Source organism: Castanea sativa, chromosome 10, assembly GCF_040712315.1.
Source record: "Castanea sativa cultivar Marrone di Chiusa Pesio chromosome 10, ASM4071231v1".
Lineage (NCBI taxonomy): Eukaryota > Viridiplantae > Streptophyta > Magnoliopsida > Fagales > Fagaceae > Castanea > Castanea sativa.
The window spans coordinates 34,977,509-35,121,687 of record NC_134022.1 but is presented as its reverse complement, the minus strand read 5'-3'; the positions used below and the strand labels follow the sequence as shown (position 1 = coordinate 35,121,687).

Sequence of the window (144,179 nt, the reverse complement as noted above, 5' to 3'; positions counted from 1 at the left end):
TTGCATTGATCAATAAAAAAATAAATAAGTTTGTTTTAAGCAATATTAAGTTTAAAACAACTTAGAGTCTGTTTAGTACATGTGTTTAAACACATATTTTCAATTTTTAAATAATATTACATATATTTTCATACACTTTTTCACTCACACATATTTAAAAAAAATATAAATATCATTAAAATAACGTTGCGAAACACCCTTAAATGTTGAATTCAATTGGAATATCAATGTACTGCAAATCCTGCTATGTTGGTCAGATTTTTTTTTTTTTTTTTTCCCTCAACAACTGTGGTCTAAATGATTTGACATCCTATTATTGGTGATGGTGAGTGCCTGGGTTGGTTGTAGAAAGTAGAAACTAGAAAGCATTCAGTACAGTGTGGACCCTCTGTTGTTGTGAGACACCCATTGCATGCAAGAATTTGAAGTTTCTTAGCAGATTAGCACCACTGCCACGCAAATCAAGACTCAAAGATGTTGTAGATTTTGTGTTCTCGGACTGGTCAATAATTTGTCTTAGACTCCTACGTGATTTTAAATTGTTTCAAAAACCAATCAACCAAGCTTTCATAGCTCAGTTGGTTAGAGCACCCGTTTAGTAAGCGGGAGGTCTTGAGTTCGACTCTCAATGAAAGCAAAGGATAATTGGGATTAGAAAAAGATGGTTTTCAACTTTTGGGGAAAACGACTTTTTAGGAATTTCCTCCAAATTGTTTTTTAACTTTTTATGTATAAGAGCTGCCACTTCTGACTTCACCACAAACAGCTTTATTATTATTCTTTGTATTTGGCACAACCTGAACCCCCACTGCAAATGAAAATCAATTTTAATAATGGCAGTTTTGTTGTCTGTGGTGTTTTTCATCTAGTTTTTTTCTCTTCTTTGCAGATTTTCTGCTTGCTCTAGGACAATGTATTTGGTCAGGCTCTCTATTATTGAAAAAAAAAAAACCCCCAATTTAAATGAAAATCAATTTTGAGGTGTCATGGTGACACCTCAAAATTGTGACAGTTTTGTTGTCTGTGGTGTTTTTCATCTAGTTTTTTTCTCTTCTTTGCAGATTTTCTGCTTGCTCTAGGACAGTGTATTTGGTCAGGTTTTTCTATAATTTAAAAAAAAAAAAACCCCAATTTAAATGAAAATCAATTTTGAGGTGTCATGGTGACACCTCAAAATTGTGACAGTTTTGTTGTCTGTGGTGTTTTTCATCTAGTTTTTTTCTCTTCTTTGCAGATTTTCTGCTTGCTCTAGGACAGTGTATTTGGTCAGGTTTTTCTATAATTTAAAAAAAAAAAAAAAACCCCAATTTAAATGAAAATCAATTTTGAGGTGTCATGGTGACACCTCAAAATTGTGACAGTTTTGTTGTCTGTGGTGTTTTTCAGCTAGTTTTTTTTTTTTTTTTTTTCTTCTCTTCTTTGAGGTGTGCTGTTGTTTTAGACTTTTAGTTCTAGTTGCATTCTGTGACCTTGTATTTGCAGATTTTTCTGTTTGTTCCAGTTCCAGGACAATGTATTTGGTCCAGTTTTTCTAATAAAAGTATGAAACCACTTCATTGCAAGCCAACACCGGTATGATGAAGTTCTAAAAATAGTAAAATACTAAATACTACTAATGGTGCATAGATGGAGACTCTGGCAGCAACGTCAATCTTACCAGGGTGGTGTGATGTAATCAACAAAAAGCAGTGAAGAAAAAGAAAATAAAAAAAGCAGACTTTAGTGATTATCTAACCACATCAAACTGGAAGAGAATTAACAGTAGTAACAAAACATTTCAAGGCTTTAAAGATTGAATATATAAACTGCACAATAAAGTAAAAGTTTTTAAGTGCACTTTTGCTTCCCTCTTGCATAATGAGTGAAAAAGAAGAACACTATCTGTAGTAGTTGAATACATTCTTTCATAAGTCTAAAGGGTTGGGAAAAGATTATTAAGTCTGCATGGTAATCCATAGAATTCATCATTTCTAAGATCCGAACTATATAAGCTGAACCTCTCCCACCATTGCAAGCTGGTGTCTTTTCTTGTGGCATCAGTTTCAGGAGAGAGTGAGCAATCCAAAATCAAAGCAACCAGTGCAGCCACCGTTGTGTGGGACATGAAGATGACAGTCACCATATCGTCGAACTGCAAGTTATAAGTCAAAATTAAGTAAAATGCAAATGGTGGGAGCATTAACATATATATTGACTAAGTAATTTGATATGTAAGACCATTTCAGTTCAAGACTCTCACCCATCCAGAGCTGGTGTGAACATGACCAGAGCGGAAATTTATATGATAATATTCTCTAAAGTATTGTGGTACTGAAATTCCCATGAAGAAAGAAAAACCCAATATGAATTTTGTTCTGAAACTGTTCAAGTTACAGAATTGGAGAAAGCCAAGACCTGCAGAAGCTGCACACAACATTACAAACCATGTTACCATTCATTCTGCATTGACAGGAAAACAAAATCTCTAAAAACTGAGCATGATGCCCTGATCATAGGGAAGTTTAGGTGAAATAGAGTACTTACAAACATAGCCAAAGAACACACAGTACAAAGCTGCTACGATTGGTAGAGGTATAGAAGCGAAAAGTGCTCCAAATTTTCCTGGTCAAGAACATGATTACCCACATTTAAATTGATTACATCTTAAATATGATGCAATAGGCATGATTTCAAATCTTCTATATACTACTTTTGGATGCATTTCAGTTCTGAAGATTACAAAGAAAGCAGTTGATGGTGAATGTGAATGATAGGAGTTGTCCTCTCTCCTAGTTTCACATTCTAAGAATAGGATGGAATATTACATTCAGCTGGGCATGGTTTAGAAACTGATTAAGTTTAATACCTAACACTGCCAGGTCCTCAACAGTGAATTTTGTTTTGGAACAACTATCTTTCTGAAAGAGCTCATATTTAATATAAACCACCAGTTACTATAAGTGCAAACAAGCTATAAGCGTTGACATGATAAGAGTTATTTGAGCTAGCATACCAAACACAGAGAAGAAAATCATAAACCCTGCCGATATTTGGATGACTCTTCGACTTCCAACTCTTGTCAATGCCAATAGACCAGCATTTTCCCTATACATGAAGCAAATCACATAAGGAAAAGTAATAAGGAAAAAATGTTCAAATGCTTGGGTTGTCTTCCTTTATCTGTAAATCATGTTTCACCTTGTGTGTGTGAATCTTGTTGTAAAACTACAATGTGTTTTTGTGTTTTATGATCTGACAAAGAATCAAACCTCCTTTAATGTTTTTGCTATTCTATGTCCTTGAAAGTGGGCTCAACCTATGAGAAATGTTATAATATTTCAAAGAAGGCAGTGTATAACCTTCCTCTTCTGTTCTATTCATACCTATTTATTATTACTACCATAAAATGTCTCTTCTATAACAACAATAATTTATTTTTTATTTTGGTGACATAAATTCATATAAGACAGTTGGAAAATGTCAAATGAAGTAGTTGGAAGTTGTACTGTAAACCTAAAATTTTTATATTATTGCTAACAACAATAGTTGGTTTTTTGTTGAAAGTTTATCCCTCCCCCCACTTTTATGTTGTGAACAAATAAAAAAATAAAGGATTTTTTTTTTTTACTTATTTTGATTGAGTATTAGATTGAACCATTTTCTGTCTTTCAACTGCATCAGATCAGATCACTATTAACAGATGATATCCAAAATAAACCTTCTAGTCCATAAACTAGAGTTAGAGGTGGAGCCAGAAGACCTTCATCTGATTTGCTCTATAATAGTTTTTTTTCTTTTTGATAGGATGCTCTATTATAGTTTGTATTGAATAAGAGGTTTGAACTTCTTACACTGAAGCACAAGCGCCAGTTACACATCCAAACATGCCATTGAGCAAAACTCCTACTCCCTGAAAATCAAACAAATGGCAGAAGTGAAGGAGCAGAAAAAAATTTAGTCTACAATGAATAGAGAGAGAATCATGATATGTAAATGAGACATCACATTTACACATCTTACCAGCCAGCCAACTCCACGGCTAATAACAGAAGGTGGCACTGGTGTGGCACTGCCATATCTAGCTGTTGCAAAAAATGTACCAGTAGACTGCAAATAAAAGGGGAAAATTAAGAGAAATATTTTGCATTTGTCTTTCTTTATTTCTGATTTTAGAATGATGAAAATTTGTTTTTCATATTCATAAAGTAAACACAAAAACTGAGAATTTGCACGCGTAATTTACTGCGTACTAGTTTCTGCTTTTGGAAGTAAATTAGAGAAGTTGATGGCAGGGTAGCTAGCTAATAAACAAAAAACACATAAAATAGCTGTTAAACAGTAAACCTCAAAAGTTGAAACAAAAGAAGCAGCCATCATAGCAAAAGCTTCCCCAGCATGAAATGTGGGGCTTCCCCATTGAAACGGGTAAGGAATATATACCCTGCATGTGATAAAACAATGGCATAATGTCATATAATGTAATCAAACTATTCAGTAAGAAGGTGAAATACATAGGCTAAGTTGTCCGAATGATTATGGTCTTTCCATATAATAGGGTGAATTCATACATTGAAAGACTAAAGTCAACGAAGGACAATGGTCCATCAAAATGAAAGAATATAACACCATTTCTATGTTGAATTATATAAGTAATAAATGTGGCATTTATTTGCACTGATTCATACTTTTGAAACACCTTGGAAGCGATAAATATAAAGAATAGAAATAACACTCTCCATAATACAAAGGATGATCATGATGTGGTAAAAGGAAATATCCTGGATATCCTGCTGTCGATGCTACCATCCATTCTTTGCTTGTAATTCAGACAACCATCCTTCTTTATATGCTATTAAGTGGTTAAAAAGAATGGGGAGTTAAAATTAAAAAAAAAAAAAAAAAATCTTCTTTCTCATTATTTTATATTTCAAAAGTATTATTGTTGAATCTCTTGCAGCTTTATGAACAATATGAATGGAACATCAAAAGGGAAGAAAGATAAAAATCTACTTAACAAAGAGGCCATTATGGGTTTAGAACATGATGTCTAGCTCCTGAATTAAAAGAGACTTTTAGGTGCATTTAGGTATTTACATTGTTAACTGTGATTATCAAATGTTAATCTCAACCTCAGATATGCCTCATGAAAGTAAGAGGGGAGATTTATGTGGTTTCAAGAGGGGGGGACGAAAACAGTTACATAATACTTATATGAGCTTGTTTGAAAAATCTCACCAAGGAGCTGCAGTAAAGAGTCCAGCACGATCTGTGCGGCAACTAATCTGAGTTTTTGCAGGTCTGTTGTTATACACACCACTTGAGGTGAGAAGTTGTGCATATATCCATACAATTGAAACTGAGAATAGCACTGCAAATCGATCCCATATTGGCCTCTTTGGTATCAAAATTTGAGGAAGATACTGCAAAAGCATAAACCGACACCACAAGTGAAAAATAAAGAAGAAAGAGAATCATCAATCATCAAACTTCATATGATACACACACACATATATATAAAGCACATTTACCTCACTCCCCACTCCATCTTATGAGGGGAAGGAAGGAATTTGAGCTAGAGTTCATTGGCAGTTTGAAAAATGATCGTATTAAGCAACACATTATGCAGGTGGAGAGTTAGGCCTTTAATATCTATCTACTACTGTCCTACAAACAAAGTACGCCCAATTGAATGACAAATTTCCTTGATGCATCCTTTAATTTGAAAATAACAGTCAATTTCCACTCAACTCTACTCTATTTAACAAGTATTGTTATTAAAAACAAAGTCATAGACTCTTCATCTCTCTCTCTCTCTCTAGAAACAAGAGTCTTTCAGTGGTTTGCCCTAGAGAGAATTTTATCCCTAACCAATTCTCAAATAAATAATATGATATGGTATGATTCTAAACGGGCGTCACCCAGAATAAATAGAAGTAAGGTGGGGTGAAGAGAGTGACTGGATTGGAAGAGAACCTGGCTACTTGCCTGAGAGATGAAAACCATTACAATCAACCCGGGAAGGCCAATTTCAACACATTTTGACAGCTGCAACATAAAAAGGAAGAAAAACATGGAAACTCTTGAAGTCAAACAAAAAAAAGAATGCTTTGATAAAAAATTAGCAATTATTAATTAGGGTAAAGATAAAAGATTTAGAACTCTTTACCATGGGGAAACCAAGATGATAAAGCCCAAAACCCGTCAAAGTTACATATGGAACGACAGAAAGGGGGCTCAGAAACCTAATTCAGCAAGCAATTAAAGAAATTAACGATCATGAGATAGCTAACACATTATTTTCTTGTAAACTAATAAAAAAGCCTAGGAATTTATGAAACTGGAAGTTATGGATAATATACCTAACAGCATTTCTCCAAAAGCCTAAGAAACCCATTGCAGTCTGGAAACATGCAGTAATAATTAAAGCACCTTGTATCCCTCTCATAGTCTCCATGAACCTCTGAAAATTCACCCATGAGGCAAAGGGATTAGTATAGCACAATGTCAAACCTCTCAATTAAAATAAAAATTACAAAAAAAAAAAAAAAAAAAACAAACAAAGCCAAAGACATGTATAAAGATCAACCTCATGAGGATCTGTATATGCATTATATCTACGGGCTAATACAATTGAAGTTGTGGGTATAATATATGAATATGAACCCACAACCACAGAGGGAAGTCTGGTCCCAAATAAAGACTGCAATAGTGTGCTCAATCCTGAAACAAAAAGTAAGGTCTGTATCACTCTAGCCTTCTCAGCCTGCAATGACAAAAATAACCTCAAGTAAATTAAATAATTAGGCAAATTAATTAAGAAAGAAGAGAAACAACATTCAAGAAAATGTAGTCTAATCCTTACATCATTGCCTCCCATCTGAGGAACAATGATACTTGGGATCAAAACGGTAATGCCAAGCATCAGTACATAATGCTGGAATCCCAACACAACAGCTTCAGCTGCATCATGACAAAAATGTAAGTCCTTCTCATCCAAATTTGGACTTAAATTACAATGAAATAATTTTTTTTATTTTTAGAAAGGCACATAAATATTGAATTATGAATTTACATTAATTTTTTGTATTGGTAAATCTAATTGGTAAATGGATTAGTACAATGATCCAATAAACTAAAATAAAGATCAAAGGTGAAACATAACATCAAGAAGCAAAATCAATAAATCTCAATGTAAAGACATTAAGCCAAAAAAATCTTGTAGCTCAATGTCATGTTCTCCTATACTCACGGAAAACAAAGATTCAAATCCCCCCTCATTCTTGCAACTATCGAATTATCAAACAATATGAGACATGGCTATATATATGTGGAGAGAGAGAGAGAGAGTACGGACGCCATGGAGGAGGACTGTTAATGCAATACTGAATGCCAGGTAGCTGCTCCTTTACCGGTTGTGGTTGAACCTCCTCAGGCTTTTTGTTGTTGTTGTTGCCACCACCTCCATTACCGGTATTGCCAGCATTGTTGCCACCACCACTATTACCAGTATTGCCAGCATTGTTGCCGCCACCTTGGGCCATGTCTTTTTGAGAAACTGTTACAAAGGAGGGAAGGTCAAGAAAAGAAAAAGGTTTATTATAGAAGAAGAGCTAAAAGTCTAAACAAGTGACTAGTGTTCTTGAAAAAAATTCGACCGTTACATGTATTTATAAGGAGATATCATTATAAAAGACTATATCAATTTAATAATTATCAGAAAGAATGATAATCATACTTAATGCTGCAGTAATGCATTAGCTTCAATCAAAAGTAATATGATTGACGGAATAAACAAGTTAGAAAGACTAAGATATTTGAAATAGTACAGTTTTGAAAGAAGAAAAATAAACAAGATGTCAATTATTTACTCTTTTTGTTCGCAGAGCCATGAGCAAGGCCTCCCCACTTTTACAGTGTACAGTCCACTCTCTCTCGCAGTCTGCGTCTTCTTCAGCAATGGATTAACAAAGATAATGTTTAACTAAAATAAATGGGAAATCAAATATGCCATTTTACCAAATAGAGATATATAATATCACCGTTAATTTTTTTTTTTTTTTTTGAGATAAAAGATAGACCGTTAATTCATTTCTGATTAGTACTACCTATAGTTAGTATCTTGATTTTTTTTTTTTTTTTTTTTGAGAAGATATTTAGTATCTAATTAAATACCAACATCTAGTTTTCTACTAGTTGTTAGAAGAACGGTTACAAAAATGAAATCTTTGGACTTATTTCCTTAATGAAAGGTACATAATTTGTCATTCATAGCTGGGTGTAAATTGTCATTATTTTCAATGATTTCCATAATATTTCATTTTTAATTGGGAATGATTCACCACGTAATGATGATTAATGGAATTGAAGGAATTAGACTCATAATGGGAAGGAAAGTGGGGAACATGATCGAGCTTTATATATATATATATATATATATATATATATAACATATTTAATTGTCAAAAAAAAAACTTATTTTCTTTTAGTTGGAGTAAAAAAAGAAATAGAAAAAGAAAGTAATATATCGGCTAAATTTTTTTGAATGATGCAGATCAATTCAGTTAAGCCCCCATTCTTATACTAAATGAATAATCAGGTCCTTGGAAAAAATTAGTTTTTATGACTCATTCACTTACCACTTATCATTAAACTTGCCTCAAAGCGCACGTTGCATGTACCCAGAGGCTCTTATATTTTTTTTGAATAAAGATCTCTTAGTTTTTTTTTTTTTTTTTCCCATTAAATTTTGGGTGTTTTTTACCTAAATTATTTATTAAAAAAATGAACCTAAAGGAAAAAAAAAAAAAAAAAAAAATCCTAAATTTTAGAAATTCTCTTTTTGAATTTAAAATGAAATTTGTTATTTGACATTTATGACTTTATTTTTAAGAGAAGTTACATTTCATTATAGTATTTTTGAACTACATAAAGGGATCCTTCTTTTATATATATATAGTATAGAAGTATAAATAACATTAGTTCAAAATACCAAGGCCCCGTCCGTTTGGAGTGAAAATAGGGAGGATAGAAAACTAAGAGAGGAAAATAGGCATTTTTCACTGTTCGTTTGGAGAGAAAAGAAATGGAGGATGGAAAACCGGGAGGAAAATTTTCCTCCCGGGCCCACAAAAAATTTCCTCCCAAATTGGGAGGAAAATGGTGGGAGAAAACATTGAGATGGGGGCTTTTACTAAAAAGCCCCCATCCTACTTGACCTTTTTTTTTTTTTTTTTTTTTTAACGTTATCGAGAACGTTTTTTTTTTCTTTTCTTTTTAATGTTACTGTCTAAATGTTTTTTTTTTTTTTTTCAACGTTACTGAGCACGTTTTTTTTTTTAACGTTACTGTCTGAAAGTTTTTTTTTTTTTCAACATCTGAAGGTTTTTTTTTTCAACATCTTACATATTATGTAATAAGGGTATAACAATCAATTTATATAAATTACATTTTCCATCCTCCCACTTTTTCACTCCTCCAACCGAACACACAAGAGGAAAAACTAAATATTTTTCATCCTCTCACTTTTTCATCTTTTCACAATTTTCGATCCTCCTATTTTTTCACTCTTTCAACCGAACAGACCCCAAGTATTTTGGGAATAGCGTTGGACACAAGCTCAGAGAATTTCTTCAATGGCCAATCTAGAGATGATTTTGCAGCTAAAAGCAAGAAACAAAGTACTGCAAAAGCTACTGCATACCAAAACCTGACAGGTATTTAACCCCATTAACTACTTGATAGCAGAGAGCCAGTCATTACTACTTGATAGCAGACAGCCAGAGAGTAATGTAAGGCAGTATCTATACTTATACATAAGAATGGCTATATCAAAATTGTAAAGTAATGACTTCCAGTTCTTTTTCTCTTTTCTTTTTGGGAGGGGGGGTGGTGTTATCTTATGCATTACTTATATGCATCTTATCTCTCATAGCATGTTAGAGGCGGGATGCATATAGCCGCTGCATGATATACTTTCTGGGAGATACAGGAAAGGTGCTAATTATTCTGATTCTTCTATGGTGATGCACAGATTTATGGTCAAATCCATTAAAGAGAGTGACCAAACCAAGTAAATGAAATTAATTGTATCACTTGCCTATTTAGAAGGGCGGTTTAGATCCACTTTCTTAAAGTAAATCTAAAACCCTAAATTTTTTTCTAGGTACAGCTCTTTCAAACAATCCATTTTCAAAATACTGAAAAACAAACTGTACCAAACAGGCATGGATCAATATGATATCAATTACTTTAAATAGTATTAATTACTTCTTCCCTTTCTCCTTCTCCAGCAGCCACTTCTAGCAAACCTGCATTCAAGATATACTTTCTAAGGAAAAATAAAAATGTTAACTTAAAAGGTTTTCATTGATAATTAATCCGAATAACCAGAATTAGTCACGAGAGATTCTAAAGTTTCCTTTTCGCATTTTAAAAGCAACCAATTGAAGCATAATGTAACGTAAAAAAAAAAAAATGAAGCATGACGAGCAAACAATCAAATAAAACATCAGTAATGATTAAAAATATTGAGTTTAGGCAACCCTAATTAAAATTGCCAAAGTAATGTTTTTTCAAAAGCAGTAATTATTAAAGGTGTGTGTGTGTGTGTGTGTGTGTGTGTGTGTGTGTGTGGTGTGAGGGAGAGTTAAAAACTCAAATGCTTCAGAGTATCTTCCAGAATATTTATTTGGTTATGGCAGTAATCTTTAGTCTTTACACGCAAGTCAACTTTTGTGCAGTATTAAAAACTCAGGGATTCCAGACTAACAGAAATGCTATTTCATTTTAAGATCATAAGAGTTCTGCGTGCATAAAATTTCTAACTGCAGATACATAATATGGCAGTCATAGAAGGGTTCTTAAGTTCTAGTAGTAGGTAAAATTAGTCATTCTAGAGAAAATTAATATTTACTGGTTAAGAACAGGTTGGAAACTATATTAAGTTCATGAACACAAAAAAAGACCAGCCTTGATCAGTGAGCAAACTAGAAAGAACACACCCTTGGATTATCTATCTATTAAGGAAAACATATAAAAAGAGAACAAATAACCTCCTTAAGAACTGTGATGTCTTATAAGTTCTAATTATTTTTCTAAGATTTCATTGCCAAGCATAAAATTTTATTATCATCCAAAAATGAAAAGTCAACATCACCTTTAACAAACAAACTCTTATTAAAAACTATATGTACTATAATCATCTGCCAAGTCTTTCAGTATGGTTATCATTAATAAGCCAATTTTGCATACCGCATTTCTAAATTCTAAGCTCTACTTAGAGAATTTAACAGCTAACATGTTTCATCTTTCAGAGCACTGTCTCAAATTTTCCTCAGAAACTAGAAGTTCTACCTACACAACTAGTTGCTGACTTATGACCCAAATCCCGTTCTCCGTTTCAGTTTAACACCTCCTAAAGCTTCATGTAATAACTTTCCCCTACACATTGTACAAATATCATTGCTGAAACAATCATTTATCAGAAATTAATATTAGCAAATTGCAACCCACAATGCCACATTTAAAATCAGTATCACCAACTGACATCCAATTTCCATCTCATCCAACGAAAATGATATAATCAAAAGATAAAATGGAACACCACACGAAGAAAAACTAAATATTCTAAAGATATACCTCAATGAATCTCAAGTTTCCCTATCTTTCTCAAGTCCCAGTGGACAAGCATCATTTTGTTGTGTAATTCCCCTTGTTGAAAATCATACACAGAATACCAAATACTATGATTTGCATTTTGCAAAGATTAATATCCTCCAAATCAAGCAATGCATCACATTTACAAACACATCATTTCTAAAACAATTACAATTACTTATTAATGAATGTGCTGCTTATTATTTGAGTCATGTTCAACATAACATGCTTTTTAAACTATTCTATTCAAGTAATGCATGCTTGGCCACTTGATAATATATAATAAGCTACCTTATTGAATTTACAGTAAGTATAATAAGGTGCTCTTAATATGCCCTCACAACAAATAAGGAAAGCATTATAATTCTTCCCCACTCTCTCTCTCTCTCTAGTCAGACAGTGCTTATCTAATTCTCTAAACATTATTGTGATTTATTAGCTAATTCTTTAAGACAACACCTTCAATTATGTGTACCATTTAAAGTTAATGAACCAGAAGGATAGTATTTTTCTTTAAGCAGAATTATCATTTATTATCAACCAAAAAAACCCGATCATTTCTTCAATCCCTCAACTTCTCGGTTTATTATTTTGTGCAACAGTTGCATACAACATTCTTTTAGCGTGGGAGTGGAACACACCTCCGACTGAGAACGGTTACACTTACACACAATACCACCTCCAAGTTCTCTGACTGCTACATCAAAATTCACGAAACTCTATCAACACGCTAAACCTACAGTTTAAAGCTTCACCTATTCATTGCACTCTCCTTAGCCACATATTGAAATTGTTTCAATCATTTCAGTTCATCATAAACACATATAAACGAAACACACAAAATTCTTAGAAAGCAAGCAAACAACATTGCATATGCTAACCAAATTCTAATCATTCATACTCAACAGCAACAAACAAAGGTATTATTGATTCCAAAATCTCCATTCACACACACACACAATGATAGCAAAGGGAACAAGGTAATCTCACCAAAATAAGCACCGTTGCACCAAAAACCGCAGAGCATTTGAAAGTTGAAACTACATCGATTTCTTCGGCTCGGTGATCGAGCTGTGATTGTGAACACCACCAATCTCTCCCTTCTTAACCCAAACCATTCCAGCACCACTAGGATTCTGTACCTCTTTGCGATCACCAAACTTGGAAGAGCCTCTGTAATCCCTGTAACTTCCTCCAAAGCTCCGATTCTCTCTGTGACCGTGATAAATACCGGTGTTCGGCCTCGTCACTCTAACATTCCCTTTTCCAATTGTGAAATCCCCAAATTTCCGTTCAATCTTCGACGTCGGCCTGAATTCGCTCTTTTTTCCCTCCGATTCGCCGTTCGTTTTCGCCGGAGAGTTCTCCTTCTCGCTAATCACTTTCGGCGCGTGTGACGCACCTCCCGTCACCTCCACCTCCTCCTTCTCCTTCACTTTCTCTTCCTCTGACCTAGGTTTCATTTTCTTCTTCTTCTTCGTCCCTTTTCTCTTCTTGTTCTTCTTCTCATTGTTGTTCTCCTTGGCTTCCTCGCCAGTTTGCTCCTTACGAGCACTCACATTCCCGGCACCAACCTCCACGGCCACGACCGCCGCCGACTCCTCCGGCTTCTTCGCAGGGCTCACCTCCACCACCGCTCGACGATTTCCCCGCCAAATTGGCTGTCTCCGGTCGGGCTTGCGATCATCCGTGTTGAATTTGAGACGACCCTGGCTCTGAACCCGTTTTCGCTTCAGCTCTTCCTCCTCTCGTTCCCGAAGCTTCTGCGGCTGAAGCTTCCTCTGTCGCTCCTTTTCTTTTTCTGCTGCTTCCTTTTGCTCCATCTCCTTCAGCTTGCTCTGTTTCTCTCGAAGCCATCGTTCCTCGAGCTGAACAATCGTGACGAAGTTGGAAGGCACAGAAGGACTATTCTCCTTCTTCTTGTTCTTCCTGTTGTTGTTTTGATTGTTGTTGCTGTTCTTGACTTCGTCCACCTCCATTGGAAGGAAGCACCACCACAAAAAGGAAAGAAAGCAAGAAACAGTAAAACAAACTGTTATTTGCTTTGGGAAAGAAAACAAAAACTGTTTTATTACCAGTGGAGCCTCCTAAAATAGTCTCAACTCTGAAGACTATTTAATTATAGTAAATATGAAATTTGCAAGTCTGTTAATTAAAACTAGTCTCATCACACGCTCTCGTAGCACGCGCTAAGCATGTATGATGAAACTTTTTTTTTTTTTTTTAATTTTGAGTCTAATATAATTTTTTAATTTGAATTTATCTGTTATTAGTAAGGTTACATATGAAATAATTTTTATAAAACTAAAATTTAAAATTTAAAATAGAGTAAATTATGGTGTTAGTGTGTGTTAATTTATAGAAACAAAATTGTATGAAACCTATGTGACATATGTTTAAATAGAAAGATTGATAATTTTTAGGAAAAAAAGTTTTTCTGGTAGATTTAAAAAAAAAAAAATTTATGTTGAATTACAATTTTAACCATAGTTTTTATTTTTTAAGAATATGGATTATCTAATTAGATTATGAGTATTTTTGACATTTTTTAAAACCAAAGCCCATGCGTACTTTACTTTAGATTCCCAATTTGATATTGACCTTTTTTTTTTTTGAGAGAGTTTCAACCTATAGCGCTTGTTCCTGATAATGGCTCTTTATTATCAGACCAAGATACCAATCAGTTTTTGGTGTAGGTAGGGATTGAACCCAGATCTCTTATACAACCATTAGAGACTTTACCAGCTGAGCTAATTGGAACCCATTTATTGACATGTTCAATAAAAACTTAAAAAGATAATGTACTATTTCTATTTTAAAAAAAAATAGTTTTTACCTTATCAGTTTCTATCTTTTAATCTTTTTTTTTTAATCTAGAGTTTTAAATGTAGAATTTAGTGGGGAAGGATCCCCTCCTATTTTAATTCTGCTATCCTTTCTAATTTTTAACTAGATGAGAGACATGTCACATTAAAAAAAAAAACAATTGTTTTAAAAATCATATATACACCACAAAGTCAAATAAATTTACAAATTTAATTAAGAATTGAAGGGGATTAGAGAATTCCAATGAAAGGGGAGGACTCAATAGGAGACTTAGGGGGATATTTTATATTTAGATGTAGGACATGTAGTATTTAAAAATCAAATGTCATATATTGCACATTTGAGATAGAGTAAAGCAACAAAAAAAATATCGAGAAGTGTCAAATAAGTTATAAGGATCTTATCTATATCCCTATTTAGTAGGGTTGTAAGAAGTATAAATTTAGCCCTCGGAATTTAATTATAGAATTAAAAATTCAACTAAGAAATGCTTTAATATAAGGCATGTGGAAAATTATGGTACCGAAGTGCTTCAAAGTTATTAGAAAACAGTTTGGTGACCAATCACTAATTTAAAAAAAAAAAAAAAAAAATTACTAGTAAATAGTTTTTAAAAACTATAACTAGCATATTATTGAGCTTTATCACTAAAACTCATAATTTCAACATTAGAGGAAATTTTTTGGTTAAAGTGAATTGGCGTAGAGTAAAGAGACAAATACCAAGAAGTGTCAATTGAGTTATAAGACTCTTATCCCTATTTCTATATAGTATTGATGTAATAGGTAAAATTTTAGCTCTATAGCTTTAATGGCAGTGCTTTTATGATAAATAATTTTAAAATGTTTTATTATAAGGCATTTGGCAAATTTTGGTAACCAATTACTAAAGAGATTTAAAAAAAAAAATTAGTTAAGAGATTTTAAATGTGAAAAATGGCCATAGATGATAGATGAAAAAAACTACAATGGTATATTAACGAGCTTAATGCTAAAAAATCATTCTTAAAAAAAAAACTTAATGCTAAAACTCATTATCCTACCTCATCCGTCAATTGTGTTCCTTCCAATTTAGGAGGAAAGAGAGAAAGAAGAAAGAAGTTAAAAGGTGAGAAGAAAAAAGACAAATAAAAACTAAGTGTTGTTTGGTAAGATTATTTAAATATAATTTTTTGTTTTGCAATTCATAAAATAGTGGGTCTTACACATGAATTTATTGTTTGGTTAATATTTTCTAAATGATGCTTTTCAGAAAATTGTATCATTTTTTCTTGGTTTAGAACAAGATTTGGCAAACAGCTAGAGGTGTTTTTAGGATACATAAAATGCTTTTAATGACATAGGGTGTGTTTGGATAGCGTTTATTTACTGAAAAATAAAAACACTGCAGCAAAATAATTTTTAAATGTGTGAATAGTATTGTGGGACCTATTTTTAATTAAAGTTTTAGTAAAAAAGATAGTGGGTCCCAGTACAGTGCACGGGACCCACTGACAAACATGATGGAGGGCTTCTCAGTAAAAAAAAAAACTAAAAACTAAAAACGCATACGTCAAAACTGAAACGCTATTCAAACACTGCTATAGTTGTAAATAAATTGAAAACAGTGAATCTCACATATTTGTCCAAACTCTTTTATCTCTTAAATTAAGGAACTTATCTTTATCATAAAAAGACTTCTCACACTTCAAATTTGAGACTTATCATTAAAAAAAAATAGAAAAAAAGTATATGATGAGCTTTATTCCATCTACAAAAAAGTAATGTACACATTACTTTTTGTAATTTTTTTAAAATTTTAAAAATAGAAATAGTCTTTCAAATAATTATTTTTTGTTTTTATTATTTTGAAAATTGTTCTTCAAAATGAGAGCCGAACACATATACTATAAAAATTATTATCTTAAAACTATTTTTAAATTCAATTTTTTGAAAATTATTTTTATACTATTTTGAAAATAAAAACAAAAATCCACCTACCAATTTATTTATTCTTTTTTTTAAGGATTTATTTTATCTCTTGCTTTGCTTGGCGAAGAAGTTGTACTTTACTTCGTTTAGAAGTCTGACGCATCACTTTTTTCATTTCCCTTTGGAAAAAAACATTATAAATGCTCCAATAAATAAAAATAACTAATAATATACTTACTTGTTGCATTATTAACGTCACATTGTTAGGGACTTGGGGGTATATCAATTTTACATAAGCAATATAATTGTTCCGTCAACTTTTTTTTTTTATATATAAAATAAAAACCAACTAAATGGTAAATAATTAATTTTTGTTATTTATCCATATTGGACCGATCAAGTTAATTTCCATTTTAGTTTATAATTTTTTATTATAAAATTTGTAGTATTTATTAAGCGTGTAAATTTTGTAGTATTTATAGTAATTTTCATATATAAATAACCAAAAAATTATTTCAAAAAAAGTACTTCATGCATAGAGTACATGTTGGAGCGTTTTAATATTATATTTTTCTCTTAAATATAACAATATTCTTAAGCATGATTCAGTTTCTCTTTGTGTTATTTTCATTATTATTGTATTTGCATCAACAGAACACAAATAAATATTTTTTGTTTTATATTTTAAAATTTTGAGAAATTAATTTATAATATTTAAAAAATGACAATTAAAACTCTCATTAGAATAATAATTGCTATTTTTGTGCATACTTTATAATCACTCTTGACACTTAAATCTACTTATGTCCAAATGTTTTGCCTTTCAACAAAGCTCAAAGAACTTTTTTTTTTTTCCTGTCAATTGTTGGGCTCAGGCCCAATGAACCTTATACAATGAAATTTGTAGAGTATGGATTTGAAACCTAGATTTGGGATGTTGGAAGTTTGATTAACAGGCTAGAGTGTCACAATCAATGCAAATGGTAAACAAGTATGACAAAGAAACCTTCTCGGACGTAAGCCGATGACGAATTGTATATTCCTTCTCTTTCTATGCCAAAGATTACAATTCTTAGTTCTTTTTCTCGTTCAGAAGCAGGTCCCCTTCTCTTTCCTCTCTCGTCTCCTTATATACTTTTTCTTCTTCACTGGTTCATCCTCGTGTCATACAAATCTTCCCCTTAGATACTTGTCACATCCACCATCTTCTTGAAGTCTTCAAATAATAGTAGGAATGCTGAATTTTACTGTTCAGAGGTTATTTCCCCATTAATGTGGCCAGGGAGGTAGATGCAGGGCTTTTAATATGGTGGTAGCAGCTTTTCTCTTAGATATTTCTCACATGTTCTTGCTTCTAAAGAGTGCTTGGATCACCCTTTTACCCATCAGTTCTTCCAGAATTCTGCCTCTAACCCATTTAGCAAGTCCCAGGGTTATTGTTGGGCCTGTCCGAGAGGCACTCCTCCTCGGACAACTCCTCGGACTACTACAGTGCGGATTGACTTGTGGGCCTAGAGGCCTTGATAAAAACAAACTGGTACCAACCGATCAAGCCCAAAGCCCAAACGTTTATTCAAGAGCTTTTACCCCCCACAATAGCCCCCTCAAAACTTTATTTCTCCCTCCTGTCCGAGGAGAGAAATGGAGTTTTGAACCAAACAGCGCACCCCCCACACACTTTGTAAACCGCCACACGTGTTGGGGTCCTTTCGTTCCCTGAAAATGTCTCTAACGCTTCGAAACCCGAAACGCACGCATTTATGACCGCAAGTTACATCCTGTTCCCCATGTTCAACGGTGGGATACGCATCCAACGGCCCAAATTGGCTCTGAAAATTTAAGCGGGAGAATTTTAATTTCGAGGCCGCCTCCCGCACGTCAAAACGCCTGGGAACCCGTACCTTCATTCATTCTTTCAAAAATCAATCGCATCTAAGTGTCAATCATTACCTTTTCTCTTCAGAAGCTCATGAAGAATCGCATAGCCAACTCCCGTAAGTTTTCACTCTTCTTTATTCATTCCTGCTCGGCTTCTGTCCTCGGCCACCATTTAAACCCCTTTCCTTCCTTAAACTTTTGTTTTAGTTCCCACCAAATGGGTAGATTTAAGTGTCTAGTTGATATCGACGCCGGTATGGAGGGTTTTAGGGCCAAATACCAGATTCCTGATGACGTAGGCTTAAGATATTGCCCAGTAGAAGCTGTAGGTAACACTAGAAGAGAGGGAGAAGTCCTCATTCCCATGATCGCCTACATAGAAGGTGGGATGACTCTCCCCATGAAAAACGTGACCAGTGAATACCTTCGCAACCGTAGGTTATGCCCAGACCAATGCACACCAAACATGTTTAGAGTCTTAGGTTATGTCGATGCTCTGAATGAGCAAATGGGTCTGAACCTCACATGGCACGACGTTGTCTATATGTATGAGTGCCATAAATTTAAAAATGTAGGATATTACATTAAATCCAGATCTAGCATTGTTAGGCTGATTTCATGTCTTCCCAAATCCAACAAAGGCATGAAAGATGACTATCTCATTGCCTCAGGAAACTGGTCTGACGGTCCTCACTGCCCAGTCGAATGGGGAGAGCCAAGTGTGACTCCTTAGGAGTTAGATTTCCTAACCCATGATTCAATCCCGTTGCCTTTACCGTTTTTAATTTTTATTGCACATTATTGCCTTTTGTCTTGATGTTTATCATTAGTTTGACCATGCTCGACTTCTTGGATGTTTCTTCTCACAGATAAACAACACGTACGCCCACGTCTCAGCCTCTGCAATGTTGCCGACTTGAATTGTGTCCTTCGCTCCGAAGTCTTCGTGAGTGAAGACCTACAAGTGAGAGCTGCCCACCTGATACTAGGATACGACCCTATATCAATGGACTTCCAAGAAATTGACAACGCGATCATTGTGGGAGACAAACGACGTAGAAGAATAGATGTGGCACGACCCGGCTTCCTTTCCAACCACGAACTCCCAGATGACCCCTCCATCATCCTGTATACTCGCCCTATCGCAGCGATTCCTCTCTCGGCACACTCCCAGACAACTGCCGTCCGAGAAGAGCAAGTGTCCTCGCAACAATCATTGGACGAGGAGATAGACCAATTTCAACTCGTGGAAGCCGAGAGACCCCAAGAGGAGCAGCTTGTCATCCTCTCGGACGAGGAACGCGCGCCCGCTGAAACTTCGGGCATACAAGGTCTGGTGATTGCACAGCCTGACTCAAGCTCTGAAGAAGAAGAAATGGACGCTCTACGACAGCTAATGAATAAGAGGGGCGCGAGAGTCTCTCAAAAGGGAACAGGTGGGTCGCAGGTCCCTCCGTCCCTGTCCCTACCCCCTCCTCCCTCCGATCCTAAGCCTCCCGTTGCAGAGCCTAAGAAGAAAAGGAAGATTGAGGCCGAGGAGACAGATGCGGAGAGGCAGAAGAAGTTGAAACAACAACAACAACAACAAAAACATAGCAAAAGAAAGGGACGTGCCTCCTCAGTGGAAAGCGGGGAGAACAGGGACCTCGTCGAGGTACGCCGTACACCGGCGAACTGGTCTCTCGAGCTGAAACTGGACGGGGCACCAATCTCCTGCCAGTCTAGTATTAGGGCATTCGAGTAAGGTCACGCTCTCTACCTGGCCGACGGCTTAGAATGTCCCCTTCTTCTGCCTAAGGACATGGACGCCCTAGACAAGATGAACTAGCCGCATCTGTTCCTTTCGCTAAAAAGGGACTTGGCCCTGGTGAGTATCTAAGCCTTATCCTCACCTTATTCTTTCATTACACCTTAACGAAAGAAACATTCTAATGTACTTGAGACTCGTGTTACTAATAATGCATTCATTTTGATATTTCACCACAGGCCATCCAAGAAGTTTTTGCTGCCGAGAAGTGGGTGGAAGATTCTCAGAAGAAAGCTGGACTTGAACTGGAGCTTAGACAGGAGACCGAGAAGTCCTTAGGCCAAGCTCTTGCACATAATGAGAAGCTAACCACACAGTTGGCAAAACTAAGGAGAGAGAAGGATGGTGCCGAGGCCAGCCTGAAGACAATGAGGACCCAGGTAGAGGGGCAACGCAAGCTTCTTCGTTAGAAGGACGAAGACTATCCAAATCTCAACAAGAGAATTTCGACTTGAAGAAGGAGCTTGCAAAAATGAGAGACGAGGCTCGTACCTTCAAGGACTCCATGGAGGCCGCGAAGAAGATTGCTTACAAGGAAGGGATGGTGGCGACAGAAAACCGACTAATTGAGGAGTTCGCCGGGCTGTGCTGAGAGTATTGCCAACAGGTGTGGGAGGAAGCCTTAAATTGGGCAGGGATTCCCTCAACTTCCGAGCTGAGGAAGCCCGAAAACATCTGGCTCCCCCTAAACATCCAGGTGATAGAAGAACTTCCACCTGTCGCACCTGCCCCTGAGACAGCGTCTTCCACGCTCCCTCCCATGATTCCAGAGCTTATTCCAACTCCTACAGAACCTAAGGGTTCCAACAAAGAGAAGGAACAGGGTGATGGGGCCGAGAAGACTGCGAGCCAAAGCGCCGAGCCCAACGTCCCTCCATCGGTGGCAATAGATAAGGGAAAACAAGCCCAATCCTCTTTCGAAATAGAGCTGAAACGCACAGAGGCTGCCAGCACTTCCGAGCAGAACACCCCTTCTAAGGCTTAGGGTCTAAGCTAGTTAGGACTTCTATTTTTGTTATGTAAAATTTTTAAAATTTTTTGCTTTGAATGTACATTAACAAAAATTAATGAAAAACTGTCTGGTTTGATTTTCATTTGACTTCCAATTTTTAGTATAAAAAGACCCATCAGCATAAAAATGAATGAATGGAATAACTAACTCCACTTCTGATATTTCAATTTGTCATAACTTAAATAGAAGTACACATACTTAGCTTATACTTTGCAAATCATGCCTCAAGAGCATAACATATGTAACACAGCAATACACAGTCAAAAATTTAACTTAGAATTTAATTTGGGGCATAAAGCAATCCAAGTATTTCATCAACTCCTTAACACTAATGTGATATGGTTTTTGCTAATGTTCATAAAGTAGAGGGTTTAAGGACCCGACATAACCAAACTTCCTTAATCAACAACTAGGATGTCAATTTTTACAAGGCATGTGGTCCGAGAACCATGCATGTCCAAGTTTCTAGTTGGTATTTAGAAATTGTAACTTGAAATGTTAATTTTCCCAAAGTAGAAGGTTTGTGGACCTGACATAACTAAGGTTCTGTTTAATAAATGATAAGATATCAATTTCCACAAGGCATGTGGTCCGAGGACCATGCATGTCCAAGTTTCTGTTTGATACTTAGAAATTGTAACTTGAAATGTTAATTTTCCCAAAGTAGAAGGTCTGTGGACCCGACATAACTAAGGTTCTGTTTAACAAATGATAAGATATCAATTTCCACAGGGCATGTGGTCCGAGGACCATCCATGTCCAAGTTTCTGTTTGATACTTAGAAATTGTAACTTGAAATGTTAATTTCCCCAAAGTAGAAGGTCTGTGGACCCAACATAACTAAGGTTTTGTTTAACAAATAATAAGATATCAATTTCCACACGGCATGTGGTCCGAGGACCATACATGTCCAAGTTTCTGTTTGATACTTAGAAATTGTAACTTGAAATGTTAATTTTCCCAAAGTAGAAGGTCTGTGGACCCGACATAACTAATGTTCTATTTAACAAATGATAAGATATCAATTTTTACAAGGCATGTGGTCTGAGGACCATGCATGTCCAAGTTTCTGTTTGATACTTAAAAATTGTAACTTGAAATGTTAATTTCCCCAAAGTAGAAGGTCTGTGGACCCGACATAAGTAAGGTTTTGTTTAACAAATGATAAGATATCAATTTCCACAAAACATGTGGTCCGAGGATCATCCATGTCCAAGTTTCTGTTTGATACTTAGAAATTGTAACTTGAAATGTTAATTTCCCCAAAGTAGAAGGTCTATGACCCTGACATAACTAAGGTTCTATTTAACAAATGATAAGATATCAATTTTCATAATGCATGTGGTTCGAGGACCATGCATGTCCAAATTTCTGTTTGATACTTAGAAATTGTAACTTGAAATGTTAATTTTCCCAAAGTAGAAGGTCTGTGGACCCGACATAATTAATGTTCTGTTTAACAAATGATAAGATATCAATTTCCATAAGGCATGTGGTTCGAGGACCATCCATGTCCAATTTTCTGTTTGATACTTAGAAATTGTAATTTGAAATGTTAATTTCTCCAAAGTAGAAGGTCTGTGGACCCGACATAACTAAGGTTCTGTTTAACAAATGATAAGATATCAATTTCCACAAAGCATGTGGTCCGAGGACCATGCATGTCCAAGTTTCTGTTTGATACTTAGAAATTGTAATTTGAAATGTTAATTTCCCCAATGTAGAAGGTCTGTGGACCTGACATAACTAAGGTTCTGTTTAATAAATGATAAGATATCAATTTTCACAAGGCATGTGGTCCGAGGACCATCCATGTCCAAGTTTCTGTTTGATACTTAGAAATTGTAACTTGAAATGTTAATTTTCCCAAAGTAGAAGGTCTATGGACCTGACATAACTAAGGTTTTGTTTAACAAATGATAAGATATCAATTTCCACAAGGCATGTGGTCCGAGGACCATGCATGTCCAAGTTTCTGTTTGATACTTAGAAATTGTAACTTGAAATGTTAATTTTCCCAAAGTAGAAGGTCTGTGGACCTGACATAACTAAGGTTTTGTTTAACAAATGATAAGATATCAATTTCCACAAGGCATGTGGTCCGAGGACCATGCATGTCCAAGTTTCTGTTTGATACTTAGAAATTGTAACTTGAAATGTTAATTTTCCCAAAGTAGAAGGTTTGTGGACCCGACATAACTAAGGTTCTGTTTAACAAATGATAAGATATCAATTTCCACAAGGCATGTGGTCCGAGGACTATACATGTCCAAGTTTCTGTTTGATACTTAGAAATTGTAACTTGAAATGTTAATTTTCTCAAAGTAGAAGATCTGTGGACCCGACATAACTAAGGTTCTGTTTAACAAATGATAAGATATCAATTTCCATAAGGCATGTGGTCCGAGGACCATCCATGTCCAAGTTTCTGTTTGATACTTAGAAATTGTAACTTGAAATGTTAATTTCTCCAAAGTAGAAGGTCTGTGGAGCTGACATAACTAAGGTTTTGTTTAACAAATGATAAAATATCAATTTTCACAAGGCATGTGATCCGAGTACCATGCATGTCCAAGTTTCTGTTTGATACTTAGAAATTGTAACTTGAAATGTTAATTTCCCCAAAGTAGAAGGTCTGTGGACCCGACATAACTAAGGTTCTGTTTAACAAATAATAAGATATCAATTTTCACAAGGCAGGTGGTCCGAGGACCATACATGTCCAAATTTCTGTTTGATACTTAGAAATTGTAACTTGAAATGTTAATTTTCCCAAAGTAGAAGGTCTGTGGACCCGACATAACTAAGGTTCTGTTTAACAAATGATAAGATATCAATTTTCACAAGGCATGTGGTTCGAGGACCATGCATGTCCAAGTTTCTGTTTGATACTTAGAAATTGTAACTTGAAATGTTAATTTCCCCAAAGTAGAAGGTTTGTGGACCCGACATAACTAAGGTTCTGTTTAACAAATGATAAGATATCAATTTCCACAAGGCATGTGGTCCGAGGACCATACATGTCCAAGTTTCTGTTTGATACTTAGAAATTATGAGAGATAAACCTAAGTACACATTGATAATTTGAATAACGAGCGATAAAAGTACTTTTTATTAATAATAATACTTTCATAGGTTGTTTACATTCCAGGGGCGTTGTAGAATTTTTTCATCTAGATCAGCTAATCGATATGATCTTATGCCCACTACAGAGATGATCTGATAGGGTCCTTCTCAATTTGGTGCTAGCTTTCCCCAAGCTGGGTTTTTGGCAGTACCTACGACTTTCCTTAGCACTAAATCCTCAGGCGCCAGTGGCCTTAGCTTCACATGAGCATCATATCCTCGTTTAAGCTTCTGCTGATAATAAGCTATTTGGACCATGGCGGCCTCTCGCCGCTGCTCAATCAGATCCAGGCTTTTCTCCAGGAGACCATCGTTATTTTTCGGGCTAAAAGAACTCGTCCTTAGCGTGGGGAAACCAGATTCTAAAGGTATCACCGTCTTGGCCTCATAGGTCATGGAGAAGGGTGTTTCTCCAGTGGATTTCCGTGGTGTAGTCCGATACGTCCATAAAACATGTGGTAGCTTCTCTACCCATCTACCCTTCGCGTCATCCAGCCCCTTCTTTAGTCCACTGACTATGACTTTGTTAACGGCCTCGGCCTGCCCATTTCCCTGAGGGTAAGTTGGGGTGGAATATCTATTTGTGATGCCCATGTCACTACAATATTTTCTGAAAGCTTTACTATCAAATTGGACGCCATTATCTAAAATAAGTGTGTGAGGTACCCTAAATCTAGTGATAATATTCTTCCAGATAAACCTTTTGGAGTCGATATCCCTAATATTTGATAAAGGCTCAGCTTCGACCCATTTGGTGAAGTAATCAGTTCCGACGAGTAGCCATCTTTTGTTTCACACAGCCCTCGGAATAGGCCCAACTATATCCAGCCCCCGTTGAGCGAATGGCCAAGGACTGGACAAAGGATTAAGGACTCCCCCAGGCTAATGAATGTTAGGAGCGAACTTTTGGCATTGGTCACACTTTCTTGCGTAGTCTTGAGCTTCCCTCTGCATATTGGGCCACCAATATCCCTGAGTCAGAGCCCTATGGGCTAAGGACCTTCCCCCAGTATGGCTTCCGCAAATTTCCTCATGCAATTTTTCCAAAAGTGCCTCCGTTGCCTCAGGATGTACACATAGCAAGTATGGTCCGAAAAAGGAGCGTTTATACAACTTCTGGTCCTTGGACAACCAGAAATGAGGTACCTTTCGACGAATCTTATCTGCTTCAGACTTGTCCTCGGGAAGAATATCGCTTTTTAGAAAAGAGACCACAAGGTCAATTTAGCTAGGTCCAGGCCTTATCAGATGGATACGGACGACACTTGCAATGGTTAGAGTCAGTTTTAGTAAGTCTTTGACGAGGATAATCCTAGGCAAACATTGAGTGGAGGATGTCGCCAAAGTGGCCAACGAGTCCGTATGTGTGTTTCTACTTCTAGAAACGTGAGAAAGGATGAAAGAATCAAACTCGGATTGTAAACACTTGACTTGGGTCAGGTACTCTTGCATTCTTGGATCCCTAGCCTCCATGATCCCCGTCACTTGGCCCATAACTAACTGAGAATCCGAGAACATATGAACTTCCTTTCCCCCCATTCTACGTACCATATTCATACCAACCAAGACCGCTTCGTACTCGGTCTCGTTATTAGTGGCCAAGAACGCCAATCTCAACCCCCTCTGGTTGGCTGCCCTATCAACATACGCTTTCCAAATCGGTGGTCCTTTGCTCGTGATCATGCCAACTGATTTTTCATCCATGTGTGATTCCTTCGCAGTTTCTTCTAATGATGGTTCGGCGAACTCTGCCACCAAATCCACGAGGACCTGGCCCTTCACCACGGTGCGTGGCATATATTTGATATCAAAAGCTCTCAGAATAGTTCCCCACTTGGCTACCCTCCCCGAATAGTCAGCACTTCGTAACACTGTCTTGAGAGGCAGTTGGGTCAAAACCACCACGGTGTGTGACTGGAAATAGTGAGGAAGCTTCGCGTGGCATGGACTACAGCCAGGATTACCTTCTTTAAAGGCAAATAACGCACCTCAACTTTATTCAAGGATTTGCTGACATAATAGACCAGTCTTTGTACCCCGTCGTCGTCCCTTATAAGAACCAGACTGACTGCATGAATGGCCACAGCTAGGTACGCAAACAGGATTTCATCGACCTCCGGACGAGACATAATGGGCGGCCGGGAAAGATATTCCTTAAGCTGCTGGAAAGCTAGAGCACACTCCTCGGACCACTGGAATCCTTTCCATTTATTTAATAATTGAAAAAAAGGTCTACACCGGTCAACTGACCGAGAGATAAATCTACTGAGAGCAGCCATCATCCCGGTCAATTTCTGAACTTCCTTTGGATTCTGAGGTGGTTGCAAGCCCTGAATGGCTCTAACCTGTGCCAAATTCACCTCTATCCCTCTATGAGTCACCATGTAGCCCAGAAACTTTCCGAAACCTACCCCAAAAGAACACTTCGAGGTGTTAAGGCGCAGCTTGTACTTCCTAAGTATTTGAAAGGTGTCATCGAGATCTTTTACATGCATAGGTACTGCCTTACTCTTTACTACCATATCATCCACATATACCTCAATGATCTTTCCAAGTTGCGATTCAAACATTCTTGTCATCATCCTTTGGTAAGTAGCCCCGGCATTTTTCAACTCGAACAACATCATTTTATAGTGATAGTTCCCTGTTGGAGTAATGAAAGCAGTCTTCTCTTGATCACCCGACACTAATGGTATTTGGTGATAACCCTGGAAAGCATCTAAAAAGCTCATCCGAGGATGCCCGATTGTAGCATCCACAAGCTGATCGATGCGTGGCATCGGGAACGAGTCCTTTGGGCAGGCTTTATTTAGGTCTGTGAAGTCCACACATACTCTCCACTTTCCGTTCTTCTTTTTCACCACAACTGTGTGCGCCAACCACTCTGGGTAGAAAACTTCTTTAATAACACCAGCCCTTTTAAGCTTGAGCACCTCTTCTTTGACAGCCTCGGAATGCTCTTTGGAGGAACGCTGAGGTGGTTGCCTCCTAAGAACAACGGCAGGGTTGACGTTCAAATGATGGCAAATGAAGCTTGGGTCAACCCTTGGAGCCTCATAGGGATCCCAAGCAAAGACATCGATATTGTTTTTCAAAAACTTCACCAATTCCATCTTCTCTTGGTGTGGTAACCGTATCCCAACTTGAAAGAACCTCTCAGGGTCATCGGCTATTAGAAACCTCTCCAAATCTTCACACATGGCTTCCTCTGCTGTCACCACATCGGGCGTATCCAGAGTTGTTAATTGCTACAAGTCCTTCACAGCCGAGGCCGAGGACTCTAATTTGGCTTGATGCAGTACTGCAGCCGATATGCATTACTTTGCCACTGATTGGCTGCCAAGAATTTCCTCGATGAATCGCCCCGAAGGGAATTTTACTTTAACATGCAAAGTCGAGAAGACGGCACCCAAAGCGTGCAACCAAGGCTTGGCAAGGATGGCCGTGTGTGAAGAATATGCGTCAACCACGATAAAATCCACCTCGAACATTTCCGAGCCAGACTGTATAGGCAATCGAATCTGTCCCTTCGGTATAACAGCCTTCCTTTCAAAACTTATTAATGGTGAGTCATAAGGAGTGAGATCCTCCAGTTTTAACTTAAGCCCCTTGAATAAGTCAGGGTACATAATATCTGCGCCGCTGCCTTGAACGATCATCACCCTTTTGACGTTGTAATTCCCTATCCTCAACGTGACCACCAGGGCATCATCATGGGGTTGGATGGTCCCGACCTTATCCTCCTCAGAGAATCCCAAGACAGGCACACTCCTTCTAATTCTCTTCGGCTTCGAGCCTGACTCCTCGGCCTGGAAGTGTGACACTACCATCACCCTGGTAGGACAGGAACCGGTCTTGCCAGGTGTAGCGAAAATGATATTAATCGTTTCCAAGGGCGGCCGAGACGAGTTATTCTTCTGATTATTTAAACCTGACTGACTGCCTTGCCCGTTTGGTTGATACATGTGTTGCTTCAATTTTCCCTTGCTAAGAAGCTACTCCAAATGGTTCTAGAGGGTCCTACAATTCTCGGTAGTATGACCCACATCCTGATGATATTGACAATAGATGTTCTGATTCCGCTTCGTGGGGTCCCCGGCCATCTTACTGGGCCACTTGAAGTAGGGCTCCTTACAGACTTTCTCCAACAGTTGGTGCACTGGTTCTCGAAATACAGTGTTAACTGCTTGAGGAGTGGCTGAGCTAGACTGCCCAGAGTAGTCTCTCCTTGGCTTATTGTTATGGTACCTGTCCGACTTGAAATCCGTTCTCTCCTGCGGGATAACCTTCACTTTACCCTTACCTTGCTGTTGATCTTCCTCAACCCTTTTGTACTCGTCAATGCGGTCCATGAGGTGATGTACACTCCGTACGGGCTTTTTGGTCAGGGATTTCCTTAAATCATGATCAGTGGGAAGGCCACTTTAAAAGTATTAATCGCCACCTCGTCAAAATCTCCATCTATCTCATTGAACATCTCCCAATACCTGTCGGAGTATGCTTTCAATGTCTCACCCTCCCTCTTGGCCATAGATAATAGCGAGTCCAACGGTCGAGGAACTTTGCTGCATGTAATGAACTGAGACGCGAATGCCCTAGTAAGTTCCATGAATGAATCGACATACCCCGACTTTAGTCCATTAAACCATCTCATAGCAATAGGTCCCAAGCTAGAAGGAAAGACTTTACACATCAAGGTTTCGTTCTGAGAATGCACCGCCATCCTCTGATTAAAGTGGCTCACATGTTCCACCGGGTCTGTCCTGCCATTATAAATGGTGAAAGTGGGCTGGGTGAACCATCTAGGGAGCCTTCCCTTCTAAATCCTGCGTAAAAATGGTGATTTAGAGAGTTGGTGTAACGCTTAACTCATAGCATCGTTCCCCAAGCCCCTGGAGGGAAGCTTCCTATGCTTACGACCTGGTAGGTCATCCCTTTGCAAGAGAAGGTTTCGCTAGGGGGAGTCCTGGACCTTGAACTGTAACTGCTTCCTCGGGATTCCCCTGAAGAAGGATTGGATGGGGGTGAAGCCCGCCTTCGTCTGACACGGCGTAGCTTTTTCTTGAGGTGGTCAATCTCCCTCTGCATGACCCTAGCATCATCCTCATGGGTGGCACTGCCTTCGCCACGCGTATGACTCGTGCTAGGATATACGGTATGAATACTTCCCTCTCGATTTCTCCAGTGCTCAAGACGCTCAAAAAGATCTTCGGGCTGGGATCCCTGAGACTCTGCATGATGCGGACCTAAGCCTGCCATGATGTTCCAATTCCTTCAACGCTAGATTTCCCACAGATGGCGCCAATTGTAAGTGCATAATTGTACCCGAACCCAAAAACTAGTGTTGGGCTCAAGGCCAATGAACCTTATGCAATGAAATTTGTAGAGTATGGATTTGAAACCTAGATTTGGGATATTGGAAGTTTGATTAACAGACTAGAGTGCCACAATCTATACAAATGGTAAACAAGTATGACAAAGAAACCTCCTCGGACGTAAGCTGAGGACGAATTGTATATTTCTTCTCTTTCTATGCCAAAGATTACAATTCTTAGTTCTTTTTCTCGTTCAGAAGTAGGTCTCCCTCTTTTTCCTCTCTCGTCTCCTTATATACTTTTTTTTCTTCACTGGTTCATCCACGTGTCATACAAATCTTCCCCTTAGATACTTGTCCCATCCACCACCTTCTTGAAGTCTTCAAATAATAGCAGGAAGGCTGAATTCTACTGTTCAGAGGTCATTTCCCCATTAATGCGGCCAGGGAGGTAGATGCAGGGCCTTTAATATGGCGGTAGCAGCTTTTTCCTTAGACATTTCTCACATGTTCCTGCTTCTAAATGGTGCTTGGATCACCCTCTTACCCATCAGTTCTTCCAGAATTTTGCCTCTAACCCATTTAGCAAGTCTCAGGGTTATTGTTGTGCCTGTCCGAGGAGGCACTCCTCCTCGGACAACTCCTCGGACTACTACAGTGCGGATTGACTTGTGAGCCTAGAGGCCCTGATCAAAACAAACTGGTACCAACCGATCAGGCCCAAAGCCTAAACGTTTATTCAAGAGCTTTTACCCCCCACAAAGACAATTTGCTCTCGTCAAGAATTTTGTAATTCAACTAACAGTTCTTATTATTTTCATTGGAGGTATCTAAGACTATAAGGTTCAAATTTTCTCTTCTTGAACTATTAAATTGTCTCCCTAAAAAAACTGCGATGGCCAAAAGGAAGCCTAAACAAATTAATTATGAGTTGTTTAAAACTATCAACTGCTAATGTGGCCCTACGTTGCTTGATATTTTGTTCCCTGCGCCATATGTGAATCAAATACTGCCAGATCATACACCACAAGCTAGGAAGGTTTTATATATATATATATATATATATATATTAATTTGGTTGACCAATTTTAGCATTTTTTTAAAATAACAATTTATAGCATTTTCAATCTTGAAATTTCTTAATGCTATTCATTTGATGTTTTCTATGTTGTCTATAGTTATGATAGGATTTGAATCTATAAGACTTCCGCTCCATGATTTATTTTTTTTAATCATTAGATAAAGATACTAATTAATTTTGGGTTTAGACGATATCTAAATCCACCTCACTACTCAACAATAATGAAATAATTTTACCAGTTAAACTAATTAAAACTTATTTGACAAAGTATAAGTATAACAAAAGCATCTAGAATTAAATTTTTCTATCTCACTGTTGTAACTATCAAATTATCCAAGAGGAAGAGAAGGACTACTTAAGATTGTTGAGACTTGAGAGACAACCCCAGTTGAGAGAATACAATAAGGAGATAAGAAGTGTGAGTATAACAAAGTTAATCAATTAGAAAATTTAGGGCTTTTATTTATGAGTCCGAATTTGATAAAGACGAGGTGTAAAACTTTTGTTTTACACCCTCCAACCATAGCATGCCACATCATCTTAGTGTTGATGTGAATATCAATCTAGTCTTTTTATATATATTTCTAAAAAAATGGTCTTATATGTTTGATTTAATTAATTATTCCCATGTATAGTAGACTTGTAACAAATTAAACTATTTGTTGGTCCTATAAAATAAATATAAAAACTGTATGTTGATATTGTGGGGAAGTGGTCCCGAATCCACCTCGAAAACTTTGGCCCGAAGAGAAAATCCGAGAAGTGGATCCGGCCTGGGGTCCCGCAAAAGATAAAAGGGACTTCTGATGGGAAGAGACCATGTGGGCCCTCAGTCAAGGTAATCTGCTATGCCCATCCTTCCTAATGACCATCTGGGCTAACTATCGAGGTAATCCGCGAAACCTTTCTTGCCTGAGGACACGAAGACTAGCCAAGAAGTGACTTTCCTCGCAAGCCGAGGTCACCCGTTATTCACCTTTCTACTGAGAAACACGTCAAAGAAAACGCAGAGCTTGATATAATAGTCACCTCCAAATTAATGAGCTCTTCCCACCTAATGTCAGCCATAGTAAATGTTGAATGACTAGCCTAAATAGTAAAAATATCCCCAAAAGTCACGATTTAGTTTCCAGTTGTCTTTAACTATCTTTTTAATCTTCCTATTGTGAATTCTTATTTCCTACTTCTTAGAAATTCGTTGTGTTGATCAAGAATTGTTGACTCTCACAGGTATGTTTTATTAAAAGCAAGGGATGTAATCATGTTACACACATAGTAACAATGTTTCAAAATTATTGATCATATGGTAGAAAACTATAAATTATGTGTAAATCGTGATTAATGAAATTAAGTTTTAACCGTAAAGATTAAAGATAAAAAGAAAGTTTGCCTTGTAGTAAAACTAATACATAGGGATCAATTGTTCAAATCAAATATTCAAATACTAAATTGACACTTCACTTTAGAGTGTAATAAGGGTGATATTGTAAAACCCTTAAACTTGAAGGGGGAATGGACTTGACTCTGACAAGGATAGAATTTGAGTTAACATGGCTCATTTGTCAATCAAGAATTAAGATTTCCGACAAATTGCCAGTTACTTATTTAACACAGAGCTAGTTTTGTATTTTATAGGATTTTTAAACCATTTCACCTGTAAAATCAAACTCCTACTTTAGTTCCTTTTGGTGCTACAAAGAGCACATGTGAAACTTTTTAGTGCGAGTGCTATATATTTTGCTACTAATTTAGACCAAAATATTATGTAGTGCGCATGAGTGGGTACAGCATATCATTAATATTTCCTTTTGTTACCAATAAACTAAAAATTAATATGATCTCAAAAAAAGAAAAAACTAAAAATTAATATTGTATTAACACTTATTGTCCCAAGAGGACAAATAAAACAAGTCATCACTCTTGGGCAGATGACATATTAGTTTTGCATTATCTTAAGTTTTAGTTGAAACCAAAAATCTCGTAACTTAACTAGTTGTTTTTTTTTAGTGTTTTTAAATAAAATATTTAATATTTAAATATCTTTTCTTCAACCTATTAAATTATCAAAGAAAAAAATGTTGATTGAATGGATGACTTGACATGCAACCCAACCGGTACACAGGAAGGAGAGTCAGAGACACACGTGATGACTTGATGTGCTATCAATAAAAACTATACTAATCATAATCAAATGTCTCAATTGATAACATGATTGTAATTCTTTTATTTATTTATTATTTATTTGTGGGCTATGAACTAGCCTTTTGCAAATACTTGCTTATGTTTAGAGTTTTTCATTTTTAAGAAAAATATATTTTCCCTAATTGTGATAATTTTCTTTAACTCCTCCATTAAACCGAATGAGCTTGCTCCCTCAGCAAAAATGGGATAAACTTAAGCTAAAAGATCTCAACTCAAGAGGAAACGAGATCTCTTCAAAATCCACTCCAATGTTTAGAAATTGATTAATCAATAAAGATACATAAACTTGATGCCCCGTCCATTTTAAGAAGTTTCAAATTAAAAATTCTTTACCAACATGCTATTATTATCCAACTACAAACCCTACCCAAGGCGCCACTACTTAATTGATAAGCAATTAATGGACATTCTTTCCAAAAAAATTATAATTTACAGATGACGATGATAGTGAATTTCAAGGAATGAGTTGTTACTCTTTTACGAATTTCCAAAATAAAAAAGAAACGTTACTCCTAGCAAACATTTATTGTCCCTTCCATATGCATGGGTCGTGCTTTAAATCCTCTAGTCACAACATCCTAGAAGCCACGAATAACGTATTGGTTGTTATTATCTCAAAAAAAAAAAAAAAAAAAAAAAAAAAAAACGTATGGGTTGTTCATTGAATCATTGTAAAAAAACCTATTTTGATTTAGCTCCCTTGATAAATGGCTTAAGTATCAAATATAAGCAACTTAACATTGTTCACGATGATTCTTAAAAAAAACAAAACATTGTTCATGCTAATTAACAGCTGTAATGTACCAATTGCTTTATAACTTTTGAACATTTTTTTTGTGTTTTCAATAGAGATATTTAAAAATTAATTTCTTCTTTCTTGTTGTACTAAAAAAACAGCTGTGACAAATGCACCGTATACATAGTCAATAGTTATTTATACTTATCCCCATTGCACCTCAGTGAAAGCTTCGTTTATATCACCATCCTTTTACCTCTCCTCCATATCTATAAGAAATCCTATATCTTTCTTTATGTAAGTTGATTTCCTATTTTTCTCTTGCTTTGTAAAACTAGTAGAAGAAAATGAGTTACTACCCACAACAACCACCTGTAGGTACTTCCCCTCTTCAAGGTAAACACGATTGTTTTGATGCAAAATATTAGTTTCATACTTAAGTGGAATTTGATCTGTGTAATGTTACATTGCATTGTAATGTTAGATTTTTGAAATCTTAAATTCATGTAACTATTTTCATAGGAGTATAACATTACGGTATTTGGTTCATTATTATAATATTGTTCCAATTGCAATGAGACGTTTAATAGTGATCTTATTAGTGATTTGCAACTTATGTCACGTAGCATTGTGATTGAATTTGGTTTTTGTTTTCTTATTTTGAGTTCTTACATTACATGTATATATATGTGTGGTTTCATGTGAATCATATATCTAGGTTATCCGACACAAGGATACAATGCAAATGATGCTTATCCTCCACCTGGATATCCTCAAAGCTATCCTCCTTAAATTCCTCCTCCAGTCCCACCTCAACCTCAAGTCATTTACAGTCAGTCTTCGCTGCCGCAGCGCCACCACCACAGAAAAATTCACAGCTTGGTTGCCTGAAGGGTTGGTTAGAGTTTTTCTTTCTTACTCCCTCTTTGAAACATTTTGGGTTATATATAAAGCAAATAGAGTTAGTGTGCGAGATAAAAAAACTAATCGTTAACATTTATAGAATCACATTTATACATATGGTACCAATTCATGTTTTGATATTCTTGTACGGTAAGAGTACTGACTAAAAGTTTGTCATCAGAATGAGTTAAAGATTTGTAGTATTACTATTGAATCCCAAACTATATAGGCAGGTGTTGATGCTCATTTTGGGAAGCCTAGTAGGAACAAGAAGCCCAACAACATGGGCAGAAGAGAGTTAGTAATTAGATAGAAAAGCTATTAAGTCCAAGCAGTAGGTATAATGGATCATAGGTCTATAAAACAAACAAATAGATTTTGAGGAAGCAAACGGGCCTAAAAAGGTCCGGAAAGAAAGAAGTAGCAAACTCATGGGCAGTATGTGATGTAGGAAAGTGAGAATGGGCCATAGCAGACCCAAAGTAATGCAAATAAAAAAAGTAAGGGATAATGGAGAATCCATAAGCTCTAAGGATGAAGGATAGAGTAATTGGACCAGAGAAGCCCAAAGAGTTAGTAAAAACCCATGAGAAATGTAGAATTAGAAAGGGCCAAGGATGCCAAAGGAAAGTAAATAGGCCAAAGATGCCTAAAAGGAAATAAATGAGATATAGGAGCCCGTAAGTAATGTAGTAAAAAGCACTATGAATTTGTAGAGAAGCACGTGCATGAACAGCAGGCAGGTTTTGGATTAACATGGAAGTGAAACATGCGCAAGACCCAGACACCACCAGCTTGTGCTCAGCCAATACAGGAAGTGGTGGGTCATGGGTCAGAGGTAAGAGGGCATGGTCTGGTGGTGGGGAGAGGGGAAAATCTATTTTGTGGTTCCTGCTCAGGTTTTTTTAGGGGAAGTGTCCTGCTGGGATGACAAACCATCCAAAAGAAGTAAGGATGAGTTGAGACTACTAGGTGCATACCATGAGGGATGGAAAGAGAGAGCACCCACGCCGTGGCAGGTAAGAATGCCACGGTAAGCAAAAACAAACAAAATAGTCATCTTCGTCTGGTGATGTGGAGTGGTGCGGCTAGTACTAGTAAGTGGTGTTGGCTGGGCAACTGACCAATTAGTAATGGTCAGCAATCAGTAATGGTCGGCAAGGACACCCACACCAGACAAAGGTGGTTAAAGGCTAAAATAGTAAAAGCCAGCCGCGACAGGCATTATATAAAGGACCATTGCCGTTGCCGTGCACAGCAAGAGGTGGAAGGGGAGCACGAATAGAGTAATATTAACCTCTAGGAAAGAATCACAACAAAGAAACAAGCATTGAAAAAGAAAACAAAAAGAGAAGAAAATGAGAGTTAGGAAGAACAAAAAAGAGAGAATATAGAATGGTAGACATGCACCAAATAGGTTAATCCCCTCTCTCCCTCTAAGCCCTTTCTTTTTGCTTAAAAATAAGAAACTCTTTTGGACATAAACCATTTAGTCCCGCTCCTTCAAAGCAATTAATTTCTTTTTAAGGGAGATTATTTGCAATGAGGAAATGGTTCCTCTCTTGGTTCCGGCCTTGTAAAATAGTTTGGTACGGTAGGCTAATGTTCTACTCTCTCATTCAATAAAACTTATTACTATCTTTTCCCCATTTAGTTTTGTTGTTTTATGTATGGGGAGTCTTTTGTTACCCCTTTTATTTATTTTGTCTAAATAGTGAATGCATTTCCTTTGTTATCTTTATTATATCTGCCTGCCATAATTTCTCATAGCAGTTTTGCCTGTCGTGGGTATGTGATCAAAAATCTTGACAAACGGAGCATAGTTTGTGCACAAGCCGGACCAAGGTGGGTTGCAATTGGCCTGGTCCCAACTCCATAATCCAAAACATTTTTGGGTCTAGTACAGCAAAAGGCAGCCGGGCCCAACATTACAAAAAAAGCCTACCACATTTAAATTGGTGAGTTCATTGGGGAGTTGGGAAGCAAACAGGGATAGAGATCCTCGCAAACAAATACCCCCGAAATCTAGGACAACGTGAAACATGAGTGATGTGCCCTCTCAAGCAGAGTCTAGCCGTCTAGACCAACAACGCCTCATCAGCATCAGCCTAACTAGGCAGAAGGCACTAACAGAATGGGGGTTGGACAGATAAGACAACAGCAGATGATGGAGGAAATCCATTAGTTGAAGACAGATAAGACAAAAGATAAGGGGAGCCAGCATGTTCCAAAGCATGCGCTAGACAAAGAAGAGACACCAGTTGAGGGTGCTTTGTAGAACGTGGGACAACGTTACATCACTATGGCTTAAGTAGCGGCTCTTATCCGCCCCAACGAAACACCACATCCGCCCCAACGAAGAAACCCGCCATAGGAATACCCTTAAAGGCAGAAATCTCTTCAGCCATAGGACGATACACAGAGATGGGTTCAAGATCGACCTGAGAAACAAAAGACGAAGGTTAGAGACACGAATATAATTTAAAAAAAAAAAGGGAAGAAGAAGGCATACTTCAAACTCGGCTCATCAATCGAAATAGGATGGGTAGCAAACGAGTCTTCCTTGTACTTCGACTGTAAGAGAAAAAATGAGAAGAAAGGGACAAGCCAGCAGAAGCACGGGGTTAGCCGCAAGAAGAATCCTAAACAAGAATGACAAAGAATAAGGGAAAGTTAGAGATGACATACCCTCCGCTCGGTAGTGGTAGGCGCTTTGGGAAGAGAAGTTTTCCTTTTACTGCCCCGTGTCCTGCTGGAGGGAGGAGCATCAGTGGATGGCCGAGGAATGGTAGTCCTAGTCTTGCCTGCGGCAGAACGCTTGCTGGAGCGGGTGAGAAGGGAAAGAGGAGTAGTGCTCTCTGATACGATGTTACTCATAGGAGGCAGATCACTTTCAAAAGGAACAATATCTGAACAAGTTTCAGAAGAGTCATCACCTGCCTTCTTCTTTGCAGGCTTGGACTTGGTAAAACTTTTCTTCGCTGGCACAGGGACATTAGTCACTTTCACTCTTTTCTCCCAGCCCGCGGGGTAATCGCCAGCGTGCTAGTACCACCCTTCTCCTCCTCGACCCATTCGAATATGGTAGAATGACTTTGTTTTCTAGCATAAACCCACACAGATGTAGAAGGTAAAAGCAAGCGAGGATTGGCAGAGATGACCACGACAAGCCCATCAGGAAGGATGAGGGAAAATCCGTGGCTACCCAATAACTCCTTCTCAAAAGAAGTCATCACTGCCTACCAGTACCCGTGCATAGCAGCAGTGCAAATGCCTTCCTTCTGAAAGCCTCGAATAGTAACTGTGGTGAGGTGCTGGCTCCAAAACTCAAAAGCAGTATGCCGCAGGAAAGGTCGGACGGAAGTGGGAGACTCTGCAAGAAAAGAGATGTCATTAGGAATGTCCTGATCCAGTCCAAATTGCCTGCTCAACCGGTTAGCAGGATAATGTACAAACCTGACGCCTTCATCAGCCAAATAAGGCAACCACCTAGTGTTGGTGGCAGCCAAATACGTTATACCCCTCTCCTCAACAAATGTATCCATAATAGAATCCATACATGTATAACCTGTACCTAAATTCCTATACGCCCTCCAAGAAAACCTAACTCCTTTATCGAAGAATTCAACAATAGGATACTCAATCGGTTTTAAACCAGCCCAACGAAAAGCCAAAGGAAAATCAGAATCAAACCTACCACAAAAGTTCACGATAACCTTCGGACACGAACTGTACTTCTCTTTGGCAAAGTGAACGGGCCTACACTTTTTCAGATGCTTGGCACAACGTTCATACAACATGTGCTGCAAGATGGTACTGTGAACTGAAGTGGTGATCAAGTGACAAGAACTTGCCTGACTCTCGTCGCTCCGTAGGATGTCTAATTGGACATACAGATGTCCTAGGAACATGGGTGCTAGCAGCAGACTCATTCCAGTAGAAATCTTAATGGCTAATTGAAAGTATAGAGGCTTCATAGCACAGTGGGGGTGAGAATTAAAAACAAACTTAAATAACCAGAATGTGACAAAGGCTGCACGACTAGCAACGGCGGAAAGCTTTGAAGGAGAACCAATCCAGAACGACAACTTGGCGTTACCACTCATCCTTTTCTTCAATTTGGCCTTTATGGCCTCTTCTTTCGGAGAAAGTTCAAGAGTGGCAAGATCGACATCACTAAGAATGGGCTGAAGCAACTGATTCGCCACGTCCTTCAAGGTTACGATGATCTCACCGTAGTAGAGAAAAAAGGTGTGGGTGGTGGTGCACCATTAGAACGATGACCTTCAATACACCGGCCCGCTGAAGTAAACCCATGAAGCTCGTATCCGACAACTCTTTGTCTACCCACTCCTTCCAATCCAAGGCAGCGCCAGACCTAAATTCGAAATGGATGGGTATAGAGAGTGAAATGCCTTGGCGGATAGAGAGATCAAAAATCGAAGAGGCTAATGGAGCCTAAAAAACATCGGGGTTACGCCATGGCGCGGACATTTATGACCGAGTCCCTTCAGATTTCGGACACAAACACCCTTTCTCTTCTTTTTTCTTCTCTGTGTCCTTCTTCCCAATCACCACAAATCGTCCTCCCCTATCAACCGATACACCATGACACCGGCGAAAGGTCAAACCTTTTCCCGTTGTAAGGGAAAAGAGGTTGTTGATGATCCTACTGCGCGTGAGACTGGCGAAGAGGTCACCTATTCTGAGTTAGACCATTCCGATGAGGAAGTAGAGCGGCGCGACCCTAACAGCGAGTGTGCCCCCCTCATAGATCCTTGGTATGATGTTCACGACCATTTCCATAAAATCCCCAATGATTATGCGTCACCACCGCCGGGCCGTGTGTGGCTCACCCTTTGCCGGCGTAACCCCGATGTTTCTTGGGCTCTATTGGCCTCTTCGATTTTCAATTTTCGATTTCTCTATCCGCCAAGGCATTTCACTCCCTGTACCCATCCATTTCGAATTTAGGTCTGACACTGCCTTAGGTTGGAAGGAGTGGGTAGACAGAGAGTTGTTAAATATGAGCTTCATGGGTTTACTTCAGCGGGCCGGTGTACTGAAGGCCATCGTTTGGCCAATTTCAAGGACTTATTTAATCTCCGCCATTTAGTCCGCCGATGATGCACCACCATCCACACCTTTTTTCTCTCTTGCAGTGAGATCACCGTAACCTTGGAGGACGTGGCGAATCAGTTACTTCTGCCTATTCTTGGCGATGTCGATCCTGCCACTCTTGAGCTTTCTTCGGACGAAGAGGCCATAGAGGCCGAATTGAAGAAAAGGATGAGTGGTAATGTCAAGTTCTCGTTCTGGATTGGTTCTCCTTCAATGCTTTCTACTGCCTCTAGCCGTGCAGCCTTTGTCACATTCTGGTTATGTAAGTTTGTTTTTGGTTCCCACCCCCACTATGCTGTGAAGCCTCTGTACTTTCGATTGGCCATTAAGATTTCTGCTGGGGTGAGTTTGCTACTAGCACCCATGTTCTTGGGACATCTGTATGTCCAATTAGATATCCTGCGGAGCGACGAAAGTCAGGCAAGTTCCTGTCACTTAATCACCACTTCTGTTCATAGTACCATCTTGCAGCACATGTTGTATGAACATTGTGCCAAGCATCTGACAAAGTGTAAGCCCGTTGGCTTTGCCAAAGAAAAGTACAGTTCGTGTCCGAAGGTTATCACAAACTTCTGTGGTAGGTTTGATTCTAATTTTCCTTTGTCTTTTCGTTGGGCTGGTTTAAAACCGATTGAGCATCCTATTGTTGAATTCTTCGATAAAGGAGTTGGGTTTTCTTGGAGGGCGTATAGGAATTTAGGTACATGTTATACGTGTATGGATTCTGTTATGGGTACATTTGTTGATGTTGTTGGCACTACCACCCCGTTGACTAGCTTTGAGGAGAGGGGTATAACGTATTTGGCAGCCACCAATGCTGGGTGGTTGCCTTATTTGGCTAATGAAGGTGTTAGATTTGTACATTATCCTGCTAACTTGGTGAGGAGGCAATTTGGACTGGATCAGGACATTCTTGATGACATCTCTTTTCTTGCGGAGTCTCCCACTTCCGTCTGACCTTTCCTGCAGTATACTACTTTTGAGTTTTGGAGTCAGCACTTCACCACAATTACTATTCCAGACTTTCAGAAGGAAGACATTTGCACTGCTGCTATGCATGGGTATTGGCAGGCAGTGATGACTTCTTTTAAGAAGGAGTTATTGGGAAGCTGCAGATTTTCACTCATCCCTCCTGATGGGCTTGGCGCAGTCGTCTCCGCCAATCCCCGCTTGCTTTTACCTTCTGCATCTGTGCGGGTTTATGCTAGAAAACAAAGTCATTCGGCCATATTCGAGTGGGTCAAGGAGGAGAAAGGGTGGTACTGGCACGCTGGCGATTACCCCGTGGGCTAGGAGAAAAGAGTGAAAGTGACTAATGTCCCTGTGCCAGCAAAGAAAAGTTCTACCAAGTCCAAGCCTGCAAAGAAGAAGGCAAGTGATGACTCTTCTGAAACTTGCTCCTATAAGTAACATCATATCAGAGAGCACTACTCCTCTTTCCCTTTGCACCTGCTCCAACAAGCATTCCACCGTAGACAAGACCAGACCTACCATTCCTCGACCATCCACTGATGCTCCTCCCTCCAGCAGGGCACGGGGCAATAAAAGGAAAACTTCTCCTCCCAAAGCGCCTACCACTACCAAGCGTAGGGTATGTCATCTCTAACTTTCCCTTATTCTTTGTCATTCTTGTTTAGGATTCTTCTTGCGGCTAACCCCGTGCTTCTGCTGGCTTGTCTCCTTCTTCTCATTTTTTCTCTTGTAGTCGAAGTACAAGGAAGACTCGTCTGCAACCCATCCTATTCCGCTTGATGAGCCCGAGTTGAAAGTATGCCTTCTTCTTCCCTTTTTAATTTTTTTTTTAATTATATTCGTGTCTCTAACCTTCGTCTTTTGTTTTCTCAGGCCAATCCTGAACCCATCTCTGTGTATCGTCCTACAACTGAAGAGATTTCTGCCTCCCAGGGTACTCCTATGGAGGGTTTCTTTGATGGGGCGGATGTGGTGTTTCCTGCTGCGACCCCTGCTATTCCTGCTGCTCCACAGGGAGTTCCTGCTGAAGGGGTCAGTGAGACCATTCCCATTCCTGCCTCGACACCCACTTCCCAAGAAAGGGCTATTCTTGTTGCTGCTGTTCAGGCTGAGGCTATTTCTCCGATTGTGCCTCTTATTATCTCCACCAGTGATCCTTTCGCATCTCTATCCCAGGCTACGAAGGATGGCTCCTCTTTAGTGGTCACCCAATAGAGGTCAGTGAGACCATTCCCATTCCTGCCTCGACACCCACTTCCCAAGAAAGGGCTATTCTTGTTGCTGCTGTTCAGGCTGAGGCTATTTCTCCGATTGTGCCTCTTATTATCTCCACCAGTGATCCTTTCGCATCTCTATCCCAGGCTACGAAGGATGACTCCTCTTTAGTGGTCACCCATTCCTCCATTCCTATTTCTGCCACACGCGGTCCTGACGCGGACTTGTCCTCTGAAGAGTCTGAGGATGTTATTGAGAACTCTGATGATGAACCTGCCAAGAAAAAGAGGCTTTCCGAATCTGAAGGAGAAGAAGAAAGTTCTAGGCACGGAGTTAAACTCATAGGTACGTATCTCCATGTGTTGCCAAGTTTTCTTTCCCTTTTTTTCTTGTGTTATCTCTTCTTCATATATATCAGTGACACTCTTCCTGCTGTGGTCTCCCATTATTTTGCATGTCCATTCTTTCTTGTTGCAGAGACTTCTGAAGAGCAAGAAGTTGCAGCAGACAAAGATATGCCTACAGTTACTTTCTCAGCCGCACCTGTAGCACTTGTTTCTGCCGTTCCTATAGCCCCCACTCTCGCAGGCCCTGGTGAGTTCCTCTTTTCCTCTTCTCTTCATCCTCCATTCGCTGTGCATTTCAATTTTCTTGCCTCACGTATTCTTATTTCACTTCTTACACCTTCTGCCAGGTTCGCTTCCCCCTGTTCCCTCTCAGTTTGAGGTGGGTAGCAATTCTGTCGCAGTGCCGGATCCGACGAGTGAGGCTGTAGCCTTCTTCACCCGCTTCGACTAGCACGAGGTTAACGACCTCGATCCTGCAGATTTCTGGGGTTTCAGGCCTCCCTATGTCGACCTCCATGGCTTTAGGATTCCTGAGGATTGCGCTTCCCATCTCGTGGCAATTTACAGTAGCCGCGATGACTTTATGTGAGAATTCTGGTACGGTCGTTCTACCAGGGAGCATTTTCTGAAGCTGCTAGGGAGTGTGATGAACGATATCGAGCATAACTTTGTTGACACTGTTTCAACTGAGAGGATCCTGTAGTGGAGGGCAACGATTCAAGAGCTTGTCAGTGTGGGGTTTGCTGTAGAGTTCATCTTGGACCATCTCCGTGAGATTGCTTGTGTCTTTTTTATGAGGAAGGTTCAGCCTGCCATTGATGCCATTAACACACGCCTTGAGGTCCTGAAGAAGGAGGTGACAGACTTGGAGAGTCGTCGTGAGCGCCTCATTTCTAGCATTGGTGGTTCTAGTTGTTTTGGTGACCAGACTCTTAGGTTTTAAGTTGAAGTTTTTTATTTTTAAATATTAGTTAAATAATATGTATTGAATTTTTTATTTTTCTTTTTAAATATTTTTAAAAAAAAAATACTAATTAAATAAACTACAATTGACATATATAGAAAAAAAAAATCGGCACAAATTAGATAAGTCAACCCAATCAAAAAATAAATTACTCACTCCATAACAAAGTACTAAGATTTAAAATGATATAAAAAAAGAAGAAGTAACAAATTGGTTATCGACCCATGTGATAGCTACAAACCTATCGACTTTATCAGTTTATTGACCATTATAAATATGCGTTCAAATATCAAAAAATATATATATATATATATATATATAATTTTTATTTAAAAAAGAGATAAATAATTAAAATAAAAATAAAGCCTGGTAAGTACTAGAAACGTAGACAAAACTGTTGCATTTCTAAAAAAAAAAGATGAAAGAGAGAGAGAGAGACTTTGAGAGGTTACCTTAACTTGTAAGATTGAAACAATCCAGTGAACCCACACACCATCCACCACAAGCAGCTATTGCAAAGAAAGGGTTAAAAGGAAAAAAAAAATCAAGATGAAGAATAATAAGGTGAGTAATGAGAAAATAATTGGAATTTAATTTCTTCAAGAATTAAGAGAGAGAGAGAGAGAGAGAGAGAGATTTTTTGTTTTGCATATTTCAATATATAAACATTAGATTTATTAATAAATTTGTCTACTATTAATTTATATTTTAATTTTGTTAGGAGTATTTTGGCTTATTTTTTTCTCTTTACCTTCTAAATCTTTTGTGTTTTGGGATGTGAGATTTTTTTGATATACAATGCATTTCATTGGCCAATAAAATAGCTTTAAATTTATTTATTTTAATTGTAAAAGCATAAACCAGCTATAATCAAAATATATAAATAAAGAGATGAGTTCAAGTTACACCTGGTGTAACTCTACAAAAGTTACATCTGGTGTAACTCTACAAAAGTTACACATTTTTTAAACCGTAAATTTTTAAAAGATCTAACGGTTAAAAAAATATCATTAAATATGATTGCTTTCACCTTATTACTTAATTAATACTAGCATTCTCTCTCTCTTTCTCTTCATTTATTGCTTTCCAAGAGAAAATATTTTGTTCAACACAACCTAAACAAAAAATCTAATTTTCTAGTTAGACTGCGTTGAAGCAGCAAGATAATTTTTTTTTTTTATCAGATAATGTTTTCTCATTAGATAACTTTTTTTTTATAAAAAATTTTACGGTGAAGATGGAAATATATATTTGTGTAAAAAAAGGAAAAAAAAAAACTAAGTTTGAACACAGTGGCCACCCCGGTGGGCCATGGCTGCCAAACACCAGTAAACAAAACAAAAGAAAAGTTCCATAAAATTATTTTTTTTAAAACAAAACTTCCAATTGGTCCTTAAAAAAAAAAAAGACCATAAAATTTTGAAAGGTAACAAGTCCAGAGGACCTGAAATCACCACATAATGTCCGAGGATGATGTTGTTTTTTTCTCCAAAGCCAGCCCAAAAGATGCCTCAACAATCATTGAATGTCTTGAAAAGTAATGTAGATGGTTGGGCCAATGCTTGAATCGAAAAATCAGGGGTTTTCTTCTCAAAACGCACTCTTCTTCAGTCCTACAGAACAATAAAGCAAACCCACCAAATGAAAAAGCTCAAAGCTGATGCTATATACTTGGGTGCACCAATGTTTCTCTCCAAAGACCCTACAAAAGATTCTATATTCCTTGAAGATTTAAAATTTTTTTTTGGTAAGACTGCGTTGAAGCAGCAAGTCCAAAAGGTCTACCTTTCAAAATTTTATGGTATTTTTTTTAAAGGACCAATTAGAAGTTTTTTTTTTTATATAAAAAATTTATGGAATTTTTCTTATGTTTTGTTTACTGGTGTTTGGCAGCCATGGCCCACTGGGGTGGCCCCTGTGTTCAAACTCAGTTTTTTCTTTGTTTTCGTAAATTTTTTTTTTTTAAAAAATTTTATCTGATGAGAAAAAGTTATCTGAAAAAAAAAAGGTTATTTGTTGCTTCAATGCAGTCTAACCAGAAAATTTGATTTTTTGTATAGGTAGTGTTGAAGAAAATATTATTTTTTGGAAAGCAATAAATAAGGAGAGAGAAAAAAAAAGAGAGAATGCTAGTATTAATTAGGTAATAAAGTGAAAGCAATCATATTCAATGATTTTTTTTAGATCTTTTAAAAATCTACGGTCTAAAAAATGTATAATTTTTGTAGAGTTACACCACATATAACTTGAATCCATCTCATAAATAAATATATTATATTAAATTATATTAGTTAAAAGAGGTAACTTTTTTTCTTTTTTCTTTTTTAAAAAAAAAATTTGAGCGTTTAGGCGATTGCTTAAGTTACCTATATGCTAAAGCTGACTTTGCTTAATAAACTGATAAAATTTATAGGTCTGTATAACCCATTTATTACTTCTTTTTTACATCATTGTTAATTGTTAGTACTTTGTTATGGAGCAAGTAATTTATTTTTTTGATTGGTTTGACTTATCTAATTTGTACTGATTGTTATATATATTTCAAATAATTTATTTAATTGGTATTTTTTTAAATTAAAAAAAATATATTTAATTAATATTTAAATATAAAAAATAACCCACTTAAAATTTTCGCCACAAACGCCAAAAGATGTTGAATTGTATAGTTGGACTTCTAACTGTTTGTTAACATGAAAGTCTGCAATTTGCATCTCCTCTAAAATCTAAAGGAATGAGAAAATCAAGATTCAATTTTGTGTGTTTGTGTATGTGTGCATGTGCGTGTATATATTTGATAATTTGACAATTATAAGAACATGGGAAGATTATTAGAATTTTGATTCTCCTCATAAAGTATAAGGGGTAATGTTATTGTGCTATTGCTCTTGGCAATTACATTGCATATTTAATCCCAATCCTTGTTTTTGTTTTAAAATCATCCTAATACTTTAAAATGTTTTAAAAATGTCATATTATTAATGGATAGAAATGCTAACGTAGTAAATGAAATTCATGAAACCGAGATCACTTTGATCAGTTGATGGCGTGATGCTTATGAAATGACATGAACATTTTAAAGTATAATGACACTTTTAAAACAAACGTTAAAACTAAAAATGCAATTTAACTGCGAAACAATAATATGGATTTCAATGTCACATTTGAGACATTTGAGAATTGAAGTATAAAAACATTTGCTTTCAAGGGAAAAAGCTATAAATTCTAGTTTGTAGTTCTGATTATATTGATTCGTTTTGTTCACCACGTCCTTTTAAGAATTAGTGACAAATTTCTCCAACTCTATTAGGGCAAATTAGTTTCCAAAATTTAATATTTTCCAAATGTTCATTTCTTGTTAGTGAGAAAGGGTTTTTTTTTTTTAAAAAAAATAGGGGGAAAATAACTTTCTCGTTAGTGAGAAAGTTAAAAGACAAAAAAAAAAAAAATTTTAAATTTAAAAAAATTTAAAATATCTATTCATTTTAGCTTAATTCTTTTGCACCTAGTTTTTTTTTTTTTTTTTATAGAAACAAACTAATTGCTAAATACACACAGTTGAATAGATATTTTATATTAAAAATCAAATCATTCTTTCAAATTTCAAAAATCAAATCAATTTCATTCAAATCTTAATAAATAAAGAACTTGTTAAATGATTATTAAGGAACCAAAAAACAATAATCATTATGAAAATGTAAAAAATTCAAAATCAAGTTGATTTTTGGAAAGTTGAGAGATTAAATTAACCTAATTAACAATTAAGAGATTAAACTAAATTTTGCCCCTTTTTTTTGTTAAATTTGATAGGATTTGAACTTATGAGTTATGACGTCCACTCTATGATAATTATATTTTCTCATAATGTTAAAGAAAAAATTAATTTTTGGTTGTAGGGGAGATATGAGTTTAGGTCTCCTACTTGATAACATTTGAAGGATCAAGTTGTTAAACTAATATACTATCTTTATTTTCTTTTTTTTCGTTGTTAAGGATCAAGTTGTTATAACTATCGAATTAATCCCCAAAAATAAAAGAGGTAAGGTACCAAAGTGGTGGCCATAGGCCAATGTCCATGAGAAATTAGCCCAGCCTAAAATATCAAAACTTTAGCTAAGAGAAAAGGCCCATTAGGTCGAGAATTGAGATTGACTCTTATAGTTATATATCAGAAAATGAAGCAGCTGTGAATATTTAGGCCCTGTTTGGTGAGTAAGTTCTAACTCACATTTTCACATTTTAAACAACATTACACACACTTTTTCACTTACAGGTATATCAAAAACACTCAAACACCCCCTTAAAATTTACTGCTGTAATTTTTTTTTTTTTTTTTGCTGTACTTTGATCACTGCTATTAAGGTTATAGGTTATTTTGCAATGTGATGTCAGTATAGCTGTATTTTTTTTTCAATCATTTCATGTTTCTATCCCCTTTTTTTTTTCCTGAATAAATACTCTATTGCATCTCTATCAAAAGCCTGCAAAATTGAAGAAGGCGGATTTGAGATGGAAACCGACCCAATCCAGCTTACAAGAGCTGCCCATTGGGCCAAAAGATGGGTAAAAACATTGCAATTTCTATCCTTTTCACGAATCACACATAATGGAAACTTTATATATATACAACCTTCTGAGCATACATTCACGCGTGTGTTCAAATGCTCTTCTATTTTTTTTGAGAAAAAGTTAATAATTTGCATCCATTATAATTTAGGATTAATATATTTTCCAATCACAAAATACTTAGAGGTGTGATGAAAAATTTATTTCACCCACATTTTCCAATCATAAAATACTTAGAGGTGTGATGACAAATAGAAGAGCCTTTGAGCACGTGCATGAGCGCGTGCTCAAAGGCTAGTAGATAGATAATGGATGATGATGTGGAAATTAAAATATAATAATAGTATGAATTTGCTCAATAAATTTGCACCCAAATGGGAAAAGACACAATACAACCCTTTCCCTCTTTTTTGTATGTGTGTGTGTTTGTTTTTAAAAATAAAATAAAAAAGGTAAGTGACATGGTAGAACGTGCACGGGTTAACTAATTGTGCAAGAATACATTTTTTAGATTAATATTAGATCAAATTTCACTTGAAATTAAAACTTACCACAATTTTTTAGTTGGAGCTACACAAAAATTTTTTCCCTTGAAAACAAGTAAAAAATTGAATACATTCATGATTGAATTCAACTTCCACTTTAAAATGAATACATTCCTTGTATCTAGATTTTCAATTTTTCATAAAGCACAATCGATACCAATTCAACAATCAAATAGATTGTAGAAAAATAAATTTAGAGAATATGAGCTATCCTCCAATTGTATAACGATAATGAGGCTACTAATCCTCAATTTTGTTAAATATAGGATAACAGAAAAGTTGAACAAAAAATTACTTTTGGGTCAAACCCTTGCTTAAGCTTCAATTCATTTTTCAATTTCTCTATTAATTCATCGATAGAAAGTTATGTAAACAAAATTGATAGAGAACATCATACAAATACTTAGAAGACCAAGCAAACACCACTTGCTACAAATATAAAAGAAAAAGTGTATTTCACCATATTCTACTACATGTAGTAATTGCTAGGGGAAAAATAAAGTATTATATTTCATGTTGCAAACACAGTTTATGTTTTGCCTTAACTTTCTTGGCAGCCAAACAAAAAGCTAACCCCAATAATTCAGGCACACACCAAGATCCAATTTTTACGATCAAACATATCAAAGTTTAATCTATCACCTTGTTGTTAACATAAAAACATCAAGCAAGAGAATTATGCCTCTTCAGTGACCATAATTCAACGATGGATTTAGCAAAATTTGCCTTTAGTAAAAAAACTATTGAGTGGTGTATATTTTTTTATTATAGATTCTTTCTCAATTTTCTATTTTGCAATTGTTCTATCCTTTCTACCAAATGGAGTTTATGTAAAAGATAAACCGATGAAAGTAGAGAACTTGGGAGAACTAATGAAAAATGATTGAGTCTTATAGGAAGTCTACTTCAAAGGAAATATTTATCTCCTCCTAAACTTTTTTTATTTTATTTTATAATTTGATATTTACAACGGAAGATGGTGGATTTCAAACTTGAATATCATGGGCATATAAAAGATATCACTTAATTGAGCTATAAGATTCTTGACATCTCCTTAGTCCTCATTCACTTTAGGTAGAGAAAAAAAAAATGGTGAGTTTTTTATTTCTTTTATTTTTTATCATTTTTTACCATATTGTCACAAAATATCCCTAGTTACTTTAGAACAACATTAACAAACAAAATGGTCCCAAAATAATATTTATCTTATAAAAATGGAATCCTCCTTGTGAATATCTAAATTAGAAAGAAAAAAAAAGTTTTTATTTTTTTCTCTAAAATAGACTGTTTGAAAAAATTATTCCTAAAAAGAAAAAATTTTAAAAATTTGTATTTTTTTATAAATAAATTAGATAGAATTCCAACTTATGGCATCAACACAATTTTAAACCACCCACCATAACAATTAACGACCATGAATCACAAATCAGCCACTTAGAGTCTGTTTGGTTGGTTAGTTCTAACCAACATTTTCACATTTTAAACAACTTTACACACATTTCAACACATTTTTCACCTACACGTATATCAAAAACATCCAGATAACATTACTCAAACTAACCTACCAAACAGACCCTTAGTTGCCTAGGTTTTCCCACACTTTGACTAATCAACTTAAAAGTTTCTTTTTTACCATATAAACACTCTCTTGTGGGATCCTAAATCCTTTAGCTACAACATACCTTTAAACAATCGGCCTCCTAAAATTTTTTAACTGCTTTTCACAAGGTTTCAACAAATTTTCTTTATTTGGGTACATTTGTGTTCAAGCTTATTTTTGGGTCATATTGTACTGTGTTCCATGACCCAGCCCCCAAAAAGACAGGAACGCAACCCTATGGGCTACAAAACACATGGACAAACAAAAGGTCCATAAATTTAAGGCATTTTTGGAAGATACAAGCCCATTAATTGGGCCACCCATGCTCAATAAAATTAGTCGTCAAACGGCTTTGTTAAGGTCTAATCAATGGCCCAAAGTCCATGGCGAAATTTAAATTCAAAACCAATGGAGTAACGTTCCTAGGGGATGGGGTGTAATTGTGTAAATCAAGTTGAAGACCGTTTCGATTTAATTAAAGGAGTGAAATATTCTGGAACAGATCAATAAATAAATAAATAAATAAATATATATATATATATATATATATATATATATATATATTTACAGAATCTATGACGTCCACTTCTAATGATAGTTCTTTACCATTAAACCAAAATACCAATCAGTTTTTAGTATAAACGGAGATTGAATCTCAAATCAATCTTATTCAACTATCTGAAACTTTACCAATTAAACTAACTGAATCCCAAGAAACAAATTAATATACCCTTTCAAGATTTTATTTTATTTTTTTGAGAATTATATACCCTTTCGAGATTATTATTATTATTATGAAATATTTTGGAACAGATCAATATTAATATATCCTTTCAAGATGATTATTATTATTATTATAAGCTACATGAAGGGCACAAAACTAAAAAACAAAACAATTACCCAATCACCAGAACCGTATATTCAATCCAATTCAAGAGATCATTCCATTCCTAAAGAAACCAATCAAATCAATCATATTCAAATTCACAAAATTTCTATCCACCAACAAATAATCCAATCAATGAATAAAGGAAAAACATAAAAGTTGCACTAAAGTTCATAGTTCATACAGGCTCTCAGTTAGCATATAGAATTCCATCCAAATAAAAGAATTTTGGAATTGAACAGTCAACAAAATTATTGTTAAACTTATGGTGTTCAATAGTGGATTTCAATTAATGAGAGGACAAAGTTTAGTTACAAAATTAGTTGTAATTTTAGGCTACAAACTCACTCAATATCTTTTTATTGGAGGTGAATTTTGACAAATCCACCATTAGATTACATCTTCTTCTTATATTCTCCATGTTTGCAAAATTTCAAGAAAATTAAAAATTAATAGCTGTATCATCAATAAAATTTTAAATTGTAAGTTTTTGTAATTTAAAATTATGCATAAAATATAAGTTTATAGATTATATTGTAAATTATATCCAATTGACACAAAATTTGACATGTGTATTAAGAGTGTAAAGAACATGCAATTCAACGGTTAGTTTTTCAAAATATGTAGTAATATTTATTTTATTGAGTCAGTTTGTAGCCTTAGATTGCAACTAATTTTATAACTAAATTTTGGCTTTAATAAAATTAAACACAAAATAAAAGGCACAAACTAAACTAAAAGGTATTTGGGGAAAATATGCACGATGGATTTGGAGAAATGTTAAATGTCAAACTAAATTAGCATTTGGGGAAAATGTCTCAAAAAGCACAACCATTCCAAAAAAACAATTATGAATTCATATCAATTAGCATTGAAATTTCAAAATTGTCTCCTAGGCTATGGATTTAGAGAATGATTGTGGGTTGTTCCTGCATGGAAATTAAATGAAGATTTGGAAAAACAAAAAATTGAAAATTAGGATTGGAGAGAGAGAGAGAGAGAGAGAGAGAGAGAGAGAGAGAGAGAGAGATAGATAGATGACAACGAGATTGAATTAGTTTTTATTGACAAATAATTTGATTTTCACCCTATAAAGATCCCATCTCTTTAGACCCAAAAAAAAAAAAAAAAAGTCTTAATCCAAAAACTTCAGTCCGCAATGACCACTGACCAGTCAATTACTTTGCCAATCAGCCAAATCAACCTTTTCAGCATATTCTAATATTTTCTAAAAGTTATAAGTTATGATGGAAATATAATTGAATTCCATAAGTGACATTTTTTTTATTGCTTGTCCTTTAATAAAAGTTGGAAATGACGGGAATTTAATAAAATATCCCTTCCATTAAATCAAGACTTGGGTTACGAGTTAGGACAAACTTGAGTAAACTTGATTGACTAAAATTATAGGACTTTAAATTGAAAATTCGAAAAGTAAAATAGAGTTAACAATAACAAATTTCTTAGTATATTGTAAAAAAAAACTTTTCATCTTTATGAAACAATTCCATGACATAGCGAGGATTCACCCGTGCGAGCACGGCACTGCAACTGCAAGTAGATAGATACGTCGTGAGCTAATGCTTTTGATTTTTTTTTTTTAAAGCCCCTGCTCTGTTATTGTCCTGCTTTGTACTCAGTTTTGGCAATTTAGCTGCTTTTTTTGAATGAAATATGCATGTTGCATACATATTGTGGGAAGAAGAATAGTCCCGGACCTAAAGCCCAAGAAGTTGCTGGACCGCGGCAAAGTAATTGGGCTTGGCCTTTGTGCGATGTGCTTAAAGGTGGTTCGTCCTAGGCATGGAAGATGAGGTTAAGTACCACGGGTAGTCCATTCCCACAGAGAGGGTAAATTAGTAACTTGCTTGAGACATGGAACACGGATCGTCAACACGTAACTTCTGAAAGATACTAGTGGTCATGGAGTCAAAATCTTCTGTCCCACTTTTCCTGATCCACTCTATACTCTACCAATAAAAACTTGCCACGTGTTCACCTAATTAATTAAATACTATCATTATTCACTTATTAATGCTACTATTATTAATTAATAGTAATATTTAATTAATTAGGTGAACACGTGGCAAGTTTTTATTGATGGAGTATAGAGTGGAGCAAGAAAAGTGAGACAGAAGATTTGGACTCGTGATCATAGGAAGTTCCTGGAAGGTGCAAGGAAGAGAAAGATCTTTGCCTCTGCATTAATGAGGGGGTTCTTACCAACCTCTGCCGCATTAATGACACATAAGACAACCTGAACAGTACATGTTACCTGTAGGCCGTGAGAATTACAAGATAAGAAGGTGAGGAAACCAATAAAGTAAGAAAAATATCTCTGCTACCCTAGATAGAAGTGAACAGTTGTAAAGGTAAGAATGAGGTAGAAGTTATAAAAGGAGAGGGAAGCCAGAAGAAAGAGGAGGGAGAATGGAAGGAGAAAAAAAAAACCTATCTAAGAAAGAGAGGAAGAGAGACAATGTGTACAACATCAAGGGAACATAAATTAGAACTTCCCGCGGCTAGTAAAGCTTAGATTATAATAGTATCCGCTATATTATGATGGTCAATGAAATCCACTATTTGAGTTTCCCATTGTAAAGTGTTTTTTTATTGACTCTCACTTGTTTTATTAATTTTAATACATAGGGATAGAGATCAAATTGATATTATTATTCAATTACTTTAGTGTAATTTTCGACCTAAGAATATATATATATATATATTTATATATATATATATATATTTATATATATATATATATTTATATATATATATATATAGATATATATTTTGAGAAACACACACACACATATAGGAGAAGGTGGATGAGATAAGAGAATACACTCATACGCCAACACCAAAATTGCATGCGGCAGTTAGTGTCGCGGAGCAAGTGATAAACCCTTATCAATATTACACCTTACCGATGTGGGATGATTTTTCGACCTAAGAATATGAGAATGGGATCACTGACTCTTTTTTTAGGTAGTATTTTAGGACATAACTTCAACCTAACTTCAATTTTATACCATGTACCCCACGAATTGGATGATTAATTAAGTAAAACATATGCAATTACCCTAACTTTGATATCTTGTACTCTATGGAGCGGACTTATAAGATATTTACTACTAACTTACTAATAATAAAAAAATGGTATATCATGGAACAATCATTTAACTCAAAAAGGGGATAATTTAATGTTGAAAATTGAAAAGAAAGTAGCAATGATGACATCATGCATCTCAATCATCATAATCACTTAATTGGTGTCAATACTAATGGCTACATTGTTTTTTTTTTTTTAAATGTATTTTTGTTTGGGCAAAATTTAGATATAATATTTAGGTTTTGTTCTTAAGATTATTCTTTTCAAATTCAGTCATGTGACTACTTGATTAAAAATATACTTCCATCCTATGAAAAAAAAAGTCACATAGCTGAATTTTAAGAGGTGAACCTAAGGAATAACACTAAGATACTATACTTAAATTTTGTCATCTTAAGGCATATAATGCTATATAGTATATACCATTTATTTTCTTTATTATTATTATTTTTTAAAATGTCAAATTATACATACATACAGCTTTTCCGCGCTATGTTTAATTATACGAAGAGTCATTACTTTTTTATTAGCACAATTGCTGTTGCTTTTGGCCTTCCATATCGATGAATCGCATTTTTTTATCTTGATCTACTCCTACACACAAACAAATTTTAATGTCCTAGAAGCTGTGCATATTGATTGGTCATGGTACAAAATGTATGATAAAGTTTCGCAATGGATGGTTTTAACTTTTAAATAAACATACGAAAATCAATTATATTAATAACATATAAGTATATATCATCCTCCAATTCCAACCTCTATATATATTACATACAAGTACTATTATCATCATTGTTATATTAGTATTTCTCTTGGTAAAATTAGTGAATGAAGATGAGTTACTATGAACAAGATCCACCTGTGTCTGCTCCGCCTGTTCAAGTTATAGTTTTGAAATCGTGGTTGTTTTGATGTAAATTATTACACTTTTTTTTTAGAGGTAATTACAACATGTTGCTAACCCTGCAGCTCGAACCTTTTCTCCCTTAGACCCCCAAGCACTTTGTACACGAGGAAGTATCAATTCAGCTACAAGGCTTTTGGCATGTAAATTATTACACTTTATAATTGAAAAGAAATGTTTAATTTGTGATCTTAATTAGTGAGTTATGCGTTACGTTTTTGGCTTTCTGATTTTGATTTTTGAGTTCTAAATTATGTGAGCTAATTAATGTGAATCGTATTTTGTTGGATACCCTGCAATGGGTGTGTATCCTCAGCCTAAGCCTCAACCTCAACAATTGATTCAGAATCAAGTTACTCATGTCCAGCCACCAATTATTTACATTCAGCCACCGCCACTGCCGCCACTGCGATCACTCTGCTTAGTCTGCTTGGACACATGGTTATTGTCTATATCTCTCTTCTCAAATTGAGACTTAAGGGTCACTTATTTGAGTGTGCCAACATGCAAGCATTGTAACACCAATCCTGAGTTTGTACCTTTAATTTATGTTTGGTCTTGGAAAAGTTTTTAACAATGATTTGAGCGTCAACATTAACATACGTGCTTTCTGATTAGGTACTTTACATCTTGACTTTCTGATCTATGTTTTGATATTCTTGTAAGAGCTAGTGACTAAAAGTTTGTCATCATTTTCATCTTTGCAGTGTGGCCGGTTTGCTTTGCTGGTGCTGTTGCTGTTTGCCGATATGGCCTTGCTTCCAAACGAAGAATGACTTATATTAACACTGTGGTATGCATCCAAAATTAGAGTGATGTGAACATCTTGCTTTTTTTTCCCTATCTTTTTTCTTTGTTGCTATTCATCATAAGAAAATGTTGGACAAAGCTTTTCTTGAGCATGGAACATATTTTTGAAAAAGTTTTAGTGAATGCCTCTTGATAATGTTTTAAATTTCAATACTACATTGGAATATGATTGACTGAAAGTATTGGAAATTGAGAAGTAGGAACTGAATCAAAGAAAAGTTACACAGATTAAATAAGAGATGTATCGCAATATTGCTTGCGTTGTTGGTAGGCTCTAAGTGACCTACAGTGTCTCAATGAGAGAGGGAGCTCCAATGTCTCCCTTGACTTTATAAATCTCTTCTATGCAACTTGATTTGTAGCTTTAATGCTAAATTTTCCGTGTTTTTTTTTTTTTTTTTTTTTGAGAAACAAATTTTCCAAGATTGAATGTCGATAGAGCGATGGATTTTTTTCCCCAAATTATCCATTTATTTTTACCTTTAGTCAAATCAGTGAGTCGTTTAATCGAAAATTGAACATCTAAAACATTACTTAACAATATTTTACAATTAGGAGGTGTTCTATACTAAATTAAAGAATATTTAATTAGAAAAAAAAGATATTTTTTCTTTTATTATGAAAATTCTAATTTTTGTGTAAGGAAATTAATCATAGAAAGAGAGAGAGAGTAATAAATTTAATAAATAATCATGGTGAATTCGAATTCTTAAGGTAGAAATCTAAAACCTTTATCCTTCACAAATTCTAATAGATTTAGAAATGTTTATCCAAATCCATCTCACATCCATATAGGTATATAGTAGTACTCTTTATTTTTACAACATCAGCCCACCATTGAAATTATACTTTTTTCTCGTTAATAACAACTTGTCACTTAAGATTTATTATAAAAATATTTCTCTAAATGATTACTATGAGGTGCCGAAAATCCGAAAACCCGAGGATCCAAAGAGCCGAAGACCCGAAGACATACTGAAAGGTCTAATGAGCAGAGGAGAATAAAGAAATAGGCCCGAGGATGAAGTGGAATGGGTGGGTAAAGGAAGAAAAAGAGATTGATGATGTAGGAGACATATTGCAAATATCTGGGTGTGACTGGATAACTATGAGCGTCGCATTAAATGTCCTGTACCAACCGTTCTGGCCGCATTGAATAGGAAACACCAGCTTTGTCCGCTGCATTAATGTAGAAATGACCTGAACAGTACAAAACATAGAGCTAAAGCTTCTTTCCATTACCGACTACAAAGGAATAGACAGGTGTCAATAGAAAGGGGTCGAGTAGATGGAGAGGTGTAGGGCTGAGATGATAAGGGCAAAGGGTATAAATAAGAGAGAAAAGACACAAAATAGGAGGACGGAAAAAAGAGCTTTGTTGTTGCTACCCTCTCTACAAATTCATTGTATTTGGATCTTTAGTCACTAACCGTTGTTGTGGTTGTTGAGTTTGTTATATGATTTTTGGTCCTTACAATTGACGCCGTCTGTGGGAACAAAAAAGTGAGACGTTCTGTTTAAAGGTATATGGCAGAGGCGAGTCCAGAAAGGGAAGAATCAGTAAGTTCACGAAGAAGGGACCTAACCGTAAGTCTCCAACAGGGAGTAGGGAAGGGACATACTTCGGGGGTGGTGGTGGAATCACATCGTAGCGGTCAGGGGGCTGAGCAACGATCACCAACTGAAGGGCAAATGTCTCGTGACGATGTGTTGCAACAAATGCAGTCAGAGATAAATTATTTACGCAGGTTTTTAGATAGTAAGAAACAGGGAAGGAAAAGCTCTTCTTGTTCTTCCAGCAACAGTTCTGAAGCAAAATTTGGAGGAAAGGAGCTTCCAGTGTTTGAGTCTCTTAACAATGAGGCCCGTGTTAGCGCTTCTTCGGGTGTTAGGACAAAGAAGCAGAAGGAGACGCAAGGTGAAGGTGGAGCATACCATGATGATGGAAACGATGCAATGGGTAAAGCTCTGAGGCAAATTTCAAAATCCCCCTTTGTGGCCAGGATAAATAGGGCAAAGCTCCCCTGCAGGTTTTTTCAACCTATATTTACTATTTACAATGGAAGGACTGACCCTGTAGAACACGTCAGTCACTTCAATCAAAAAATGGCCGTCTACTCGAATAATGAGGCGCTGATGTGCAGAGTATTTCCCTCCAATTTGGGGCCAGTAGCCATGCGGTGGTTTGATACTTTGGTGGAAGGTTCCCTAGCGTCCTTTGAAGAGTTGTCTAGGGCATTCGGGGCACGGTTTATAACTTGTAGTAGGATCCCAAAACCTTTGGATGCTCTACTATTTATGGCCATGAGGGAAGGAGAAACACTCAAAACCTATTCCGATCGATAATGAGAAATGTACAATGAAATTGACGGAGATGTGGAAAATGTGGTTGTGAGAACCTTTAAGGTGGGACTTCCCACGGAGCATGGACTAAGAAAATTCTTGACAATGAAAGCCGCTGTAGATATGCGCCAGCTTATGGACCGGATAGATAAGTATAAACGGGTGGAAGAAGATCAGATGCAAAGCAAAGGAAAGGTGAAGGTATATCCAGAGAAGAAAGATCTTCGGGGAATGGGGTTTCAAGGTAGTCGGCCTAAGCGAGACTTTTCAAATCACCCAATGTCTGCCGAAACTCTGGTTAATTCGTTATTCAAGGAACCTATACATAAAGTATTGGAGAAAATTCGGCATAAACCGTATTTTAGACCACCCAACAAGATGAGTGGAGATGCATCCGCGAGGAATCAAAATCTTTATTGCCATTATCATCAAGACAAAGGACATACCACAGAAGATTGTCGGATACTGCGTGATCATCTGAACCAATTAGCGAAAGCTGGGAAGATCAATCACTTCCTGGCTAAACTGGACGGGCAAGTGGGACAACAAGGTACTCGAAGGTATTGGGGCAATACTCCTCAGCCAGCTCTAGGCACCATTAACGTCATTTTGGCGTAGCGGGGAAGAGAGGTCAGGGATCCTTCACGGATCATGTCCGTGCAAAACGGTTTTGGTAACGTAGTCATGGAGGAAAACAATCAGCTGGTTAAAAGAATGAGGTTCTCGGCGACGCCGGTATTGGGGTTCTCCGATAAAGATAAGGAGGGCACGTATCAACCCCACGATGATGCATTGGTAGTAACTATCCGCATCGGGAGATACGACGTGAGGCGAGTCCTGGTGGATGATGGAAGTGGTGCAGAAATTATGTATCCTAATATATTTAATGGTTTAAAGTTGAGAGAAGAGGATTTGGAGAAGTATGACTCCCCATTGGTAGGCTTTGACGGAAAAAAGAGATTTGTTGTTGCTACCCTCTCTACAACTTCATTGTATTTGGATCTTTAGTCACTAACCGTTGTTGTGGTTGTTGAGTTTATTCTATGATGTTTTTGCTGCTTTGACCTTTTTTTCTTTTTTTATCCACAATCTCGGAGGACGGCGTACGTGTCACGGCAGGGGTGATTGGACGAGGAGGGACAGTCACCGCAGGGGAAGAATCGCCTGCATGTGCTTGTAGCAAGGCTAGTAGGTCGGGTTCTTTCTCTTGGAAACCCATTGTGCTGGTTGAAGGATGCGAGCTGCAAGGAGCGTCTTCACGGTAAAAAACTTCGAAGTCTTTTTCCGTCACCTCAGGATGATTAGGCTCGGGAGTTGAGGACTTTTCTGCTTCTACCACAAGATTAACGGATTGCTCTGGGGGTAAAGTAATCTGGCTGCAAGAGGGGCGGGAAGTTGTGCATCCTGAGTTCCTGCGAGAGGAGATGTAGGTAGTACAAAACCAGGAACCGCAACGTCGATCCGCACTAGTCGAAGATCCTTGGCTCGAATTACGTTCTTTGGACTTTGAAATCATTTGGTAGAAGGGGTATAGCCAAGGATGACGTGGGCTGCTCGTAGTTGTCCGTCTCTGTGTAAGAATATTTCTGATCGAAGAATCCTGTTTAAATCTTGACGATTTACAGCGGCTAGATTTGGAGCGGTGTGGTAGTTGTCTGCAATAAGGAGTAAAATCGTTAGAAAGAGTTAGTCAATGTTAAGAACATAAACAGAAGACGGTTATTCCTAAATATTTGGTCGGTCCTCGGGAACCCTACCTGGCACCCCATCTTGGGTAGGGCAGTGTAAGCCGTCATGCCAATTCCCCGATATTATGAGGTAATCCTCGTCCATTCCTTTGCTTGAGTCAGGCAAGTAGGAGATCAGTCTAACGGCGGGGACCCTACACTTCATATAGTATTTGGTTTTGTCCCCTTTTTGGCAGTTGTACACCCAGTTTACATCATGCCAAGTTAAGTTGGTTCCCATTTTTCGATTAAGGGTATCTACGCATCCTAAAATCCTAAGGACATTGGGGGAACATTGTGCTGGGGTAAGCCTATAGTTTATAAGAAAATTCCGAGTCACCCTACCCATGGAAATTTCCATTCCGCTCTCGATAAAAGCAATCATGGGAATTAAAACTGACTCGGGTGGCCGTGATACGAGTAGACATTCTTCTTCCTCACAATACTGAATGTCTACATCATCAGGGATCCTATATTGTGTTTTAAAGGCGGCCTTCGCCTTATCGGTTTTTACTAACTTAGCGTATCTACCCATTAACCCTTACGATAAGAGGATAAAAATAAACAAATAGAAAGAAGCAAAAAGAAAGCGGACACACCTCTGCTTAAAATTGTTCCTCGGGAGCTTTCTCTTCCTTTAATCCTTCAAAAACGCCAAAATGAACTTCAGCCAGCCTGAAGGTTTGCTTTTATAGGGGTGGGAAAACAAAAATAATGATGGAAGGGCGGTAACTTTCCCGCTCATAATTAAGATCGCCATCTGAGCCATACGATATTCATCCAGCCGTAGAACGTGCGCAGGAAAGGAGCCGCCTGACACCATAAATACTCCATCGTGGACTACGAGGCATCAGAAGCGGGTCGTGGGCAGCGAAAAGACGTCTGTACGTGTGAAAGCAGAAGGCACGTAAGAAATGTGCCCGAGAAGTTAAATTTAAGACGTCCGTACATGTGGAAGCAGAATGCACGTAAGAAGCGTGCCTAAGAAGTTAAAACTTGGTTATTAATTCATAGTTAATAACTCAAGTGTTAAGGGGGCTGTTGTGAGGTGCCGAAGATCTGAAGACCCGAGGATCCAAAGAGCTGAAGATCCGAAGACATACTGAAAGGTCTAATGAGCAGAGGAGAATAAAGAAATAGGCCTGAGGATGAAGTGGAATGGGTGGGTAAAGGAAGAAAAAGAGATTGATAATGTAGGAGACATATTGCAAATATCTGGGTGTGGCTGGATAACTATGAGCGTCTCATTAAATGTCCTGTACCAACCGTTCTGGCCGCATTAAATAGGAAACACCAGCTTTTTCCGCTGCATTAATGTAGAAATGACCTGAACAGTACAAAACACAGAGCTAAAGCTTCTTTCCATTACCGACTACAAAGGAATAGACAGATGTCAATAGAAAGGGGTCGAGTAGATGGAGAGGTGTAGGGCTGAGATGATAAGGGCAAAGGGTATAAATAAGAGAGGAAAGACACAGAATAGGAGGACGGAAAAAAGAGCTTTGTTGTTGCTACCCTCTCTACAAATTCATTGTATTTGGATCTTTAGTCACTAACCGTTGTTGTGGTTGTTGAGTTTATTATATGATTTTTGGTCCTTATAATTACCATCCCGATTTATTTCTTTTCTTAAATTGAAGGGAAATTCCATCACGTCATTCAACGTGTGAATGTGAAAATTTGCCATAAAATTTAGAAATCAAATTGTGTTGCATTACTCATAACTTTTTTAAGAGTGGATATTGGAACAATAGAAGATGAAAATCTAAGGTTTAAAGTTAAACTACCACAAAAAAAATGACATTACTTTCTTTTTGAGAAACAAACTAACAATTAAAGATATACATACTTAATTACACTCTCTCACCAAGCTCAAACACATTAAAAATGCCATTAGTTAGTACTAAATATTCAAATGGTCTACATGACAAAAGAAAACCACCTCCACATATTTTAAGAGTAGCGCTTAGAGGCTAGAGTTGTCTAGGTGAGTTTCCTCTTTTTTGTTCTTTATTAATACAGTACAAACTATTGCACACCTTTGGTGCATTGGTCACTCCATAAGTATAAATACATGTGGAGTGTGAGGGGCAAAGGTCGAGGTTTAAGTCTCTAGAAAAAAGTTTCACACACATATATACTTAAATTAACTAGAGTAAAAATTCTATCGTATATCAAAAAAAAAAAAAAAATACAACATACGAATTGGACTACAAGATGGGCCTTCGCTCTGCCAACAGATTGGACACATCTAAATCACATCCAATTAGGTAGCAACTAACCATTAGTCCAACTCCTGTCATCCTAACTTTCACCCGAGGTGAGCTACACAAATAGTGGTAGAATACGTATAGACTATCACTTTCATATAGATCAAATATTATTTTTGTACAGTTTTAGTACCACAAATTATTTCATAATTCTTTTTTCACTATTTTGACGTGTTAGACTGTGAATCTCCTGGACTTACAATTTTTCCTTCACCAATCACACTCGGTCATGTTATAATTGTTGCAATAAATTGTAAAAAAACTTGTGGTCCTAAACTTTTCTTTTATTTTTTATTACTCATAACATTCACATAAGTTGGTGCTAAAATTTATATCTATTTTAATATAAGAGCTTCCCTCTTCTATTATAAAGTTTAGACAACCAATTTTCAAAAACCTCAGCATTAGATTATTACTTTTATTTAAATAATTATTGAGAATCTAATGAGACATGAGAGTAAGAGGAGAGAAAGCAATGCTCAATTGCTCAAACATATAGGTTACTGTAACTGTAGCAGTTAGATATTTTTATACAACTTTTTATTGTATAATATGAATGAATTTTGGGTTTAACTGATTAAAATACCAACCAAACGGACCCTAAAATAATGCTTAATTGCTCATATAATCGGTTACTGTAGCAGCTAGATATTTTTATACAACTTCAGATATTTTGGGTTTAACTGATTAAAATATGATCCTTATTATATTATATAAACATTGATGCCAGTCCTCGTATAAGATAAGTTTGACAAAGTATGCGTAAATGGATGAAGTTCTCTCCCAACTAATTTTAAGAGTTCTACTGTATCTCTTTTGATGGTATAAATGTTAAATTTTATGTTGTTTATATTATTAACATGCATATCAAATTTCCTTCAAATTAAATATTATTTACTATTCGATCAATAAACTTATATTTTATACACAAATTTAGATCATAAAAATTTAAAATTTTTATATTTATTGAATGAGATAGTAATTAATCTTTGATCTTTATAAAATTTTATATAAATAAAAAATATAATAAAAATATACTTTTTAACGGTTAAATTTTTAAAATTTACACTTAATATAAAAATATACGAAAAATCATTCATTCCTTCTTGCTTATTGACGTGACCCAAAGCTGAATGATGACGCGCCAGTCAGCCAAAGCACCGCAACGGCGCTAATAAGGAAAAAGAGGCACGCACTTCATGAAGTGTAAATAATTAAAAGGACTTTACGTTTTTTTTTTGGATGAACAAAAAGACTATGCGTTTTAGAAACCTCCTTTAAGCACCAATAATCGTCTTAGACATATAAAGGCTACGTCAACGTGTACCCATTCCCCTTTTTTATTTTTGTGTATGTGTTTAGTTTAACACACCCCAAGGGCTCACCCTCCAATCAGATTCTTCCTCATCCGTTGCATGCAATAGGAATACAAGTAACTGACACGTGGAGAACCACCAAACGTAACCGACCCATAGAGAGGAAGAGGTTACTATTATTATGACTTTTTATATCGAAATTCACTCAGAAAAGTAACACAAAAAACACACACAAAAAAAAAAAAAAACAATTTTGATAGGTGTATCCACGCATGGAGGCCACATTCACACGCGTTCTAAACAGAGAGCATTAGGCATTTAAGTTTTATAGAGCGCCACCAATGTGGTAACCAGAAGCTTGATTGGCGTGAGAGACTGAAGGCACAGTTGTCAAAACAAATCGTACATCCATTTTACTTATGTGTAAGCATGCATGGTCATGGACCCACTCACCTTCCTCAATTCCCACACGTCCTTTTCTGTAACTCTCTCAAACACGTACCCACAGTTCAACTCCAAGTGTCACTCTCTCCTCTCTCTTTGCTTCATGTTGCCCAGCTCTCATTGGTCAATTCTCACCCTTAAAATCTCACACCCATCTTCTCCTTTTCAAATACAAAATACTAGTAGAAGTACTGGTACCCACAAAGCCAAAGCACAAGCAAACCACCCCTCACAATAGCTCTTAGCAATTCCATTACACAAAGCTCTCAGGATGATCAAGACTCTGAATCCCTACACCACCACAGCAAAAACTGCTGAGATTATGTCCAGGTACAGGCCTATAGCTCCAAAGCCTGAGTCACCCACAGATCCTAGCAATGAGTGTCCCTCCATGTCTCAGAAGATCAGGCAATCTCCTTACCTTAGGAACCTCTGGCCACAATTGCAAGCCAGGCCCACCAGAACTAGAAAGAGAGGTAGGTCTGCTATAACACCACCTTCCCTTAAAAGACCAAGAACCCATGTCTTTGGGTTTTCTTCTCCTTGTCATTTGACATCATCCCCTGCCAAGAATCTATCTTTTCAGGGTTTTGCTCATGGTCATGGGCTCCCTCAGTTTCCTATTCCAAATCTACCAGCTATTAGCAACAGCTTGGAAGTACAGCCAACCACATCTCCTAGTTTAATGACACTTCCTCTTCTTTCATGTCCTAATTCTGTCCCCAACCAAGCAGGGGCACCAGAGCTTGAGTTATTGGAACCTTGTGGTGAGAAAGAGGTTATAGATTTAAACACTGTGGCTGAAATTCCAGAGGAAAAGGATCTCTTGCAGCAACTGCAAGGACCCATCAGCAGCAATGTTATAGCACCTCAGCCAATTCGACCAGTTGGCTCTAGCATAAGCGTTGGCAGCATTAGTGAAGACCCAAGTTTTATCTCAGCTGTTCAAGTTCCTAAGAAATCAGAAGAGGTAGAGGAAGAGGTCGAGTCCGAGGCCTTACCTGCAGTGATATCAGACTCAAACAACAAAGTGAGGATGGCAAATTCGGCCTACAAGGAGATGGTGGGCCAACCAGAATGTTCGTGGCTTGATTCTATGGTGACCAGTGATGGAAAATTGGGAGGCAGCTCAGGCAAGAGGATCAGTGGGGAGGTGATGCTTCATCTTTCTGATTCACGGTTGCCAATTTCATCAAATGGTTTTTCATGTTGGGTGAGGATAGAGTGGGGAAGTGGGGAGAAAAAATGCTCAATCAATGCTTTCTGTGATGTGATTAGATTATCCTGTGAATCCAAGGATTATCTATTCACATGGAGGTTCCACACCCGTAGCAGAGAGGCTTCTCAGTCCAGTTGTAATGTGTAAATATTGTGCTACACAAGCATAATTACCACTAAATGCAACTAATCTACTACTGTACAAATTAAATATCCAAGAGAAATATAGTTTTATAACAGCTTTCTTATCAACTCAGATTAAACTTCTTTTTTTTGGTTGCCTTTTTAAGTAGGTGAGCTATGCATTGGAGCAACACACTGAGTATTATCTCATAGAACTTGTTCATTACAATTTTATTTCCAGAGAAGCAAAGGCTATGAGGGTATTATCTCATAGAACTTGTTAATTACAATTATTTGCAGTGAAGTGAAATAAACAACAAATAAAAAAAATTCAGATAACAAGAAGCATAAGAAGCTTTGTTAAATGAGCTTAGTTCCTCACGAGGACCCAAACAGGATTTTGGGAAACTCCATATTAATCAGCTTGGGTCTTTGGTGGGCCCCTCCATTTGTAGTTGTCAGCGTATGACTTAGGCTGCACATGATTAAAGATAGGTTAATGGGATCATATAACAAATAAAACCAGATTTATGGCTTCATTCTGCAAACTATTGTCACCAATGGGACGATGCTAGAAATTCTGGTTTGGGTTTGGGGGCCGAGGTTAAAGCAGTGAGTCACAATTCAAGAAAAACTCAATGTTAAATATATGTTTTTGTAATTGTGACTTGGTTTAATCAATGTAATTCTTATTAGCACTTAAAAAAACTAAATGACCAATTAAGTATCTTAAGTTCATTTTCCCTTCTAAGATTCTCTCTGTCCTTTTAACAACCATAAGTTCAAACCATTCAGGAAATTAAATATAAATATAACCATTACATCTACAAGAAAATATAAAATTTTTAGAATTAAAAATAACAAAATCCTTATAAGCCAATATGAAATTATATATAAAAATACAAGATGACTTTGTATTTTGAATAAAGCTTATCAATTGGTTTAATTAAAAAAAAAAAAAAGGAGAAGAATGCTCTAGTATCTTAAAGTCATTTTTGCTAGTTTCAAATAAGCTTAGCACTCTTTTTTGAGACAAATTATAAATTTTATACAAAGAAAAGAAAGAATACAAAGCCAAAAGAATGGCCACGGCAAAATAGAGCAGAAAAAACAAAGCAGGAAAAACGGCAATAGGTATATTCAGTAACAGAGAGCAACATTTACTAGCAAGTAAAAACAGATGCGTACAACAATCTCAACTTACAACATAGAACAATATAATAATAATAAAGAGCAATATCAACTCACACTAGATCAGAAAAATATATTGAAGCTTAGGAATTGAAAAAGTAAAACTTCTAATCAAGTCAATGGTCTGACATATGAAGGAGTTTCAACAGTAAAAACTAATAATAAATGAGGGAAAATATTAAAAGATGAAAAACAAGTTTGCAAGGAACTCTAAACGTAGATGAATGGGGGGCCAAATAATTTTTGATGTGGGGCCAGTTCTTAGAAAAATGGTTCAAGTATGCAATTTTACCTACTCTAAAATTTCACCAACGTAGCTCCGCCCCTTAATCTAAGGCCAGTAATTGGAGCTGAGTTAATATTCAAAATTATTCATACTTAATTTTTTTTTATATAGATAATTTCAACCTATGGCGTACGTAATCATACTTAATTTAATTGAGAGCAATTTGATTAACTTAGGCTCATGTGTATATTATTTTGTTTTACCTTAAAAAGTATAATTTTGCTTCGTTTGAAGCAATGAACATAAACAATTTTACTGTTTAAACTTAAATTTGAGATTGTCTCGTTTGAATAAATGAACAAAAACAATTACTCCACTTTTCTTTCCCAAAAGTCGAACCCGAACTAACTATTTCATTTCCATATTGCTTCATCGTTTGAACAAATAAATATAAACAATTTTTACTGTTTAATAGGCAAATCTAAACTTAAATTAATTTAAGCTTGCTTTTTTTGAACAAATAAACATAAACAATTTTTTTCCAAAGTCAAACCCAAACCATTGATAAAATCTAACACTGAACAAATGAACAAAAACAATATTTTTTTTCCAAGTCAAACCCAAACCATTGATAAAAAGCAAAAATAAAATCTAACACTGAAAAAGGAAAGATTAGTCAAATATAAACTTAAATTTGAGGTTGCTTCGTTTGAACAAATGAACATAAACAATTTATTTTCTCCCAAAAAAGTGGAAACCCGAATTGTTGATAAACAACCAAAATAAAATCTAACACCTAACACCGAAAAATGAAAGAGAAAGCTGTAAAGATTTATAAAGTGTTTTTAAGCATTTACATGTCATGCTTCTTGATTCTTGAGAAATATGAATAATACCAAATAGGAATAAAAGTTTAGAATTAGCACATCCAATTTATTTTGAATTTATATCAATATTTCAAACACGAGCCAAGTTTAAACACATCATTAAGTTTAAATACATATTCAAATTGATTCATTTTTTGGTCGAATAAGTTCGAATTTGTTTCATGAGCTATTTGATTTTTTTTTCCTTAAACAATAAATAGACGTTGAAAATTACTAAGGGGTTGGTAGAGTTCAAACCCCAATGTATCCATGTAGGCGCTAGAGCACTACTGCATATGTATTCTCATTGTCTTGGGAGGAAACTTTATATTTTCGTTTTAAATAAAAAAACACTTAATTTGAAACATGTTTTTAAATATTTTGGTAATTGGTCGTTGTTACTTGTTATTAGTTTTGAAAACTTAAAATAAATATAAAATGATTCCATTAAAAAAATAAATAAAAAACACCTAAAGATATATATTAATTAATTAATTAATTGCCATATGACCATATCATGTCCTAATTTTTAGCTCGGTGCCAGTGCTTCTTAGCACAAAAGCACCCAAAACATAAACTATATATATTTTTAGAACCGTGGGTATTTACTTGTATAGTTACACCTTACACAGAAGATTTGAAGGGGGAAAATTCAAGCAATTATTTTGGAAAACTATTGGATTGAAGTTCTCGTTATTATGGGAAAATAATAGCTACTCGTTTCATTTCCAGGAAAGTTGTCCAAACCTTTAAAATAGGCGTATGACGCTTCTTGACCTGCAGTAGAGAAAAATGTATGTCAATGATGTTTACGGAACAAACTGAAGGTGACAATACAAAATTCGGACATTACAATGTCATTTGAGTTAAGTATTATTTACTAATTACAAGAAGGCATTTTAAATATACTAACATTTCTCTCTCAAAAAAGAAAAAAATACTACCGTTTTAAGTCTATATAACTTTCAAATATAAAATTAAGACTGTCTATTAGTGGCTTGATGCACTATACTTCCTAATCAAGTATTTGGGGGATATATTTTTTAACTCAAATAAACAAATGTCACCAGGAATAATAGAGAAAGTAAAACCCAAATACTCCATAAATTAACTCATGTATATGAATGGATAAAAGTCAATGTACTCTTAACTTCTCAATTGAGGTTCCATTGTTTTAGTTTTTGAACAATATTGTCCTATTATTCTCCCTATAACGTGTATGACTAAAGAAGAATGGTAATTTTAATAGGAAGGCAGTAGAGAATATGATTTTAAATAGAATAGAATATTTGAAAAATAAAAACATATGGCCAACACCGATAAGTTGATGAGGATCCATAGCCGATTCCAATTTAATTGGGATTAAGTCTTAGTTGAGTTGTGCTCTCAATATTGTGTTTTCAGTTTAGTTGAGTTGTTCTCTGACTAATGTGTTTTGACTAAGTTTTACTTCTTTCTTGTCTAACGGAATCTCATTCATACATTTTCAAAGACAAGTTAACATCCTTGCTCAAACATAAGGGATGTGTCAGCTCCTGAAGATTAGGGAGAAGAGAAAAGAAAAGAAAAGAAAAAACTGTCTAGTGAAGATGCAGTTCATCCAATCAATAAGCAAGCTTCAATAGAAAAACTTCTTGGACTCCATATGAATTTTTCATACTGGAAGATTATACTAGAAATGGGAGAGGAAGCTACATAGAATTAATGAGATAAAAACCATATGAAATAAAGGTCAATAAAGTCATACATACTTTCATAGAGTATCTACAAGATCAACATTTCAAAGACAATCTGATTCAGATATAATTTATCTGCATAGTGGAATTACTGACTAAAGAGGCACCTACCACGTATTCCCAACCATATTTCTCAGCAAATGCTTTTGCAGCCTCTTCACTATCAAAATCTAATGCTGCCTCACCCACATAGGCATACGGGTCCCCTGTGGATGTCCAACCCATCAATGGATTTTCCCACCTGCACAATGTCAGGTAAAGAAATGGCATAAGCCATGTTATTAATGAACATAGGTTAGAGCACATAAGGTCATAAAATACATTTTCTGGCAGTTTTAAGCACAACTATCTTCAGCTTTAGGTACTTAGTACAGCTAAATTCATTTTTTATTTGTATGCATTTTTCTCTCTTCATTGGTACTTGAACCATGGACCTTTTAGCCTTATAATTCATGCCCAAAGCCAACAGGTCTCATGGAGATCCAATTTTGTGTCTGAGCCATAAGAGGTTGAGAAGGTTCTTCCTTTACATTACACCCTACCCCTCTACCAATCACATGAGACAAGATGGAGGTGCAATTGTCATATATATGTATATCTATTTTTTAATGAACTGGCGCAATTGTCATATGGAAGTATGGAACTGCTCTCAGATAATTTTGGCAGGAGGAAAAAAAAAGGTGAGTGTCCTAAAACATGATAGAAACATTGGATTACAGAGAATAAATGGTGATAACATGAAGGTGACCTGGCTATTGGTATAGATACACATTATCCTTGCAAATGATTTGATTGATAAAATCCTAACCAGTATGTTAAACATAGATATTAGTTGATGCTTAGTGGAAGGTATTTCATTAGAGAATTAATTTTCCACATGAATGGACAGAACGTACTTCTGAGTAGACATAAAATTAATTCTCCAACGCCCAATTTTCCTAGAGCCTTGTTGTGTAGCAGTTCGGCCGGGTGAGTAAATTATGACCTGGCATTCATAAATTAAGCAATGTAACCCGGAAATTTTTCAATTTAAAAAACAGTAAAAAGTTGTTAACAATACTATGCATCTTGGATGGTGTCCTCAAGAATATATCATGATCCACTAGAATTTGACACCATTATACATATACTGACTGTATGGTCAATTATAAAACAACAAACCACAGCTCACAGAGCACCAAAAAAATTGATAAGACATTCATAATTTAAGAATGGATCTTATCAAAAAAATCAATACTAGAACAGCAGAACTAAAAAATGAATATCATATACTATATAATAAAAAATTTCCTACAAACCGCAGTTGCAACAAGTGGCTGTCCTCTGATTTTTCCTTTTATATTTTCCCCCTTTTTTTGTTCTCTGTACCACATGGATGGTCCTTTTGCAGCTTTGCTCCTTTATTTACACATTTAACACTATTTTTTATTTATAAAAGAGTCATTCACTGCAATATCTTATCAATTAAGATTCTATTACTAAAAGTTTGAAAAAAAAATTAAAGAATTTTTATTATTTATTTTAATCATAGAACCTAATTTTTAGTCTTCACAAAAATTCTGGCCTTACATGAAAGCTTCCATCATATAACTTATTTTATAAATATAAGAAAAGTAACTATTTTGTTGTACAAATTTTTTATTGGTAAATTGACATGCGCATCTAGTTAGTTTTGAATCCACAACCTTACTCTTCAGTCTTCACCTCTGATGGGAAGGAGGTTTCGTTTGGGCGACAGCTCATTTGTATTATATTATTGTTCAATTTCAATAAAATATATGAAATCTTTTCTTTCTTTTACATATGAATTCTATTTAGTCCATCTATGGCAAGAGCATACTTAGGAAGCACAGACACTTAGGAAACACGAATATAGACGCAAGTACTAGTACAAAAATGGTACAATACAATGATATTAGTAATTTTTGAAAAATTATAATATAAAACGGCCAGTACGATACGAGTACGGCACCCTAAATAAAGTGTCCGTGCTTCTTATATGCTACTATTTTTTAGCTCCACAACATTACTCGTTGGCTTTTGCTATAGCATTTTTTTTTTATATCAAATTATACAATAAATCAAGAGCAATCTGATAACCGCTACATCCAAAATAAGAAATAAAAAATCCATCCCAAATCAGCATGATTTCAAGGATAGCTCCAATAAAGCACATAAGCTAATTTTTCCCTATGAAGCACGGGTGCGTTTTGGGATTCGGATGCAGGTGCGGCGATTAAAAAATTATTAAAAATATTTTTATTTATATTTTTAATATATTGCTAAACATACTTTTTTCACATTATATAAATATATACCAAATTTAAGAGCAATAATAAATAATAACTAGAATACAGAGAATGTGAGAGAGCCTAGCTGAAGAGTGAAGGCAGAGAGTGGGAGAGAGGCGCAAGAAAAATGAAGAGGGAGAGGGCTGGGTCTTGGTTTTTTTCCAAACGGTGCGTTTGCACTTTTTTTTTTTTTTTTTTTTCGGCCAAGTTAAACGATTACGCACTTGTTATTTTTTTTTTCTTTTGAATTTCGGCCGGTATCGGTTTGCGCCCGATACGGACCGATTCGGGCCAAATCGGCCCAAATCGGCCCGATTTCGCGCACGTCGGTCCGAATAGGCGCAAATCAGCGCGAATTGCGCCAAAAAAATTATATTTTTAATGCCCAACGCGGCACGGACGGGCAGGCAGCGGCGTCACCTGCGCGTCCCCGCATCAGGCCGCGGGTGTGGCGGCCCAAACGCCGCACCTGTGCTTCCCAGATTTTTCCTAACAGCCATTTCCACAAGAAAATAAAAAATTACAATTCCTCAGCCAAATATCTGAGAATTCTAGTAAATTCGTTTGGTTAGGCATTTTGGGAGCTTAAAATATCGTTTTTAAAATCCAAAATTCTGTTTTGCAATTACAGTAGCTTTTTTCACAAGCACTCGTTTTAAACTCAACACCATTTTCCAACTGTTTATCCAAACGCACCTTTAACACGATTCTCATTTCTCAGCGTTAAATTGTTAATATAATAATCCCAAAAAATAATAAGAATAATTAAAAATTCCGATTCAATTCTCTCTTAATCCTACATTTTCTCAGCAACCAAACGAAAACTCAACGAAATGATAAAAAAAATTTTAAAAAAAAAAAAAAAACAAGAAACTGAATGGCTAGAAATAACGAGAGGTGAGAGGAAAAGCGAAGAGCGTACCCGTCTTCGAAGGTGATCTTCAGGTACTCCAGAAACTTTGCCGACGTCACCAGGCTTGACCTCCACCAAGGCGTCCGAAGCCGAAGAGAAATATCTCGTAGTTGATAAGAAAACCGATCGATGAGCACGAGCGAGATTGAGGCCTCGTTGCAGAGATTGAGAGCTCGCCATTTTTTTTTTGCCAAACAAAGATTCAAGGTACGCACTAGGCGGTAATGGTTGTAGCACGATTCGTCTTGGAAATTAGTAGTCAAATTACCAGAAAATTTGTACGTGGCTCCTTTTGGCAAGGCCATTTGGCTTTTTCCAACTTCTACTGCCATCTCATCACTAAGAAATGTTGAGTATTTTGTCTTTTTTTAGTTTTATTTTAAATATAGATATCATAGATTTTTAACTTATGAGTTATGACATGATTTTTTTTTTTTTTACATGTGGAATTTGAAGTCCAGATTTCTTATTCTAAAATAAAAGACTTTACAAATTGAGTTATTGATCAAAGTAAGTTTAGAAACATTATAATTCACAATAAAATTTACAGATTAAGGTATTATATATCAAAATAAATCTAAATAAAATAATAAAATATTATACCTAGATTCACGAAAATAAAAATTAGAATTTCAAGATTTATGAATAAATAAAGTATACTATTATTTCTTCTAACAAAAGTAAAAAAAACATGGTTAATATTTAATTGCAATTACTAATTTATAAATTATAAAAAATTTATTATTTATTAACCTCATGCACGGTCTATGTGCATGCTTAAAGACATTTTAAATTAAAAAAATTATCAATTGTTCAAAATTACTCACTGTATGCACATATAGGAACCTTTTTTTTTTAATTAAAAAAAATGTTACATACATACATAAACTTAGTTATAATTAATAGATGTTTCTCAATTAAAATTATTTTACCTACTGTGTGGGGCAAAAAGATCCTGATGGGAACGTGGGCCTTTTGGGCCGTGTTAAGGAAGGCCGACCTGACCCTGGGGTTAGAAATTGTTAGTGCTATGGGTCGGCCCATACGCCGAGGATCCAAAGATCCAGCCGAGGGTGAACTTACCCTCGGATGAACACCGAAGAACTCGGGATTTCATAGTGAAGATTAGGGAATGACACAGTTAAGGCCAATGGTAAAAAGGGGTGAACCCTAGAACGCTCCAGAAGCACCGGTATTGAAGAAAAGTCAAAGATAAAGGCTGCTACCTCCACATTAAAGACCCTGCATCTACCACCTTGGCCGCATTTATGGGGAAGTGACACCTAAACAGTGGAAGAGAAACTTCTGGTCACTATTCAAAGGCACTGAGAAAAGAAATATCTAGTTTAAGGGGAAGGTGAGGCAACACGTGTACAAAACATTCAAAAGAGTAGTATTTAAAGAGCAATTTGAGACAGAAAAGAGAGAGAGACTTTTTGTAACCTAAAAGGACAAAAGACAAAGAGAGAGATATAATATAAGAACAGCTCTCGGCTTACGTCCGAGGAGACCTATTTACATTACTCCTTGCTGTTTCCAACTACTTGCAATCTTTAGTTTGTCATTTAATCCTCACACACTTCTAACCTGGATTCCAAGCCCACACTCTACAAATTCTTATTGTTTAAGGCTCATTGGGCCTGAGCCCATAACTGTTTTTGGGTCCAGGTGCAATTGTGCACTTACACCTACTATCTTTTTATTTTAATCTAAACTTATTTAATCATTTTATCCTTAATTTGTGTTTTTAGGAAAATCAATTTGAACTAAACAATCATGGTTGTTTTAGAAATTAAATAATGAAAAGTAGCATTTAAATGAGGTTGTAATCCATACAAGGGGCTTGTAGCATTTAGCCCCCATAAACATGTAAAGCTATTCTTCTGTGCTTTTAACTAAAATACGAACAATATAAGAGGGTGCAACCATTTTGCTATAGGTTAATTTTTGGGAAATGAGATTTTAACATAATAGGGGTGTGAGGGTTTGAATGAGTTTTTATTTTATTTTATTTTTTTATAAGAGGCTACTTGCCAAGGCTTCGCAGGTATGAGCACCTTGGGAAAATATACTTAAATCCAATCAAGTTCATACTTAAGCTGAACACATTTTGTCATTGTAAAACAATTAATTTATTTAACATTTACTCTTTTCAAATAAGTTATGAAATTAAATTATAATGAAATATTTTGAAAATGACTGAATAATTATTTAGAAAATGATAAAATTATTTATTCAAATTAACAATAAAGTTTGATGAGAATTAGTTTCAAATGGATTACAAGTAATTCAAATAAATTTTAAAGTTTAAATAAAATATTTTAAATGAAATACTGATAACTTCCATGCACAACGGGCCAGGCTTGCTGAGGCCCATAGTTGACTACTTCGGTTTATAGATGCCAGGGTAATTTTTTGGTGAAAGAATGCTTTGTTTTGGACTGGTTGTTTGGGATTAAAGCATACCGGCTGTGCATACTACATATTCCTAGCTTTTTCAATTGCCATTTGTTCGTTTCTGTGAAGCAAATGCCATTTGTTCTTAGTTTGTATCGAGATCGAGTCTCTTATGGTGGTTCTTCATGTCCTGTTCTTGCTCCAAAAACATTGTGTGTGTCAATATTCATATATATAACACAAGCTCAACCAGCCCAACCCCAATACCACGTACAAACTAGACACTGGCTCAGCGTGCGTGAAGATCAGAATTGATGGCGCTCAATGAAGAGGATACAATGCTTGCCCAGCTGGAGTTTGCGTGTTCAGATCTGAAAACTCTGTTGCAAACCTCATCCAAAATGGAAGAAAGCCTTGGAAAGATGGACAAAAAGTTTGATCTTTTAGATAGAACTCTTTCAACAGCATCAAGAAGACTATCTCCTTTACAGTCTTTAGCCATGGCTACTAAAGCCCTCGATACACGAATCAACCGAGCTGTTACTCCTGCTTTTGCTCTCCTCGAGAGCTTCAAAGTCTCCGATTCTCTCCAGCTCAAGCTTCTCGAACTCTCATCAATCTTATCATCAGAGACAACACCCAAAAAAAGGCTCAAGAAATTTCTCAACTATGTGGACTGTGTCAATCAGCTGAATGCTGCGATTAATTTGATCAGTCAAGAGGGAGAGCCGGTGATTCAAAAGCTTCAAGAAGTGGTGGAGTTTTTGAGCAGGACCAAGGCCACGGATCAGGATAGGACACATAGGCTCAGAGAAACTCTGTTCACTGTCAAAGCTCTCTATGAAAATGAGGTTGATGCGATGAAATTTGATGGGCTGCTTGATGAGGCTTTATTAAATTTGCAGGACGAGTATGAGAGTATATTACAGCTTTTAAGGCATCAAAATATAGGGGATCAGGTGCAAGTTGATGATAAAGAAGCCGAGATTGTGGCATCTGATTTGGGTACAGAGCTGGAGGTTGAAGTTCTACAACGAATTTCAGAGACTTTAGCTGCGAATGATTGCCTGGATATATGTATTGACATCTATGTCAAGGTGTGTGAAATGGTTCCTCTAGAAGTATTTTAATTATTCTTTATTAGTTGTCTTTAAAACCTAACTTCAATCTATTTTTGTTTTATATTATTATTCAGATTTGAAACTGTAGTGATCATGAACCATTTTCTTCATGAAACAATTTTCTCAATATCCATCCGTAGTAAATGTTCATGTTTAAACTTTGATCATCATGAACATTCAGTTTACATGTATTAAGAAATATGCTTTGATTCAAAAAATAATAATAATACTACTCCGATTATATCTAGAATAGGACATAAGTACACAATTTCTTAATAGATATTGTAGCTTAGTTTTCAGTTAGATTTAACTGTGACCTTAAAAGCTGTAATTACACATAAGGAAGCTGCATTAGCCAGAAAGTCAATACCCCAATAGATTATCAAAAAAAAAAAAAGTCAATCCCCCCTATAAAGTATATGGTTGTGCTATACTGGCTAATAAACGCATAGTTGTATTATATTCATCCTTTTGAATATAAAATACTGCCCTTGAGGAGACGGCATCATTTGATACTGCCTACAATGTAGCAAGCCAGCAACAGTTGGACAAGATTTTGTCTAGAGCATTGCCATTAGGCAATGAATGTAAGATTCAATGCAAATTGCTTATTCCTCAAATCAAATTAAAAATAGAATATTTTTTGTCCTTGAAGACATGAATCAAATATACCTTTTAATTAGTTTTCGTTAAAGACCAATATTGTGTAATGCTAATGCTTATTGGTCTGTGTGACAGGTGAGATACAGAAGGGCAGCCAAAGCACTGATGCGGCTAAACCCAGATTACCTAAGAACCTACAAACCCGAAGAAATCGATGCCATGGAATGGGAGACCTTAGAGACAGCAATAAGCCTTTGGATCCAACACTTAGAACTCGCAGTCAAAACAGTACTTGTATCAGAAAAGAAACTCTGCAACCAAGTTCTAGGAAACATCATGGATGGAGTGGTGTGGCCACAATGCTTCGTGAAGATCGCAGACAAAATCATGGCAGTCTTTTTTCGATTCGGGGAAGGCGTAGCTAGGAGCAGCAAAGAGCCGCACAAACTGTTCAAACTATTGGACATGTTCGATTCCTTAGAGAAACTTAGGCCCGAATTCTCAGACACTTTCGAAGGTGAAGCTGGAGCTGATATATGTACTCGGTTTCGAGAACTTACAAAGCTACTCGTTCACGGTTCGAGTAAAGTGTTTTGGGAATTTGGCCTCCAAATCGAAGGCAATTCATATTCTTGCCCTCCACCACAAGATGGCTCGGTACCGAAACTTGTTCGATATGCAATTAACTACCTCAAATACTTGACCACAGGCACTTACAAAGCACGTATGGCCATGGTTCTTTGGACAGAGCAAATGTGGATAGTGGGAATTCTATCAAATCCTGAAACAGACAAGAATTTACTCCAAGATGCCATTACCAACGTCATGGATGCACTTCATAGAAACATCGAGACCAAAAGGTTGAGCTACAGAGACAAAATCTTACCCAACGTATTTGCAATGAACACGTACTGGTACATTTACATGAGGACGAGAAACACTGAGCTAGGAAAGCTTTTGGGAGACCAGTACATGAAAAACAAGTACAAGGTTGTTGCTGAGGAATCAGCGTACATGTATCAGAAGCAATCGTGGGGACAACTTGTGAAGCTTTTGGATAAAGAAGACTTGAAGAGGCAGAGCAAAGAGGGTTTGGGAAGCTTAGCAAGAGCAAAAATGGAGGCTTTTTTGAAGGGCTTCGATGAGATTTCACGGAGGCACAGAGGGTCTTATAGAATTCCCGACATGGATTTGAGGGAACAGATTAAGGAATCGACAATAAAGCTTGTGGTTCCAGTTTATACCGAGTTCTTGAACACGTTCTCTGCTGTTTTACGAGGTAAATTGTATGTGAATCCGTATCAATTACAAGGGTTGTTGGGTCAGATTTTCGACGGCTCCGATGCGAAGTTGAAGAGGCGCGATTCCAAAGATCGGATGGCTGGAGGGAATTCGGTGTCTGTTGAGGGTGAGATCATGGATTTTCGACGGTCCAGATCAATTTCTAGCAATGTGTAAATCGTCTGATTGGTGTATAGTATTCCAGTCATTGTGCCTTCCTTGAGGAATTAACGAATTAGATGTGTGGAATTGAATGAACGGCTGATCATTGTTGATGCCTGCACCTGAAGCCTGAAGGGGAATGTTCTTATGGGGATATGGATTATAAATAATTTGTTTCTTTATTGTTTTTTCCTCACTTATTATATAAATAGGGTCAATTGTGTGATTATTGTTAATTAAAATAATACAGTTTTTTAAAATTATTTTATGACACTATTGGGATGTGTACTGTGGACATGTGGTAGGTAAGTTACTGAAATTTGACTTATTTGTGGTGGATTTAAGAATAGGAAATGGCCTATTCTTGCGCCATGTAATTGTTGATATTACACTAAATATGACATTAAATGATATAAAGTTATATATAAAAATAAAAACTAAAACAAAATGTTGTTTTCAGTCATTTTAAGATAATAATTAAGGTTGTCCATAAATTCGCCGAACTTGACCCTCCCGAGGGATCCAATTAGACCTGAACTGGACTTGATCAAATCCTGTGATTACTTCAATTGATTGTGAGTCTCTACTTTCAAAATCTGGTGATGGCAAGTTGAGCGTTGGGTTTACTTATTTGAAATCCAACCCACCTGATTCAGCCAATGAAGACAGCCAAATCCGAGAAGATCTACTAAATTTAACAAAATCTATGCCAAATTTGGCAAGATCTCACTTGAGCTCTACAAAATTCTCGTCATTATGAGCATTTTATTGCCTCTCCCTGCAATTAATCATTCACTGGTGGTGTGGATGGCAATTTTGTCCCATCCCGCTTAAACTGCTCCTTCCCACTTTGCCCTATGTGAGTTTTCCCTGCCCCATGGTAGGGCAGGGATGAAGCGAGATTTAAGCCCCGTACCACGGGGGTGGGGCAGGGCAGGGTAGGGATAGGTTTAGGCTTTTTAAACTCATCCCACCCCACCTCTCGTTAATAATGGTTAAATTGTAAATTTTCATACCCTAAAACCCTACTATTTAAACAAACATATCATCAGCTTATTTTATTCTACTTAACGTGACTCTCTACCTCTTTTTCTCTCTAGCAGGGTTGGAAATAAGGTACCAATTTTAATGTTTTCTTTTGTCTTTATTAGAAACAAATTTATATACTATTGAATCACTGGTTTTGTATTATGAGATTTTTGTTTTTTTTGTGATATGGTCTTGTTAAACATTTAGATAATATTATTTAGTTTTTTGCTAAATATTAATTTGATTTGTTGGGATAAATTTATTTGTAATTTTAAGTATATTTTTATTAATAAAACAAGTAATAGTTGTGAGCAAATTAACAAGAAGTAGAATTTTACAAAGTGGGGTAGGACTTTCGCGGGGCTCAAGGGGCAAAATAGGGCAAGACAAAATCATGCACGGCAGGGGCGAAAACCCCATCCTTCGGCTTTGCCCTACCCCATTGTCATCCCTAATTGCCGGTGCCAATTGATTTGTCTGTCACTTGTGAAGAGCCCTATTAGCCACTCTTTATCAACCAACAATGGGTTGAATTTTCATCCACTTAATTGAATAAGGTCGAGTACGAGTTAAGCACAAACTCGACTCGAGCTAACCCATGGACACTCCTTGTAATAATATTGTTGAATTCAATACAAATAGATAAAAATAAAAGCCAACAAGAACCTAAATGGATTGGACCACTACCAAGTAAAACTTTATTAAAATAAATACAAATGTACCAAGTGGATTATGCCACGACATAAAAGCTCCTATCAGACGTTTCTTTTGGGGACAAAAGAGATGGACACAAGGTACATTGGATAAGGTGGGAAGAATTATGTAAGCCAAAGTCACAAGGTGGATTGGATTTCAAAAATTTATCTCATTTCAATGATGCATTGCTGGCAAAACAAACGTGGCGCCTACTGCATGACAAAACTTCATTATTTTACTGGGTGTTCAAGGTGAAGTTCTTCCTTGATAGTTTGGTCATGGAAGCAGCCACTTTAAGTTCAGCATCATATGCTTGGAAGAGCATTCTTAAGGGGAGAGAGGTAATCCGATGAGGGGCGATATGGAGAATAAGGGATGGAAAATCAGTGGACATTTGGGGGGATAGATGGCTGCCCCTAAAATACTCCCCAAAAATTCTGTCACCAAGAAAGAGCATAGGGCCATCTGCAAAAGTATTAGCTTCATAGACCAAAACCAAAAGTGTTGGAAGATGGATGTATTAGAGTCGACGCTGCTGGGTTTTGAAGCAACAATGGTGAGCAAGATACCTCTCTATCACATTGATCAATCTAATGAACTAATTTGGCCACACAACCTGAATGGAGAATATTCAGTAAAATCGGGATACAAATTCTTGCAGCTAGAGGTGTTAAATAGCAGACCTGGGCAATCTGAGCACGAACTCCTGAAACCGCTATAGCAGTCAATTTGGAGCCTACAGGTCCCAATTAAGGTCAAGCACTTGGTATGGAGAGCATCAAAAAATTCCCTACCTACAAAGATGAACCTGGCCAGAAGAAAGATTATTGCCAAAGACTATTGTGAACTCTGTCAGATGCAACAAAAAGATGTGGTTCATGCTCTCTATCTCTATCCAAAACTAGAAGAACTTTGGTCCATAAGTCCCTTATGGAACCATAGTAGTTTACAACAAACATCTTCGTTTATTGATCTTATAGGTTGTATTTTCACTGAAAATAGAGATCCGGCATTATTCTCTATAGTAGTATAGGCACTGTGGAACAGAAGAAATAATCTTCGGCTTGGGAAAACTTGTGGTACACTTGGACAACTGCTCATACAAGCAAAGGATAGATTGCAAGAATTTTCCTTTCACAACACATCCACAGCTTCTTCTATGAGAAGGCCACCAACATGATGGACACCACCAGGGAATAATCAATACAAAATAAACTTTGATGGTGCTTTATTTCTGGAAAACAATTGCGTACGAATAGGGGTAGTAATTTATAATAACAATGAGCAGGTCATGGCCTCCCTTTCTCAACGAATTCCTCTCCCCTCTATAGCCATTGAATTAGAAGCAGTGGCAGCAAGGAGAGCACTGGTACTAGCGCAAGAAACTGGTTTCACATGAGTAGTGTTGGAAGGAGACACTCTAACTCTCATCAATGCACTCAAAACTGGTTCATACACCCTATCTCACCTTAGAAACATTGTTAAGGATATACAGTATGTGTTTGGTAATGTTCTAGTAATGTTATTTGTATTTCTTGAAAATACGTGTGGATGAAAAATTGTATAGAAATACGTGTAATGTTGTTTAAACATTGAAAATTGTTGTTCTAGTTACACTACCAAACCCCTAGCCTTTAGTTATTCAAATGTAAGCCATTCACATGTACGCAGGCACTGTAATACTGTAACTCACTAGCTTGCGAGACGAGTAATACTTTCCTCTTTTTTACAAGTTTGGATGGAAGATGTACCACCAGATAATGAAGATGTACTTCAGGTTAATTTCCACAGCCATGAATAATAAAATTGCTCGATCTTTTCCCTCAAAAAAGAAAAAAAAATACAAATGGGACATTCAAGTGATAAGTGATAACCGAATAGTTTTGACATCTTTTATAATGTCTTCTATTTATGGTTAATTTATAGATATATTAACACTAAACACAATCCAAGAATGGCTAGAGTTGGTGCTCTAGTCGTTGTTAATCTTTGACTACAAACAGCTATTGCTTTTTTTCTTTTCTTTTTTTAATATAGACAAACAACAATTGCTTTAAGTGAGTGTTTAATTGATTTATTATTATTTTTTAAAATTCAACCATTAGAGCAGCAAGCACTATTAAATTCTTTACTATGAACAAATAAGCACATCCTCTCTTCAAAACTTTTATTTTTTTTATAGAAATAATTACAACATACTGCTAATTTCACAGTTTGAATCATTTCTCCCTTAGACCCCCAAGCACTTTGTGTATAAAGAGATGCAAGGCCTTTGGCCTTCAAAACCCTTATTGGTGATTACAAGTTTCTCCTCCAAGGGATCCATCCCAAGCAAATCAAGCATGCATATAGAGAAGCCAATAAAAATGATGGATTTTTTTCCCGTGAGAATCAATTGATGATGATGCTTTAGCACGAATGGTATTGAGTCAATCGGAAGCCTTTGCCATGTTGTTCTTTCCTCACCCCAGGCCAACATTATAGATTGTCTTAATATATATATTTTTTCCTGATGGCCTTAACCTTAGACCCATATGAATTAAACTTTAGTTTCTTAACGCATCCTTTCTACCGAGAGAGAGAGAGAGAGAGAGTTCAATTAATTGGTGGTTTCTTGGTCAAAGGAGGCCCTTTTTTTTTTTTTTCCTGAATGTCAAAGGAGGCCATTTCTGCTAAGGGAGAGAGAACTTCTTCATATTTTGATTTTATATTAAATAAAGGTAACATGGCATATTGCTTGTCACATTAGACCTTTTCATACTTTTTCATCTATTATTTAATAGTAATAACTCTTTTGACAATGAAATACACTGAAGTCTAATGGGCCTTGTGCCTCTCAAATCTTCCTAGTGAAGTTTAGCTTCTCCTTGTGAGCGTTCCTATCTTCCAAGTGAAGCTTTGGGTTTTTCTCCATCCCCTCTTATCTCTATCCTCCCTATGCTCTAATTCCATTATAATACATCCCTTAATAGTTTACTCCATCGTCCTTTTCCTTTATCCGGGCCTTTTATGTTATGGCAGAAGATTTGGTTGACACAATAACCTCACAAGCGGCCAAACTCAGCTGGCTGAAAAGTAAGATCAATCTTGAGGTGGTCCCATCTTCCAGTGAAAATTCAAAAAAGCTTCTGATTGGTAAGATTCTAACCAACAAATCTTTTCCAAGCAATTTAGTCAAAGAAATCCTAGCGAAAGCGTGGAATGTAATAAATGATATAGATGTTTCTCTAGTAGACAAGAACATTTTTATGTTTTCCTTTAAGCATGAGGCAAATGTGAGGCGTGCTTGGGACAGAAGACCCTGGACAGTAAAGGGGGAGCATTTAATCTGGAAGTGTTTTGACCTAATATTAGTGTGTCAGAAGTTGATTTCTCCACCATGAGTTAAGTTCAAATCCATGGCCTTCCTCTCAACAGAAGAAGTAAGGAGAATGTGCTTAAAATTGGTAGTATAGCGGGCAGAGCATTGGATACTGATTTGGTCGGTCCTGGGTCAGGGATTTGGAGTAAATGTGTTAGAGTTCGAGTTGAAATGGATATTAGCTGCCCTTTAGTCCCAGGTTTTCCTTTGGAAAGGGACCATCTCCCTGTCCTATGGATCCCCTTTAAGTTTGAAAAATTGGGGAACTTTTGTTTTGACTGTGGGATGCTCGGCCATGATCATCGCAATTGTCAAGATAAGGGAGTCCAAGTTCTCTTAAGTGAGGGTCAACTTTGGTTTCTTTGGGAAATGGCTAAGAGCCGATAATGATGAATTCCAACCAGGTATCAATCTGGATAATCTTCTCAACCCAAATCAGCTAGAAGTGGAGGCCGCACCCTCTGCCTCAAGGTCCACAGTCCCACGCAACCAGTCGAGTTGGATCCAAACTGCCTTGGACTCTTGGGATGCAATGATTACAAGAGAGGAACGTGGCATAAGAGATGAACCAGTGGAGGTCCTTGAGCAGTGTGGGATGGAGACACTCCAGCAGAATGATGGGACTTGCTTGGAAAAGGTAACTGAAGATTTGTCAAAATCCTTGGTTAGTCTCAATCCCTGTCCCACTCTAGTTACACCCCAACTCTCTCGTTCAAGTACCGACCGTAATCCTTTGGGCTCTCCTAATCACATAAGTACTGGCCCATCATCTACAAAACCCAATATTACACAAATATCTATCTCCCAACCTCCAAATAAAAATAGCCCACCTTCACATCTGAGGCCAGGGTCCAAAAGAAAGTCCAATCACTTAAGCCCTTCAGATTCTCCATACACCTCACCCAAAAAACCAAAACATATCTTCACTCATACCTTGCCTAAGTTCACTCATACTCCTTCCCCTCCTTCTCCGAAACACTCTAGCCCTCACAGGAAAAAATCCCTCAAGGCACTAGCTAGAGCAAAGGCAGTTTCTCGAGCTCAGAAATTAAAACATTGTAAGGATGGTACCTCTACTTCTTCTTGCTTCTTTTCTTCTTCTTCTCCATGCGTATCTTCAATGGCCGAGGAGGCGGGCCTTATCATGCCCCCCACCTCACCATGAGGACTATTGCATGGAACTGTCGGGGTGCTGGTAGAGCCTCGACAGTTAGAGCTCTTAAGGAGCTAATCCGAGAATCAAATCCGGATATTGTTTTCCTCTCTGAAACAAAGATAAAATCTCCAAAGATAAATAAGATTTGTGATAGGTTAAAGTTTGTAGACTCGTGGTGTGTTGATTCTAATGGGAAATCTGGTGGTCTGGCCCTCTTTTGGAGACTTGGTGTTGAGTTAGAAGTAGTTTTCTCTGATAAGAATATGATAGTTGCTTTAGTTTTTTCGGACCCCCCTGAAGCCCCATGGCTTCTTTTTGTCATCTATGGTCCATACCAAAGGTCCAAAAGGAAAAAATTCTGGGAGTTGCTAGAGAATATGGTATCCTCCTTCTCGGGGCCTTGGGTTGTGATTGGGGATTTTAACTGTATTAAACGGGCAAAAGAGAAATGTGGTGGCAGAGTAGTAGCAGAAAGCTCAGTGAATTGCCTTAGGGATTTTATGATGAATACAGGTTCTATTGATCTTGGATTTATTGGTCCATCCTTCACATGGTCTAATAGAAGGGAAGGCTTGGCCAATATAAAAGAAAGATTGGACCAATGTTTGTGTGATCAAGAGTGGCAAACCTTATTCCCCAAAGCTGGGGTCAGACACCTATGCAATTCCAACTCGGACCACAACCCAATCATGCTTGATACTCATTTAGATACTCAGGTATTATCGCGCCCATTTCGTTTTGAAGCTATGTGGACTAAGGAAATGGAAAGTTGTGCAGTGGTGGAAAATGCTTGGCAAACTTAGGTGGAGGGCTCTCAAGGCTTTAAGCTAGCTAAAAAACTTTCAGTGACCTCTCGTGATCTCTTACGGTGGAATAAGGAAAATTTTGGGAATACAAAAGAAAAAATCAAATCTCTCCAAGACAGAATTAAGAAGATTCAACAAGCTGCTCCTTCGAGAGAGAACTTGAACCTTGAAGCCTCTCTAAATTTAGAGCTAGATGATTGGTTAACTAGAGAAGACCTGCGATTACAGCAGAAGTCTAGAGAGTTGTGGGTTAAAGAGGGGGATCGTAATTCCAAATTTTTCCATCTCTCAACCATCATTAGAAGGCGGAGGAATTGCATTTCAGAGATTAAGTTGGATGATGGGTCGTGGATTAGAGACCGAGAGGATATCCAAAGATATTTTTTAGAAAATTTCTCCACTCTGTACAATTCTAGCCATCCTCAATTCCCTGAGAATCTTGAGAATCTCATTCAACCTTGTGTTTCTGACCAAGAAAATCAGGAGCTGTGTAGAGTCCCCTCTAGAGATGAGATAAAAAAAGTAGTGTTTAGGATGAAAGCCCTTAAAGCTCCAGGTCCAGATGGATTTCCAGCCCTTTTTTATAAGCATTACTGGGATATTGTGGGTGATCAACTAGTTCTTGCTGTTCAGAGCTTCTTTCGTAATGGCTGGCTTCTAAAAGATTTCAACAAAACCTTCATCTCCCTTATTCCAAAAAAGAAAGGTGCGCATAATTTTAATCATTTTCGTCCTATTGGTCTATGTAATGTTTGCTACAAGGTGATATCGAAAATTATTGTAAATAGAATGAGACCTCTTTTAAATAAAATGGTGGATCCAGCCCAAGTGGCCTTCGTTCCTAATAGATGGATTAACGAAAATGTGGTTTTGGCTCATGAGATTGTGCACAGTTTCAAAAACACAGGGAAGAAGAAGGGCTACCTTGGAATCAAACTAGATTTCCAAAAAGCCTACGATAGAATGGAATGGAGCTTCCTGGTGGCGGTTCTTAATGCCTTTGGTTTCAGCAGCAGCTTTACTAATCTCATTCATCAATGTATGTCTTCAGTTGAATTTTCACTTCTATTAAATGGGGGTCAATGCCCAAGTTTCTCCCCCACCCGGGGTCTTAGACAAGGAGACCCTATATCGCCATATCTATTTATTCTAGGTAGTGAAGTTCTCCTCAGGCTTATAAATAGGGAAATTGCTCTAAAGAAGCTTTCTGGTGTTAAAGTGTCCAGCACCGCTCCTCCCATTTCTAAGGTATGTTATGCTGATGACATCATTTTATTCTGCAAGGCAAAATCGTCTGAACTTGCCACCCTCAAAACCTGCTTGGAGAAATATTGTTCTTGGTCGGGCCAGTTAATTAGCAAGGAAAAATCTGGTTGTTTCCCATCTAAAGGGGTGAGCTCTCAATTTATCAGTCATGTGAGATGTAGTTGGGGCCTTAATATTTTGTCACATAACACCACCTACCTTGGTGTTCCTCTCTTTCTCTCTAGGAGTAGGAATCAAGATTTTAAATACATTAAAGAGAGGCTGGATAGCAAGCTTAGTGGATGGAAAAGCAAAAATTTGTCTCGGTCCGGTAGAGCAACTCTTATCAAATCGGTGGCCCAAGCCATTCCAGTTTACGCTATGTCGGCCATCCAGCTCCCGAAAGGTCTTTGTGATCAACTTGACGCTTCAATTCGTAGATTTTGGTGGAATCCTAAATCTAAGTCGGGTTCTTATTGGACTCCAATGTCTTGGTCATCTCTTTGTTGGCCCCAAAAGGAGGGAGGCTTGGGTTTCAGGAATCTCTGGGACTTTAACCAAGCTCTCCTCTCCAAATTTGGCTGGTGGATTTTAACAGGAAAAGATTGTCTCTGTGTTAATGTGTTGAGGGAGAAATACAAGATCCGAAATAATTGGCTGACTCACTCCTATTCTGGCCGTGCTTCCCCAATTTGGAAAAGCTTGTTGGGCATTAAGCACCTCTTCTCTAAGGCAGCCTGCATTCTACTAGGCAGTGGGGACTCTATTCGAATATGGTCTGATCCTTGGATCCCCGATCTCCCAGGCTTTATCCCTTCCCCTAAGGTCGATGCTAATCCTGACCTAGCCTTGGTAGTGTCACAGCTTCTATCCTCGGATCACAGTAGATGGGATATTCCCAAACTGAACTATTTCTTTGAAGAGCCAGTGGTTGATTTAATTATGGAAATCCCCATCCCTCTTTACCAAACTGAGGATAGTTGGTCTTGGATTGTAACGAACTCGGGGTCTTTTTCAGTCAAATCTGCTTATTGGTTGTGCAGGGTAGCCGCAACCCCCTCGAATATTGATGCTATTAGGGGTCAAATATGGAAAACCAAGCTACATGAACGCCATAGGATGCATTTATGGAGAATTGCTGCTAATGTGCTGCCTTCTAAAGAGGTAATCAGTAATTTTAATGGGAGTATAGATAGATGCTGTCCTTTGTGTTGTTCAACAGATGAGTCTACCCTTCATCTCTTTACTGTTTGTACTATTGCTAAAGCTATTTGGTTTCAAAGTATGTGGGGGTTGAGAATGGAAACCTTTGAGTTTGGGTCCCCATCAGAGTTTGTTTGTTTCCTCATATCCCCTCCTTTTGTGGACAATCTGAATCCTAGTCAAAAAGAGGAATTTTTGTTGTTTGGTGCCATCCTTTGTGATGTTATTTGGAAGCAGAGGAATCTTTCCCTCTTTGAAAATGTTGCACTTAATTTTGATGGTGTAGCTTCCAAGATTTCTAATCTCTTTGCTGAGCATAAAAATTCTAGAGCTTCCACCTCAAGACATCTGGTTTCGGCCCCCCCTCAGGTTTGGATTCCTCCCTCAAGGCTAGACATAAAAATAAATGTTGATGCAGTAGTGGGTCCTCGCTTCTCTGCCATTGCTGCCGTTGTGAGAGACTGGAGAGGGGAGTTGGTATTTGCTGGCTCCATGAAAGTGAACACCACCCTCCCTTTCCAAGCTGAAGCAGAAGCAATTAGTTGGGCGATTTCCATTGCCCCTGCTTTGGTTGGCGAAGCTGTCCTTGTGGAGTCTGATTCTCAAGTTGCTGTCCAGCTTCTTTCGAATTTGGAAATGCCTCCTCCTTGGAGAATCAAGTCTATATGTGCTGATGTAAGGTCCCTTTTGTCTCTCTCTGATAATATTTCTGTTTTTTGGGTTCCTAGGTTGTGTAATCAGGCTGCTCACTCCTTAGCTAAGTGGTGCTTATCTTGTAATTTTTTTGGATCTTTTGGTTGTGGTTTTTGGCCTGACTGTTTCTCTTCCGTTATTTTGGAAGAGGTCAGAAGAGTGTTGTAGTGCTTTTCTCCTTTTTAATAAAAATTTTCTGTTCATCAAAAAAAAAAACTCTTTTGACAAGTTTAGCAAAAAAAAAAAACTCTTTTTGACACAAAAATAAAATGTTAAAAAGAATAATAGCACATTAAAAATGTTAAACTTTATAGACTATTTTAAAACATGAGATAGAGATTAAGGACCAAAATAGTAAATACAACTCAAAAAATTATAATATAACAAACTAAAAGTAAATATTATTTTTCTACCTAAAAAAAATATTATTTCATTAGTAATTAAATATAGCAAACAAAAATATCTTTATGCAACTTGGGTTGCAGAAATTTTTATGTAACCCACTACGCAGTGAGTTACATAAAAATTAATGTAATTCAAGTTGCACAATAAAAAATATGACATTATATATAGCCTAAAATTTATCAAATTATACTAGGTTGCATAATAAAAAAATGTGACATTATTTATAGCCTAAAATTTATCAAACTATATCCAATTGACCATGTCATTACTATACCTTAGTTTTTTTTTTTTTTTTTAAGTAATAAGTGAAAACAAAAAGAAGTAAATAAATGAGACTTTGTCTTGTCATTTTTTTTATTTTCTTCTTTTCTTTCCCCTTAACACCTGTCAAAGACAAGAAAATACAGATATAGTAATAGCCGTAATATACGAATACGAAAACATTACACACACTCCATAACACTGGAAATGACAAAACTATCCCCCACACTATACCCTGCACGTTTGTTGCACTACAGTTTCCACGACTCTAAATTCCCCTACTTTACCTTCCTACGGTTGTAAAATAAAGATTCAACGAATTATTCCCCGCTCTCTCAGAATCATTCTATTATACCAAAATCCTTATAAACTGCCTTCTTTATTTTACGCCCAAGAAAATCAATTCCCATCTCTATATTCTCTACGAAGATCTTAAACTTTCCCGAGAAAACATTTTCCGAGTCCCAAACAAAAATGGCGAATCCCAAATCCGACGAAATGGGCGGTTCCATTTCCTTCACCGATTTCCCAGAGGACGTTCAGCTCTGCATCCTCTCGTTCCTCACGCCCTCCGAGGTCTCCACCTTCGCTTGCACATCGAAACGCTTCGTTTCGCTTTGCAGAAACGACGCCAAGCTCTGGTTCACCATGTGCCATAGAAGGTGGGGCTCCAAGACCCAGATTCGAAAATGGGGCAACGGCAAGATCGCCTTCAGGCTTCTCTACAAAACGCTTAACGAGTGGGAAAATCTCATCGGTTTTTGGCGCCGAAGCGGTCCTGGAAATATCGGAATCTCATCGCCACCGTTGGTTTTCTTCGAGTGGGGCCCATCGTTTCTGTCTGGTTCGAGAATTTCCCCTTCGAAAAACGGCACCTACAGTGTTGTGAAGTCACCGTTTTTGTGGATGACACTGTCGCAGGAAGGTCAGACCGTGAATTTCCTCGACCCAGACGGTCGGGCCGAGGTGTTGGATTGTGTCGGGGAATTGGATTTCTCGGATAACGATTTGGTTCCGGTGAATTTGAGCTTCATGGGGAAGACCCATTTCGTTGTTGAGGAAAACATGAACTTTTTCGCGTTTTCGAGTTCGAATTCGAGCTCGAACATTCGGAGGAGTTCGAGCTCTTCGACTCTGAGATGTGAGGATGAAATAGAGGATTCAATTGGAGGAGATAGTGGGTCCTTCTCGCCGAGTCACTCACCTGGGAGCTTACCGGACCGGTTAATGTCGGAGATGTATCAGCATTTTGCGAACCGGACGAGTCCAGGTAGTGGGGATAAGAGGAGGCAGAGGAGGAAAGAGAAGGAGAGACAAGGGAAGAGGAAATGGGAGGCTGAGCATTTTGTCAAGATCGTTAATTGCTCGCCCACACTGACTCGCCCTTTGCAGGGCCTCTGGAAGGTATTCTTTAGCTCATTTGTATCAAACAATGATTCAATTATTTTGACTCAATTGAATTCAATTTTGATCATGATTGCTAACTTTAGTTTGCTAGCTATAAATAATATCTCATGATCAAGACAATTGGCTGAATCGCGCAAAGTAGTTTCGTAGAAGTTCATTGATAACTAAAAGGATGATAATTTGTAATTAGTACACACATCTTAAACTATGAGCTCCCCTTGCTCTTACAAGAGGAGGTACATTTGAGCTAGAGCTCATCATTAGTTCATTGTATGCAGCCCCAACCAAAGAAAAAATATATAAAATATTCAGTTGAATTTGAAAACTGGAAGTTGAAAATGTTGCAATTCCTTGTGTTCCCTGAAGTTTCTTGCCTTCAGTTGAGCATGTGCAATGTTGTCTGTTAATGAATTTTGAACTATAGTGCAGAGTGAGTGTTGGAGGGATGTTCTTAAAATATCTTGGGGTATACAGGTAGGTATGTTATGGTCTAGTACCTACCTGTACATGTGTGTGTCTATGTTCCTATGTGCACATGGAGAGGTATTTTTACTATTTAGCTTATTTTTGCCACTATTCATGAGTCCCATTGCACTTTTTGGTATTATTCATGGGTCTCATTGTAATATTTTAGCTACCTTTTAGTTTTATCTACAGTACTTTTAGTAAAAAGTTTCTAATTTCAGCTAAATAAGCAGTTCCCAAACGTACTCTTAATTGATAGAACTACTAGAAATATAAAATTCTGATGATAATGACTCAAAGGTTTGTCTTAGTTTTGTATTATTGAGTATTTAAATAAGAAGGAATATTAGAGGGTGCTTGGAAACCACACTTCAAACCTTATATGGTCGAGGATCAAATAAAAATGAGCTCTAGCTACTGATATGAAACTTGAAAGCAGGAGTGAATGTATACTGGATCCAGTCACCTAGTTTTTTTTTTTGGATGAAGAAACCAGACACCTCTATTTTTTGAAGCCCTTATTCATTGTTGACTAATCAAACACTTCATCATTGCCAATAGACTCTTGATCTGAGTTCTACATTTTGCTTATGATAAAAAAACAGCCATTGTGAATTGGTTTATATGTTTATTTTGCATGCCACCTACAAAAGTTATGCACCCAAAAAGTACAAATGTCTGACTTTTCTTTTGAAAATGAGCGGACTAGGAAACTTGGTCCTATCTGTCTAAGAACAATAAGTCCATAGAAGTTTTCACAGCTTTTTTTTCACAATTGTTAACATGGTATGCTGTGATTGGTGTGTATTAAAAGTGATGTCAGGCGGGGTGTTTACCAAACCACACAAACCGCAAAACCACACCAAAACCGCCCATAAAATAGCATAACCGCACCGCAAGTAATAATGCACCGCACCACAAGTAATAATGCACTGCACCGCACCGCACCACACCTCATGGTGCAGTGCAATTTGCGGTTTTATACAAACCATACCTCACTGCACTGCACTGCACTACACCCTCTCTATATATTAATATATTTAATTATTTTTAATATTAAATATATTATTAATAGGTTAATAACCCTAGTTTTCAAAAAACAAAAAAGTTTGATAACCTTAGCAAGTGTTGATTAGGAAAGCTAGCCTAAAATACAGAAAAACTAGCTCAGTAGTTTAAAACTTGGACCAAAACAAAAGGAAAAATTAGTTTTAGGCTGGGTAGGAAAAGCCCAAAATTTGAAAAATATATCAACTTCAAACCGCATCTTATACACTGCACTGCACATGCGACTACAAAAATGAGGTGCGATGCAGTTATGGTTTTGGCTAAACTTTAAACCGCACTACACCACACTACATCGCACATGTGACCACAAAAATAAAGTGCAGTGTAGTTATAGTTTTAGTTAAACCACACCATTAAGTGCGGTGCTAAAAATGGCCCAAAACTGCACTGCACCACACCGAGAACACCCCTCAGGCCCATTTAAAACTGATGTTGCTTTAATGACAACTTGCTACCATAACAAGTTGTGATAAAGGTTAATAAAAAATTGTCTTTAGTATTGCAAGTCTAAGAAACACGGTAAGTTGAAACTATCATGTGCATGGACAGCTGTGATGTCAGCAAACCTATTTTCTTTTTCCGATTTGCTATTGTCATTCTTCCTCATGGTATATTTCTGTAGTGTCATGGTTGGAAGACGTTAATGCATGTAAGATCTTCATTATGGCTCATCCGACCCCTCCCTGCTGCATCTCTGTTGCAGGGAATTTATGATGACATGAGCTTGAATTTCTATCTTGTGGTATATGAAGACAATGGGGGCATCACTTGCCGGAGGGTTGGAGACTCTTCTGAACGTTTCTCTAGTTATGGTCTAGTATTTTGGACATCAAATGCTACATTCATAGAGTCTCCACTTTCCCAGGAGGAAAAATATTTGTATGATTCTCGCATGCATGTTCGACCACTTGCAGCAGAAAATTACATTCTTGAGGAACTCCTTTCAGAAGAAACTGAGATGGTCTCTCGCATTCTTAACATAAACTCAAGTTATGATTTAGTTATTCCAGACTTGGCTGGAAGTACTACAAATCCCCGGAACGTGGAGGGAAGGATTTGGCAGTACATTAGTGGTACCTTCGGGTTTGGGTTTCTTCGGGACAATTTTATCATAGACCTGAAGCATGTTTCCCAGAATGGTTGTGTTCTTGATACAAAGTAGCTCTGTAGTGATTAATTTCCTAATTGGAATCATTCTTGTACATAAGTTGCGTAGCTTATGCACTTTGTGCACTTAGTATCATGTCTTGTTCTGATTTTATTGGATGTACCTGAAGGGACAGTGTACTATATTTGTTTGTAGAATTAAATTAAATAATAATATCAATTCTCTTGGAAAATATCTTTCTTTGATTTTTCCGAATGCACTTTTCTAGTTTTTTTTTTTTTTTTCAGAGGTGTTTACACTATTTTAATAACAACGTTTGGCGTATAGATGGTAATTGGTAGGTGATGAGTATTAACTTTTAAGGTCTACATTCAATTTAATGGTATAATTATTTTCCTTTTACCTTTGTTTTTTTTTTCCTTCTCTTTCTGTAAAAAAGTTAATCATAATATTGAAATGATTAGAACTGAATATGGCTATGTAAGTACGATGTGGTGTTATTCCTAGCTAATTTCTATACCAGCTACCAGGGTTACTTCCAAATTTTATACATTGTCAGCCTATGTCTTAATTTAGATCTAGAATTTCACTTGTAGGCATACTTTTCTGTACATTACAGTGATTAATTGTACGGTTTTGGCTCTCAAGGTTCTAATTTTCTGGACAGAGGTTCCCAAAAGTGCTTTTTTTTGGGTGTGTTTTTAATGATTAAGTATATAATTCAATCAAGACACAGATACAATAGTAATTGTATGTTCATTTAGACCCCCTCAAACCAAATTGTTTAGCCTAATTTATTAACTAAGTGATTACTTAAATTAATTTTTAGATTTAGGTTAAACACAAATAAATCATATCATGCAAAGATACGGAAAAGTAAATAACACCATGGCATGATTATCTGAAAAAACCAATGAAACTAATGGTTTCAAGGTAAAAACTTAGAGAAGATTTAATCTAACTATTCTCAAGGTAAACAAAATCCACTATAAGAGAATTGAAGGTTTTACAAAAGATTTAACTATAAATCTATTGCTATCTCATGTAGTAACTTGTTGACAGGACCACGTGCAAGCTCTGAATCCATGAACTCTCTCTTCTTAGATTTGCACCAACACAAGTCACCTTGCTTGCAACTTTGAAATTCCACTCAAAGTTTTAGCAACACAAACTCTTCAGTTTGTGACTTCAATACCACCCTTGAAGGTTTAGATCATTAGCAGTGGTTGATCTTGTTGCAGCAACTTCAGATCTACCAGATTTAATGATATAAGAATTATTTTTGGTAGTGACTTTGATAGAGGAAGGCGCACTACCTTTTAGATCTCACAAGAGTACCTCCAAAGTCTGTCAAAAGCACTAAAAACGTAGTTAGAGTTTTCTTTTATATACTAGAAGTGTTTCACTTGAAACCTAAAACGTTTACGCAGAGTTTGAGCTGAAATAGAATTTTGCAGAAATTTTATGTTTGTGATTTTCGATTGGTTGAATCTAATTTTCGATCGGTTGGATCTAATTTTTGATTGGTCGGATTTCACTGAAATTTCATGTCTTCTTTTTGCAGCTTGTAATTTCTTGTGTTCAGACTTGTAACACCTTGAGTATTGTCTAATAAACTCTATAGACTCTAAGATCTATACCTAGACAAGTTTGTGCTCATGGTTTGCCAATTGTTCTAAATTTTTAGAACCTAATAGTATCAATTACCTCAGATCACCAAGCAGCATTTAAAGCTGCAACCAATAACAAAACTAACTCTTACAAAAAAAAAATAATAAAAAAACTAACTACACAAAAGCTACAAGCAACAATTATACTGTAAACAACTATGCCATTTATAATCAAAACCAACTGACTTTCAAAAACTGAACATGGAATTCTCCAAAAGCCACATAAAATCCTACTTTCGATTGTATTCTTAATCCTTCATTTGGTAGCCAATTAGCATCTCACATCATTTTCCACAGCCTTCAGCAGCTCCTATTTCATTTCTCACACTACAATGGTGACCTCTTGCATTTCCATCCATCCTTGTGTGGTACTAAGCCAATTTTCTCACATTAGAGGTTCAGAGGTCAGTTACTCCTGCTCTCTCAATTCATTTCACCTAGTTAATTCTAAAATCCTTTTTTCATTCGATCTTTTTTTTTTCCCTACCATTATATTAACTTTTTAATTTCCATTTTCCATTATAGTGTCATGGGATTCCTTCCCTCACAAGAAGAAGAGATGCCATTGACATTATACGGGATGCTTTTTGTTTCAATCAGTCTATAGTCCCATTTCACCAAAAAATTCATGCCCCCTCACTTTTTTTGTGTTGTGATTATGTGAGTAAATCTGTGAATTTTTAGGTGAAAATTCAGTGTTGTAGCAGAACTGTTTTTGTTTTGCTAAGGTAAATGTCACCTCAGAAAAGAAAGTGTGTTGGATGGTGGAATCAAATTAATGTGTCCTTGCGAATTGCAATATTGATTCTCATATTTGCAAACAGCTGGATTGTGCCCCACCATTTGAAATTGAAGGTAGTTTAGACTTGAGACTTGCAGATGTTCAATCAAGCCTGGGGACAGTATGGCGTCACATCCTTCATTTAGACTGAAATCAAATAATAGCACAAGTAGGAAATAAAGGAAAAAAGTGGGGATCGTCAAGATTTATTGAAAATCAAAGGAACACAACAAAAATTCACAAACAGAACACTAATACTTGTTACTGCATCACATACTGAGAATCAAATAGGTCTTGGCATCCATTTGAACATCCACAATCTCGCAACAAACCCCAAAACAGCAAAAATGAAGGCGCACACACCTCAACAGGAAATACTAATAATTCCATCAGCACTTTAATCATAAGGCCTAAAATTGTTACACCAATAGGGATAGTGAGAGCAGAGAGGGTAGGGAGAAACCATGATGGGAAGGAAAAAACAGAACAATTTATTAAGCAGTTTATGTCTCAGCAGCAACTTCTCTGCCATTGACATTCTCATCCATTGCATCCTTCTCTTGTTCACCCTCAAGCTGGCTTAAGTTGCCTTTCTCCTTGATGAGTTGGATGTGGTGATGTTTGCAGTAGAGTCGGCCCTCGTGTGCAATGTAGTTGGATGGGCTGATCACACATCCTCCATGAGTGCATTTGAAACAGCTCTTGTGATAAGGAGTTCCATTTACCGTTACCTTAAACATAGAGGATATTATTACTATTAGTGACATTTTCCAATATTATGTGTAATATTCATGAATCATGAATTGTGTGTAATGTTTACCTTCTCGGTTGGATAGACAGTTTTTTTACAGCCAAAGCATTTGTCTCTGGTTCCACCAAACATACTTGAAACTTTATTTGCGGTAGGTTTCTGTCAAGGCAGCTCATAATCAATGTTAGCAGTAGGTACAATGAGCTCTTTATGATGCATAAATGAGAACCTAGATTTGGAGACGTTACCTCACTATCAATAGGTTTCTCAGGTTTTACAATTTTTGGGGTCCCTGAAATCATCAATTAAGATGGAAAGAAGTCAGCTTGAGCAACTGAAAAAGGTTTGACATTCTGGAAATAAGACTCTAGGTGAACTTATATTTGTTACCTTCAAAGCTTTTGTCAAGACTGCCAGTTCTTTTGAAGAGCTGATCAAAGTGTGGCCTGCAATATAGTACTCCCTCAAAGGAATTGTAATTACCGAGCTGCAAATGGTTCTATATGTCAATAGCTTGTATATCAAAGCTCTAATCAAGTAAGTGGGCAATAATATATCTTTTTATATGAATTGGGCATTTGGTCTAATTTAGAGTTCCAGCAAGAACAAGTTCATTATATGAGCCACAAATAAATCTAATCTCGTCAGTACGAGCCGTAGAATGTTGAATAACTGGAATAAAAGATTAATTAGTTCTCATCACAGATCTTGGATCCTTAAAACTTTGAGGCAAATCAGATGAAGAACAGCTGGAAGACCTCCTTTTGTCTTAAAAAAGTGAAATTGAGCAAGCATTAGTTATTGGGTTACTAAATCCCTCACAAGTAAGACCTTGTTGCTGATCTAGAATGAAAGACTTTCACTTATAGCATCTGAATGACTTTCTTCCAAGCTGCAACAGCTACCAAATTGTTGTTGTCAAACAAAGGCCTTATTGTACCAAAGATCAGAACATGTATGAATCTAATATAAAAACCATCTAACAAGACAAACCTTGAGGCAAGAACCACATTTAAACAGGTGAGAAACAATACTAAACTTATAATTGGTTTTCATGCTAGCATCCTATACAAGCTCTTGCCTTGTCAATAGATCAATGACATGGAAGTTGAAAGAAGCAATCTAGAATATAGAAACCAATTGTTTAGTTTACCTTGAGAGTTCCTTTGCAGTGATGGCATCGAAAACAAGCTTTGTGGTAGATACGATTATCAGCTGTTAACTTATCAACAAGATAAACAGTCTTGTCACAAGCCATGCACTTCTGGGTTGTTCCTGCAAATGATGCCATGTTTCTCAACGATTCACTGTCCTGACCAAGTGAAGTAGAATTTCACTCTTTTTTCTTAGCTCTCTTTTAGAGTTAGAGAGAGTTTTGGAGTTGGGGAGAAAACAAGCGGTGAGGTTGGGATAAGGGGGTGCAGGTGCTTGCGGACAACAAAGGCAGATTTTTAGATGATTGAAGTTAGTGGCATTTGACAATGATTTTGTCCAAATTTGAAGCACCTAACCACCATTTTCTCTCACTTTTTGTTTTTACTATCCTGTCCTCTAACGTTGCAATTCAATTAATATAAGATATCAAACATATTAAGTTTTTAATTGTATAATCTGGTTGGATTTGTTGACTATTCTTAAATCCTGTTGCTTAGTGTTTTATTTTTTAATAAATACGTTTATATTTAAACATATAATTGTAACATCTGTTTTATGATAATTGCTCTTCATGACTAGATCAAAACGGTTTTTTTTTTTTTTTGGATTACCCATGAATTGATTTGACATAAATTTTTTTTACTAATTGAACCAACTAGAACCTATTATTAAGTAGATTTAAGAGCTAAAAATGTTTTTTTTTTTTTTAGAAGGTAAAAATGATTTATTTGAAAGACCGATAAATACAAAATTCGCATGATGAATTGGAAATATGGAACATTTTGTATCTATCTTCCTCATATGTACACAGTATTATTTCATTATTTATGGAGTTCAAATTATACATTTGGAGTTATTGGCCATGGAGTTAGTTTTGTAGTTAAATTTAGACAACAATACATTAATGCGTTCTTTGAATACCAAGAGTACCATTACGAGGTTCACTGCAATAATTTGCGTTTTATTTTTTACTTTTTCCCCCTGTTTTTCTTTAAAACCAAGAGAGGAGTAGTTGGTGTCATAACTCATAAGGGGAGTATGATCTAGTGGTGGTCATAACAAGGAAAACTATTCAGTAGTTTGGACCATTATTCTCAGCTTTTCATATAGATTCTAAAAACAAAAAATACTTTCATATAAATAGATCTTACCATGAATTTGAATAGCACGATTCGTTATTATAGTTGTTATATTTGAGGAAAAAACATTACCAAATAATTACTCCTCATGAGTCATGACAGCATAAATCTAATGTGGAATTCCCACACAAAATCGTATGAGTTATTTCATATTAATCCAGATAATAATACTACTATATAAGAAGAAATCATGTCCAACGGAAAATCAAAATGATAGAGAAATTTTCTCAACAAGAAAAAAAATATTATATAGAAATAATGAGTAACCACTAACACGTTCTCTAAAATATCATTAAAAAAAATGGACTTCAAAGATTCTTCTTCTCATTAACTAAAGCTTTTCTATCCTTTAAAAAAAAAAAAAAAAAATTTTGAGGCCCCATGGGCTTTCTCAACTGCCAGCATTTCATCACTCAACTCCTAGCTGGCCTACTTGCTTTCTAAAACAATTTCTTTCTCATTTTCTCTTCATTCATAAGCAAGAAAAGTCTAAAGCATGCCTATTGCCCACCTTCAAAAAAGGTCTTTTACCGTCATATAATAGTGAGCAATAATTGGACAAAAATAAGTCTCAACATCAAATAAAACATTGATCAAATGCATGGTTACAATCACTTGTCCACCCGAAATGCCTGGATCCTTAATTTGATTTGTAATTATATGTTATGGGTTGTAATTAGCTCAACCAATAAAATTTTTTGCTCTTAAATAAGAGACCTAATTTTAAATTCCTGTTTACACAAAAAATTAATTGATGTTTTGATTTTTTCTAGAGAGTTTTTACCTATAACGTCCGCTTCTGATAAAAACTTTTTAACATCATATAGAGACACCAATTAGTTTTTAGTGTAAGCAAAGATTGAACCTCAAATCTTTTATTCAATCATTATAAACTTTACCAATTAAACTAATTGAAACCTATTTATTAATGTTTTGACCTAATGATAAAGAGCAATTATATAGAATGGAATCCACGTGATAGTTATAAATCTATTGTTGTTTCTATTAAAAATAATAATAACATTATAAGTTACATAATAAGATGTTAAGGCAAAGCACCATTCGTCACATCATAACAAGAATGGCACATGAGTTTGAAATGATGGAGGTAGTCTTTTTTTATCTTCCTCCACGCTTAATAATGATGGAGACAAATGAATAGCTGACAACTTTTTTTTTTTATTCCCTCTGTGGATGGGAATTCAATCTTGCTTGATGAACCAGCAGCGATGTGGGTGTGCACAAGAAATTATCATTGATTGGACCGAGAATACTGGAAAATGTCGTGGTCCAATCTCACATTGTCTACTACATGCAAAATCTCTTATTAATTTCATATTTGAGGTTTAAGATTTAAAATATTTGGACAATTACTATAATTTTTAATATAGTATAAAAACAAATGCAAAATGACTTCTACCACAAGATATTCAAGCATAATGAATGTATTGGTCATTTATAACGGAGTGCAGTACGTTGTCAATGTATGATCAAGTTGTTGGAGAGGAACCAAAGGAAAATGGGGGTCATCAAAAGAAGTATATTTCTAATAAAATAATAGAAGAACTCTTACAAAGAAATCAAATTATATTATTTGGACTTTAAGAAATAGAATTCATGAATTATAAATGAAAAATATTCAATAATTCGCGATCAAATTATTCAAGAATTGTCCATCCAAATTAAATGAATGAATAATTATTGTTGATACCTCCCCAAATTTGTCGGACGATGATGAGTACGGCTTCAACTACCTGAATGGTGATGCGCATAGGTATAGAAACAAAATTGACACTACATTGCTAGTACTACTGTCCCTAAAATGTGCATAGTGGGTGAGGATTATAAAAGTGATCAATTTTAATCATGGGTTAGGAGTCACCACTAATCATTGAGTTTTTCTAGGTGTAATTGATCACTTATATTTAATTTGATTTTATTACCAAAATTAGGCTAGGAAAAATTCTTTTTTCCTAATCTATAAGGAATGGTAAAAAATAAATAAATAAATAAATAAAAAATCTTGATTCATGAATTTAGAAGTTTGGTTACACATGAGGATTGAGTAAGGCGTTAGGAACCCTATGATGCCTATTGCAGAGAGAATTCTCTGAAATGTTGCTAGGATTTGGACAAGTGGCATCCATATGATGCTACACATAGTAATGTATTTCCAGCCATTTTCATTAATTTAAATTCATTCTTTTTAATTGGCAAGTAACAATGTGACACTTAACCAATAATAAGTGGACCTTAAATTAAAATTGGACACACTCAATAAAAATGTTAGGATAATTAGACGGATTTTCAAGAGATAAATATCATGGGACCAGTTAAGATAAATGGGGAACTTTCTAACCCAATTAAATATAATGACAAGCATTTTCTTAAAAAATCCAACTAATTTCATAAATTAAGCTGTGATTCTGAGAATGTTCCAAAGTTAATTATATCCCAATTTGGGCTCATCAGAGTAAAAGGGGTATTTATAGTAACACAGTAGAAAATATCTCTAACGTACTCCAAGGGAAAACAAATATCAGTTTATGAAATAAAGCACATTTTTCTTAGCAAGTTCCAATTTGGACAATTTTCATATTTTTCACAATATTCAGCCAATTCAAATCTTATTTTTGTCCTTAAATAAACAATTTGAATGGAGTCGCACAATTCTTAATACAAAGTTAAAATAAATCCAATGAATCTGTGGGTACAATAATTTAATAAGATAACAATGCCACGTGTCATACTCATGATCAAGGAGTCCAGTGCAATTCCGAGGAGATTATCCCCTCGAATAGTGAGGCCAGGGAGGCAAGCCATAACCAAGTTGCTAACACATTATTAGAGGAGGCCACACTGTAGGGGAAGGACTTCAGAGAGGGGGTTAAGTCTATTGTGTCTGAAGGGATGGAAGCTACTGCCAAATTAATTGTACCCCACCAAACCCTTTGGTCGTATTTATGTGGAGAAGACCCTTGAACAATGCTATCTTGGTTGTCACAACTCACAGAAGATTTGGGGAAACGTCTGACGAGACAAGCACTAAAATGGTGGCTTGCGTGATCAACGAATGAAGGGTCAAGATCAACGAAAAAGGCTATATAACTTAAGAAACCCACCAAAACAGGGGGATTTGAAAAATTGTGGAAGAAGACACTGTAGCAACCTAAAACAGAAATTGTAATCAAGTCTGAAGAAATATATTCAAGAACTATTCTCCTCGGACTTTGCCAATGAGTGATTTTCTTCGCATACAGCTTAATTTTATTTTACTTTCCTACTATTCTTAATTCACTATGCGCATTGGTCCTTCCATTGAAACCCAGCCTATAAGTCTACTCTCTACAAATTCATTGTGTTGGGCTCTCTGCGCCCTAACTCTGTTGCTTTTTGGGCTTAGGATTCAAAACCTACTCTTACAGAATCTATAAATTTAAAATCGAAATTCCTAAAAAATTCAGGGTAGGACAAAATACAACAATTATTAAATTTCTATTTATTAGTTTCATTGAAAACCATTATTAAAATGAATAATGAAAAGTTGTCTCTTGAATATTTAATTAGCCCTTTTCCTTATTCTAATCAAAACCTTTATGAAGATTAGAAAGTGGAAAAAACAAAAAGTGGACTTTACCTGTTGAATCAGGACTAAATCTATTATTCAAATATTAAATATTGAATGAATGAAAAAGATGAATCATTGGAATTTTTTTTTCTTTCTTTCTTTCACGGTCCGACATAACTCCTAGTAAAATTGAAATTGAAAGAGAGTATTAGTTCCATTAGTTCATTTCCACCAAAATCAAAAGAAATTCTATTGATGTCTTTTGTAGATTGGACACCATAAAATTCAATTTTCTTTTGAGAATCAAATTCAATATAATTCCATCAAGGTTCTTCAAAGTTCAAACCCGTTTGTTGCAAGAGGAATGACTCATAGTAGATTCATAATTTTTTAACAGAGAACCCCCAAAACCAAAATGATGAGTTCAACCACCAGGTGGATCACCACATTTGAAAAATGGAGCTGGCTGGCAGGGTGGTCCATGGGCTTGTGATAATCTGGCACCACACGAACACGACCCCCCATAAATTTGTGAAAAGAAAAGGGGAGGGCTAGGTGTTTGTTGATCTGGCAACATTATACACCCCCACCACAAAGGAATCTATAGCCTATAAAATGGAACAAAGAAAAACATTGCAGTAAATAAATAAATTACACGACAGTGTTGCTGAACGAAACCAAGTTAAATAATGAACAGCTTCAGTACTGCCAAGTATGTATATTTTAAAAATCAAATTTTCAACTTTATTATTGCGTTATATATATATATTTTACATAACTTCCAAACAAGCGGGCATTTGGTCTAGTGGTATGATTCTCGCTTTGGGTGCGAGAGGTCCCGAGTTCGATTCTCGGAATGCCCCAATTTTTCCCATTTTTTATCCGTTAACACATCAAAACACTAGAATGTTGTATTTGGTCTTTGAAATTTTTGGCTTTTGACCCATTATCCTAAAACCCTGAATCCCTCTCATATGAACCCTAAAACCTAAATTTTGAACATTTTCTTTCATCGATTCGAGTAATTTTCTTTTTATTTAAGAGAGAGAGAGAGAGAGAGTAGAGATGGTGTTTGGGCAGGTGGTGATTGGTCCACCAGGATCAGGGAAAACCACTTACTGCAACGGCATGTCTCAGTTCCTAAAACTTATTGGAAGGTCTCTTTTCTTTCTTTCTCTTTTTTTTTCGTTGGACCCAAATTTGTAAACTTATTCTTAGTTAGCTGGAAAATTAAAAATTGTATACCTAAAACCTGTAACATCTAGAATCTTTTTTTTCTTCAAGTTATACAGTTTAAATGTGATGTTCTTTTGTTGTTGGTTTGCACAGGAAGGTTGCTATTATCAATTTGGATCCTGCTAATGACTCCTTGCCGTATCCTTTTCCACTTTATTTATATATGGGTTTATAGTGTTTGTTGCTTTGGTTGTAGTGTTGTTGAGATAAAGTTTCCTTTTACGAAAATTTATAGGTACGAATGCGCTGTGAACATTGAGGATCTTATAAAACTAAGTGATGTAATGACAGAGCATTCTCTTGGTCCGAATGGAGGTGAGCGTGTGTGTGCGTCCTTGTTAATTTGCACCTGATGAGTGTTCTTTAATGTAGTTGTGTGTTAAGGGTTGTGTTATGCTTATCAACTAGGTGGGTTCAAAAACTTACCGGGTTTTTGTGTGTGTAACTTATCATTCTATTAAAAGAAGAAGAATAGTTAGCTACTGCATTTGGCATTCGAAGCCACCTTTGAAAATGGAAATGTACAAAATGTTTACCTTTCTTTTTTTGATAAGTAATAAAACTTTATTGAAAAAAAAGAAATTAATATAAGGAACCAAAGCGCACAGGCAGTGTACTAAGGATCCAGCAAAATGTTTACCCTTCTCACGTCCATATCTTCTCCAACATTACCAACCAAAAGAAAATTTAAAAATTCATTTTTGAATAGGTTATATGGTTTGTAGTCTCTTTGAGAGTTCTATGAGTTTTGACTAACCAAGTGGTGGTACTTAGATGGGTGCTCTTGGTGGACTCTGTTTGTGACTTTGTAAACAGGAATATCTGAATCAGAATCTGCTTTGAGTTCTGCTATGGCCTTTCAGTTCAACATGCTTGTCACTTATCTGCTGTATTAGTCATGCAGTTCCTGAAGTATATTTTGTTATGCTCAAACAGGCCTTGTGTACTGTATGGATTATCTGGAGAAAAATATTGATTGGCTGCAATCAAAATTGGAACCCCTCCTCAAAGGTTTGTATACTGTGCCTTCACTTCAAAATTTTTAATTTTATAGGCTCTATAAGTGATAACTTTGTACTTTTTTATATTTTTTGTATAATGTCAAGCTTTGTAGTCTCTAGAAATTGGAGTCTTTCTCTCTCCTTTTTTTTTTTTTTTTTTTCAAACTTTCATTTACATGCTTTCAATTTTTTAAGTTGGTCTACTGAAATATAATAAAATGTTGTGATGCAATGTTGCTTAATGATGTTATTAACTTTGCAGATCACTATCTTCTCTTTGATTTTCCCGGCCAGGTTGAACTATTTTTTCTTCACTCCAATGCCAAGACAGTTATCATGAAACTCATAAAGAAATTGAATCTTAGGGTATGATTATGTCTTCTACATTTATATGATATTTGATATCTCTCAGGACCCTGAACAGCTGAATTGACCTCATCTTCTTGTGTGTCAATGTTCAATTATAAAAATCTTATTGGATTCTTCATTTTATGCAGCTGACTGCAGTGCATTTAGTTGATGCCCATCTTTGCAGTGACCCTGGGAAGTATGTTAGTGCATTGCTTCTCACTTTGTCAACCATGCTACATCTAGAACTCCCACACATTAATGTCTTATCCAAGATTGATTTAATTGAGAACTATGGAAAGCTAGGTATGGTTATAGCTTTTCTTATTTAGACATTAAGCGTGAAATATATGCTATGATCATAAAAGTGTTGGTTGTGCTTTATTAATTGTTACTTTTTGGTGTGCTGCAGCTTTCAATCTTGATTTTTATACTGATGTGGAAGATTTATCTTATTTACAACACCATCTTGATCAGGATCCTCGCTCTGCCAAATACAGGTATGATTTAGGGTAGAATTCATTATGCAATTTGTATAAATTAGTCTTTGTCTTTTAATCTATGCACACTATATTGAATCATACCTAGGTGTCATCGTTAAAAATTTCCAATTTGTTTTCTTCATTAGTATGTTGCAATTGTTCCATTTTTTATTGCTTGTATTTCCTTTTCATTTAATGCCATACTGTAGTGAATATAGCAATCATTCCTGCTAACATATCTGGCATATTTATAGAATTATGATAGCGGCGCAAATACTAAAACTTCGGACTTAGAATGTATTAGTTAACATCTAGTATGTAAGGTGTTGGATAAACTCATTTCGGAGTCACAAAATTATTTTGTTGGTGGTAGACAAATTTTAGATTAAGTGCTTGTTGCTAATGAATGTCTAGATAGTTGACTGAAGTGTCGTACTCCGGGGTGGTGAGTAAGATAGACATCGAAAAAGCCTATGATCATGTGAATTGGGACACTTTGTTCTATTTGTTAGAGAGGATGGGCTTTGGGGGTCGATGGAGGAGATGGTTAAAGACTTGTGTCACTACTGTCCACTTCTTAGTTTTGGTTGATGGATCTCCTGTTGGTTTCTTTGGTAGCTCTAGAGGTCTAAGACAAAGTGATCCGTTGTCTCCCCTTCTCTTTCTTTTGATCATGGAGGTTTTAAGTTGGATTCTGAAGAAAACTGAAAAAGGTGGTCTCATTCAGGGTTTTCTTGTGGGACCTATTAATTCTACTGGTATTCGTATTTCTCATCTATTATTTGCTGATGACACCATTCTTTTCTGTGATATTTCTGGTACCCTTTCAAGCCTTCTGACTTATTATCTTTCCCTTTTTACTGTTCCTAAAGCTGTGGCGATTAGATTAGAACGTATTTGGAGGAATTTTTTGTGGGTTTCCTCAATTTAGTGCTTCAAATATCCCTTGGTGGCTTGGGAAAAGGTTTGCTTACCACGTGAGTCGGGAATCTAGAATTTGGTGTCTTTTAATCAGGTTTTATTAGGGAAATGACTTTGGAGGTATGGCCACGAAATTACTCATCTGTGGTGGATGGTCATAGCCATGAAATATGGGGAGGGGAAAGGGGTTAGAGCACTAGAATTTGTAGAAGGGGTCATGGTTGTGGTTTATGGTGGAGTATTAGTGAAGGGTGGGAAAGTTTTTCTAAGTATTTGTCTTTTGTGGTGGGGTATGGTTCTCGTATTTTTTTTTTTTTGGCATGATGAGTGGACTGGGGATAATTTTCTTAAAACTCTTTGTCCTCAATTATTTGTGTGTTCAGCCAATAAGGAAGCTTGTATTCCTGAAGTGCTAAGTCCTCCCATTGGTGATAATGATAGTGTGGAGTTTAAGATTTTATAGGGAATTTAATGATTGGGAGTTAGCGGTTTCCTACTCCCTTCTTCATTTCATCCAAACTCGAATTCCTAGAGGTGGAGGTTTTGACAGTCTTTGTTGGCGTCTTAATGGAAGTAGGAAGTTGGACTTTCGATCTTTTTATCATAAGATTCGAAATGCACCTCTTTCTACTTTCCCTTGGAAGGGCATTTGGAAAGTAAAGGTTCCTAAAAGGGTGGCATTCTTTATGTGGACAGTAGCTCATGGTCAGATTCTAACTTTGGAAAACATTATGCTTCATGGTCGCCCTTTGGCATATCGTTGTTGTATGTGCTGTTGGAATTTGGTTCCAAGCCGTTTAATGTGGACTATTTGGACTGAATGGAATCGGCGTTCCTTTGAGGATACTGGGAAATCTTTGGCTCAGTTGTTAGATTTGTGCCATCGGACCCTCTTTGATTGGTCTTAGTGTTGGGGTCTCTTGGATTTTTCTGCACTATGGATTTTCTTTTGTCTCTTAGAATAGCTTAGTGGTTGTTTGTTACTTTTGCTTCTTTTTACTCTTTGTTCACTACTGTGAACCCTGTGTATTTTTACTGCTATTCCATTTTCAATAATATTTTTTTCTTACCTATAAAAAAAAAAAAGTATGTAAGGTTCCTCTAATATCAAATGATATAATGCTACTGAGAAGGTGTTTCAATATTTTTTTCGGGGCACCTAATATGTTTTCACATCTCTTGAATTAATGTAAGTGCTGCCTTCTTATGGCACTTTTGCTGTCACCTACCATCATTGCACTGCCTATTGGCTTTAGATGGGGTTTAACTTTAGGATTAGATTATTCCATTTTCTTTTGGGTTGCTTTGACGAGCAATTCAACCCTGTTACCAGTGGCATATGATAATGTAAAAACTTGTAACAAATAGAAAATGGAAACCATGATGACCAGTCATCCTAAGGCAATTAGTTAGGGTTTAATGACTGGCTTGGGCTAGGGGTCAATCTGACTGGTCAGCATTTATTCCATTTGCAAAGGCCAAGGTCCAGCTATGGTTTGAATTATTGCATTCATCAATCCCTTTCGATAGTTACACTTGAAAATTTATGGAAATATTGCATTACTATTGAAGAAAGCCATTACATTAATGTGAATTCTCTTCCAACAATTTTGGTAGCAAGAGACCATTATTAAAAAATGATAATAAATAAATGAAAGAACAAAATGTATCAAATGAATCATATGGTACTTATAGGTGGATAGTTTGGTTCTAGGTATGATAATGGCTCAAAATTTTCGTTTTATTGTAATAGATAGCTATATTGATGGGCAAGATATTGCATCCTAAAGAAGCTACATATCAAGGGAAATTCATGTGTTGAATACGTGTATTTTTTGGGGAGAGAATACCTTGGGGAGACTCCAATTGAGAGGTTAATATAACTTATAAGGACACCACTTAACCCAAAAGCTTAAGCCTATGAGTTTGGGCTCAATTATGTGATATTAACTACTCAAAATTTTCATTAGTATCCAATGTGGGATTTCGCTACCTAACTAACCGCACCACTCACACTTGAATATCACAACATTTTCCACATTAACTTTTGGTGTCATTAAATTAATAAGTGGTTTAACTAGATGTCATGATAGAAATTTAAAATCTATTCTTTCTTGGACACAATACAGTGCATCATAAAGAAAACCAAATAAATGCTTTCATGTTGCCTGAATGCCTAGTTAGATTGGCATCAGCTTAAAGATATGGACCTTTGGTTTTGATTCTTTTTGTGGTGTCAAAGTTTTATAGTTTTTTATTATACCTCTTATACAACTCGAGTCAATATTTAGTCATATAATGACACAAGGTATTGTCAAGGTATTCAAGACAATTGATTTATAATTTCTGACTTTTCTGGTGTTTCTATTGAGGTGCTAATAAGAAATGGAAAAATAATTAAGTACAATCAGTAGCTTGTCCAAGCCCTTTTGAAAGCTGATATATTATTTCTGAATGTGCGTTCAGAAATTAACATTTGTATAAGTAAGCTGTTTGTGAATCTTATTCTAGGAAACTCACGAAGGAGCTATGTGATGTGATAGAAGACTTCAGTCTTGTCAATTTTACGACCTTAGATATTCAGGTCTGCCAGTCTCTGTTTTTCCTTCTTAAAATTGCTTCTTTTTTCTTTTTCTTTTTTTGGTGTTCTTAGTTAGATGTTGCTTTTCAGGATAAAGAGAGTGTAGGGAATCTTGTGAAGCTGATAGACAAGACCAACGGATACATTTTTTCTGGCATAGAAGCAAGTGCTGTTGAATTTAGCAAGATTGCAGTGGGTCCTCTTGATTGGGATTACTACAGATATCCTTGTCTTCTTTTGATTCTTGATATCATATTTGCTCTGTTTTAGCAAAAAACAAAATATAATAATAAATATCATATTTGCTCTTAAAAATTGGTTTTTATACAAAATGTGACTGGCCAAAATCTCATAACTTGTGTTATGACATTTTCAAAGTATCTTTCAGCTGCATTCTTTCAATCTGTGTTATTTAATTATAAATCATTTTGCTGTTTGGTTGGCTTCAAGGTTTAACAGCTAAGGTGGTATCTTCAAGCCGTAGCAATACTATGGAAATAACTTTTACCCTTCTTTTCAGGAGTATTTTGAACTACATAACTAAAAAGAAGTGTGAGAGACTATTCATGCAATGTTTTCCAAGTAGGAGTTTGGTTGTCAAGTATTTGGTCTCAAATTGACTGATTATGAGTTAGAAATGACATATAGGAGAACATAGGTTTGTTCCTCTTTTTTTGTGATTAGGCATGGCATATTTGAACTGGCCATATGGGATGCGAGACTTACGTTATACATGTGAGATGTAATACCCTTGTGCAAAACTGTAAATCAAGTGTGCAAGTGTTGTCCCAAGGCAACATGGCAGATAAGGTTTCTGCTGCTGAGTAATTCCAGCAGCATGGCCTCATCAATTAGTTTAGCTGTTCAGGTTTGAATTTACATTTGAATTGTTATCAATAAATTCTTCCTATTGTGTCGGAGAGATTAAGGTGACTAGGTTGGTTGTCAATAGGATTTTGTTATCTTACTCAGCCAATTGTTGCAACTGTTTGAATTATTTGAATTGGTAGTTATTATTATCAGAAGAGTGTATTCAAATGCAGCAAGGAATGAATAAGAGGCAAGCAGAAATTTCAATCAAATTATCTGTCTCATGTTTAGGAGATTAGTCATCTCAAATTCGAATATACGACCATTTAATTTTTCAAGTCTTTCAGGAAGACATTAGTTATTGGTGGATTAGAGATTGAGTACCTATTATTTTCTTTATGTCCACTACTGTGCAGTACATAATAGTGAACTTTTCTGATCTGGTGATTATACTGCTTTGTTATTCTTTTCTTAGCCATTTTTTTTAATTAAAAAAAAAAAAAACCTTTTGAGCACAGTATTGAATTCTTAGCATTTATATGAGATGGTTCCCAGTGCATGTTGATTTTTGGTAAACAGGACCCTGAAGGAATTTCTTCGTTTTCGCAAGATATGTATGGGCTTATCAAATGTCTTTATTTCATGGAGTATCTTTGTTCGTTAGTTACTTGCAATGAAATGCATGAGTTTTGCTTGACAAAGAAGTTTACAGTTGCTGCTGTGCAAGAAAAGTACATTAAAGATGATGAAAATTTTGACTAGAACAATTTCTGGAAAAGCTATGTTTCTGGTGAGCAAGCGACTTTGACATGTTTTTGTTTTATGTGAATGCGTGTGACATGCCTGTGAATTTGTTACTGTTCTCTGCTCCAGAGAAGGTCTTGACTGTTTCTCACTGCAGGTGTTGCAAGGGTTCTTAGCAACTGATATTACAATGTTGGATAAGTACCTTGGTGGAAGATCCAGAGAACACAAGTCAAAGTAGCGAAAGCCAGCTTCATCTTCCTCCCTCATCATGATCTTTCTTAAAAGGTAGCGAAAGTAGGGATCCGACCAACTCTACTGTGGCAGTTTTTGTGTAATATAATTTAAATTAAAGTCATACGCTCTGTTTGATGTGTGCAGAATTTGCAGATGTATGAATTTGGAGATGTTGAAGGAGATTGAATAGTGTTTGATATGGCTATAAAATCACTTTCTTCTTCTTTTACAGCATTTAGATTTAGTTTATATCCTATTACATATAATTATTTTTATTAAACAATTTAAATGTTAATTATTAAAAAAAGTATTTTTATCAGTATTTTTGAATGTGTCAATGAACGGTTTTGGTTAGTCTGCAGTGATCATATTCTGTAGAGAACCACAGAAGTTAAATTGGCCTGTTACTAGTTAAATTTTCTTGATTAATTATTAGATACTCTTAGAGTGAGGTGATTTGGGAATCCATCGTAAAAGTAAGAAAAAAGAGCATCACGTCACTGCACTCTGAGATAAAAATGTATTCTACTTACCTTTTTTGTGTGTGTGTGTGTGTGGATCCGAGATAGAATTATACTCTAGTATAATCTGTATATATGTGAAGTTTTTTCATAAAGGCTTGAATCTCGGTCCTTATTCTATACACTACAAGTATTTATAATTGTAAAACAATATTATGCTGCCAAGGGTCTAAAGTGGTCTACTGGCTCTTATCATGCATTAAAGTTTAATATGTTTCATAATTCTTTGGCCCACAGTTAGAAATTTGACAAAACATATATGTAGTACCAATTCTGGTGGCATGTCGTGTGACTTTTGTTTATCAAATTTATTAGCAGAAGAAAAGCCCGCGGTTACGGAAGAGATTGAAAGCGTTGTTCACGTGTAGCATATGAAGTTATGAACAGCTTAGAACTTGTACGGCTGTGCCTACTTTCTTTTCTTGAGGTTAGAGAGAGAGAGAGAGAGAGAGAGAGATTGTATTTAGAAAACATCTCATAAGCAGTTTTCGGTTTTTGGGTCTGTTTGATGACGTAACTCAAACGATAGTTTTTAGTATTTAAATATTAAAAATTGTAAAAAAAAAAAACATGTTTGGTAGAAGTGTTTTTTTAAGAGTGTTTGAGTTACGTCTCTTATTTTAGGGCATTTAAACATTGAATTTAGAAAACTACTCTTACTAGTGTTCGGTCTTCAAATAACATTGTTCAATAGCACTTTTATAAATATTTTAAAAATTGTAGGTCTTACTAATTAGATTACATGTCATTACTTTGAAAAAAAAAACACACACACATACCAAACACAATTATATTTCTTTCACTTTTGAAAAGATGTTATTAGAAATATAGTATCATACACATTTTTTGCGTTATGAATATATTTAGTATGTGTTTTGAGCAGTAAACTATGGGACCCACCAAACTTGACATAGAGATTGGTACTATTTCTCTCTTTCACACCAAACTTGACTTGTGCTTGGCAAGTCCTATGAGTTATTGCTTAAGAAAAAAAAAACATATACACATACACTTACCAAACACACAATAGTTTGTTTGATATCAATGTTCAAGTATTATTGTTCAAAATAATGTGAAAACTAAGGTTTAAAAATTACTGTGAAAATACGTGTTTAAAGTACTCATAATGGAAAAAAAAAAGAAAGTGTTTAGTATCATATTTCAAAAAACATGTTTCATTGCGAGTTATGTGGAGTTTTTTTTTTTTTTCAAAATAGCCAAATCCCTCAAACAATTTCATTAGTTAGCAAGGTTTTAAAACTATTTAGCAATCTAACAATTCGAGTACAGAGAACTCAATTTTGATGTGCTAAATCGAGTGTGAAGAGGTCGAGTTCCATGGAACTTGAGTCTCTATGACTTGATTTCACTGCCAGACCATCAGACCAAAGAACAAGAAAACATAGATGGAGGAAACCAAACATGAAAACCAAAAGCATGAGGAAGGAGCCTTGCCGCCGCCTGCGTTTGGGTTCATGAGGAAGAAGGAGCCTTGCCGCTGTCTAGGTTTGGGTATCATGAAGAAGCCTTGCCACCTCCTGGGTTTGGGTTCATAAGGAAGAAGAAGCCTTGCCGCCACTTGGGTTTGGGTTCGCAGAGGGCGTGGGTTTGCTGCTGTTGGGAGATTTGGGAAATTTGCCTTGCTTTGGGAGATGAAGTTTGCCCTGCTCTGGGTTTATTTGCAATTGAAACTCGACTGCCCCTTGCTCGATTTCAAAGAGCAAAATCGAGTCTAAGGGGCTCGATTTATTAGATTGCTAAATAATTTCAAAACCTGGCTAACTAATGAAATTGTTTGAGGGATTTTGTTATTTTGAAAAAAAAATCCGAATTATGTGTTTGGTATGTGTGTTTTTTATTTAAAAAAACTGACAAAATTGAACTACTTTATAATTTTTTTATTCAAAGAGAGAGGAAAGAGAGGACAGCTGACGGGGAAGAGAGGGATAGCTCTGTGAAGTGTTGTCTAATCCGCATGCGCTCCACCGATTGGCATATATTTACGAATGTGCCACTAGAATACATTATTTAAAACCTAAAAAGTAAAAAGTACTGTGAGGAGCTTTCTAAAATAAGTTATTAAACACCAATTTGAGCAACGTTTTTCTAACACCCTTAAAAAAATCACTCTACCAAATACATTGTCTTGATTATGAGCACTATAAACATGTGTTTTTACAATATTTTTTAAATCATAATTTTTATATTATTTTAAACAACTATACTTAAAAACAGTTATCAAACAGTAGTTGCCAAGTTCTGGGAAGCATGACTTTGCTTCTTTTTGTGAAATAGGAAAAATCTTTTCCAATCATCGTTCATCAAATTATTTACTCTTAACTCTTTTAATATCCCTTTCAATTCCACAACTCTCTTTTTTTTTTGGTTTTTTTTTTTGAGAAACGAGTTTGGTGTTTATTGATAAGGGAAAAGAGAAAGAAAGAAAAATATTATTTCTTATTTGCATTTTTTTTGTGTGTGTGTGTGTGTGTGCAATTCTCTTATATCCTTTATTTTAAATTAAAATTATACATTAATAATGTGCATATAAGGTGCATAGATTATGCTAGCCTCATCGCACGCATTTTGCGCATGTGATGAGGCTTTCTTTTTTTGTTGGGGTTTAGTGTCATAATATTTTATTTATTACAATTTGAGGTTTACATGTTTATGCACTACTATTATGCATTTAAAAATATTAATACAACTACAAGTGTGATGAGGCTAGTTCCAAAAATTGAACACTGAAATTGCTTTGAAATCATATGTTCGTATATGGATTTGTTTATTTTTTGAAGCTAGCCTCATCACACTTATTACCGTCTTAGTAGTTTTAAATGCATAATATTAGTGGATAAAAATGTAAACCTAATATTGTAATGAATAAAAAATTATGACACTAAACTCCAACAAAAAAAAAAAACCTCGTTGCACGCGCAAAGCGGGGCCACGAAAATGTATCTAGCTACTGCAGTTATCAAATGAATACAAATCCTTTGTACCACTTGTTGTGTACCACTCTATGTTTCACCAATCACAATTTATCATGTATTGATTTTACTTTTCCTTATAAAATAACTGAAGTTTAAATTGGAAAATAAATAAATAAATACATGACAAGTTGTGATTGGTGAAATATAAAGTGGTTTACAAAAAATGGTATAGAGAATTTGTATTCTTATCAAATGATAAACTATTGAAAGCATAGAAATAAAAAATTGAATATTCATGAGCATTAAATTCTCTAAGTGGGTTCTAATTAGTTCAACTAGTAAAGTCTCTGATAGTTGAATAAAAGATTTGGGGTTCAATCTTTGCCTACACCAAAAACTGATTGATGTCTTAGGCTGATGACAAAGAGCGCTCATCAGGAGTGGACGCCACAGATTGAAACTCTCTAAAAAAAAAAAAAAAAACTCAAAAAAAAAAATTCTCTAAAATATACCTATTCAATATATTCACGGGAGGTGCACCTAAAATCAACATCACTAAGTTGTGTTAATAAATAAAAAATAAAACAACCATCATCTTATTTCTCAAATTTTCTCAGCAACAGTATTTATATATTTATTTTTGCTCGTCTCTATCTCATTTCAATACCAACTGAGCGCAGAGTTGTGGCTCAGCTATGTACAAATTAATGTGCCAAGCTAAATATTGAATCCCTTATTTCCCATACTTCCTAACCAACCAATCAAAAAAGTAAAAAAACACACACAACGATAAGTTCACTTTCCTTTTATCTTTTCCTATTACTTTAATTTCAACACATAGAAGATTCTCAACGACACCCATCTCTATCCCCTCTTTTTCCTTTTTTTTTTTCCTTCTCTCATATGTACACAACAACAAAGTTACAAAACATGTTCAAATTAACCAACACCTGCCAAATCATATAAGCAATAGAAATAAAGTTCCTCACGAACATATATTTTTGTAATATATGCATACAGAAACCTGAGAGAGATTCCTAAAAAAAAATCTGAGAGATCGAAAATGAATCAGATCATATGAGGAACTATGAGGAGTAGATACAATCTTTGTTGGGTTCAGATGGTGGCACTTGTATCTCAAACTGTTTGTCTCTTCCTGTGCATTTTTTGTGGTTGCATTAGGGTTAATGAATGGTTTTCAGTGAGATCTAAAAAAGAACCAACAAATATAATCAGAAAAAATGGTTTAATCATACAAAATAAAATAGATGAAGAAGGTGTATAAGAGTTTCACTTCACAAAAACTATAGAGACACTACAATTGCTAATTCAAATATCCTACGAGACATTTATCAAACAACTTATGTGTTTCATCAAACACTATAGGTAGTAGTTGTAGGTGCACAATTTGTACCCAGACCCAAAACGAATGATGGGCTCAGGCCCAAAGAGACTTATACAATGAAATTTGTAGAGTATGAGTTAGAAACCTAGGTTAGGGATATTGGAAAGTTGATAAACAGGCTAGAATGCCGCAGTCTATGCAAGTAATAGATGAATGTGACAAAAAAACCCTCATCGGACGTAAGCTGAGGACAATTTGTATAGTCTTTCTTTCTCTAAGCAAAAGATTAAAATTTTTAGTTTTTCCAAGAAGAGCCGCCCTCCTTCTTTCCTCTCTCGTCTTCTTATATCCTTCTTCTTCTTCCCTGTTTCATCCACGTGTAACACAGATATTTCTTTTAGATACTTGTCTCATCCATCACCTTTTTAAAGTCTTAAAATAATAGCTGGAAGACTGAATACTATTGTTCAGAGGTCATTTCTTCATTAATGCGGCCAGGGAGGTAGATACAGAGCCTTTAATGCGGTGTTAGCAGCTTTTTCCTCAGATATTTCTCCCACGTTCCTGCTTCTAACGGGTGCTTGGATCATGCCTTTACCCAACAGATCTTCCAGAATTCTGTCTCTAAGCCCTTTAGCAAGTCCCATGGCCTTTACTGGGCTTGTTGGAGAAGATACTCCACCTCGGACAACTTCTCGAACCATTGTAGTGAGGATTGATCTGTGGGCCTAGAAGACTCTAATTGAACAGACTTATACCAACTAACCAGGCCCAAGGCCCGAACATGCCTTTAAGCATTTTTACCCCCCCACAGTAGTAATTAAAAATAACATGAAAGTGAAAACATAGGATGAAATTCACAAATTTATTCAGAAAATTATATATTGGAACCAATACCTCTTACAAAAAGAAAATCTATTCACTTTTACTTGTACTTCTCCACAGTTTCAAAGTAATCTTCGACGTTCACCCTTCCCTTAACAGATTAAATTATCAGTGGGCCAAAGGATAGAGCTTAAAATTGCAAATGTATCTTAGAGGCGGGTCACAGCTAAACAACAATTACTAATTCCTCACCGAAATAAACAAATTGCATTGGTTCAGATTGTAGATGTAATAGTGAAAGCAGATTGAGAATAAAGTAAAGAAAGTAGGCATCAAAATTTTGGGAGAATTGAGATTCGGGGGCTGTGAGTAGCATCCCAACTCCCAAAACTTGCCTGTACTCTTTTGTTGTTGTGGAAAATATTATTTTTTTTCTTAGGATTTCCAATTGAGAGAAGATGACAACGGTGGTATTGATTACGATGAAAGTCATAAAACAAACTTAATTTGAACTTTGAAGAAACAAATTGAACGTTTAAATTTCAATTTGTAAACTGATGAGGGAGTACAATTGTTTTATTGGGCATTTTTTTTAGAGGAAGTGTGTAAGGGGGGAAGTGGGAGGTTTATTTATTTAATTTTAGTGAGAAGTATTTTTTTTTTTCCTTAAAAAATAGTAGGATAAAAAAACTTGTGGCAATTTCTTTTTTTCTTTTTATAGGGCTTGCGGCAATTTTATTTGGAAATTAGGAAAAAGAAGAAGAAGAAGAGTACGTTAGTGGGAAAAAAAAAACAATTTTATTTTTATTAAAAAAGGTTGAATTATACTTGACTACTAACATGTGAAAGAAATGTGGAGGTGGGAGAAATGTGGTGTGGGGGTGATAGGCCCAGGAATACATGTCTATATATCTATTGGGCCAGAGGCCAAATTCGAGGACATTAAATAGTCCGAGGACGGGAAAATATCTTCTTGAGAATCCGTTTTGGTAAGTAAAGAGGTAAAAGTCTGATCAAAATCATCTGAGAAGGTGGTCCGAGGAGGAATACTTCCTCAGCTGAGCAAAGCTAAGGTTGGAAGGTGCGGTCTGCCACCCAAAAGCAACGTTCTAGGAAATCTTGTAGATAAGGATATACCTCATGAGAACACAGGACAAGGAAAGACTATGAAATATCTAAGAAAAAGTTGCTACTACCGTATTGAATACACTGCAGCTAATTCTTTGGCCGCATTAATGAGGAAGTGATGTCTGAGCATCAGTGTTTAGCCTTACAACTACTTCCAAAGGTTTCAGGAAGGTGCTAATGGGACAAGTATCCAAACCAACAATTTGATCCATACGTGGAAGCTAGGGAGAGGAGGAAGGATGGTATAAAAAGGAGAGGAGACACTCAGGATAGAAGATCAAGGGAAAACGAGAGAAAAACATTGTAGACTAAAGAACAATATTTGTAATCTATCTCTAAGTGAGATATATAGAGGAACCAGCCTCCTCGGATTGAGTTCGAAGGCGATTTTCTTTATACAAAACTGTTTCATCTTTATTTTTTGGTCACCTTGGTCCATTACAACTGATGTAAAAACTCATTAGAACCTATATTTCAAACCCACTCTTTACAAATTCATTATATTGGGCTCTTTGGGCATATTCCCTTCCTCTTTTGGGCTTAGGTACAAATTGTGTCCTTACATTTGGTTAGAAAAACTGTTTTTTAAAATTTAACTAAAATTTAAGAGTTTTATCATTTGGACACATTAAACTCTAGACTTTTAAATGAGATAAGAGAAATTTTAAATTGCAAACTTTCATAAATGTAATCATATATATATATATATATATATATATATATATATATATATATATATATATATAGTATTTATAAAATCTAAACAATAAAGTGGACAAAATAAACGGTATTTATTTTTAATTTTTAGAAACGAATGGAGGACTTGAAATAAAGAAGATCATTAGGAAAAAATTTGGATCTAAACAAGTCTAGTACTAATTTTTTTTCATCTCATTACATGATGAATTACAAAACTATTCCTATGTATTATTTAATCAAGTCATGACTTACTAAAAAAGATTATATAACTAAAATTACAGATGAATGATCTTTTCGATTATCACGTAATAAGTTGGAACAAGATAATTTCAATCCACTTTAAAGTCAATCGTTTGGTGGATCATTATCCTACTAAGAACGTGGTCCCAAAGTTTTTATTTTTATTTTTGGCGTAAATGCACTTTTAGTCCCTACATTTTGACCCATCTATTTTGGTCCTTACATTTTATTTTTACTACTTTTAGTCCCTAAACCAATTAACGCGTGACATTTAAGTCCTTACCGTCACCCAACTAACAGAAAATGCTGGCGTGGCTAACGGCACAGTAAAATAATAATTAAAAAATCTATTTTGGCATTAAAAAATTACCACGTCGGTGTTTAAATTAATTTTAATTAAATTAAAAAAATTAAAAACAAAAAATTGAAAATGAACATCAACAACAACAAATCCAAAATCAAGAACAAACCCAGAATCAAGAACATGAACATCAACAACAACAAAATAGATCAAATCGAACCACATCCAAACCAACAACAACAAACCCACGCCTCTCTTTTCACCTCTAACAAAAAACCACACCAACAAGAACAACATCAACAACTGGTACGAGCACCCTCTGTGTTAGAACGATTCACATCCTTCAAGTTTTCGCTCTACAAGTTCGACCAACCCAACAACCCAGAACCATCAGTGCTCTCCGAATATCCGAACCTCTAGCACTCCGAACCCGTGCATGTTAACCCAGATCCTCCGACCCAAATCACCAGAACTCCTTCTCTTCTCGAACGGCTCAAGTCTATATCGGTTCTGTACCAATCCGACTCGTCCACTCCAGAACCCGAAACTAACACAGGCGAGTTGAAAGAGCATGTTAACCCAGATCCTCCGACCCAAATTGCCAAGACTCCTTCCATTCTCGAACGGCTCAAGTCTATATCGTTTCTATACTTGTCCGACTCGGCCACTACAGAACCCGAAACTAACACTGAGGATGACGAAACTGATGCAAGTGCTTGTGCTTTTCCTCGGAGTACTTCGTGATCGCGTACTGGCTTGAACATATCTTCTCCTTCAGAGTCACAATCGCCCCTGTAATCATCTGCAAAAAACCAAAATCAAACCCACAAAAAATCAGTTTCAGATCTGAAAATTTTGAAAAAGAAATAGTTTTTTTGTTTTTAATTTTTTTATTTAATTAAAATTAATTTAAACGATGACGTGGCAATTTTTTAATGCCAAAATAGATTTTTTAATTATTATTTTACTGTGCCGTTAGCCACGTCAACATTTTCTGTTAGTTGGGTGACGGTAAGGACTTAAATGTCACGCGTTAATTGGTTTAGGGACTAAAAGTAGTAAAAATAAAATGTATGGACCAAAATAAAAATTAGGTCAAAATGTAAGGACTAAAAGTGCATTTACGCCTTTATTTTTTTCCCTATCAGATTCGTTTCCCCACGAGGAATTAATTGTCTTTCATATCGAGACTCCAGAGTTTAGAAAAGACAAAAGGAAAAAGAAGAAAACCCAAATGAAAACAAATAAATACGTATTCTAGAGGATGAAAGGGATGCATCCAAACAAGACCCTCGTGGGAAAGGAAGTGCAAGTCATATAGATATGGCTGTAATTTCATGACTTGTAGCTCAGTCTGACCACTCACAAATCACAATTACTTTAAAGAAAAGAAAAGAAAAAAAAAAAACCAAATAAAAAGAACATTCCATTGTGAGCTTCATTAATTAATTAAATAGTGTTTGGTTGAGGTGAGAGGTGAGAGGTTCGGCAAGTGGACTAAAATGGTGGCAAAGTGATAAGTGCTTCAAAATTAAAGAGTAGGAAATTCAATTTGAAGCAAACATAAATTTGTTTCTAGAAGAATGTCCAGCTAAAAGTATTATTTGTATATAATATAAGTACCAAAGTTTTATCCTTTAAATATAGAAAGTTAGAAACAGACATTTATAAGTATATCTGCTAGAAGACTGACCTTTCAATGTAGATAAACTTTGGCAACATAGATAGATACATACTAATTTCTCAAAAAAGAAAAAGAAAAAAGATAGATACATACTGTTTATTTGTCTTTTTACTCTTGGCTTTTAGTCTTTTAGCCTATACTGCTTCAATCTGTTTAACTATAAACCAAATTTCATATATATATATATATATATATATATATATATATATATATAGAGAGAGAGAGAGAGAGAGAGAGAGAGAGAGAGAGAGAGAGAGTAAAACTCAGAAAAAGTTAAATTAGAATTTGAAATTAGAACATAATTTTGCACTATGTGTCTAAATTTATGTAGAAACCATACTATAATTATTCACTTTTCAGTTTTTTAATTTTTGTACCAAGTGAGTTAATGTGTGCAAAATACTAAAAATTTAATATTAATGAACTAAATTAAAAAAAAAAAAACTAATCACATATACTCAATAAAAATCTTCACACAACAAAGATCACCACACATTCTATCTTATTAAAAATTAAAAAAATTATCATAAGTAGTATTAAATTTGAGCAAGAATTTTAATCTATGACTAATTACGTTTACTTTAAAAATTTTTTGATTAATTATTTATATTTTATGATAAAAATTATGCTTAATTTTAAATATATTTATACGTATGCACTTGTTACATAAAAAATCCAATTAGATTTTAATTAGATTCTCAATTTTGCACCACGTGTCTCATTTAATTTTTAATTTTGTGCCAAATGAATTATTTAGTGTAAAAATTGAAGAGTCCAAATCTAATTAAATTTTAAATTGGATTCCAATTGGAGTCTAATTTTTCGCCATGTGTCTATCTAAGTTTTTAATTTTTGTGACAAGTAAATTATTGGATTCAAAAACCAAAGAGTCTAAAACTAATTAAATTATAAGTCACACACACACACACACACACACACGGGTCATGCTAACGAGTGCCCTTAGGGCATTGGTTAACAGTCCATTTGAAAAAGTTTTGACATTATTTTTATGGGAAATGAAAAAAACTATCAAAACATTAATTGTTTTTTTTTCTTTTCCCATAAAAACTTTCTTTAAATGGATTATTAACTAATACTCTAAGGGAATTCTTTAGCATTTTCCTATATATATAATATGAGAAACCATTACAAATTTTAGAAATGTATGGTTTAAAAAAAGTGTAAACTAATGCCAAGTATAATTTGAACTTCTTTTTAAAAAAATGTATAATTTGAACCTTATAATTGTGATTGTTTGTAATTGTACCCGTACATATGCATGGGGTTACACACTAGTATATATTATTAGCCAAAACTTAGAGAAAATCCAATTAGATTTTAATTAGATTCTTAATTTTGTGCCATATGTCTCACTTAATTTTTAATTTTGTGCCAAGTAAATTATCTATATAATAATAATAATAATAATAATAATAATAATAATAATAATAATAATAATAATAATAATAATAGGTAAAGCAGAGGAAAAATCCAATTAAATTTCAAATTGAAATTCAATTAATGTCTAATTTTACGCCATGTGTCTCATTTAATCTAAATTTTAGAATTTTGTGCAAAGTGAGTTAATTTAGGTAAAAATTGAATTTCAATTAGAATTTAATTTTGCATCACATGTCCCATCTAATCTAAATTTTTAAATTTTTATGCCAAATTAGTTAATTTAATGTAGAGAACGAGGAGTCCAATATAATAAATCATAAAAAACATAATCATATAACTAAAAAAATTCAAATTTATAAGTCATATATATATATATATATATATATATATATATATATATATATATATATATATATATATATATATATATATAGCTAAAGCAGAGAGAAAATTTAATTAAATTCTAAATTGGAGTCTAGTTTTGTGTCACGTGCCATTCAATTTTTAAATTTTTGTGTCAAGTGAATTATTAGGTGCAAAAATCAAAAAGTCTAAATTCAACTAGATTTTAGATTAAATTTTAATTGGAGTTCAATTTTGTGTCATGTGTCCCATTTAATTTGTTAATTTTTGTGGCAAGTGAATTATTGAGGACAAAAACTAAAGAGTTTAGATCCAATTAGATTTCAAATCATAATATATATATATATATATATATATATATATATATATATATATATATATATATATATATATATGTAATTGTGATTGTTTTTAAATGTACCTGTGCATATGCATGAGGTTGCATACTAGTATATGATAATAGATAAAGCAGAGAGAAAATCCAATTAAATTTCAAATTGAAATTTAATTAGAGTCTAATTTTGCGTTATGTGTCTCATCTAATCTAAATTTTAGAATTTTGTGCCAAGTGAGTTAATTTTGAATAAAAATTGAATTTCAATTAGAGTTTAATTTTGTGCCACGTGTCCTATTTAATCTAAATTTTTAAATTTTTGTGCCAAATTAGTTAATTTAGTGTAGAAAACGAGGAGTCCAATATAAAAAAAATAATCATATAACTAAAAAATATTCAAATTTATAAGTCATATATATATATATATATATATTAATAGGTAAAGTTTAGAGAAAATTGAATTAGAATTTGAAATTATAATCTAATTTTGTGTCATGTGTCTAAATTTATGTGGGAACTACACCATAATTATTCACTTAAACATGTGCTATGTGTCTACTTAAGTTTTTTAATCTTTGTGTCAAGTGAGTTAATGAATGCAAAATACTAAAAATCTAATATTAATGAGCTTAAAATTTTTATATAAAAAAATCAAATATACTCAATAAAAATCACTACATGTTTCTCAAAAAATAAAAAAAATAAAAATCACCACATAACAAAAATCATCACACATTCTATTTTATTAAAAATTAGAAAAAAAAAATGATCATAAGTAGTATTAAATTTAGGTAAGAATTTTAATATGTGACTAATTATGTTTACTTCAAAAAAATAATTTGACTAATTATCTGTATTTTATGATAAAAATTGTGTTTAATTTTAAATGTATCTATATGCATGCATGAATGTATGTGTTACATACTTTTAAAAAAAATTATTTGACTAATCATTTATATTTTTATAATAAAAAATTTGTTTAATTTTAAATGCATCCATGCGTTTGCATAGAGTTTCATGCTAGTTGAGTATAAAAATTGAAAAGTTCAAATCCAATTAGATTCTAAATTGGATTTCAATTGAAATCCAATTTTTTGCCGCGTGTCCATTTAAGTTTTTAATTTTTGTGGCAAGTAAATTACTAGACGCAAAAATCGAAGAGTCTAAAACCAATTAAATTCTAGATCATATATATAATAATAATAATTGTGGGGAGTAAAAAAACCCTGATGGGAATATGGGCCTTTGGGCCATGCTAAGGAAGGCCGACCTACTCTTGGGTTTAGAACTTGTTAGTACTACGGGTCGGCCCATACGCCGAGGATCCAGCCGAGGGTGAATTTCCCTTCGGATGGACACCGGAGAACCCGGGACTTCATGGTAAAGGTTAGGGAATGACACGGTCAAGACCAATGGTTAAAGAGGGGGAACCCTTGAATGTCCTAGAAGCACCGATGTTAGAGAAATACCAAAGATAAAGGCTGCCACCTCCACATTAAAGACCCTGCACCTACCACCCTGGCCGCATTAATGGGGAAGTGACACTTGAACAGTGGAAGGGAAACTTCTGGTTACTATTCAAAGGCACTGAGAAAAGAAATATCTAGGCTAAAGGGGAGTTGGGGCAACACGTGTACAAAGTATCAAAAAGAGGAGTATTTAAGGAGCAACCTAGAACAGGAATAGGGGCCTTCTTTGGGATCTAAAAGAAAAAGAAAAAAGATAAAGAGATAATATAAGAACAGCTCTCGGCTTACGTCCGAGGAGGTTGATTTACAATATTCCTTGTCGTTTTCAAGTGTTTGCAATCTTTTACTTGTCATTTTATCCTTAGACACTTCTAACCTGGGTTTAAAGCCCACACTCTACAAATTCATATTGTTTAAGGCTCATTGGGCCTGAGCCCGTAACTGTTATTGGGGCTAGGTGCAATTGTGCACCTACAATTGGCGCCGTCTGTGGGAAATCTAGTCTAGAAGAGGTAGGGATATTATGGCAGGCTTAGGCTCTCACCATGCAGAGTCACAAGGATCACAACCAGAGGACCATTTCGAGCGTCTTAAACATCTAAGGGATCGTGAGGGAAGCGTCCACACAGAGTACCCAGGCGCTAGCCATACTCATGGTGGGGGTAGCACTACTCACGAGGAGGGTTCTAAATCCATGCAGAAGGAAATTAATTGTTTGAAGAGGAAGTTACGCCGTTCTAAACGCAGGTTTTCACCGTCCTCGTCTAATCCTTCCTCTGAGGAGGATAGGGGAGATGGCTACAACTCGAGGTCGCGCTCCCCCACCAGTGCAACGTCCTTCGGTGAGGAGGACGACCAGCCAACTCGCAGACGTAAGAAGCTTCATTCTAGGGGCTTAGGCAACGACGCTATGAGTAGGGCGTTGCACCAACTCTCCAAGTCTCCATTCACACGGAGGATTGAAAAAGGAAGGCTTCCCAGGAGGTTTACCCAGCCCACCTTTACCATCTACAATGGCCGGACTGATCCGGTGGAGCACGTGAGTCACTTCAACCAGAGGATGGCAGTGCACTCTCACAACGAGACTCTGATGTGTAAAGTTTTCCCCTCCAGCTTGGGACCTGTGGCTATGAGATGGTTTAACGGTCTCAAATCGGGGTCTGTAGGCTCATTCGGGGAGCTAACTAGGGCATTCGCTTCGCGGTTTATTACGTGTAGCAGAGTCCCTCGGCCATTGGACTCGCTGCTATCCATGGCCATGAAGGAAGGGGAGACGTTGAAAGCATACTCCGATCGGTACTGGCAAATGTTTAATGAGATAGATGGTGATTTTGATGAGGTGGCGCTTAATACCTTTAAGGTAGGTCTTCCTACTGACCACGATCTAAGAAAGTCTTTGACGAAAAAGCCCGTCCGCAGCGTACGCCGCCTTATGGATCGTATTGATGATTACAAAAGGGTAGAGGAAGACCAGCAGCAGGGCAAGGGAAAGGAGAAGGTTATCCCGCAGGAGAGAAGGGATTTCAGGTCGGACAGATATCACAACAATAAGCCGAGGAGGGATTACTTCGGGAAATCCGGCTCGGCAGCACCTCAGGCTGTAAATACTGTGTTCCGGGAACCAGTGCATCAGTTACTAGAGAAAGTTCGTAAAGAGCCCTTCTTCAGATGGCCCAGCAAGATGGCAGGGGACCCTGCGAAAAGAAATCAAAACCTCTTTTGTCAGTACCATCAGGATGTGGGCCACACTACCGAGAACTGCCGGACCCTGTGGAACCATCTGGAGTAGCTCGTTAGTGAGGTAAAGTTGAAGCAGCACTTGTGTCAGCCCGCTGGGCAGGTCAGTCAAGCTGGCTCAAACAACCAGAGGAACAATTCATCTCGGCCAGCATTGGGAACAATTAATGTTATCTTCGCTGCACCTGGTAGGACCGGCTCAGGTCCCACTAGGGTGATGGCGGTTTCCCATCCTCAGGCCGAGGATGTGGGTAGCAGGCCGAAGAGGTCGAAGGGCACTTTGCCCGTCTTAGGTTTCTCCGAGGAGGATAAGGTAGGGACTATCCAGCCCCATGACGATGCTCTTGTGGTCACCCTCAGGATAGGGAACTATGATGTGAGAAGGGTGATGATAGACTAGGGTAGCGGTGCAGATATCATATACCCTGATCTATTCAAGGGGTTAAGGTTGAAGTTGGAAGATCTTACTCCTTATGATTCGCCGCTTATAAGTTTTGAAGGGAGAGCCGTTGTGCCGAAGGGACAGATTCGTTTGCCCGTTCAATCCGGCTCAGAAACGGTTGAGGTGGACTTCATTGTGGTTGACGCGTACTCTCCATATACAGCCATCCTTGCCAGGCCATGGCTGCACGCTCTTGGAGCTGTCTCCTCTACCTTGCATGTTAAGGTTAAATTTCCCTCGGGGGAATGTGTTGAAGAGGTCCTCGGCAGCCAATCGGTAGCCAGGCAATGCATATCGGCTGCTGTCCTGCATCAGACGGAAGCCGAATCTTCGGCTCTGATCACCAAACGCTTATAGCAATTAACTGCTCCCGGTTCATCTAGGATGGCGACAGGAGAGGAGACACATTGTGAGGAGTTAGAGAAGTTTTCAGTAGCCGATGACCCAGAGAGATTCTTCCAAGTCGGTGTACTTTTGCCACACCAAGAGAAGATGGAATTGTTAGAATTCTTGAAGGACAATGTTGATGTTTTTGCGTGGGATCCTTATGAAGCTCCAGGCGTTGATCCGAGCTTCATTTGTCATCACTTAAATGTCAACCCAGCTATCGTTCCGAGAAGGCAGCCACCTCGGCGATCTTCCAGAGAACATTCCGAGGCTGTGAAAGAAGAGGTTATTAAACTCAAAAGGGCGGGGGCTATCAAAGAAGTTTTCTACCCCGAATGGTTGGCTCATACTGTTGTTGTTAAAAAGAAAAATGGAACGTGGAGGGTATGTGTGGACTTCACTGATCTGAACAAGGCCTGTCCTAAAGATTCATTCCCAATGCCACGTATTGATCAACTGGTGGATGCCACTGTCGGACATCCTCGGATGAGTTTTTTGGACGCCTTCCAGGGTTACCACCAGATTCCCTTGGCGTTAGAGGATCAGGAGAAGACTGCCTTCATTACACCGACGGGGAATTATCATTATAAGGTCATGCCATTCGGCTTGAAGAATGCTGGGGCTACCTATCAAAGGATGATGACCAGAATGTTCGAACAGCAAATGGGGAAAACCATTGAGGTATATGTTGACGATATGGTGGTGAAAAGCAAAACAATACCCTCACACGTGAAAGATTTGGCCGATACTTTTCAGATACTGAGAAAGTACAAGTTGCGCCTCAACGCCTCAAAGTGCTCTTTCGGCGTGGGGTCTGAAAAGTTCTTGGGATACATGATTACTCATAGAGGCATAGAGGTAAACCCTGCACAGGTGAAGGCTATTCAGGACTTGCAGCCTCCTCATAACCCAAAAGAAATCCAGAAATTGACCAGGATGATTGCCGCATTGAATAGGTTTATCTCTCGGTCAGCTGACCGGTGCCGTCCTTTCTTCCAATTGTTGAATAGGTGGAAAGGGTTTCAATGGACCGAGGACTGTGTGTTAGCTTTCCAGCAGCTTAAACAATATCTTTCTCGGCCACCCATTTTGTCTCGCCCCGAGGCGGACGAGGTCTTGTTTGCTTATCTGGCAGTGGCCGTACACGCGGTCAGCCTGGTCCTCATCAGGAGTAAGAGTGGGGCGCAAAGACCGGTCTACTACGTCAGTAAGTCTTTGAATGAGGCCGAGGTGCGCTACTTGCTCATGGAGAAAGCACTTCTGGCTATAGTTCATGCTACGCGGAAGCTTCCTCATTACTTTCAATCCCATACTGTGGTGGTTCTAACCCAATTGCCCCTCAAGGCAGTGCTACGTAGTGCCGATTACTCAGGCAGAATAGCAAAGTGGGGGACCATCCTGGGGGCTTTTGACGTTAAGTACAAGCCTCGCACCTCGGTGAAGGGTCAGGTCCTCGCTGACTTGGTGGCAGAGTTTACTGAACCATTGCTAGAAGAAACTCTAAAAGAAGCACACATGGATGGAAAATCAGTTGGAGTGATCACGGCCGCAGTGCCCTCGGCTTGGAAAGTGTATGTAGATGGGGCTGCTAATCAGAGAGGGTCTGGTATTGGACTTGTTCTAATGTCCCCTGAAGGAATTGTCTTTGAAAAATCTTTAAGATTGGCCTTCTCGGTTACTAACAATGAAGCCGAGTACGAAGTAGTCTTGGTAGGCATGCAGATGGTACGTAAGATGGGTGGAAAGGAAGTCCATGTCTTCTCGGACTCTCAACTGGTGGTCGGCCAGGTCATGGGGACCATGGAGGCTAGAGACCCCAGAATGCAGGGATATTTGGCCCAGATCAAGCGCCAGCAATCTGAATTTGACTCCTTCGCCTTGACTCATATCTCTCGGAGCGGAAACACCCATGCAGACTCCTTAGCCACGCTGGCAACGACCTCGGCTCAAGGTTTACCTAGGGTTATCCTCGTTGAGGATTTACTAGAACCCTCTGTTGTCATTGCCAACGCGCCTCGCATCCATCTAATAAGGCCTGGACCTAGTTGGATTGACCCGGTCATATCTTTTCTTAGGAATGATGTCCTTCCTGAGGACAAATCTGAAGCAGATAAGATACGCCGAAAGGCGCCGCGTTTCTGGTTGTCCAAGGACCAGAAACTGTACAAATGATCCTTTTCAGGACCGTACTTGTTGTGTATACACCCTGACTCAACGGAAGGGCTTCTGGAAGAACTGCATGAAGGGATTTGTGGCAGCCACACTGGGGGAAGATCCTTAGCCCACAGAGCTCTGACTCAGGGTTATTGGTGGCCCAATATGCAAAGGGAGGCTCAAGACTATGCCAGGAAATGTGATCAATGTCAGAGGTTCGTCCCTAATATTCATCAACCTGGAGGAGTTCTTAACCCCCTTTCCAGTCCTTGGCCCTTCGCACAGTGGGGACTAGACATAGTTGGGCCATTTCCGAGGGCAACAGGTAACAAAAGATGGCTTCTCGTGGGAACAGACTATTTCACTAAATGGGTTGAGGCCGAGCCCTTAGCAAATATTAGAGATGTTGACTCCAAGAAGTTTGTCTGGAAAAACATCGTCACTAGATTCGAAATACCACACACACTCATCTCAGACAATGGTGTTCAGTTCGATAGTAAGGCTTTTAGGAAGTATTGTGGTGACATGGGTATCATAAATAGATATTCCACCCCAGTTTATCCTCAAGGAAATGGACAAGCCGAGGCCGTTAACAAGGTCATTGTCAGTGGGCTGAAGAAAAGGTTGGACGATGCGAAAGGCAGATGGGTAGAAGAGCTCCCTCACGTTCTGTGGATGTATCGGACCACACCGCGCAGGTCCACTGGAGAAACGCCATTCTCTATGACTTATGGAGCTGAGGCGGTGATACCTCTGGAATCTGGTTTTCCTACCCTAAAGACAAGTTCTTTTAGCCCGGAGAACAACGATGGACTCTTGGAGAAATGTCTTGATTTACTTGAGGAACGACGCGAGGCAGCTATGGTTCAAATGGCTTACTATCAACAGAAGCTAAAACGAGGATATGATGCCCACGTGAAGCTAAGGCCACTTGCACTTGGTGATCTTGTGCTAAGAAAAGTTGTTGGCACCTCTAAAAACCCAGCTTGGGGTAAGCTAGGACCCAACTGGGAAGGCCCCTATCGCATTGTTTCAGTAGCAGGCATAGGGTCATATCGGCTAGCTGACCTAGATGATAGAATTGTACCACGCCCATGGAATGTAAATAATCTTAGAAGGTATTATTATTAATAAAATTCTCTTTTGTCAGTTAACATTTCGAAGTTATAAGTACCTCTGATGCATGCAGTTACTACTGTTCCAAAGAATCAAAGAGAAACTTAGTTAAGTGTAGTCCTCGGACCACAAACCTTGTGGAAATTGATATCTTCTCATTTGTTAAACAGAACCTTAGTTATGCCGGGTCCTCAGACCTCCTACTTTGGGAAAATTAACATTTGAAATTACTGTTCTAAAGAATCAAACAGAAACTTGGTTAAGTGTAGTCCTCGGACCACAAACCTTATGGAAATTGATATCTTCTCATTTGTTAAACAGAACCTTAGTTATGCCGGGTCCTCAGACCTCCTACTTTGGGAAAATTAACATTTGAAATTACTGTTCTAAAGAATCAAACAGAAACTTAGTTAAGTGTAGTCCTCGGACCACAAACCTTGTGGAAATTGATATCTTTTCATTTGTTAAACGTAACCTTAGTTATGCCGGGTCCTCGGACCTCCTACTTTGGGAAAATTAATATTTGAAATTACTTGTTCTAAAGAATCAAACGAAACTTGGTTAAGTGTAGTCCTCGGACCACAAACCTTGTGGAAATTGATATCTTCTCATTTGTTAAACGAGAACCTTAGTTATGCGGGTCCTCGGACCTCCTACTTTGGGAAAATTAACATTTGAAATTCTTGTTCTAAAGAATCAAACGAAACTTGGTTAAGTGTAGTCCTCGGACCACAAACCTTGTGAAAATTGATATCTTCTCATTTGTTAAACGGAACCTTAGTTATGCCGGGTCCTCGGACCTCCTACTTTGGGAAAATTAACATTTGAAATTACCGTTCTAAAGAATCAAACGAAACTTGGTTAAGTGTAGTCCTCGGACCACAAACCTTGTGGAAATTGATATCTTCTCATTTGTTAAACGAACCTTAGTTATGCCGGGTCCTCGAGACCTCCTACTTTGGGAAAATTAACATTTGAAATTACGTTCTAAAGAATCAAACGAAACTTGGTTAAGTGTAGTCCTCGGACCACAAACCTTGTGGAAATTGATATCTTCTCATTTGTTAAACGAACCTTAGTTATGCCGGGTCCTCGGACCTCCTACTTTGGGAAAATTAACATTTGAAATTACTGTTCTAAAGAATCAAACAGAAACTTGGTTAAGTGTAGTCCTCGGACCACAAACCTTGTGGAAATTGATATCTTCTCATTTGTTAAACAGAACCTTAGTTATGCCGGGTCCTCAGACCTCCTACTTTGGGAAAATTAACATTTGAAATTACTGTTCTAAAGAATCAAACAAAAACTTGGTTAAGTGTAGTCCTCGGACCACAAACCTTGTGAAAATTGATATCTTCTCATTTGTTAAACAGAACCTTAGTTATACCGGGGCCTCAGACCTCCTACTTTGGGAAAATTAACATTTGAAATTACTGTTCTAAAGAATCAAACAGAAACTTGGTTAAGTGTAGTCCTCGGACCACAAACCTTGTGGAAATTGATATCTTCTTATTTGTTAAACAGAACCCTAGTTATGCCGGGTTCTCGGACCTACTACTGTGGGAAAGTTAACGTTTGAAATTACTGTTCTAAAGAATCAAACAGAAACTTGGTTAAGTGTAGTCCTCGGACCACAAACCTTGTGGAAATTGATATCTTCTCATTTATTAAACAGAACCTTAGTTATGCCGGGTCCTCAGACCTCCTACTTTGGGAAAATTAACATTTAAAATTACTGTTCTAAAGAATCAAACAGAAACTTGGTTAAGTGTAGTCCTCGGACCACAAACCTTGTGGAAATTGATATCTTTTCATTTGTTAAACAAAACCTTAGTTATGCCGGGTCCTTAGACCTCCTACTTTGGGAAAATTAACATTTGAAATTACTGATCTAAATCATTAAACAGCAACTTGGTTAAGTCTTGTTCTCGGACCGCAAACTTGATTAAAGTTAATTCCTCATTGCGCCTGGAAATTAGTACCTTACTGTTTGTTAGATCGGATTTTAATGTTCTATATCTCTAAGTGTTAAGCAAATTTAAGTAAGGAATGGTCCTCGGATCTTACATCCTACTAAAAACAATGCTACACATTATAAGGTTTTAATCGTTATATGAGGTCTCTCTTTTTTAACCAAGGCATTGTTTAAACATATTAGCCATATCACTTTTTATTAAGTTTTTAATAACACGCGAATGATTGCGTGGAGGTTATGATTGGGTAATACTTGAAGTTAGACTTGTTTGTTCTGTCCCTTTTTAACCATGTGCTAATGGCAATCTTTACGATCAATATAACAAGAATAAAGTAAAATGGATGCGACATAAATGAGAATCAAATGAAATAGTCCTTCATTAATCACTTAAATGTACATTACATATTTAATCCAGATGTAGAAAAAGAAAAGTCCTGAAGCTAGGTCCTAAGCTTTTGAAAGGGGCTCTTGCTGAGAGGTACTGGTGGCCTCGGTCTTCCTCAACTCCAGCTCAAAGGGAGTCAGGACTTGCTTTCCTTTGTCTGCTGTCTTAGTTGGAAGGACGTTGGGTTCCACTTTTTGGCTCAAGTCCTTCTCGGCATCCCCGCCTCCTTCCTTCTCTTTGTTAGAACCTGAAGGTTCTGTAGGATCTGGAATTAGCTGTGGGACCATCGGAGGTAGGGCAGGGAGAGTTGACTCGGGGGGTAGGAGTAAGCGGCGGGAGCCTCCTCAATCTCCTGTATCTCTAGGGGAAGCCAAACGTTCCTCGGACTTCCTCGGATCCGAGGATAGAGAGGAACTCCGGCCACGTTTAGGGCTTCCCCGATTCCCGACGGTACTCCGACACCAAAGCCGCGAAGGCCTCTGTTGCTCATCGGTGGTTGCTACCCCTTCCTCGTAGCTCGTACGCTTGCGGCACTCCAGAGCGTTGGAATGGGCGGCTTCTTCCTTCATCGGCGCAAGTTCCTTTTCCAAATCCGAGCGTTCCCTTTGTGCTCGGGAGAGCTCATCATCTTTTTCGCGAAGGAGCTTGCGCGCCGCCCTTATCCGGGTCTTCATGGTCTTCGGATTGGCCTCGGCCCCATTCTTCTCTCTCTTTAGATCGACCACCTCAGAGGTAAGCTTCTCGTTCTCGGCGTGCCCAAGGATTTTCGGTCTCCATTCTAATCTCCCGGCTCAATTCGGCCTTCTTCCGAGTTTCTTCTATGAATTTCTCGGCTACGAAGACTTCTTGAATGGCGCGGTAAAGTGCGAGGAAGTCGGATATAGCAAGGCACTTATGAATAATTTGATATTGTTAAAAATTAGAATCTTCCTAAAGGGGTTAAACTTACCGGCGCTAAGTCTCTTTTTAAAGAGAGGAATAGTTGTGGGCCGACTCATTTTCTCCAAGGTTTCCATGTCCTTGGGCAACGAAGGGGCGGTCCAACACTTCGGCCAAGTGGTGGGCATGGCCTTGTTGAACCGCCCTCTATGCGGATTGGCGGGAGATGGGTGCACCGTCCAGCCTTAAGTCGGGGGACCGGGTGGTCGGTGCTCGGCGCCTTCGGCCTCGTCCCGATCTCCGCTTTCAGGCGAGCGGGCCTACCCCTTGCCTTTATCCGGCTTACGCTGTGAACCGGGCGGAGGTTGTTTTCGTGGTTTCTTGGGGTCCTTGATCGTCCCCTCGGCCTCCCCCTTTCTCTTCTTTCTGGGATCCTCGGCTGGAAGTTTTGGTTCGGTTGGAGGAGGGGGAAGTGGCAAAGATGGAAGAGCTTGGGACGCCCCCGGCTTTTTCTCGGCGACCTTCGCAGCTCTGTTAGTTAGGAGACCCTTCATCCTGTCCATATCCTCCTCAGATTCGACCTCTGGTTAGTCAACAACTAACCACACGCAATTCACGAAGCCTGCGTGGCTTCTTCTTCCTCGTCGGAGAGTACAACGGCGGCTCCCTCGAGGTCTTTCGGTGTCCTCAAGCTGGAACTGTTCTATCTCCTCGTCTAGCGTGTTTGAAGAAGACACCTGCTCTTCTGGAACAACAGTTGCTTGAAAGTGCACGGCGAGGGGAATTGCCGCTATGGGCTGGTTGTACAAAATGGTGTCAGGGGTGTCAGGGAGATCGTGGTCGTCCAAAAAGTGGGGCCGGGCTACGTTTATTCTCCTTCGTCTTCGGTCACCCGCGATTATGGCGTTTTCTATCTCCTGGAAGTCCGAAGAGATGGGAGTGTACCCCGAGAATCGGATGAGCAGCTACGAGTTGTAAGTCCTCGACGACAAACACCTCGGAGCGAAGCACTCGGTTTAGATCGGCAACGGCTGCCGGTGGCTCAGCGTGGACGCACGTGTTGCTTATCTGTAAAGAAAGACGTGAAAGTAAACAACATGGTCAGATTCACATAGCAAGTGATAAAGTTAAACAAATGTAAATACATGTTAGTGTGCATGTTTGTGAGTATTAAGGGAAGTTGTGAGTTGGGGAGGTTAATCCTAAGGTGTCGCACCTGGATTTCCCCACTCAACTGGGCAGTGGAGGCCGTCGTGCCAGTTCCCAGAGACGATCAGGTAGTCATCCTTCATGCCTTTGTTGGATTTGGGCAGACAGGAGATTAGCCTAACGACGCTGGAGCGGGATTTAATGTAGTAACCTACGTTGGAGAGTTTATGGGATTCGTACAGAAAGACGACATCGTGCCAGGTGAAGTTCAGACCCATTTGCTCGTTTAAAGCATCGACGCTACCCAAAACTCTAAAAACGTTCGGGAGGCATTAGTCGGGACACAACCGGTGGCTGCAAAGGTACTCCCTAGTTACAGGTTTCATTGGGAGGGTCATCCCACCCTCTATAAAGGCTATCATCGGGATGATAACCTCTCCCTCTTTTCTAGAACCGGCCACGGCTTCTGCCATGCAATACTTTAAACCTACATCGCCGAGAATGTGATACTTGGCTCTGAAGCCTTCCATTCCAGCGGCGGTATCAACTAGACACTTAAACCTACCCATCAGAAAGGAACGAAAGGCTAAACTCTAAAGGAGAGAATATTTACGAGGACAGCCGAGGACTCTATCCGAGGAGAAAATGTTAAGAATAGAGAGAGCAAGAACTTACAAAGTTGAAGGTGTGCAAATTTCCACGGTTTTCTGTAGGCAAAGTATGATTGCTGATGTTTTGATGGGATTAGCCCCTGGGGAATTAAATGAAGGCGCAGGTTCCCGAAGCGTCACAATGTGCGGAAAAGCGGCCTCGAAATTACATTCGTCCCGCCCAAATTTTCGTGGAGTAACGAGGACCGTTGGATACCCATCTCGCCGTTGAACGTGGGGGACAAAGTGTAGCTTACAGCAATAAATGCGCGCGTTTTTTAAAATAAAATCGCCAAGTGGCATCTTCTGGGACGCGAAACGATTTCCATACGCGCAGTCACTCACAAAGTGTGTGGAGTAAGTTCTCTTCAGATCAAAACCCTACTTTTCTCCTCGGACGTTGAAAATTAGAGTTTTGAGGGGCTATTGTGGGGAGTAAAAAAACCCTGATGGGAATATGGGCCTTTGGGCCATGCTAAGGAAGGCCGACCTACTCTTGGGTTTAGAACTTGTTAGTACTACGGGTCGGCCCATACGCCGAGGATCCGAGGATCCAGCCGAGAGTGAATTTCCCTTCGGACGGACACCGGAGAACCCAGGACTTCATGGTAAAGGTTAGGGAATGACACGGTTAAGACCAATGGTTAAAGAGGGGGAACCCTTGAATGTCCTAGAAGCACCGATGTTAGAGAAATACCAAAGATAAAGGCTGTCACCTCCACATTAAAGACCACCGCACCTACCCTGGCGCATTAATGGGAAGTGACACACGAACGATGGAAGGGAAACTTCGGTTACTATTCAAAGGCACTGAGAAAAGAAATATCTAGGCTAAAGGGGAGTTGGGGCAACACGTGTACAAAGTATCAAAAGAGGAGTATTTAAGGAGCAACCTAGAACAGGAATAGGGGCCTTCTTTGGGATCTAAAAAGAAAAAGAAAAAAGATTAAGAGATAATATAAGAACAGCTCTCGGCTTACGTCCGAGGAGGTTGATTTACAATATTCCTTGTCGTTTTCAAGTGTTTGCAATCTTTTACTTGTCATTTTATCCTTAAACACTTCTAACCTGGGTTTAAATCCCACACTCTACAAATTCATATTGTTTAAGGCTCATTGGGCTTTGAGCCAATGCTTGTTATGTGGGGCAGTGCAATTGTGCACCTACAATAATAATAATATATATATATATATATATATATATATATATATAATAATAAGAAACCATAACATATTTTAGAAATGTATGGTTTTAAAAAAGTATAAGCTAATACCATATATAATTAGAATCTCTTCTAAAAAAATTGAAATAATATGAACTGTATAATTGTAATTATTTTTAATTATACCTGTATGTATGCACCGAACTACGTACTAATTTTTTTTATGATTATGTTTGAGACAGAAATTACAAATTGCATAAAGATGATATGAGTTCGGTAACAAACTAACTCAATATGACTTTTTAGAGATAATTGACAAGTTAATAATGAAAATACAAAACCCAAAAAAACACAAAAGATACTTTATTGATTATTGTAATCATATGTATTGCACTTATATGTAAATTAAATGTTTAACCCAACACAATCAGAGGCAATCTTAGATCAGGACAATCATTTTAAGGGGTTTCTTGGTAATTAAAAAGCCAAGTACTGTTATCTATCTTAGATTAGGACAATTATTAGGGGATTTCTTTCTAATCGCTCTTCTCTCTCTCTCTCTCTCTCTCTCTCTCTCTCAAGAACTAACTGACATTGACACCTTTTGCTTTTTATAAGTAGGTTAAAAATCTATCACTTTAAATTAGAAAGGGAGAAAAATTAAGTTTGAATTACACTTGATGTAATATTTGTTAATGTCATAGATTTAAATTATGTTTTAATGGATTTTTTTTTGAATCATCTTTTGATTGCATGTCTTCTTATAATCGACATACTTATAAATATCATAATAATCATAAATTAATAATTATCTTATTTATCTTTAAAATGTTAAGCTTTAAATTAAGTTTTTTTTTTTTAAATTATTCATAAACATGAGTTGGGATGTAAAAAAAAAAAAAGTAAATGTGCAATTCAACTATAAGATTTTCAAAATGTAATTTTAACAAAAAAAAAATTAGTATAACAAACTAACAATAACAATGAGTTATACTAGGAATAATTTAACATTAATATTATATTTATATATATAAAAATATTTTTATATAAAATGCAATATTCTAAATATTGATTAATTGCTGATTTAATTGATTTAATATTATACCTTTTAACTTCTTTTTATAATCAAGATGACAAAATCTGTCACTTGACAGCTTTTGTCTTTAGTATCCAGTTTGTTATATTTAATGTCCGTTCGAAAAAATATTATTTTTGCTAATTTATTTTACTGTTTGATTTATTTTTACTGATATTTATGGATCTCACTGCACTTTTTGTATTATTCATGAGTTTCACTACACATTTTCAAGTAATTTTTACTTTTATTTATAATACTTTCAACAAAAAAAATTTAATTTTAGCAAAATAAACAAATTCTCAACTAGCATAAAAATGTTCATACGGTTTGCTATCCAAACCTTCAGTAATAGCCATACATTATTATGATTATTGTTAAACGTTTTGAATACAAAAACGTCAGAAAGTTTAATTTGAATTAAACATATGTGTGTACGGCCATAGGTGTGAGAAAATCAATTTTCTTATGAGCACTATTTTTATATAAAATAAAAACTCCCTACATATTTGCTGAGTCAAAATTTTAATTTCGTGAAAATAAAATATCCAGGTATATAATATATTTCTAGGTAAAAGAGAAGTACTATTGAGATCTTCATATTTTACAGGCGGTGTAGACTTGTAAAAAGTGCATATAGAATTGCTTCGGGTCCTGATTCCAGTCTTCCTTTCACTGCGAGCTGGATTTGGAAAACTGACACTCTTCCTCGAAATAAAATATTTTTTTGTGGATGTGTGCACACAATAGTATCGGGGTAAAGACTTGTTTTGCGAGGAGAGGAATTGTGGAGGAGGAGAGTTGTCCCATCTGCCAAGGGAAGCCATAGCCCATTCTCCATGCTCTTCGGGATTGCCCGAGGATAATTTGTGTGGACCCAACTAGGGATGAAAATGTCGAATAGAGCCTTTTGGGTGAGCAATCTATAGGATTGGATTAACTTAAATGGAATGTTGAACTGTAGGCTCAATCCTATAAATCTTTCGTGGAGGATCCTTTTCCCATTTGCAATGTGGCTTATTTGGAAATGCAGAAACCAAATAGTGTTTATATGCACTGTGTATTTTCTCCAAGAATGCCAATCTACAAGAAAGTTAAAAGAATCTGCAGGGAGTGTCCTCTTGAGGGTTGGATGAAACTTAACACGAATGGGTCGTCTATTGACAATCTGAGTGTAGCTGGATGTGGGGTGTAGTGAGAGATAATCGTGACAAATGGGTGATAGGATTTACCAGGCGCATTGGGCTAGCAAGCATTTTTGTGGCGGAGCTATGGGGGTTTAGTAATGATGTGCTGCAATTTAAATATTTCATCTCTAGTAGTCAAGCTAGATGCCAAAGCTATTATGGATGTTGTAGGCAAATTTGATTATGTGAATAATGTCATTTCCCTTATTTTGGATGATTGTAGGCTGCTAGCTTCCTGCTTTCACTGGATTTAGTTTAATCACTGCTATAGGCAAGCAAGCCGGTGTGCTGATAGCCATGCAAGGATGAGCTTGAGCCAGGATTTAGAATTTATTTCTTTTATAGTTAGCCTGTGGATGTTGTTAATGTTTTTTAGAATGATCTAAATGGCATGTACTCAACAAGTTTTGTTCTAAACCTTTTGTACCTCCTTAGTTTGATTAATGAATCGTCTTTTACATATATATGAACTTAAACAAACATGCTCATATCTAGTTTTTCGGAACTTAAACAACCAGTAACAACCTGTCATTTAAAATTTATTGTAAAAATGTTGTGAAAATATTGTGAACATATCATTTTTCCTGCTATACTTAAAATATAAGAATGTGCTTATTACATAAATTTTAGAGAATACACATGTTATGAACTGTTTGTTAGGTCTAAATTCTTTATTAAAAATATTTCTCAAAAAAAAAAAAAAATCTTTATTAAAAATAGCTAAGACCAACTTGGCGGCTTTTCTAATGCAATGCTATACCCCTGACATCATAGCGATCCATCGTATGATTAATTATTATACGATGAATCAATGTATACATAGTGAAAACAAAATTAAAATTCTTCAAAATTTTCTATTAAAATCTTACGTCCTAAGCAATCTTTCCTCGTAAAGTCAATGCAAAATTTGTGTAAGCATTGATGTCATAGATAGAATTGTGCAAGAATAAATAACTAGATAAGTGATATTCTCTTCTATAAAAAAAGTGATGTTTTGTTTGAGCCTGTTAATAAATGTTTTGTGCTGGCAATTATATATATATAAATTTTTTTTTAAAAAAACTGTTGACTCGCCTAAAATAAGTATTTGAACACCCTCATTTTAAATTTTGTTCAAATTCAGCTAAAATAAAGTTGAATATGATCACTACTTTTACAATATTTTTATAATAACTTCATAACAAAGGTTAAGTAACAAATTGTAACTAGTTTTTATTTTGACCCACAACTAACATCACCTTTTTACCTTTTTGTTTTTTACTAATATATCACTTATTTTTACCTACCTTTAACAGCTTGTCACTTATATTTTTATCTACCTTTAACAATTTGTCACTTATTTATAATAAAGAATTTTTTTAAAAGAAATTTTTGCTCATTCATTAAAAAGTAAATAAATAAACATTCTATCTGAGACTTTGACTTACTTTCCCATTGACAGCAAAATAAAGCTATTTTTTCCTGCACTTTTCTTCTTCATCAACAAAAAATTACACTTGTACAGTCATGGACCTATTACCCTTAGCCTAATATCAATAAGCCCAAGCAAGATGAATACACAATTGTACTTGGAGAGCCGTCCACGTTACCCGGTAGACCAACATCGTAGCCATACCGACCTTAATTACTTTAACAGGCCTTTAATTAATTTATTGAGGAGCTACCCATTGTAGGATACCCAAAAACCCACCAAAAATAAGTAAATTGTGAACCCAGTTATCAGGTTGGCCCATTAGCCGAGAATTGGGCATGCACAACACCATCGTTCCAAGTTCCAACCAACATATCTATATTTATATCTATGATTATTTTCTCATTCTATCTTTCTCCCTTTTATTTTTTCTTAGCTTTTATCTCCGTTTGCTCCAATTCCTAGAGAGTGATCACGTGTATGGTTAAAAAGTCATACACTTCAAAAGCAAAAATTTATATCAGTTTTTTTTTCTTCTTAGTTTCACATTTACTCCTAGTCCTAGTCCTAGGTTTGTTATTATTCTTCTGTGTCATATATTATTTTTATTTAATTAATATTACATATAAATATAATAAGTTATTATGCATTCAATGATTGTTGTTTTATTAATCTTTTAACTATTAATAAACTTTTTAAACTATTATACAATATAGTTGTATTGTATACTAAATTGTATTTATTTTAGATTAGTGTATATAATTTGGAAGTTGTATATAAAAAAATTAATCATTTTATTTTTTAATCACCCCCATGACAAATTCCTAACTTCACCATTACTAACGGCCCTAGAAAAAAATTTTGGAGCCACCACTTATAGTATGTAAATTTATATTTTATTATATTAATTCAATATTGAATTATTTTTTATTTTAATTTATAGTTCTCCACAGTGTGTTCTTTTCTTAAAACCTTGATATGTCAGAAAGTAACAAATTAAACTTCAACCAATTATGTTTGAGATTTAATATAAATTGAGGGTTTAATTTATTATGTACTTCTTGAAACCTAAGAATTTAATTTGTTACTTTTAAACTATGTGGTTTAATTTGTTACATGCTTTAAATAATTTTTATTTTATTTTAAAAAGGCTAGTTGGTCAAGTAGTTATAGAGACAAGATACATTTTTTCTCACTTTCATTTTTATTGTAAATTATGCTCTAGTATGTGCTAAAATTTTGAATTATTCTTGAACTTGAATATTTCATTGGTTCCCTTGAAATTTTGTTATTCACTTTGGTAGACAATCTTAAAATTTATATTAAAAATGAAAATCTTCAAAATTTCATTATGATGATGCCAAAAGATGAACTTTATTATATGAAAGATCATCATCAAGAATATTTTTGACAGGAGATTCAACATTATTTTTTTACTATATATTTTTTTACATGTCTAATATAAGAATACATGAGTTCTATTTACTCATTAAAATTTAAAAGATGATAAATTCTCTTAGTAAATTAATTTGTGCATATGTGTGTGTGCACATGTGCGTGACTTAACTAATTTATTAATATCACAACTTGGTCCCCAAACTAAAATTTATGGCTCTACCCCTAGGATTCAAATTTTCTAGATTTCATAAGGTACTATACCAAATAGATTTCCTTAAATATTAACAATTCTTTAATGATTTAATGGTTTAAATTTTGTCGTGTGAGCATTCCACTAACAATAATCTTAATTGTTTTTCTTGCAACATTATTTTATTATTTTATGAGTATTGTTAGTAGAATCTAGATATTTAATTCATAAAAGAATGGTTAGAATTTAAGGAAATCTATTGATAGAGTACCCTAGAAAATTTAGATGATTTGAATCTTTGCCCCTAGCTAATATCTACAACATTTTCACAACAAATAACATTTCCTATAATATTTAACAATATCATCAGCGCCTATTGTTAGTCCTTACTCCTTACTATGGGCTGATTAATTATAATTAGAAAGGAACTTGTTTCTTCACAACAATTTAAAATGGCCTTATCAATCGTGATGTTAGCATCTTTGAAAAATGTACCGGGTTGAATGATATCAAGATAAGGTTAAGAAAGATCCACTTATGAGGTATGTTTTTGTTGGTTTACATCATCATTTTCACTTTCAGAATAAAAGGTTTGTTTGAATACCATTTATTATTGAAAATTGAAAATATTATAGTAAAATAATTTTTAAATGTGTGAATAATACATGAGACCCAGTTTTAAAGTTATTTTTCTAAATTTCATACTTGTGGGTCCCGTGAACAATGCACGGGACTCACAAAAATAAAAAAGGCAAACGCGTTGCTATCCTAACTTACACAAATACTAAGTTCACAATATTTTTACAATGTTTTTATAATAAATTATAAGTGATAAGTTGTTATTATTTATAATTTGAATTCACAACTTATTTTACTTTTTTATCTACTCATAACAGCTAATAACAATCTACTGTTTAAAATATACAGTAAAAATATTGTAAAAATATTATAGCCAATAATATTTCTCTTTTTATAGTTGCTGAAATCCCATAATTTCAGATAGCCAACTAACTCTTGCGGTTTCGTCAACTAACAATTAATTGAGAGCTCCTTCTAGAAGGGAGTTCGGTTTTGTGATTTAATAATGATTTTCTTTTTTTGCCAAACGAATAAAGAATCATTGGTATTACATTATTACCGTTTGAAATTGAACCATTCAATGCCCTCTTGTCCAAGTCATATATATATTTAACCTCTCATTTCTTTCCAAAAACACATCTTTCCCCGTATATAATAGTAGCACTAGTAGTTTTTGAAAAAAAGAAATGGGGACTTGCCTATGCTTCTCCTCCAAGAAGTCAAACAATTGCTAGATCCATGCGGGGAAGTTTCTCTGGAGTTGTTTTCAGACTTGACAATTTCACAATTTGACTAAAAATTTATTGGATCTGGTCCTCAAGGCCTACCCTTCAATAAGTACCGGTGACCCCCCCTGTTTTTCTCTCTATCTATCACCCAAAATCAGCCCCAAATTCCTCAAACTCCTCCTCCAGTTTCAAATATGTTGAGTCTTTTTATCTGTGGCAGCTGCTCTTTCCATCACCAAGAAGAAGAAGAAAAAGAAAATAACATTTCTGCTCCATTACCAACAAAGAAATCAAAAAAAGGTAACATGAACCCCTATTCCACACGTGGGCTTGATAAATTCTCTGAACTTTTAGCTGATCTTGATGAGAAAAGGCAGAAGATTTACTCACAATTGGGTAATGAACGTATCTCTATTGTGCGTTTTGTCTACTCCAACTCAAACGATTGTGTTCCAATTGTGGTGAAGTTGAAGAAGGTCCAAAAGGAAGACGAAGACAAAGACAAAGACAAACATGTAAGCGTCACACAAAACAATTCAGAAGCTGCGGATGAGATTGTTCAGGCCCCAGTTGCTTTGAAAGAAGTTCAGCAACCAAAATTGGAATTATCAAATGAAAAAACAGAGAACAAGAAGAAGAGCCTGCCATGGAACGTGAAGTTGGATAAATGGAAGCGACCATCTTATTATTTGCCAGTGATTATAATCTTGATCTTGTTGTCATTAGCTGTGTATGGTCGATCTTTTGCTGTAATATGCACCTCAATCGGGTGGTATGTATTCCCTATCTTAAAAGACAGCTCAAGTACCAAAAATCCAGCGCCAAAGAAGAATTATGTAAGAAGATTCAGCGAGAATTACAAGAGGGAGAATGAGAATATGAAAGATTATAAGAAAACCTATTCTGGGTCTCTGGAAACTACTTCACAAGGACATCGAATTCGACGCAAATCCTTGTGAAGAGTTCACACTTTTTTGTGTACTTGTGATCATGTTCATAGATGTAAATTAAGTTTTTTTTGTTTTTGTTTTTTTGTTTGGGGGGGTGTGGGGTGTTTCAATCGTTAGGCAGGGCCTCCAAACTATGGAATCCAGTCATTTTTTGACATGCTCACAAATGTACATTTATATGACTTAAGTTTTGAGTTCTTTCTTAAAAAAAAACATAAAGTTTTGAGTTAGTCTAGAAAAGCAAATGAATAATATGTGCTTGCTTCGTATGGCATATTGTGATTTTTAAAACATTCAATGAAAAGTCAGTGGTGATCCATTGATTGTGGATTGATTATATACGCAACAAATTTTAGTTTCAAAAATAGATTTCATGCTACATGAGAGAGACTTGTATAATTTTTTTTTGGGTGTTTCACTTGTTGGGTAGGACCGGATTCCAAACTTGGGGAATTCAATCTTTTTTGTCATGTACACAAATGTACATTATTATGATGTGTTTTTAGTTAGTCTATAAAAGCAAATAAGCAATATGTGCTTGTTTTGTATGTCATATTGGGAGCTTGTGTAAACGTTCAATGAAAAGTGAGTGGTGACCCATCGATTGTGGATTGATTATCTACGCAAAAAATTTTGGTTTCAAAAATAGGTTTGATGCTACATGAGATGAGAGAGAGTTACTATATTGTTGATAGAGGAATTTATGGGTGGCCAGGTGGGATTGGGAACGATGATTATGCCTAAAGGAATAAAATGATTGCATATTAGAGTCACGCTGTGATTTTTGAATCCAAGGATTCTGGTCAAGCCAATACGCAATACCATTAGGTGGCGTCGCGACTGGTCTGCCAAGCAATGTTGCAGGAATTCTGCAACTTTCAACAACATCCAACTTTTGAGAATTAAAAACTATAAAAAAAAAATTATATAAAAAAAAACAGAAAAAGACAGAAACAAAAACGCTTGGAAAAACGAAAAATCTACTAGTAAGATCGGTTGAGTTGTTCAAAATTACAAACACGAAGTATGACCGGCGAAGGCTGAATCTTCGCAGGAACATGTAGTGAAGAGATTGAGAAGAATCGTGGGGGGCACAATGGATTGATAAATAGGATCTGTCATGATTATCACTATGGTCCAAGATATTTTAAGTTCAAATATTGTTCTTGTGGATCTTATAGCATTAAAACTTTTAATTTAAAAGTAAGTGCATCTTAGTTAAAAGTATTGCTGCTCAATTGATTGACACATTTTGAAATTCCCATTGAAGAGAAGGGATTTAGATTTAAAATCTCTACTTTTAATTTAAAAGCAAGTGCATCTTAGTTAAGAGTATTGCCGCTCAACTAATTGACA

At 36.3% G+C, this 144,179-nt stretch overlaps 10 protein-coding genes and 2 non-coding genes across 15 annotated transcripts; 8 read left to right on the top strand and 4 right to left on the bottom strand.

The window, feature by feature from the left end:
• Nucleotides 1-563: 563 nt before the first annotated feature.
• TRNAT-AGU (transfer RNA threonine (anticodon AGU)) lies at nucleotides 564-637 on the top strand. The gene has a single exon. It is a non-coding gene; the product is annotated as a tRNA-Thr (tRNA).
• A 1,125-nt stretch (nucleotides 638-1,762) lies between these two features.
• LOC142612139 (putative nucleobase-ascorbate transporter 10) lies at nucleotides 1,763-8,392 on the bottom strand. 2 transcript variants are annotated; one of them, XM_075784258.1, is made up of 15 exons: nucleotides 7,848-8,392; nucleotides 7,334-7,534; nucleotides 6,842-6,939; nucleotides 6,566-6,742; nucleotides 6,339-6,439; nucleotides 6,146-6,221; nucleotides 5,953-6,024; nucleotides 5,215-5,399; nucleotides 4,324-4,420; nucleotides 4,000-4,086; nucleotides 3,831-3,889; nucleotides 2,993-3,084; nucleotides 2,524-2,601; nucleotides 2,240-2,403; nucleotides 1,763-2,131 (listed from the first exon to the last, which is right to left on the bottom strand). In XM_075784258.1, the coding sequence occupies exons 2-15, from the start codon at nucleotides 7,518-7,520 to the stop codon at nucleotides 1,913-1,915; spliced, it is 1,692 nt and encodes a 563-aa protein (XP_075640373.1). In that variant the 5' UTR covers nucleotides 7,521-7,534; nucleotides 7,848-8,392; the 3' UTR covers nucleotides 1,763-1,912. The 2 variants fall into 2 exon arrangements, with proteins under 2 accessions (XP_075640373.1, XP_075640374.1); XM_075784259.1 differs by having other exon boundaries at nucleotides 5,965-6,024; nucleotides 7,848-8,390.
• A 1,618-nt stretch (nucleotides 8,393-10,010) lies between these two features.
• On the bottom strand, nucleotides 10,011-13,706 carry LOC142613810 (uncharacterized). Of its 2 annotated transcripts, none has more exons than XM_075786318.1 (2): nucleotides 12,625-13,706; nucleotides 10,011-10,286 (listed from the first exon to the last, which is right to left on the bottom strand). In XM_075786318.1, exon 1 carries the CDS (start codon nucleotides 13,611-13,613, stop codon nucleotides 12,675-12,677), a length of 939 nt encoding a protein of 312 aa, XP_075642433.1. In that variant the 5' UTR covers nucleotides 13,614-13,706; the 3' UTR covers nucleotides 10,011-10,286; nucleotides 12,625-12,674. The 2 variants fall into 2 exon arrangements, with proteins under 2 accessions (XP_075642433.1, XP_075642434.1); XM_075786319.1 differs by having other exon boundaries at nucleotides 10,268-11,418.
• Nucleotides 13,707-57,823: 44,117 nt separating this feature from the next.
• On the top strand, nucleotides 57,824-58,432 carry LOC142612437 (uncharacterized). Its single transcript, XM_075784534.1, has one exon. The coding sequence runs from the start codon at nucleotides 57,824-57,826 to the stop codon at nucleotides 58,430-58,432; it is 609 nt and encodes a 202-aa protein (XP_075640649.1).
• Nucleotides 58,433-63,737: 5,305 nt separating this feature from the next.
• Nucleotides 63,738-65,077, top strand: LOC142612987 (uncharacterized). Its single transcript, XM_075785163.1, has one exon. It carries the CDS (start codon nucleotides 63,843-63,845, stop codon nucleotides 64,935-64,937), a length of 1,095 nt encoding a protein of 364 aa, XP_075641278.1. The 5' UTR covers nucleotides 63,738-63,842; the 3' UTR covers nucleotides 64,938-65,077.
• A 113-nt stretch (nucleotides 65,078-65,190) lies between these two features.
• LOC142612988 (NADH dehydrogenase [ubiquinone] iron-sulfur protein 4, mitochondrial-like) lies at nucleotides 65,191-72,337 on the bottom strand. Its single transcript, XM_075785164.1, has 5 exons — nucleotides 72,145-72,337; nucleotides 69,828-69,916; nucleotides 69,043-69,172; nucleotides 67,943-67,972; nucleotides 65,191-65,387 (listed from the first exon to the last, which is right to left on the bottom strand). The coding sequence occupies exons 1-5, from the start codon at nucleotides 72,313-72,315 to the stop codon at nucleotides 65,328-65,330; spliced, it is 480 nt and encodes a 159-aa protein (XP_075641279.1). The 5' UTR covers nucleotides 72,316-72,337; the 3' UTR covers nucleotides 65,191-65,327.
• Nucleotides 72,338-74,584: 2,247 nt separating this feature from the next.
• Nucleotides 74,585-77,941, top strand: LOC142614194 (exocyst complex component EXO70I-like). Its single transcript, XM_075786744.1, has 2 exons — nucleotides 74,585-75,629; nucleotides 76,392-77,941. Exons 1-2 carry the CDS (start codon nucleotides 74,847-74,849, stop codon nucleotides 77,712-77,714), a joined length of 2,106 nt encoding a protein of 701 aa, XP_075642859.1. The 5' UTR covers nucleotides 74,585-74,846; the 3' UTR covers nucleotides 77,715-77,941.
• A 10,912-nt stretch (nucleotides 77,942-88,853) lies between these two features.
• Nucleotides 88,854-92,834, top strand: LOC142614316 (F-box protein At3g12350). 2 transcript variants are annotated; one of them, XM_075786914.1, is made up of 2 exons: nucleotides 88,854-89,958; nucleotides 92,198-92,834. In XM_075786914.1, exons 1-2 carry the CDS (start codon nucleotides 89,029-89,031, stop codon nucleotides 92,654-92,656), a joined length of 1,389 nt encoding a protein of 462 aa, XP_075643029.1. In that variant the 5' UTR covers nucleotides 88,854-89,028; the 3' UTR covers nucleotides 92,657-92,834. The 2 variants fall into 2 exon arrangements, with proteins under 2 accessions (XP_075643029.1, XP_075643028.1); XM_075786913.1 differs by having other exon boundaries at nucleotides 92,117-92,834.
• Nucleotides 92,835-95,289: 2,455 nt separating this feature from the next.
• On the bottom strand, nucleotides 95,290-97,350 carry LOC142613411 (LIM domain-containing protein WLIM1-like). The gene is made up of 5 exons (XM_075785773.1): nucleotides 96,958-97,350; nucleotides 96,195-96,291; nucleotides 96,053-96,096; nucleotides 95,874-95,963; nucleotides 95,290-95,784 (listed from the first exon to the last, which is right to left on the bottom strand). Exons 1-5 carry the CDS (start codon nucleotides 97,093-97,095, stop codon nucleotides 95,557-95,559), a joined length of 597 nt encoding a protein of 198 aa, XP_075641888.1. The 5' UTR covers nucleotides 97,096-97,350; the 3' UTR covers nucleotides 95,290-95,556.
• A 5,107-nt stretch (nucleotides 97,351-102,457) lies between these two features.
• On the top strand, nucleotides 102,458-102,529 carry TRNAP-UGG (transfer RNA proline (anticodon UGG)). Its single transcript has one exon. It is a non-coding gene; the product is annotated as a tRNA-Pro (tRNA).
• A 58-nt stretch (nucleotides 102,530-102,587) lies between these two features.
• On the top strand, nucleotides 102,588-110,260 carry LOC142614287 (GPN-loop GTPase QQT1). Its single transcript, XM_075786871.1, has 11 exons — nucleotides 102,588-102,823; nucleotides 102,996-103,040; nucleotides 103,138-103,217; nucleotides 103,839-103,913; nucleotides 104,166-104,269; nucleotides 104,401-104,557; nucleotides 104,664-104,751; nucleotides 108,166-108,238; nucleotides 108,326-108,457; nucleotides 109,757-109,835; nucleotides 109,947-110,260. Exons 1-10 carry the CDS (start codon nucleotides 102,732-102,734, stop codon nucleotides 109,805-109,807), a joined length of 897 nt encoding a protein of 298 aa, XP_075642986.1. The 5' UTR covers nucleotides 102,588-102,731; the 3' UTR covers nucleotides 109,808-109,835; nucleotides 109,947-110,260.
• A 31,535-nt stretch (nucleotides 110,261-141,795) lies between these two features.
• Nucleotides 141,796-143,050, top strand: LOC142613717 (uncharacterized). Its single transcript, XM_075786185.1, has one exon. It carries the CDS (start codon nucleotides 142,068-142,070, stop codon nucleotides 142,830-142,832), a length of 765 nt encoding a protein of 254 aa, XP_075642300.1. The 5' UTR covers nucleotides 141,796-142,067; the 3' UTR covers nucleotides 142,833-143,050.
• Nucleotides 143,051-144,179: the final 1,129 nt, after the last annotated feature.

Bases quoted from the DNA above. Each gene is read 5' to 3' on its own strand.
- LOC142612987 (XM_075785163.1), top strand. From the start codon at position 63,843: ATGATCAAGACTCTGAATCCCTACACCACCACAGCAAAAACTGCTGAG.
- LOC142613810 (XM_075786318.1), bottom strand. From the start codon at position 13,613: ATGGAGGTGGACGAAGTCAAGAACAGCAACAACAATCAAAACAACAAC.
- LOC142612139 (XM_075784258.1), bottom strand. From the start codon at position 7,520: ATGGCCCAAGGTGGCGGCAACAATGCTGGCAATACTGGTAATAGTGGT. The intron at 5,400-5,952 runs GTTCTCTTCCAA...ATGCTTTTGCAG, and splicing joins TCTCTCAGGCAAGTAGCCAG to TATCTTCCTCAAATTTTGAT. The intron at 3,890-3,999 runs GTAAGATGTGTA...TTTGATTTTCAG, and splicing joins GCCGTGGAGTTGGCTGGCTG to GGAGTAGGAGTTTTGCTCAA.
- LOC142614287 (XM_075786871.1), top strand. From the start codon at position 102,732: ATGGTGTTTGGGCAGGTGGTGATTGGTCCACCAGGATCAGGGAAAACC. The intron at 103,218-103,838 runs GTGAGCGTGTGT...ATGCTCAAACAG, and splicing joins TTCTCTTGGTCCGAATGGAG to GCCTTGTGTACTGTATGGAT. The intron at 104,270-104,400 runs GTATGATTATGT...CATTTTATGCAG, and splicing joins TAAAGAAATTGAATCTTAGG to CTGACTGCAGTGCATTTAGT.
- LOC142612437 (XM_075784534.1), top strand. From the start codon at position 57,824: ATGTACAATGAAATTGACGGAGATGTGGAAAATGTGGTTGTGAGAACC.
- LOC142612988 (XM_075785164.1), bottom strand. From the start codon at position 72,315: ATGGCGAGCTCTCAATCTCTGCAACGAGGCCTCAATCTCGCTCGTGCT. The intron at 69,173-69,827 runs GTACGTTCTGTC...GACATTGTGCAG, and splicing joins AATTTTATGTCTACTCAGAA to GTGGGAAAATCCATTGATGG. The intron at 67,973-69,042 runs GTAGGTGCCTCT...TCTCTACTGCAG, and splicing joins AATATGGTTGGGAATACGTG to GTCAAGAAGCGTCATACGCC.
- LOC142614316 (XM_075786913.1), top strand. From the start codon at position 89,029: ATGGCGAATCCCAAATCCGACGAAATGGGCGGTTCCATTTCCTTCACC. The intron at 89,959-92,116 runs GTATTCTTTAGC...ATATTTCTGTAG, and splicing joins CTTTGCAGGGCCTCTGGAAG to TGTCATGGTTGGAAGACGTT.
- LOC142613411 (XM_075785773.1), bottom strand. From the start codon at position 97,095: ATGGCATCATTTGCAGGAACAACCCAGAAGTGCATGGCTTGTGACAAG. The intron at 96,097-96,194 runs GTAACAAATATA...TGATGATTTCAG, and splicing joins TCTTGACAAAAGCTTTGAAG to GGACCCCAAAAATTGTAAAA. The intron at 95,785-95,873 runs GTAAACATTACA...TCTATGTTTAAG, and splicing joins CTGTCTATCCAACCGAGAAG to GTAACGGTAAATGGAACTCC.
- LOC142613717 (XM_075786185.1), top strand. From the start codon at position 142,068: ATGTTGAGTCTTTTTATCTGTGGCAGCTGCTCTTTCCATCACCAAGAA.
- LOC142614194 (XM_075786744.1), top strand. From the start codon at position 74,847: ATGGCGCTCAATGAAGAGGATACAATGCTTGCCCAGCTGGAGTTTGCG. The intron at 75,630-76,391 runs GTGTGTGAAATG...TCTGTGTGACAG, and splicing joins GTATTGACATCTATGTCAAG to GTGAGATACAGAAGGGCAGC.